General features: G+C 46.7%; 2 protein-coding genes across 2 annotated transcripts; one reads left to right on the top strand and one right to left on the bottom strand.

Moving 5' to 3' along the window:
* The first annotated feature begins 23,265 nt into the window (after nucleotides 1-23,265).
* Nucleotides 23,266-126,487, top strand: LOC142574616 (scoloptoxin SSD14-like). Its single transcript, XM_075683659.1, has 13 exons — nucleotides 23,266-23,556; nucleotides 27,784-27,905; nucleotides 29,805-30,020; nucleotides 35,465-35,587; nucleotides 35,979-36,076; nucleotides 60,639-60,834; nucleotides 74,924-75,087; nucleotides 81,928-82,132; nucleotides 87,013-87,088; nucleotides 97,368-97,561; nucleotides 103,238-103,475; nucleotides 120,268-120,381; nucleotides 126,338-126,487. Exons 1-13 carry the CDS (start codon nucleotides 23,266-23,268, stop codon nucleotides 126,482-126,484), a joined length of 2,184 nt encoding a protein of 727 aa, XP_075539774.1. The 3' UTR covers nucleotides 126,485-126,487.
* A 4,375-nt stretch (nucleotides 126,488-130,862) lies between these two features.
* LOC142574615 (solute carrier family 35 member G1-like) lies at nucleotides 130,863-137,585 on the bottom strand. Its single transcript, XM_075683658.1, has 3 exons — nucleotides 136,916-137,585; nucleotides 136,668-136,843; nucleotides 130,863-131,012 (listed from the first exon to the last, which is right to left on the bottom strand). Exons 1-3 carry the CDS (start codon nucleotides 137,583-137,585, stop codon nucleotides 130,863-130,865), a joined length of 996 nt encoding a protein of 331 aa, XP_075539773.1.
* Between the last annotated feature and the right edge of the window lie 6,594 nt (nucleotides 137,586-144,179).

Genomic DNA, 144,179 nt, shown 5'->3' with positions numbered 1-144,179 from the left:
TGCCGGTCAAGCTACTACATACTCCCTGTTTTAGCTGCATTTTTAATTCGTTTATCTACCACGGAGTTCATTTTCCGGACGTCGAACTGCTTCGCATACTTCTGCTTTTATGACAAGAAAAGCAATGGCAGTTTCAACTAATGGAGTGAAAGAAAGGATGATTGGTGGCCATTAATGAGAACCCTCCTTTTCCACAGTTATCCGCTGCTCATAGAAGCCCCTTTTTAGTGCATTATAGGATTTTGTGGGTGACCAATGTTGCAAGTAGTGTCTGCCAAAATCTTAAGCAGAAAACGCGATTGCTGTGGTGGATTCGGAGAATTGTGTTACAATTGCTGGTTTTTGTTGTTGTATGTTTAAGTTCGCGCTTAGATAAACGCTGTCGTAACTGCGCGCCATGCCAGTCCTCCTGTCTCTCATTCTTTTTTTCTTTTTTCCCCCCTTGTTTTGTAGTTGCGGTATTCTTGTCTCGGCATTGAGACGTGCTCCCTAAAGAGCTGGAAAACATAGTGCGTACTCATGTTCGTCATTTATTTGCTAATCTCCCATCTCCTCCTAGTCTTGTCACATTGTTTTGATGTGTAGAAGAAAGGCCTCTCTGCAGGACCCATTGACATTCAATAATTTAGTTTTTGCTTAAAATGGTGCTGACCAAGCTGTTATTTTAAAATGCGCTGTGGCTAGGCGTACGTGTTCCTTTAGTATTTGTGTGCGAATTGTCTTGGCTGCGTAGTTTGGGGGTAGTTGCACCGTAAAAAAAAAAACAGCACAAATCTGAACGGAGGACGGAAAGAACAAACGGACACAAGTGCTGATTTCCAAGTAAGTGTTTTATAAATACTTCTAATGTAAGCGTACTCGCACACGTGGTCACAATAGAACTTGCACTTTGGCGAATTGCTAACGAACCTAAAATGAGCGAGAACCGAAAACAAGAAGGAAAAAAAAAGAAACCCTCTTGGTAGAGAATTTTGACAAAGGAAGTTAGATTAAGAACGCATATCATTCTCTGTTCAATTAAGATAGTTCAATTATTCTTCAGTCAAGGCAACTAAGGGCTTGCTAGCACAAAGCTTGTGATCCAGTGGCTAGTATGCCTATATACAATTATGTGCCCTACTTTAATAAACACTCAGTTGGAAGGCAGTGCTTGTGTCCGTTTGATCTTTGCTCCCTCTTTTGAATATTTCACGGTTTCCTCGCACACGTTGGTTACTACATTGTCATTTCTACCCAGAGATGTGAGGCTCAGTTCCTGGTAAAACCATAAGAAATTTTTAACGACTTATGGAATGTTTCAATGGAACCCTTTGTGAAATTATCACCATGTACGCTTCATCAACTCTTGCCAACTGGGCTTCTTTTTATTGAGGTGATAGAATAAAATGCCAGCGCACAAACAAGGTGCTAGTTAGTCCTTGTCTCCTGAATAGGTAGTACCGATACTCATATAGTTTTGTATACTTTTGCACATAGTTTTGGAGGAGAAAGGCGAAATCTTTCAATGCGCACACAAAAACGTCATCGTGACTTTATTCTCCCAGAGAAAGTCCTCGAGGACTTTCTCTAGTCTTTCTTTTCTGTTGTAATTCTCCAATTACCACATACACCATTTTACTCCCTCAACCAAACTCGTCAATCATTACCTCCCGTTGCAGCCTTCAGCAGATATTCTTAGGAATGCCGTCAGTTAGTCCTCAATTTCTTCACCGACAATCACCGACAAGCTGCCGCGATGGCGACTATCCCAATACTGATTTCACTCCTGGCCCAGTTGTGTGCTCCTGGACTAGCTCCGCTCCTGGACTGCGTGCTAAAATGTTCCCGAAGTACGACAAACCCTATCGCCCCGTAGAATGCACCTCACCAGTCAACTACATATTGGAATTAGTTGCACAAACGTCTCAGTATGAAACGCCATGATCACCTCTCTCGTCCGAGAGGCTAATACTACCCGCTCGTTTATATATGTCATGTGGACAGCAGGTACGTAGACAGGGTTTTTCAAAGTTATGCTTTCTTTCTCCCTTCTTTCGAGTTTTCCACTGCTGCTGCTGCTGTTTCTGTCTGGCACACCGCGACGCGTGTGTGTGTGTGGGGGGGTGAGGTGGTTCACAGCGTGCATATACATGACAGGAGTGTGGCAGAGAGGAAAGGTGAAGCGAAAAGCTCGTTGGGACATTTACATCGTGTCGCCGCAATAGCCTCTCGAGTGCTGTAATTATGCGTCGCCCCCCCCCCCCCCCCTGCAAAAGCATTGCAGAAACTGCAGCCTTTACCTTTGAAGTAACGTACAACAGTCGAGAGGGTAGGTATATAGAATGGTAGAGATGAGGTGGGGAAAGGAGGCAGAGAATGAGTAAAACCGACACAGTCATGAAACAATTAAATAACAGCCTTGACAGCCTTCGCACGCAGCTGGCATATATGGGTGAGGAAGGGTGAAGGCACCAAAACACTACTACTAGACACGGCAGCTAGTTTCCGAGAAACTAAATAACATGCAAATTTGCCAGCGGACAAATGCCGGAGGGCATGCAGACGCAAAGACGCATTAATGCCCCGCACCGTCTAGACAAAGGAGGTTATATAAAAAAAAATTCTGGATTGGCAGCTCTCAAATATTCTTACCAGCAGAGGTGAAGCCAGCGCTTGCCTTTACTTCCCCCTTGAAAGCGTGCTGAACTACACGGAGAACAATCGCACTTCAATTGCTCTTTATCAGTTAGTACAAATTTTACACTAATTTGTAAATAATATAATTTTGCCTAGGGCTAAAATATTGCCATAGGCTGAGTAGTGACACCCTGATCTCCCATACAAGTTGCCAAGATTTTCAAGCTTCATCGTAAGACCAGCGACACAGACAGGCACATCGAGAAGCAACTGTACGGCAAAACTGGTATTGCGAAATTCATTGGAAGCGAGAATAAAACGCTTCCTGTTCTCCGCCAAATATCAGCGTTAATCGATTCCCCTGGTACGATGGAGGTGGTCGGTTTTACCTTTAGGACATCATCTTTACTCAAGAAGTTTTTTTGAACCTCATTGGTCTAGACGACTACTATACGGAAACGGCCGCCTATCAAATAAACACTTTTGTATCCACCACGGTATCTTTATGGCGATGGCCTTGCTTTGGGTCGCTGATACGATCCCGACCACGGCAATTGCATTTCGACGAGAACGAAATGCAAAAATGCTCGTTTACTTCGATTAAGGTGCATGGTAAAGGATCCCAGGTGGTTAAAATTAATATGGAATGCCCCCACTACCGCGGCTCGTAATTAGATTGTGAGTTTGGCACGGAAAGCCCCATAATTTAATTAGTCGTGTGAGACAATGGCAATGCTTATTTCGCAAGCTGGGAAGAATGGGGCAATATATATACACCGCCTCAGGCAAACGCGTCTCACTGTGGGTTATGTGCTCTGCGCGGACAATTACAAGTCGGGCACGCAAGGTCACGTTTAACATCGACACACCCCTCTCATGTTGCACTAAACACTGAAGAACTTAAACATTCACCGTAAACATCGCCACCAGTTATCGTTCATCGACGCAAGTAGCACGTAAACTTTCGCTTACATGGATTCCCGCAGTGCGTGGGCTCCGCACAATTTTTAGCGCTCGCTCCTAATTTACTCGCAACCCGGTCGTTCTGCGTGTATTCAAAGCAAAATTATTTCGCTTGCCTCGGGGGAGGAAACAAAGCGTGAAACTGACACCAGACGCTTTTGTCTAAGTGTCGGCAAAAGGCTATAGCGGCAATATCGTTTATTTGCGCGTTTGTGACCATGTGTCTTGGTGAAATTAGTTTCTTTTCGCGTGAGCCGATGCGTATCTCTTGCGAGAGAAGAGTGCATGGGCACATCACTACTGGTGACTTGTACTCCGGTTTTGCTTGCGAAAATGAGCCAAGTTTCACTTCGGCGGCAGTGCGTAGGCGAAGGGGTAAAGGGAGGGTCCGCATCCTTTTGGCTACATGGCTGGTCGTCAGGATGGCTCTTGGATGGCTCTCGCCTACATTGAGCGGTTTTTTGTGTATAATTGGCTGACAAGAGGCGAGGTGCACGCTCAAGTGGAGAGGGTTTCGATTGGGCTGAACTAGCGCACTGAAAATAGATAACCAAATGAAAAGGGAGGTGCCAGCGTCTGCGATTGACTCGCTTTCCCTTAATAAGCTTGCGGTGGCTTGTCTAAAATCGTGGCGGCGTGCAACGGACAGTTACAAATACCGCTAAAACGGATCCTCAGCAAGGAAGAGTTGGCAGAGCGATGTCGTATACATGCCGAACGGGCTCAACAACGTTATACGGCCACGCAAAAATTTTGTTATACAGAAATAAACCCATGCTCTCCGGCAGGCGCGAGTAGCCAGTGCATGAGCGATCGGCGGCAGCAATCTTCTATTCCTTTCGGAACGGGGCAGTCTCCAGCTAGTCAGAAAAAAACCCAGCTTTGGTCGGCATATTAATACATCTTTAACGCGCACACGTCACACTGACGAATGAGTTTTCGCGGTTTTTGGACGTCGAATGACAGACAGGTGAAGTGGGTGCAGACTGAAACCTTTTGACCAATAGCAGAGGGTTTATGGCGAAAAGGCGTTGAATCAGAAATGATTATTTTTCTTTATTTGGTCGAATCATGCATAATAAGTGTGTACACGTCATGTCAGATTGGGAGCTATCGCGGTTTTCGTGATGTCGCATAAGAAACAGCCGAAGTCCGGGTGGTCCAAAAAGTTTTTGACAAATCGCGGAAGGCTGGTTGCAGAATTAGAATAGAAAAGTTTGGAATAGCTTTACGTTATAGCACCCATGGCGTGACCTAACACTTATGTCGGATCATTGGGAAGCATATCCGATAGCGGCCGCATAACACTTTGTCACACTTGGTTAAGAAAGTTTTGTCAATGGCTGTATTTTATCAACAATGAATTACCCTCCCACACACACTTTCCATGCGATCCACCTATTCGCGTCAAATTTCACCTCCATGGAATTTGTGGTTCTGCCAGGCCAACATACTAAATTCGGCACCAGTCGTAAGAGACCCTTAAAATTCTCCAGAGCGCTTGCATACATAATTTATTGGAAAGTCGCAATTAACGAACACACTTTCAATTTTGCCTATTTATCAAGAATTACCTTCCTGTTATTGTCACCAAGCACAAAGAAGCTGTGCCTCGCTTATTTCACAGAAGACACCAGATGAACGTCGTATCACGCATGAAAAAAGAAACATAAAAGAAAGAAACGATCGTTCAATTGTTATGTGCAACTCATCATATAAGGATAGGAGAGACAAAATTTTGGGACATATTAATTAAAGCCAGCAGGCCCCGTATTTAAAGAATGCGAACTTTGTGTAAGGACAACATTTTTGTAGGACATTGGGAAACATAGATGAAAACTGCAGCGTGACACGTTTGAGCCCTGGGTCATGAATTTTCTACAAAGGGTAAATTTATTAAGCATGCGTTGATCTTAATTGAGACAGAAATTATCCACGACTTTCCTCCCTAGTTCTTTCAACTCCACCCCCCGTTGGTGACATTTCTAGTTCCGCCAAAGCAGTTGGCTAAATATTGTGCTTCTCGTAGAACATACTCATAACACTCTGGAAGACTTGCATGCATAGTTTACTGCAAAGGTAGCAATTCATCCACAGGCTTTGAACTTTTATACACATTACCCATAACCTTCCGCTATATTCCTATAAACAATAAAACGGTGGCTTGCGCAGTTTATTGAGGAAATTGGCGAAACTGAATAGAATCTTCGTATCACGAATACAAATACGGCAAAAACGTGGGCTCATTACATTAGGAAATTCCGGAACAAATTGCCGGTATGGCACCCCGCATTCACACAAAATGAAAACTTTTTCTAGTGCAGAGTTTTCTCGGGACATTGGTATACGTAGCCGGAAAAGTTAGCGTGACAGGTTAAAGCACTTGCTACAGGAATTTTCTATGAAGGCTGTATTTGATCCACGTTCGTTTAACCTAGCACACGAATTTGCGATAACAGTGCTACCAAGTTAGTAGGACTTCATCCGCGTGCAATCTGCAGTTACGCAAGGGCAGCAGGGAAAACTTTGCGCCGCCCGTAAAACAGACTCATACCGTTTTGGACCACTTTAGTACCTAATTTATTACACAGGACTTAATTTACTTGCGCACTTTGAACTTTGCGTAACCACAACCAGAAGTTCGCCCGTAATTTAGTGAAATATAAACGATGTGGCTTGTATAGATCACCCAGGACACTGTAGAAACGAAGTCGAACCCTTGTATAACGTGCGGAAATACTGAACATTCCAGAGTTAAATAATTATGTCCTAGAACGTCTGTTGAAGCCGGAAACATGTAAGTTTCGAAGCATATAAACTTAACATTCACCCTATTTTCGTTGAATTGAAACCTATCTTCTTGGACATTTGGCTTCAGCACTCGGAAAAACTTTGCAGATGATGACACTGTGACACTCTGAAACGCTTGAATACGTATCTTTCTACATAGGCTGTAAATACTTAAGACTTAATAAACATTTATCTTTCGTCACCCACAACATGCTTCCTACTTCGACGAAATATAAACCTAGTGTTTCGCATAGTTTGCCGAGGAGACCGCGGAAAACCAATTGCCTGCAATTGCATAACACGCAGAAATTGGGTAAAGAGTAATTCAGGGTAATTCAGTAATTACCTTCAAAGGATATACTTACGCTACGCACTAGAAACTTTAGGTTGACGTAACTCGTAAAAAGGCCCCAATTCTGTGAAAGTGTGAAATATCTCCTATACTTGGTCCTTTCAGACAAGCGGGGCACTCTTGTAGCTTTTTTTATACCGCCTCTAAACGTGCCGAAGACGAAGGCTTAGCAAATTTCCTTTAACTCTTAATTGGCACACGCAGTTCAAAATTCGCCTGCACAGTGCCTATAACAATCGCCACATTTTCAAAACTATGAATCTCGTGAGTTCTCTTGTTTTTGTCCAGAAAACCGTGAAAACTGGCATATAATGTTTTCGAGCGTTTCTATCCACAATAACGGCTGCGGTGTAAATGTAAAAGCTACTTGCAAATTGCCTTGCTTACAAATACGTGGCGTACGCTCAATATATTTTCGTGCTGAATTTTAATATATGCAGATGGCACAGTGTCACCGCTGGGATACATTGGACAATCAATGAGTTACACCCTCTGACGAACTTTGTGACGTTCTTCGTTGCTTTGTTGCGTCTCTTCTTGACAACGAGTGATTCTGTTATCTTTTGTGAGGGGGGCATTGACACGGGTGTACTTATTTATAATTTTGTCGGGGACTGCATTTCACCCGCGAACAACTTAAGGTCATCGCTCAGCGCAAGACGCGCCTGCATGATTTCAAATTTACTCGAATGTTATCGTTGATTATATCTGTTGTGTACATTTTCGCCAAAGCTTTCATCATCATATTGTACGCACGAGACGGATTGTGTAGTAGTTTCTGGAAGGCACGCGGGCACCAGCGTTTACCCTGGAATTTTCGACGAGCCACGTATAAAAGTCGATGCGGTTGGCCCACAAACCAGGTTTTCGCCCATCGCCAACTGTACTCGCCGCTATCATTGCTCTTCGAGCGTAACCCATGGTTTCTGGTCTCAGATTAACCCCAACACAGTTAGTTTCATGTTTTGCAGTTTTTGCTACTGTGTTTTTCAACGTCACTAAAACGTTGACAGTATGCTTACCGTTAGTTGCCTTTGCGACTTAGCGAACCGATCACGACACTGCCAATCTTACCGAGAGGCGCCAGGTTGAGTTCCTGCAGAAGCGTGAACAATGATTTAGTGTTTGTATTTTCACGGAGGCGCTAAGACTGCCAAACATCACAACACCGGAACACCACAATGTGCACTCGAATACAGACGAGAAGATAACTAAGAGTAATAGGATTAATTTTTTTCGGTCCTTACTGCAGAGACAATGAACACACCCAAAGAAGCCGCGTCCAGGCATCACAAGGATGTTTTTAGCTAATGAGACTGTCATAAGTGGTACAATGAAAACAATGCTTTGTTCTTGGCACATCGGTATTCACTCATACCAAAACGGCTAGGGTTAATCATGATATGACGACACTACTTATAATGTGAGAAAAGTTTGACACGTATTTCACAAGTGATGGGAAGGCGGCTCGGCCTGGCGCGCACAGATTAGGAAGGCGGGGAGGAATCATGCCGTTTTTCCATTGCGCTTAAGGAAACTGAAGGACGAGGGCATTTCATTGGGCGTTGATTGCATGTGGCAGGACTGATCGCAGCCGCGTGGGCTAAATCTTGAAAGCAATCTGCGATAGTTACAGAGCGTAGGCTCGCCGGTCGATGGCTGATAGCTTCGTGTGCGCTGTGTTCTGGCGGCTTAATTTGCGTTGAAGCGAGAGGCAGCACGAAGGCCAAGTCACTCGCTACTGCTGCGACGGTAACTCACGCCAGCGTTTTTACAGCCAGTACCCGCCGTGATCGAGTGAGATGTGTTCATGTTTGCCTGTGCACACGTTGCACAATGCTACTTAATTTAGTTAGTAAGCGAATGTTTAGAAGTTTACGCGGCTGATAAAACTACGACGCTTAGTTCGCATAGCTATCTAATAATTTCCTATCACAATGAATGATTTGTCTTTCGGGCGAAACTGTGACTTTTCTCACACTCTGTGTAAATGACGATGTGAACATTCCCGACATGCCGGGAAATGAAATGTATGCGGATGACAACAATACGTTCTTTAGTGGCTCTTACCTACATGGCTTAGCGAAGGGAGTAAACCCATGTAAAAATGAATCATCGAAATTCTTGTATAAGAATAACAGCTCGGAACTTCATGCGTACAAATAAGAGTTTTCGTTACATAGAGCGAAAGATAAAAGCATGAGCGAAAAACCGCCTATTGTTTCTTCCAACACTCCTTCAACAAGCGTTAGGTTTATGCTTTTCTTGGGCGTTATATTTATTCAGCGATCAGCATCGGCAAATCACGCCAATGCCATGCGTGCTAAAGTGCCCTGAGCAATAGATGCAATCCATAAAGACAGATGTTTGTTAGACTGTAGTTGAAGAAACAACTATACTATGCTTAAGTGGTAGTATAAATTTTATTTTACTTTGGTGTAATAAGGAAAGAATGGGCGGATCCCCTAGTACAGGGCTCCACTACCCTGTGCGGCTCGCTGGGCTTGATCGAGCAGAGCAACTTCTCTCCCGATCCTTTCGCGCAAGCCAAACCTCCCGGTGCCTTTCAAATGTGTTTATCCCTAATAAGGGTGAGTTAAGTTTGGGTGGCCTTAGTCTAAACGTCCACGTCCAGAGATGGCCGCTCCAAATACCACGGACATGTGTCCGGGTATTCCGCTAGGTGGATATTGTTGAGGATTAATAGACACGGATACGTGTTTGTTTCTAGTAGGCGCCAGGCGCCAGCCTGCTCTAGTTCAAGTTGGGGCTGTGGTGAGCTGAATTACTGCCCTTTTTTTCTTCGTGCCTCCAGGATGTGGCACGGGGTGATCGGAGTTTATTCGCGAGTCTCGATTCGCGCTCGGATACTAATTCCTCGAGCTATACCGTCTCTCCTCTCGCTACCCTCTAGCTCCACGTGCGCAGGACAGCAGGTGATCGTGTGATATTGTTGCATGTGGGCTCCAAGGATTTTCATCATAATTTTGGATACCATTCCCGTCATGTATTGACGGCGTGCGGACTGCGAGTCGCATATGGCTAGGGCGCCCTGGGTTTTGTGTTCGGAATCTCGGATGGCCAGGTTATGGCTGCCGGTTCTGCCGTGTTAACAGATTCCGTTTGTATGGTGGTGGTGCTCCGTGGTGTTTTGATTTGTAGGTACCGTATTGTATTTGTCTTTCGCTATTCTACCCGTGTCGTTATAGTACGTGTCCCGGTTGCGTGCGAACTTATTTTGTAACGCTGTGGCCCTGGCTTTCAGGTCTGGCCGCATGATATTGACACGTGTACTTGTCTTTATAGGGCGACACGCTTTACCGCCTAACAAATGTTATCACACAGCGCGGGACGCGCCTGCATGTATCAGAAGTTTCTGGAAAGTTATCGATGCTTCTATCTGCTGTCTGTTTCGCCGAACCTTGTGTTATCTGATTTCATCGCTTGACGCGAATGGTGTAGAACTTTGTAGAAGGCATGCGGGTCCCAACAATTAGTCTGGAACATTTGACGACTAGTGTATAAAAGCCGACGCGCTTGACCCGCTGATCAGATTTTCGACGATCGCCGACTGTGTTCGCCGTTGACGCCGTTGAGTGTAGCCTGTTTTTGAGGGCACAAAGTCGCCCAATAAAACGCTAGTGTCGTCTTTCTCAGTTTGGCTGCTTTCTTCACAGTCACTACCACGTGACATCTGGTGGAGGTACTTGTGCGTTCATGTACCGAACGCCCCCGCAAAGCCGCGATCGAAGACCGAAGCCCCAGGAAAAAACTGCCATCGCCCAAGACCAGCGTGCTAGCCGAAGACTGCAAGGAATGCCCCCAGATCACGGACTTCTACCTGAGACGACAAAGAAGATCGTTGCCAAGACAACCCTAATGGCTGCCCCAGCGTCCCCCGTTATCCTGCATCAACCTCGGGACCCACCGACCTTCCACGGAGCAGCTACTGAAGACCCGAAATCCTGGCTGGAGACTTACGAACGAATCGCGACTTTCAACAACTGGGACTCCGACGACAAGCTGCGGCATGTATACTTCGCCTTAGATGACGCCGCCAGAACGTGGTTTGAGAACCGGGAGTCGACCATGACAACATAGGGTCTGTTCCGTAGCGGCTTCCTGCGCACCTTTACGAACGTCGTGCGCAAGGAAAGGGCCGAACCCATGCTGAACGCCTGAGTGCAGCTACCTAACGAGAACGTTGCCATCTTCACGTAAGAAATGAACCGTCTGTTCCGCCACGCCGACCCAGATATGCCCGAAGAGAAGAAAGTCCGCCTTCTCATGTGTGGTGTGAAGGAAGAACTTTTCGGCGCAATGTTATGAAGCCCACCGAAGACCGTAGAAGAGTTCCTTCGCGAGGCCACCAGCATCGAGAAGACACTAGAAATGCGGAACTGGCAATTCAACCGCCGTACAAACTCTACCCACTACTCAGGAATTCAATCACTGGCCACGGACGATCTGCGCGAGACCATCAGGGACATTGTGCGCGAAGAACTGCGCAAGGTCCTGCCTTCGTCGCAGCCTCAAGTAGCCTCGATCGCCGACATCGTGAAAGGTGAGGTTCAGCGATCGCTTGGGGTTCCTGAGGTGCAACCTCAATCACCGCAGCCCCAGCCAGAAGCGATGACCTATGCCGCCGTCGCACGCCGTCAAGGCCCTCCTCCGTGACCGCGCCAGGGCCCTGTAAAGCCCGGAATACATGGAGCGTTTTTGAGGCGATTTTCGCCTCACGGCGCCGATTTGACGCCCGGCGTCGAGAAAAACGCCCGCCGCCGCCGATCAGGACCGGCTAGATTTTGACGCGGCGCGCACGCGTCTGACGCTACCGGAAGTACCTGTCGGAATCACTTCCGTCTGTTTTCGGCGGGAGTGGCCAGCCGTCTCACCGTTCCTTGCCGCCCCTTGAACACTTCGCGCGCGTGCGCTGAAGCTCTGCGCAATCCGCACACCCGTTTCAGTCGCACAAGGTCGCCAGACGAAACATTTCCGGCCAACTCTCTCCGCTGAATATCCACAAAAATATCGATAGAATACTAAACATACCTTGTAATGTGCATAGACATATTAGTGGGGTATTTATTGCATAATTTATTAATTATAACACAAGCAAACAACATATAAGCATTGTTCGTTCATTTAGTGGTAGCCAAAACATTTTTGCCTTGTCTGGCCACACTGCGGCGGCGTTCGCCGCTCGTACGCCTCATGTAGCCTGGCCGCGGCGTCCCGCCAGCGCGTTTTTTTTTTGGCGCGCGATAATCGCAGGAAAAAAACGCCCCATGTAGCCCCCGCTTAACGCCGCAATTCCGTCGTCCGCCGCCGCCACCATCAGCACGCCCACCCGTCGCTCAGCGCACCTACGCGAGGAAGACGGACATTTGGCGAGCCCCCGACCACCGCCCGCTCTGCTATCACTGTGGAGAAGCCAACCATGTGTACCGGCGATGCCCGTACCGCGACTTGGTACTGAAAGGGTGCGCCGTCAACGCGCCGCGTCCACAGCTTGGGGAGCGCCCACGTGACATCGCCGATTACCTAGCCGCCACTCAGTGGAACTCTCGACGACCGTCCCGTTCGCCGTCACCAGGCCGCTACCTGCCGCCGCAGCGCCGACCATACACCGGCTCAACCGGGGGCCGCTCTGCGAGCCCATATCCGGTAAACTAAAAGCAGCAACCGATGGAAGTGTGGCTGCTGTTCGTCGAACTGACGAAGATCCTCCGCCGACGACGAAGACGCCGAAGAGACCATCTCGACGACATAATAATGACACGCCACCGCCTCGACGAAGTCAGGAAGCCAAGACTACACCTACGAAAGACGACTTGACGACGCGACGTTCCAGCTTCAGTTCAACGCGACGCAGCCGTGATCCGACGCCAAGACCTAACTGCAACGCCAGACAAAGAACCACCGACCTCGACGTGCTTCTTGACGGCCACGCAGTTACCGCCTTAGTGGACACAGGGGCCGATTACTCCGTAATGAGTGGACACATCGCCGCCCAGTTGAAGAAAGTTAAAACTGCATGGGAAGGTCCTCAAATTCGGACCGCTGGAGGACACCTTATCAGGCCGACGGGAATCTCTACGGCAAGAATTACCGTTCGTGACTGGACTTACCCTGCCGCCTTCATTATCCTCCAACAGTGTTTGCGAGACGTCATTCTCGGCATGGACTTCCTGAACCAACACGGCGCAATCATCGACCTGAAGTCGATGCCGATGACGCTGTCGGAAGATCGAGCGATACCGCCGGAGACCTCTCGTAGTCACCATGCCTTAAGCGTGCTCGAAAGTCAAGTCAGCATCCCGCCTCGCTCCGTCCCGCCTCGCTTCAGTCGGCAGGCACCAAAACGCCTGCCGACGTAGAAGGCGTCATCGAGGGTGACCAACGTCTACTGCTAGACCGTGAAATTTGCGTCGCGAGAGGGATCTCTCGACTGCATGTAGGTAAAACTGAAGTGTTGCTGACAAATTTCAGCCAGGAGTTCAAGCACATCAACAAGGGCACGACGATCGCGTACATCGAGGAAATTCTGGAAACCAGTAATGCGTTTGTCCTCTCGGATTCCGCCGCATCTACCCCGACGACCATGGTTCCCGAACCAGACAACGACATTAATCCAAGTCTCCCCGTGATTAAGCAACAGCAGCTCAGAAGTCTGCTCCAACGATACAAAGGCTGCTTTTCGACGTCATCGAGGACTCGACAAACACCAGTCGCCAATCGTCGCATAATCACCGAGGAGTGCGCTCGACCACTCCGCCAGAGCCATTACCGAGTTTCGCCGCGAGAACGGGAAGCTATAAGACAACAAGTGGACGAAATGCTGCGTGATGACATCATCCAGCCGTCGAAAAGCCCGTGGGCATCTCCTGTTGTCTTGGTGAAGAAAAAGGACGCAACCTTACGTGTCTGCGCCGATTATCATCGACTGAGCAAAATCACGTTGAAGGATGTATACCCCCTACCAAAGATAGACGACGCACTAGATCGGCTCTGCAACGCAAAATACTTCTCGTCGATGAATCTTAAGTCTGGCTACTGGCAAATAGAATTCGACGAGAGAGATCGCGAAAAGACCGCCTTCATCACGCCAGAAGGCCTCTACGAGTTCAAGGTCATGCCATTCGTACTCTGCTCGGCGCCTGCAACGTGCCAGCGCGTCATGGACACGGTGTTGGCAGGATTGAAGTGGCAGACCTGTCTTATTTACTTGGATGACGTCGTCGTCTTCGCTGAAAATTTCGACGATCACCTTAGGCGGCTTGCGACAGTACTAGAGGCCATCAAGTCATCAGGGCTTACTCTGAAGCCAGAAAAGTGCTGCTTCGCTTACGATGCGCTTCTGTTCCTAGGCCATGTCATCAACAAGTCTGGAGTCCGCCCCGATCCGCAGAAGACAGCTGCCATCGCAAAGTTCCCGCAGCCCATCGACAAGAAGGCAGTGCGTAGATTTCTTGACATGTGTGCCTACTGCAGGCGATTTGTCAAGGACTTTTCACGTTTCGCTGAGCCGCTGACATAGCTAACTAAATGTGACGTCGAGTTCAAGTGCGAAACGCCGCAGGCCGACGCATTTCAAGAACTCAAACGACGCATGCAGTCCCCGCCCGTACTTGCGCACTTCGACGAGCACGCCGATACCGAAATCCACACTGACGCCATTAGCCTAGGCCTCGGTGCCGTCCTAGTCCAGAGAAAAGATGGACATGAACACGTGATAGCTTACGCTAGCCGGTCGTTGTGAAAAGCGGAAGACAATTATTCTACAACTGAGAAGGAATGCCTCGCCATCGTTTGGGCTGCAGCGAAATTTCGCCCTGCTCACCCCGGCGCTAGCTAAGCACGTGTGGTCCGAGCGTGTACGCGAGTGACGTGTGTAGACTGTGCGCTAAGGAGAGAGCCACCGCGGCTCACATCCTTTGTGACTGCAGTATAAATCCAGGAGAAGCCAGTTAAAAGACGACGATCCCGCCGCAGCTAGAGGCTGCAACGAGGACCTATGACCAAGATACACAACTCAAGGCCGTCCAGCAGGTCTCGGCAGCTCTAGAGAGGCAGCGACCTCGCGAAACCGAGGAGAAGGGGGCAGCACCCCCAGGAAGGGGGCGGCGGCCCTCTCGGATCCGCGGAAGTAGCGAGGAACCAAGACCTCGAGGAGCACAATGCAGAAGACTGACGTAGTGGCCGCGTCGCGGTAAAAGCTTGTCCTCCCTGCGTGGAGGGAGCCTAACAGACTCTGCAGGTATTTTCACTAAAGTTGTTCTCTCTCTCTCTCTCTCTCTCTCACCTATACGGCAGGCCATTAAAAGACGTCAGCGACCATCACGCCTTGTGTTGGCTAGCGAATTTAAAGGATCCTTCAGGACGGCTGGCGCGGTGGAGCCTAAGACTGCAAGAATATGATATTAGTGTAACCTATAAGTCCGGACGAAAACACTCTGATGCCGATTGCCTATCACGCGCCCCCATTGACTCGCCGCCGGAAGATGACGAAGATGACGACGCTTTCCTTGGAATTTTGAGCGCGGATGACTTCGCTGAACAGCAGCGAGCAGACCCGGAGTTGAAAAACCTCATCGAGTATTTGGAAGGGGAGACCGACATTGTACCTAGGGCATTTAAGCGAGGATTGTCTTCGTTCTCGCTTCAAAACAACCTGCTCGTAAAGAACTTCTCACCAGTGCGCGCCAACTGCCTTCTTGTTGTCCCGTCAGGACTGCGTCCAGAAGTATTGCACGCCCTACATGACGATCCGACCGCTGGACACCTCGGATTTTCCCGGACACTATCGAGGATACAGGAAAGGTAATATTGGCCGTGCCCGACCGCCGGCGTCGCCCGTTATGTCAGAACATGCCGAGACTGTCAGCGACGCAAGACACCACCGACAAGGCCAGCCGGAATACTGCAGCCAATCGAGTCTCCTTGCCGACCATTCCAGCAGATCGGGATGCACTTGTTGGGACCGTTTCCGACGTCAACAACCGGAAATAAGTGGATCGTCGTGGCGACGGACTACCTCACCCGCTTCGCTGAAACTAAAGCACTGCCGAAAGGTAGCGCCGCCGAAGTGGCGAAATTCTTTGTCGAAAATATCCTGCTGCGACATGGCGCCCTTGAAGTCCTCATCACCGACAGAAGAACGGCCTTTACAGCGGAGCTCACCCAGGCCATTCTGCAATACATTCAGACAAGGCACAGGAGGACAACGGCCTACCACCCACAGACGAATGGTCTTACGGAGCGGCTAAATAAGACCCTCGCCGACATGCTAGCAATGTACGTCGACGTCGAACACAAGACCTGGGATGCTGTCCTGCCGTACGTAACATTCGCTTACAACACGGCGGTGCAAGAAACAACACAGATCACGCCGTTGAAGTTGGTTTACGGCAGGAACCCGACGACGACGCTCGACGCCATGCTGCCGCACGTCACTGATGAGGAGAATCTTGACGTCGCTACCTATCTCCAGCGCACCGAAGAAGCCCGACAGCTCGCCCGCCTACGAATCAAAAACCAGCAGCGTATCGACAGCCGACAAACCTGAGACGACGCTTTGTCGAGTACCAGCCCGGCGGCCGTGTTTGGGTATGGATCCCGATACGCCGACGAAGACTGAGTGAGAAGCTATTTCGGACCCTCAAGGTCATCCGACGTATTGGCGCACTGGACTATGAGGTCTGCCAGACGGCATTTCGCATTCACAGTGGCGCCGAGCACGACCTGAAGGGGTCCACGTGGTGCGTCTTAAGCCCTTTTATGGACGCTAACGAACTTTCCTTATTTTGTTGTTTTCTTTGCTACAAGTGCTTCTTTATTACTACCGTTTGTTTGCAGCATCGGGTCGATGCTTTTTAAGAGGGGGGTATTGACACGTGTACTTGTCTTTATCGGGCGACACGTTTTACCGCCCAACAAATGTTATCGCACAGCGCGGGACGCGCCTGCATGTATCAGAAGTTTCTGGAAAGTTATCGATGCTTCTATCTACTGTCTGTTTCGCCGAACCTTGTGTTATCTGATTTCATCGCTTGACGCGAATGGTGTAGAACTTTGTAGAAGGCATGCGGGTCCCAACGATTAGGCTGGAACATTCGATGACTACTGTATAAAAGCCGACGAGCTGCAATGGAACATTCGACGACTACTGTATAAAAGCCGACGCGCTTGAAGCTATGTTCACACTACGGTGGTAACGCGCGTAACAGCTGTTTCGGCGTATCGAACGTAACGGCTGTAAAAAACGTTGCGACAGTTAAGCCGGCACCTTTGTTCACATTTACTGCTGCGTATATTACGGCTTTTACAACAGGCCAATCAAATTTGGAGCTGCAGAATCGACGTCACCAGCGGTCCAATATGGCTCCTGTCAACATGCGAGCGCTGGCCGAGATCGAAGAAATTCACGCTCAAAACAAACTATAGTCATGTATTCAAATCGACCAAGGACGACGAAGGCGACACAGAAGGGTTTGGGTGCATCAAGTATTTCTCGACAGGGCGGTGGACGGCGATTTTCACAACCTTTTCGCCAAGCTCCGAGTTGGTGACGCTGCGATGTTTCATTACTTCATGTGCATGTCGCCCCAGCAGTTCCGCTTCCTTGAAAACCTAGTGAGACCACTCATCGAAGTTCGGAGCACGCATCTGCGGCCATCGATTTCCTGGACGGATAAACCACATTAACTGAAAACAGTCTCGCAAGGCACACTGCACAAATTTTCACGAACACAGCCAACCTAATCGTGCGCACGGAATGGCGGAATGGCACTTCCCGCGCCCGGAGCTGTCTGCAGACGGGAGGACGGAAGTGTCGTCACCGGTTGTTGAAAACCGTAAGCTTATCGGTCATTGGCTGTGTCGCAACGGTTGTAATATCACAGTCGTAAATGTTGCCGACCCTTTAACACTCTCACGCACGATTTTCGCGTGAATTGCGCACGTTGGTACCTTTACGTTCGCAGTCTGAACTAGACGCATACGCTTGTTGCGCTTCCGCTTACGCATGTTACGAAAAATCGGCGCCTTACGAACCTAGTCTGAACATAGCATGACCCGCTGATCAGATTTTCGACGATCGCCGACTGTGTTCGCCGCTGTCGCCGTTCTTTGAGTGTAGCCTGTTTTTGAGGGCACAAGTTCGCCCAATAGGACGCTAATTTCGTCTTTCTCAGTTTGGCTGCTTTCGTCACAGTCACTACCACGTGACAATATTTTGCACTAATGTTTTTGGGAATGGGAGATGCCATGAAGCGTACTCTGACCTCTTTGGGTAGAAGTGTTCGCTCTCCGCAGTGCTGCGCTGTTCGGGGATACTCTATCATTTGCAGTAGGGCTCTGCCTTGTTCTATTGAGTTTAGCCTTTCTCGCTGTTTATCACTGACGTTGCGTGTTCAAACGTGTTGTGTATTTCCAGGTCTTGGAGTATTCCAGCGCTTTTATTGCGTAGTAGTCATAAGGCAATATTGTATGCTGTGCGTATTAAAGCACCTGCATTGTATTTTTGTTTGAGAGTTTTATGCGAAGCATATTACTAGAGCTCAACCTAGCTCCTCAGGCGCGGCGGTGTCGCCTTCAATACCACGTGACACCGTGACGTCACGACAGAGGAGAAACGGGGCTCCAACTCGCGCCGTCGCTCGCGGCGTCGGCTTCAAGGCTGACCACGTGACACCGTGACGTCACGACAGGGGAGAAACGGGGCTCCAACTCGCGCCGTCGCTCGCGGCGTCGCGGCGGTATATAAGCAGCCGCCGCTTGTTTCTGGGTGGCTTTGGCTCAACCAATGCCTTTTGCTCAACTCTTGCAAGATGGGCTGGGTGGGAAGCGAACCAGGGTCTCCGGAGTGTGAGACGGAGACGCTACCACTGAGCCACGAGTACGATGCTTCAAAGCGGTACAAAAGCGCCTCTAGTGAATGCGGTGTTGCCTTAGAAACGAGCTGTTTCTAAGGCTCAGGCGTGCGTCGCTTGCTCAGGCGCACATTTCGTTGCCGCGCCGAACGCTGCGTTGCTCACCGCGTCCAATGCGGGGCGCGTAGTCGCTGCGCCGTAGCCTTGTCTTACACCCCTTGGCGGGTCGACGGGAACGCTGTCGCGTTCCACTCTTGAAGGCGAGGCAGAGTAACGCATGATTTGTTTCTTCGTCTAGCCGAACCAAATATAGCCAAGCAACAGCAGTTCACCAGGCTAAACAGTGGTTCAACAACTAAAATAAAGGCTAGTATGCTTCGCATCCTGGGCTTAACCTTAGCTAAGCCACAGCCATTTTTTAAAAGGTAGGCCACAGGTTACGCGGCTTATGACAAAAGCCTGCACCAGCCTGGTAATTTACTCTTCCGTAAAACCTTTCTTATTTCTGGTCATCCGGTGAATGAAGCGCGCCATGCTTCTCGTTGTTTTCCTTAGGTTGGCCAAGGTGTGATCTGCTCGGCCCTTCTACGGCCCTTCCAATGACCTAGCATGCGTACTCTTTGCACCTCTTTTATGGACCAGCCATTTAGGATTAGCTCTATATGTGTTCGTTGCCGCTTTCTCGAGCATGGAGCTTGGACCCTTACGAATTCGGGCTTTCCTTGTGAGCATTGCATCCCTGTTTCTTCAGTGAACCTCACGATTTTTGAGATCGCTCTCTGTAGGGAGTCATGCTTATTTGTGTAGGAGCCTTTATGTGCCCCGATCGCTATATCATCGGCGTAAACGCTTGTCCCAGGTCCTTCGCTACCCCTAGTTCTACTAGTAGCTTCCTCATTTTTATGTTGAAGAGTAGCGCTGGAGAGTATCGAACCCTGAGGGGTTCCTCTGTTTAGCATTCGAAACGCTTCTGACCTAGTCGACCTGTTCCTGACCTATTGCTGAGGAAAGAGCGTATATATTGGCATACTCTCTCTCCACATCCAGTTTCCTCATGTTCTTCAAGGATGAGGCTATGTGATATCATGTCAAAAGCTTTGTTTATGTCTAGCGCTAGGACGAAGTTGTCACTGCCATTTGGTAGGTTTAGTGCTTCCTCCTTTGATTGGAGAAACACCTCTTATGCTGAGACTTCTAGTCGGAACCCGAACATGGAATGCGGGAATAGTCTGTGCTTTTCTATGTGGTTACCTAATCTTGTTTTATTACTTTCTCAAGTGGCTTTTCCATGCACGAAGTAAGTGACATGGGGCGCAGATTCTGTAGGTTTGTGGGTGTTCCTGGTTTGGGGATTAATTTGGTGCTTACCTCGTTTCACTCTTTCGGGACCTCACCTCCCTCCATCCAGATGCGTTCGTTGAAAAATTTGGTTATCTGGGTGAGGGAATTGCGATCCAGGTTACGGATCATTGCCTTTGTGATTCGATGTATACGGTCCGGGCGCCGTGTTTTTCTTATATGGTTGTGCCGCTGCGTAGACACCTGCTACCGTTAACGGTTCGTCTACTAACTAGATTGGTGGCCCTTCATAGTTGATTTTGCCGTAAGGTGGGGTTCGCCACTGCGCCAACGTAGATTTACTTAAGTTTTTCCGTTAGCTGAGTATGTGTTCCCGCGCATTAGCTCACTAGCAGTTTAAGCGTACTGTTTGTGGCTGTTTTCATAGTTGCAGGGCACATCATGCTACGAAGGATTGGCCACGTCTCCTTCGCGGGTAGTGTTCCCTGCATCGAGTCGCACAATTGCCTCCATTTGTTATGGCACAAGGTCTGGCATACTCAATCGCTTCCTGCGCTAGCTCTGCGTGCGTATGTTGTGTCTCTGTCTTTTCTATCTCTTAGAATGCGTCGAGCTTCCCGTAAGTGTAACATACGTCCGTCTACTGCCGGTGTTTCGGTTGTGATTGTTATCTTTTTAATTGTTTTGCCGTGTATGACCCTAAAGTAGAGGGCCAAGGATGTCCCATTTTTCTCTCCATGTGGTCGGCCCTGTTGTGCCCTAAAGGCCGTCCAGTCCATTATCATGGCCGGAGCCCGTCGTCCTCCTTAATTTCGCGGGAGTTTATTGCTAATGTTATTATGTTATGATCGCTGCGTAAATTTTCTTGCGTGTTTGTCCACCTGACTCGGTTCGGGTCTTTGGTGAACGTTAGGCCCGGTGTCGTGTCTCGTGCTACGTCACTGTCCATGCAGTGGGCATTCCTGGGGTTGTTATTAATTCTACACCCCCTTGTTCTGTTGATCCCAGTTGTGTCTTCCCTTTAAGTATGTTGTTCGGGTAATCCCAGTGCGAGTGTGGTGCATTCAAGTACCCTAGTATTATGATTTTGACCACCCTCAAAGCTTCCTCCGTCGTAAATCCACGAAGCGGCTGATGCCTATTTGTTTCTCCCTGGGCGGACAGTATACGTTCGTTATAATTGCTTTTGCTTGGTTTCTTTTGTATGGCCATATCTTGGTTACCTGGTGTTATATTCCGCAGTCTGGCATGTGCTTAACACATGGCGTACTATGCATAAATTTAATCTCAGTTACGCTACTGCATTTGGTTGAAGTGACACAACTCAGGCAAACATATATAAGCGTACTTATGCTTCAAGAATAAGGCGATACGAGTAATCACTAATTACGTGTATCGATATAGCAGTGCAATGGTAGTTGGGAAAGTTTGGAACATTTATTATACATAAATAATTACTCTGAGGGTAGTTCTAGCTGCACATCACTTTCTTCATAATAATGACACTATCTAGCAATGTTCCTCGCATTTTCCATATGTCTTCGACATCTTTCTTGTCTTATTTATGGAGTAAGGACAACTTATGGGCCGTGAAAGAATGAATTTTAAATAATACATTTTTGAAACAATAATAATCTTCCAGAGGACTGATAAGACATTTTCTGAAAAAGAGAATGGAACTGAAAAAGGACTGAAAAAGAGAATGCATACTTCCTACTATAAGAATACTATTCAGTAACGTTTTCTTGTTCACACATCACAATTTATGCACTTATAGCAGCTTTGGTATTTCTTGATATCGTTTTGTCGATACGTGTGTTCGTATATGCACATGTATTCCAGATTCATCTAGTTCATCTGATTTTATATTTGATGATGTGCCCTTGAAAAAGAAAAGTTATGTTGCCAAGCGTGGAAGTGCAATGCATAGCTTTATGGGAGAACTGGCCTAGTCAGTCATTGTTGCCCTTTGTCCCTTTACCGTGTGCGTAAACTATCCCACTTGAATAAACTTCAATTACAGTAGTTTTCTCCCGTTTTAAACCTCTCATTGCAGCATATAATTGATACGGATCTTATCAGACAGCCGAATACTAATCAACGCCCGGTCACTCTCTCTTTAGTGATGGCCTTACCACAAAGGAATAATTACAGGTAAGTCAACGCAGAAAAGAAAAAAAAGCAGCTATATGTTAATGAGCATGATAACTGGTACGAACTCAGGTTGAAAGTATTTCCCTAACCACAAAGTAATAACAGCAGTAGCTACTGGAAATTTCCTGTACAACCTTTCGCGCTGCTCTTTAATGCAATTTTCGAGACACTTGGCTTAGATATAGGCACTAATGGAGGAATGCGTGCGACGTATACGGTACAATTTGTTTCATAGGAGTGTAGGTGAGGCGCCTCGAAGTAGTAGTAGTAGTAGTAAACTTTATTACATCTGTAGTGAAGAGGAATGCCCGGCGCTGTAGACACACCACCATCGTCCGGGAGGCGCGAGCTCGAGATTGCCTGAGCAATCTCGAGCTCGCGGTTGAGACACGCTGCCTGCTGCTCTCTTGCACCGTATTCCTATTGGGTTCTGGTGGGGTTGTTGCGGTTTTCCCCGAGCCTGGAATTACGCATCCGAACTCTGCCATTCGTCATGCCTGACGACCCCAGCCCGACATCACCACCGGTTACTCCAGCCATCGTATGTGCCAGTGCCCAGCGTCAGCGAGATCCTGACATCTTCAGCGGCACCGATTGTCTCATCGGTGCCGCTTTAGGAAGCTTCAATGCTTTAGGAATGCGAATTCATTGCAGTGCGGGCACCTGTATAGGTAGAGAGTATAGGCGTACTGTGTGAACAGACTAAGGTGATGATATGTGTTTGTTTGGAAACTGCTTGAAGATTGGCTGGAATCGTATGAACACGCCAGCAACGCCGACAAATGGGACGATCCCCTCAAGCTCGGCAACACGATCTTCTATTTATCGGGTGTCACCAAGCTTTGGTTCAAAACCGGCATCGGTTCGGAACCACCAAGCTTCAAAACCGGCATCGCAGAAGTTTTCGGCCGCCCTGGCGTGCGCAAACTTCGCGCTGAACAACGCCTACGAAGCCGATGCCAGCAAACTGGTGAAACGTTCACCAGCTACATAGAGGACATCGTCGACCACTGCCGGCGTGTCAACCCGACGATGGTGGAGTCGGAAAAAGTACGCCACATCATGAAGGGCATTTCCCACGATGCCTTTCATATGCTGCTGTCCAAAAACCCAGGCACTGTTTCTCATGTCATTGAGCTTTGCCAGAGTTTCGACGTGCTCTGCAGACAGCGTCTGCTCACGCGGTGCCCCCCTGCGTCCGTCGAAACCCTCGCGACTATGACCGCGACTCCTGAAATGGACTCCCGGCTTTGCCAAATAAAAGAGTTCGTTCGTGCTGAGGTCCCTCGTCAGCTTTCGCTGCTGTCCTTAGCCACGCCACCATGTTTGCCTTTGCCGGCCAACCTTAACCAGGTCATCCACGAGCAAGTGTGCGCAGCTCTCCCTTCTGTCCGCGAGACTCCGCCGGTGCCGACTCCCGTTGCTTTTCCCGAGGTGACTGCAACTCTCAGCTCTGCCGAGGCTCTCGCGCGGCCACCACCTCCGACCTTTGCGCCATCCCCATCAGTCGTGCCACTGCGTCCAGCTCGTCACTTTGTTTAGCCGCGGTACCCACACATCAGTGGACAATGGCGCACTCTTGACGACCGGCCAATATGTTTTGCCTGTGGTCTACCTGGTCACGTTGCATGATTTCGCCGTCGTCGCGCAACGTCCTACCACTGCAGCTTTGACGCCGCAACATACGTTTCCCCATGCCCGATCCGATGTCTTCCTACTCGGACCACTGCCCTCTTGTTGTCGGCGTTCGCCATCGCCTCGACGCCACTCGCTTTCGCCGATGCGTCGTCGTCCTTCTTCGCCGGAACGGGAAAACTAATCGTCGCAGTTCCAGAGGCAAGAACTGCGTCACCCACGATAAGACCAAGGCCTCTCCCTTCTCCAACTAATGTTATTGACGTATATATGGACGGCGTCGCTGCACTCGTCTTCGTTGACACTGGTGCCACAGTTTCAGTTACTAGTGCCAAACTTTGCCATTCGCTCAGAAAATCAGAAAAGTTACGATGCCACTGTCCCACGTGTCTCTTCGTACTTACAGCGCAGACCACATCACGCTAGAGCTGCGTATCTGCTCGCGTTCTGATCAACGGCCTCCTCTACACCATCGAAATTTTGGCGCTGCGCTCTTTTTCCCACGATCTCATTTTGGGCTGGGGCTTCCTTTCCGCTAATAAGGCCGTCATCGACTGTTCTCGTGCTGAAGTGGAATTTCAAATGCTGTGTCATGCACCCCTCCTTGATGCTCGTGAACCTGAAGATAAAGTATTTGTTGCCGAAGACGTTACAATTCCACCACACTAATCTGCCCTTGCCACAGTGTCATGCAACATTGTTGCTAATGCCAGCGTATTTTTTACGCCAGCCGCAATTTTCGCTCGTCGCAGATGTTCCCCGCTGCCTTTCGCTCTTTTGGACGTTGATGCCGGCGTCAGCAGACTGCTCGTCGCCAATCGATTGCCCTGTCCTCTCACTTTGCTTCGTGGGGAGTGCGTTGGCCGTGCCCAGTGTGTCGACCCTGCTGCCATCATTGACATGCCAACTGAGTCCATCGCCACTCATGAGGTCGCCGGAATGACCTGTAACCCCGCGCAGGAGCCGACTTCGCCCGATGTTTTACATAGCTCCATCGCCGACAAGTTGACTGTTTCTCAACGCGCCCAGCTTCTACACGTTCTCGACAAGTTCCGTTCGTCTTTCGACTGTCAGCATGTTCCCTTGGGCCGCACGTCAACTATTTGTCATGGCATCGACACGGGTCCCAGTGTGCCACTGCGACAAAGACCACATCGTCTATCCGCGACAGAGCGCCGTGTTATCGACGACCAAGTAGCTGACATGCTCAAGTGCGGCGTCATTCAGCCTTCGGATAGCCCCTGGGCATCTCCCGTTGATCTTGTTAAGAAGAAGGATGGATCGATTCGATTCTGTGTCAATTACCGTCGTCTTAACAAAATAAATGGTAAAGATGTTTACCCTCTTCCGAGAATTGACGACGCCCTTGACTGTCTCCAAGGCGCGGAGTTCTTCTCGTCTATCGACATACGCAGATGCTGTTGGCAAGTCCCCATGGCACCCCAAGACCAACCTAAAACGGCCTATGTAACACCAGATGGCCTATATGAATTTCGTGTTATGCCTTTCGGGCTTTGCAACGCCCCCGCAACATTTGAGCGTATGATGGACAATCTTTTGCGTGGTCTCAAGTGGAAAACGTGCCTGTACTACTTAGACGATGTGGTTATTTTTTCGTCCGATTTTCCCACCCATCGCTGTAGGCTGGAGGAAGTGTTAGAGTGCCTAACTGCTGCCGGCCTTCTGCTCAACCTGAAGAAACGCCACTTTGGCGCAAGTCAGCTCACCATTTTCGGCCATGTAGTATCTAAACACGGCATTCTTCCTGACACCGCTGAGCTCCTTGCAGTTGCTGATTTTCCCAAACCTTCCTCCGTAAGTGAACTTCCTAGCTTCCTTGGCCTCTGTTCTTACTTTCGCCGCTTCATTCGGAATTTTGCATCCATCACCGCTCCCTTGAATCAGTTTCTACGGAGCGACTTGAATGACTACGTCTGGTCGTCTGCTTGTGACGATGCCTTCCAAGAGTTGCGTCATCTACTGACCTCGCCGCCTATACTGCGTCACTTCGACCCGGCAGCTCCGACCAAAGTGCCCACCGACGCCAGCGGTGTTGGACTCGGCGCTGTGCTCGCGCAGCGCAAATCTGGATTCGACAGTACGTCGTTGCATACGCAAGCCGCACCCTCATCAAAGCCGAGAAGAATTATTCCGTTACGGAGAAGGAATGTTTAGCCATAATCTGGGCACTTGGTAAATTTTGATTCTACCTCTATGGCCGCCCCTTCGACCTGATCACAGACCACCATGTACTTTGTTGGCTGTCCACGTTGAAGGACCCCTCAGGTCAATTAGCTCGCTGGGCTTTGCAGTTGCAAGATTTCAACGTGCACGTTGTCTACAGGTCTGGCCGCCGCCACACCGATGCCGACGCGCTTTCCCGTTCACCCGTGTTAGCCGAAAGCGATGCCTGCCTCTCTGCCGTTGACCAAGTACTTTCGTTCCCAGCAGGCTGCGACATGGCTTCGGAGCAACGCAAGGATGCCTGGATTAGTACTCTTATCCGCTTCCTTTCAAACCTGTCGACTGTTCTTTCACCTTCTCGATCTTTGCACCGCCGAGCATCTCACTTCGAAATTTGGGATGCACTTCTCTATCGCCTGAATTACGTCTCTGACGTCTGCAAGTAATTGCTGGTCATACCTCTACATCTTCGTGGTGAAATATGTTCTGCCTTCCATACTGACCCGCAGTGTGCACATGCGGGTGTCTTCAAAACCTACACCCGGCTTCGATCCAAGTATTATTGGCGTGGCATGTACACCTTTGTGTGCAAGTACATTCGGTCGTGCCCTCAGTGCCAACGCCGCAAGGTTCCTGCTCATCATGTCTCTGGTACACTCAAGCCAATCCCGTGTCCTGTCGCCTTTCGATCACATTGGCATTGACCTGTATGGACCCCTTCCGAGCATGGCTTCCGGAAACCACTGGATGGTCGTCGCCATCGACAATTTGACGGAATACGCAGAAACAGCTGCTCTGCATGCTGCCACCGCTTGTGATATAGCATCCTTCCTCCTGAAAAACATTATGTCACGGTGCACCTCGCGAACTTTCGAGTTATAGAGGACGTGTCTTCCTCTCCGAAGTCGTAAACGCTCTTCTTGCTGAATGTGGCATCGTTCATCGCACCACCACCGCCTACCATCCTCAATCTAATGGTCTGATGGAAAGATTTAACCGCACCCTTCGCGACATGCTCTCCAAATACGTCGCCTCTGATCAAACTGATTGGGACCTCATATTGCCATTCATCACGTTCGCCTAGGACACTGCACCACAGGCGACCACAAAGTTCTCCCCATCCTTCCTTTTGTATGGCCGCGAATCTTCGACTACCCTCGGCACCATTCTTCCGTACAGACCCGACTCATCCGAATTTACGCCCATCTCTGAAGCTGTCCGCCGCGCAGAGGAATGCCGTCAGCTCGCCCGTTCCTTTACAGCCGTTGACCAATGGCAACAAAAGTCTCGACGTGATGATGATCACCCGCATTGTCAATTTCTTCCGGACTCCCTTGTGTGGCTTTGGGTTCCCGCCGTTCCTGCTGCACTGTTATCCAAGCTTGCGTCCAAATATGAAGGACCCTACCGTGTTGCCGCACAGACAACGCCTGTGAACTATATTGTCGAGCCTCTCACGCCGCCTACGGACCAACGCTGTCGTGGTCGTGAAACCGTCTACCTACAACGCCTGTAGCCGTATTACGACCCCATGATTCTGTGTTCACCATGAGTCGCCAGGATGGCCGCTTTTCCTATAGGGGGGGGGGGTGCACTAAAAGCCCTGAGCAACTGGTTTCCGAGTTAACTGAGGAGTCTGTAAATGAAAAACAACTGCTTTCAATTGATAATGATGCCGAGTGTGTAGCGGGACAAGGGCCAGATACGTCCAAAAAGCGCCGTGACAAAGTTCTAGTCGCAGACACCTAGTCACTCAAACTGGCATCAAAGAGCTTGATTGAAGACCAGCACAGATCAATATCATCATCAGCAGCAAAAACATTTATAGGTCTCTATTATAGGGTCATTTATTGCAGTCCGTCAGGGTCTTCTGGACGTTCTTGACTGGGTTTATAAAGGGTGAAGCCCTTTGTTCAGGGCTCCAACGGCCTCAGCTGTCAAGCGTGGTCGCCGCACGAGACCAATTTGGTCCTCGCAGAGGTCACCGGCCAGCAGCACTTCCCGTCACAGTCCAGCACAGACCTAGTGGCACATACCAAGTATAATTTAATTGAACAGCGGTGTCTACTAAGTCCCGCATATTCCGTGATTAATGTCGGCGAGAAAGAGGGTCGTTGAAAAGCGGCACAAGTACACATTCGCAACTGCTAAATCATTAAAGGTGGTCGCAAATTGGTTTCGATGCCTGTTCCCTCAGCATAGCAGTCCCATGCTTTGACCCTTCGACCATGGAATACACAGTGGCTGAGGTTTGCAGTAAAACGGCTAGATACAAACGTACATAAATACACAAAAATTCAGCAGAGCCCCATCTCTACGTGACTGTCGACGGTAATGCTTTTGGCATTTAATCACTGTAGCAGCGCAAGCTATTGCCACCGTCTAAACAAGTGTGCGAGGCGTGTACCTGCAGCGGTGCTCCTCTTTTACACTTCCGTAAGAACAGCCAGCACCATCTAAGTCTACCGCCTCGAAGCCTGTGCGTGGCCTCCGAAATACATGGCGTGCCGGTGCATACGAACATTTAGAAACGTGTCATGTAGCAACCAGGCTCCTCCTTCGCACTTTTTTCTGGAGACACGGTGCCATCTAGTGGCGCTACCGAAAAATCTATGCGTAAAACACTGTAAAAAACTAATGGTACCAGCGCTAACGTTTGTAAATGCCCTCCTGTGCTTAAAACCGGATACCTTGTAGGGGATGGAAGTTAAGGAAGATCTGTTAGCCGGTTGGCCTTTGGAGCCCACGGTAAAACCACAAATGAGGCATTGTAGGGTGGCATGCGCTGGGCCTCTTTTGAAGCCAGAGAAGCGCAGAGGTAAATCAGTTTTGAAGAAGGACTCAGGCACATGCATGAAAATAAATGAGTGGATAAAGTACTCAAGTATCTGCACCTAAAAAGCATGCAGACAGCAGAGGAAAAAGTCAAGGAAGGTGGCAACCAGGTACAAGTTAATAGAAAGTGTAAATATACAATCAGGACTCATCAAAAAGAAAGTGAGAGAAACAGACAATGAATTGAATGCAAAGAATGAAAACAAGAAAGGCCGTGGAGATTTACGATAAAAGTAATAAAAATTAAGAAGGAAAATCTTTAATATGTGCCTTGCTATTTGAGGCTCGAGCTGCTTGCCCGAGGTCAAATCAATTTGGAAAAGAAATTCGCAACAAGATGAGATATGTGTCTGCTGCCGCAAAAATCTGAAGATCACTCAGCGCACCCCAATGGGATACGTACGTATTCACCCAGTGAGACCCGGAGGTGGCGTACACCTTCCAGAAGCGCTCGGACTTAAATTGGACGGAAACATCAACCGGTCGGCGGTCGAGCCAAGCAAGAGACGTTTAGGGTATTGGTGAAAAAAAAAAAGCAGGGAAGAGATTAGTGCTATCGGATATGTTACAGACATAAGTAGCGGCCCATGGTAAACAGCGATGTTTGGAGGAAGAGAAGAAAGATCAAGCAGACGTATACAAAAATGCTAGAATGAAAAACACGTATGGCGTACTTGAGCAGCTGAAGTGGGCTACGTGTCTATTTGTAACCGTCTCATTTCAAAGGAGATGCCAGTAAATCATCCTCGTCATTGAAGTGCGAAACCGGAGTCCTGCTGCAGTAGGCGCCTGATACATAACTCGTTTCGACTGTGGCGATACGTTGCGTCGATATCTTGATTCAGTGCTAAGCGCGTTTCCGCCGACAGTCATCGTGAGATGATTTCTGCCGAACTTAGTTTCGAAAGGCAAATTTATGTATGCGTGCATTAGAGTTCAGCATGGCGTGAAAAGACATCTGTTGAACATTAGGTGACTGATAACTTGCCTTTGTTTGTCTAATGCCATTTCTTTTTCCTGTATATCCGAAAATTCTTAAAGCTTTTCAAAAAGTTTTTCATTTAGGCAGCACAAAACTCTCACATTTCTCACATTGTCAACAGTACCCTGGCTTCGACGGCTGCTATGCTCGTGTATGTGCTATTAATATACGAGGTCTTCGGAAACGTCAACAGTTCATCGGAGACCTCAAAAGACGCAAACACTGACAGCGACAAAAATATCCCATACAACAAGTCTAAGCCGTCGAATTCTACTCTCGGTAATTACACCAGATGGGCCGTGTCTATGGACGCCGCGCAGTGCGTAAATGTCAGCAGGTGGGTGTCAAGCTTTTCACTATTTTGTTCTTTGTTTGTTTAATCAGTGCAATTAAAAAAACGTTTTTGCGAATTAAAAGCGTGATCAGATGCTGTTATGATTTTGTCTATACATATATGTTAACAAGACGAAGGTGAGTCGAAGGACCCTCCCGTCTTTCGTAAGTCAGAATACAAACGCATAAATCCAACAGAAAATGACAACACGGAAAGCCGAGGGGGAATTACTTGTTTATTTATTTTGAATTATAAATTAGAAATGAATGAAAATAAAACTGGGAAAGGCAACTGGCCAAAGGTTGGATAGGAACCCACATCGCCGCATCACGCATGCGATGTTCTTGCCGATTGAGGTACCGCAGCGCCGTTGTAATATATATATATATATATATATATATATATATATATATATATATATACAAATAAATAAGTATATATAAATACACAAATAAGTAACGAAGCAGTTGGGGTGGTCGAAATCATTTGTTAAACAGGTCGCGCACCATACAGCTCACGAGAGAACCTGGACATACTTATTCCTTCCTTATAAAGCTCATTTCGTTATCGAAGCACTGTAGTGCATGTGAATGAAGGAAGTCTTCTTTGTTTCAGGTGTGGTTAATAAGTAATAAGAAGGGCAGTCGCATGTACAGAACACATCTATTTGAACCTTGCAATATATATATATATATATATATATATATATATATATATATATATATATATATATATATATATATATATATATACGGTCGTATATACTCAGGTCGTACGTACAATAAAAAAATCATAAAAAGGTAATACGAAAACAAGTGACCTGCAAAATAAGAGAAAACGTTTACATTAAATTTTTTTCCTTTTTCCCTCTTTTCCTTTCTTTTTAAAAGTTGAAGACCGTCGTTTGCCATTAAAAATTCTTTCCATTGTTTTCTAGTGATGGTCCTCAGGTCTATAGGCCTCTTTTCAAGGCTATTTAGCAGGAATGGTACACGATATTGTAACCTGTTAAAACCATTATTGGTTCGGGAAAATGGCAAATCCTATATTTCTCTTTGCCTTACGCTGTACGGCAGTTACAAGGATTTTTTGAGGCAGCTCATTCGAAGAAAATGCTCATTTGTGTGTTTTAAACTGCTCTTGTATATTAAGGACAGGTTAAATATGTATGCATGCCTGACAGAAAGGACATTAAATGACTGAAACAAATCCCGCGTATGGGAATCGTATGGGGCATTTGCGATATGGCGAATAACTTTTTTCTGTATTACAAGTAATCTGTGAATGTTTGTGCGAGATGTTGTCCCCCAAACAAGGTTACAGTAGTTTATACGCGGGAGGAATAAGGCATTATATAGAAGAAGCTTGAGTTTCAGTGAAATCACCTGTCGCAATCTGCAAATCATTCCACATGGATTAGGTGTGAATTAGGTATGAATTAGGTATGAAATACTCGATGAGATGCTTTCTCGAAATCTAAAAAAATATCAGTTAACCCATGCTTATCCAGGATAGCTGCGAAATTATGAATGGTTTCTAAAAGCTCAGTAATGGTTGAAAGTCCTTTACGAAATCTGTGCTGCCTGGGGTCGACAAAACCATGAAACTCAAGAAAAGCTGTTAGATGTTTAAAGATAATGTGCTCAAGAAGTTTGGAACATGTGAAAAGTATAGAAATGGGTAGAAAGGTAGAAACAAGTGATGAGTCTCCTCCTTTTGGAACGGGAACAATCTTTACCGAATTTCCAATTATGAAGCGACTCGGACAGACATAACGACTCATTAGAAATTCCCTATGAGAATTGAGACTCGGCACAATGGAAAAGGAATGCGTTGGGTATGTCAGCGACGCTGGAAGTTCTTTCGTGTCAATGTTAAAAGCTTCGGAACACCTCCTTCCGTTAGTTTGACAGCAGGTCGCTTTTGAACATTGCGTCATACTGTGCGATCGCACTTGCTAGTTGTATCAGAAAAGTAATGAAACGCGAGGCTCTAATGCGTCTGGAGTGGTATCTAGAGCACTATGAAATTTATCCAGATACGTTGACAGGATTCAGGTGCGGCCGTTCATCTATACACAACGTTGTCGACTTAGTAACGTGCGTCGAATTCCAGAAGGCCTGTAAACGCTTGTCTGCTGCCTTGTTTATAGACGTTAAAGGGGCTTACGATAACGTTACCCATGAAGCCATCTGCCGTGGTTGCTTAGTGGCTATGGTGTTGGGCTGCTAAGCACGATGTCGCGGGATCAAATCCCCGCCACGGTGGCCGCATTTCGATGGGGGCGAAATGCGAAAACACTCGCATACTTAGATTTAGGTGCTCGCTAAAGAACCCCAGGTGGACAAAATTTCCGGAGTCCCCCACTACGGCGTGCCTTATAATCAGAGCGTGCTTTTGGCACCGAAAATCTCATGATTTGTATTTAATTTAACCCATTATGCCATCCTTAAATCGTTAGAAGCAATAAGACTTGTTGGCAAGATACACCACTGGGTTCGTAGCTACCTACAGATGCGATCATTCTCCGTGCTCAACGGGGATGGCCCGACACTCTAATATTATAGTAGGCGCGGAGTCCCTCGGGGCGGAGGCCTAACGATATTTAATATAGCTCTTACTGGACTACTCGAGGACCTGTCCAGCACCGTTCGACTCTCTATATACGCCGACGACATCTGTGTATGGACGTTGGGGGTGACACGGCTTCAGCTTCGCGCTCGGCTTCAGAACGCGGCCTCATGGACATCATGCATTCTTCGTAAACAAGGTCTGGAGGTGACGTGGCGAAAAGTGCGCAGTGGGGACGTTTACCCGGAAGCCAGTGCAAGCCTGTCTGTCTGTCTGTCTGTCTGTCTGTCTGTCTGTCTGTCTGTCTGTCTGTCTGTCTGTCTGTCTGTCCGTCCGTCCGTCCGTCCGTCCGTCCGTCCGTCCGTCGGTCCGTCCGTCCGTCCGTCCGTCCGTCCGTCCGTCCGTCCGTCCGTCCGTCCGTCCGTCCGTCCGTCCGTCCGTCTGTCTGTGTCTGTCTGTCTGTCTGTCTGTCTGTCTGTCTGTCTGTCTGTCTGTCTGTCTTTTCGTATACTAAACCTGTGACCCACGTTGTCTACTAGGATTTGCCACAATGCATGTGCTCGTGGTCTCCATGGCGTCGTGGTCGTATCGTGTTCATTCCAGCTTCGTCATCCGACTCTTTCATGGCGTTGTCATCACGTCATCGTCGTCAAACACTCGTCGTGCATTCACTGTCATACCGTCGTCGCGGTTGGCCGTGCTCGTTCCGTCGTCATCGCTCCAGTTTCGTGTTCTGATTCTCGTTATGCCGTCGTCGTCACGCCATCGTTGCCATACAGTCATCACCAGACAGCCGTCGTCACGCAATCGTCGTCATACCTTCGTCTACATCCCATAGTACTCATATCATTTAGTCGTTGTAATTCATTTGTTGTCATGCAGTCGTCGGGAGGTCGTCGTGGTCGTCTCATCGTCGTCATTTAAACTTCCTTATCCAACCCTTGTCATGCCGTCGTCGTTATGACATCGTTGTCACACTGCAGTCTTCATACCTAATCGTCTCACCATCACAACCACTTTAGAGATTCTTTCCTGTGGCCTGTGGTCATCATGGCGTCGTCGCCTACCACCTTCGTCATTCCATCGACGTCGTTCCTCCTCATTCTGTCGTAATCATGCTGTCGTCATTAAATCAAGATTGCGCTGCCATTTACACTCCTTGTCATTTCGCCCTTCTCAGACAGTCGTCGCCATGCATTCGTTCTCTTACGATGGTCGTCATACCGTCGAGGGCATTCTGTCGTCGTCCTTTTCAGTTTTGTCGTCGGGTTGTGATGGTGCCATCATTATACGTGCTTCTTGATACAGTCGTCGTACCGCCGTTGTAGCCTTAAACTTGTCACCCCATTTTCCTCACACGGTAGTAGTCGCCCTGTCGTCATCCTCCATCGTCATAAATTTAATGTAGTCAACTCATTGTCGTCATGCCGTCATTGTTATACCGTCTTCCTCAATGCACCGACGTCACTTCTTCGTCCTGTCACCGTCAGTGCGTCCTCGTCAAAAATAATCATCATACCGTTTTGCTCATCGGCGCCCTTAACAAGTGAGTGCCATAAAAAGTGGGCCTGTACCTTGGACAATGTGTCGCATGTAGGCGTATCAATGTACCTCTCACAATGAAAAGTGCAGATTCTAAATAAACGAATTTTCAACAATATGATGTGTCACTAAATCGCTTGAATGCTAATGGTATTACCGTCGACAGTCACCGTGAGGTGGGCTATACCGGAACCTTGCTGAAGAGAAGCCTCAAGTCGCCGGCGCCAAGAAAGACGACGGAGGCTTCGAATCCGCGAATCTCTTAAACGATCTCATTAAAAGTTTTCTACTACTACTACTACTACTACAATAGCAATTATATGGACACTCCAGACGCATTTCTGCCGTCGGAGTCGCCGTCGCCGCGAGCTTCCGTATAATATTTAAGGGCGATAAAATGGTCGTCGCGCGCCGTATGCTGTATGTGCTAGTGAAAGCGTGCGAGGGTGAGCCGGCGAACGCGGCTCAATCTCGCGTGTACGATCGAGGAAGGCGGGCCGAATGCGCGCCCTCTCCAGTCAGGCGCGAGGTACGGGGGTGAGGCGAGGAAGGGGGCGTGCTTCTCTGGCACCGCTGTTTACGACTTGGCTGTGCCGGGCCCTATATTGAAGGCGATCTGCAACGTGGCTAAAGTGTGTGCCGTGCGGGCCTCATCTTCAATACGATGGGCGATGTCTGCAGAATGCGCGTAGTGTCGGTAGCTTCATATGCGCTGTGCTTTCAACGGTTCGTTCGCGTTGTAGCGACAGATACAGGAATCTCAATTCAATCACCACTGCTTTCGCAATTACTCACTTCAGAACTTTGACAGCGAGTTTCCAAGCTCATCAAGCGAGAAGTCTTCATGTTTCCCTGTGCGCGTGCGACAACGTACTTGTTAATTTAGTTAAAACACGTTGGTGGGCAGGTTGGCAATTTATTGAGTGGGCGAATAGTTTTCATAAAAACTGTCGTGTATACTGTTCCTCGACATACGGCTTCTACGGCTGACAACAGTTATCGTTAAAACAACATATATACACACTGGCGATACGATGAAAGGCAAGGCTGTGCTTGCGAATCAGGTCATATATTAGTACTGTTTATTCCCACCGAAGGCAATAGAGTTCTGTGATATTTTCTGCGTGCCGTCTGGATCAATTCAGAAAAATTAATAGAATGACGCCGGTGTCTACACTACCGGTGGTTAACTTATACACATAGCTCACCTTCCCCGTTGTGATTATTAAACATGTTTTATTTTTGTGAACGTAGGACATGTAGCTTACTTGCGGAATTGGTGTAAACATCTCTGTTATATCGTTATTGCTTTTTTGTACGTTTATTCAACTCAGGAACATTTTCCAGAAGAACGGTAGCACTGCGGACGCCGCCATTGCTACACTACTGTGCATGGGAGTTGTCATCCCTCACTCTATGGGCATCGGTGGGGGTTTTATAGCAACCGTATACAACCAGTAAGTGACATTTTTGGTATAGTCGGTGATATGTTATATACGTACGTCAGTTAAAATGTGTTTCCCAGCTATAATGCATTACATTCAATGCAAAATAATTAGCCTGAAATACGCTGGCTTGCAATGGGATACGATGGTTTCGCTGTGAGCAACAGGTTAGCCGGGAATGATAGACATTAAACCTACAGTTACAAATTCTGTTATGCTCTGTGTGCTGCTTTAGCATCTTTGTAGCCGAGGCGTGGGTGCAACGGCGTGAGCCCCAGATAACCACGTTATTTCAAGTCGTCTTATGAGGTACGCGTGCCACTCAAACACCTGTACGTACTTTAACTAATATACCATGTAACCTTCTCGCGTATTACAGTTAAATGCAGTACATTCTGTGCAGGTCCACTAAAAAAGCACAGATACTGATCGCCCGAGAAAGAGCACCGGAGAATGTCACGCAAGACTTGTTTGTTGGCAAAAAGACTGCAAGCATCGTTGGTGAGATGCATTCATTTCCATGTATGGGTGATGGCATATGACAGAGTTCACGCCTAGAACGCAATAATTCAGTACTCCGCCACTATTCCGCGCGCGTTCTCGCCTCCTGAAGGCTGTGGGATACAACCAGTGAAGGTTCTCCGCTCGAGTTGAGACTGCCAGGGGGCTTGAAGTAGTACCGACGCGCTCATTTCGCTCTCTGCATTTTCATAAATTTATTGCGATAGCAATTATATGGACACTCTGGGCGGCATTTTTACAATTGCTAGTATGTACAGCGGGCGTGCACGCGTTTCTCGCGGCGCTCGACGTTTCTGCGCAGGCGAGAGTAAGAGCGGGTACGAGAGAGAAAATCTGCGGGCCTTTGGTCCTTGAATATGTGACTCTGCCTAGGCACTACGGAGGAGGTTTCTTATCGAATGTGGTATGCGTTTGTCCCCTAGACATGCCGGTAGTGCGGAAGGCGTTCGAGTTTGCGCTCCGCCGCTGGCTGCCCGCGCGGCGAGGCAGTGGGCACGGACCCCCCATTTGGTGATCGCTGTGTCTGAAGGGGCAAGGTTCTGATTGGTGTTGTATAAGTCGCGGGTCACTATTGTTATCGCGACGATAGATTGCATTTTTTACAAGCACTGCTCCAGGGGAGCACATGTAACCTGCAAACGGAGGCATTAGGAGAGCACCTGAGGTCATAACAAAGCTGGCGGCGCAGAGAGAGAGAGGAAGAGGAAGGTGGCGGCTGTTGCGTTTCGCCTGCGACACGTGGTTTTGCCGGCGCGACTGCGGCGGGGCGGCAGACATTTTGGCCCGATCGTCGTCGCCGCAACACTCATCGCCAGGTGTTTCCAGGCGCGACTGCGGCGATGCGACCGCCTAGGGATCATCCTCGCATTCCAGTCATTGTGCCCGAAACAGGCGATGCCAAAGCAGGGATCTCATTCCAGTTATTGGGCCCGAAACAGGCGATGCCAAAGCAGGGATCTCGTTCCAGTCATTGTGCCCGAAACAGGCGATGCCAAAGCAGGGATCTCATTCCAGTTATTGGGCCCGAAGCAGGCGATGCCAAAGCAGGGATCTCGTTCCAGTCATTGTGCCCGAAACAGGCGATGCCAAAGCAGGGACCATCCTCTCATTACAGTCATTGTGTCCGACCGGCAGCGCCACGACAGGGTGCTACGAGATCGTGCTCGACATGGTGCTACGGCATCGCTACGACAGTGTGCGTCACCATTAGCCCATTGTACATTCACGTGCTCGTCTTTTGAGGGGTTCCTTCTTGCCCTCAACTGCGAGAGTATAAAAACAGCTGCCCCCGGACGCCAAAGGGAGGGCTCCGATTTCTTCTGTTGAGTGAAGTGCTCTCCCGTCTCTCTACTACGGTCAAACCTGACCGCCAACTCTTTGCGATGTTAAAATAAACAAGTTGTTTCGTTGTTACCAGTCGACTCATGCTTTGCCGGGACCTTCGGATGCTTCCAGTTGTACCCCAGGCCGCCAGGCCAACGCTACCCTTGGGGCTTGCGACCCAGGTACAACCACGGGCGTCAGCGCCGAGTTCCCAACAGATCGTACCAGCGGTCCGATCCAAACATCTGGTTGGCAGCGGTGAGATCGCCTACGACTTCAGACAACTGTCTGCCAGCGGTGAGATCGCGACAACGGAGGCCAGCAGCGAAGAGATGCAGTTGACTGTATGCTGAGCAGCTCAACGACGATCCGGGAGCAGTGCAACGAGCCCTGTGTGACGACTGGTTGCCTGCAGCGGAACGACTGCGCGGAATTCCTGCCTGCGAGGTTTGGTGAGTGCGGGACTTTCTTCTTCTGAGCTTTGCCAGGCTTTTGTTAGTGTTAGAAACAGAGCTGGTAATTGTGGTTGTCGTTGCTGCCGGGTTAGTTTGCGGCAAGACAATAGTAAGCAGTAGAGAAAGCAGCATTCAGAGCAGCCATGGATTTGAAGTCGTTGCGCAAACCGAAATTGTTGGAGCTTGCAAGAGAGTTGGGTCTGGATGTCTCAGACAAACTAAGAAAACCTGAACTGCTAAAGGCTATTCTTGAGTTAGAGGCTGAGGATGACGAGCTGTCGGAATGCCTTGAGACTATTGAGGAGAGGTCAAAAAGACAGGAGCGCGAACTTAAAGAGCAAAAAGAAAAAGAAGAGCGTGAACGTAAAGAACAGAAAGAAAAAGAAGAGCGTGAACGTAAAGAACAGAAAGAAAAAGAAGAGCGTGAACGTAAAGAACAGAAAGAGCGAGAGCAACAAGAGAAAAAAGAAGAGCGCGAACACGCTTTGGAAATGAAGCGTCTCGAGGTAGAGATGGAACGCGCTCGTAATGGAAGTCAGGCACACGGTGCAGGAGAACGCGTATTGTTCAAAATGACGGACCTGATGCGGCCGTTTAAGCTTGGAGAGGACATTGGTTTGTTCCTGGTTAACTTTGAGCGAACGTGCGAGAAGCAGGGGTTCTCTCGGGAAACGTGGCCACAGCGCTTGCTCACTTTGTTACCCGGCGAGGCGGCCGACGTAGTCGCTCGCTTGGATAGAGAGGAGGCAGAGGATTTCGACACAGTGAAATCGAGTCTTCTAAAAAAGTACCGGCTGTCTGCGGAGGCGTTCCGTCGGAAGTTTCGGGAAAATGAGAAAGGCAGAAGTGAGTCATATACAGAGTTTGCGTATAGGCTTATGTCGAACATGCAGGAGTGGCTCAAAGAAGAGAAAGCGTTTGGTGACCACGATAAAGTTCTGCAGTGCTTCGGGCTAGAACAGTTTTATAGTCGGTTACCGGAGAACGTGCGATACTGGGTCTTGGATAGGCCAGACGTGAGTACGGTGGCTAGAGCCGCTGAGCTAGCCGAGGAGTTTGTGACGCGTCGAGCTCGCGGAGCTAAGGACGGTCAAAAGGGTGAATTTGGCTCGAAGTTTGAGAGGCCGAAGTTCACACCCATGAGATTAAAGGGGGACACGCGTAGTGAGGATGCGAGTGAAAGCAGTCCGACCAAACGTAAAGAGACGGCGGCAGCCAAACGCAGAAAGCGGTTCGAGATGAGGCGAGCGCGCGTTTGTTATACGTGCCAGAAGCCGGGTCACTTTTCGGCGCAGTGTCCGGAAACAACACCAAAAGTTGTGTTTTTTTCAATAGGCAGCACTGACGAGAACATGAAGCTTCTCGAGCCTTACATGCGAGACCTCCTCGTGAACGGGAAAGAGTGCCGAGTGCTTCGCGATTCCGCAGCTACAATGGATGTAGTTCACCCGTCTTATGTAGAACCCCATATGTTCACGGGCGAGTGCGCGTGGATCAAGCAAGCCGTGGAAGCTCATAGCGTGTGTCTGCCAGTAGCAAAGGTGCTTATTGAAGGACCTTTCGGAGCACTTGAGACAGAGGCGGCAGTGTCATCTATGCTGCCACCCCAGTACCCGTACCTATTTTCAAACAGGTCCGATCACCTCCTGCGCGAGAAGGGGCTTTTGTTTGGTGAAGCTAGTGTTCAGGCCTTAACCAGATCGAAGGTTCGGGAGCTCGCTGCAAAGGCGGTAGTTGCGGGGCCGACGTTATCAAACAACGAAAAAGGGTCAGAGGCGCAGCAAGCTGATATTCAGAGCACGCCCGAACAGAATAAAATTGAGTCTGTAGCGTTGAAGGCGCCAGATACTGGAGAGGAAAATCCCGATTCGGGAAAGTTAGAAGAGCTATCTACTGATTTGCACATCGCGCCTACGTCAGACGGACTTGATAGGTTGCTAAAAGTCAGCCGGTCGGCTTTGATAGCCGAGCAAAAAAAGGATGGCAGCCTGGAAAACGTGCGCTGCAATGTCAAAGAAGGTATCGCCAGGAAAACTGCGCGTTTTGTGGAAAGAGGTGGAGTCCTGTACCGGAAGTATCTAGACCGCCGAGGAGTGGAGTTCGATCAGCTGGTCGTGCCTCAATGCTATCGTCAGGATCTGTTGCGCTTGTCACACGGGGGTTCGTGGTCCGGACACCTAGGAGTTAAGAAAACTAAGGACCGTCTCTTGCAAGAGTACTATTGGCCAGGGTGTTTTCGGGACGCAGACCATTTCGTGAGGACATGTGACACTTGTCAGCGGGTGGGCAAACCAGGGGACAAATCGAGGGCGCCGTTGAAATTGGTACCTATCATTACGGAGCCTTTTAGACGGCTCGTTATTGATACTGTGGGACCTCTGCCGGTAACAGCCACGGGGTACAGACACATTTTGACTGTGATCTGCCCAGCGACAAAGTTCCCTGAAGCAGTGCCGCTTAAAGAACTCAGCTCAGTTGAGATAGTTAATGCACTACTGTCCATATTTGCGCGAGTTGGTTTTCCTGCGGAAATCCAATCAGATCAGGGCACAGTGTTTACTAGCGCTTTGACGACAACTTTTCTCGAAAGGTGTGGGGTAAAGCTGTTACACAGCTCAGTGTACCACCCACAGTCGAATTCCGTTGAGGAGCTCCACTCCGTCATGAAGCGCGTGTTGAGAGCCTTGTGTTTTGAACATCAAACTGACTGGGAGCTGTGTCTGCCTGGGGTGATGTTTGCTTTAAGGACCGCGCCGCATGCGGCTACGGGGTTTTCGCCAGCTGAACTGGTGTACGGTCGCTCGCTTCGATCTCCGCTTCGCATGCTTCGAGAATCGTGGGAAGGTAGGGGCGACGACCCAGTCGTGGTGGAGTACGTACTTAAGCTCCTCGAACGCTTAAGAAGGGCACAGGAGTTGTCAGGTGAAGCAATGACAAAGGCCCAGCAGAGGGCCAAGGTTTATTATGATCGGACAGCCAGGGCCCGTCGTTTTGAGGTTGGCGATGAGGTCATGATATTGCGCACATCGCTAAACAACAAACTAGACGTGCAGTGGGAGGGCCCAGCACGAATTGTTCAGAAACTGTCGGACGTTAACTACGTGGTAAGTCTGCCAGGAAAGCGGAAAGCACAGCAAGTTTACCACTGTAATCTGCTCAAACCTTATAGACAAAGGGAAGCAGTGGTGTGCATGATGGTAAACGTTCCTGAAGAGCTTCCGGTCGAGCTTCCGGGACTAGGCTCAGTGACGAACAGGGAAGACACCGGTCAAGTCATTAGTGACCTTATCAGTAAAGCACCGCTGTCGCCCGAGCAGAAAACCGAACTACACCAGCTATTACAAGAGTTTCAAGGTCTGTTCTCTGAGAGGCCTGGTAGGACTTCTGTACTTACTCATGATATAGAACTTACCTCCACAGAGCCAGTACGATCCAAGGCGTATCGGGTGTCACCCCGCCAGAGCGATATTATGGAGGCTGAGGTAAAGAAAATGCTACAGCTCGGTGTTATTGAGGCAGGTGAGAGTGATTATACCTCCCCTTTGATTTTAGTTGAGGTACCGGGCAAGGAACCTCGTCCTTGCGTCGACTACCGCAGGCTTAATTCCATCACTAAGGATCAAATTTATCCGATCCCTAACATCGAGGAGCGCCTTGAGAAAGTTAGTAGCGCTCAGTTTATTTCCACCCTAGATCTTGTCAGGGGTTATTGGCAGGTTCCACTTACAGAAGAGGCTAGTAGGTATGCGGCGTTCATTTCACCAATGGGAACATTCCGTCCTAAAGTGTTGAGTTTTGGTTTGAAGAACGCGCCATACTGTTTTTCAAGCCTCATGGATAAAGTGTTGCGGGGACAGCAAGAATTCGCTTTACCGTATCTAGACGACGTAGCGATATTCTCCGCATCCTGGTCTGAGCATATGGCACACTTGCGGGCAGTGCTAACCCGCCTGCGCGAAGCGGGCTTGACAGTCAAGGCTCCTAAGTGCCAGTAAGCACAGGCCGAGGTTGTCTACCTCGGTCACGTGATTGGTCAGGGTCGTCGCCGCCCCTCTGAAATAAAAGTGGCCGCTGTGCGAGACTTTCCGCAACCGCGCACCAAGACCGATATTCGGTCGTTCTTAGGTGTCGCCGGCTACTATCAGAGGTACATCCCTAGGTACTCTGATATCGCGGCTCCCCTGACGGATGCTCTAAGAAAGACAGAGCCTCAAACAGTCGTCTGGGACGAGACCAAGGAAAGAGCTTTTAGCGCCCTAAAGAGTGCCCTAACAAGCCAGCCTGTGCTACGATCGCCAGACTATACAAAAGGGTTCATTGTTCAGTGCGATGCTAGTGAGCGAGGCATGGGCGTTGTACTGTGCCAACGGGAAAATGGAGAAGTAGAACACCCCGTCCTGTATGCTAGTCGTAAGCTGACCAGTCGTGAGCAGGCGTATAGCGCCACCGAGAAAGAGTGTGCATGTCTCGTGTGGGCCGTTCAGAAATTGTCATGCTATCTAGCCGGCTCGAGGTTTATCATTGAGACGGATCACTGCCCTCTCCAATGGCTGCAGACCATCTCTCCCAAAAATGGCCGCCTCCTGCGCTGGAGCCTCGCTTTACAACAATATTCCTTTGAGGTGCGTTACAAAAAGGGGAGTCTCAACGGTAACGCCGATGGCTTAAGTCGAAGCCCCTAACGTAGGAATCAGCCTCAAAATTGTTTGTTACTGATGTTTTTCTTCCTGAGGCAGGATTTTTTTTTTAACATATTGCTTTTGTTTAGTGTTTCAAAGTGATGATATGCTTTCTAGTGCAATTTTTCAATTTGTGGACGCGTTCTGAGTGATGCTAGACTACTGTAAGGAACTAGGCAGTGGTATAAAAAGGGGAAAGAGCCTGGCAGGGCTTAGTGAGGGTTGTGCCGTGCTTGCTGACTGAGCGGTTGAGTTTCAGCGTAGTTCTAACGCTTGCCGGGAACGAGAACAAAAATGTGAACTCTCCCGAAGTCACTTTGCAGTGTCCCGTGCGAACCTGAACGAGAGAACGAGGCCTTCTCTGTGCGCTGCGCTCAAGAAACGTCGAGGGACGCCCGACTTCGGTTATGAGCATCATCGAGCGACATCCCTCCGGACAGCGGATGCAGTCCCCTGTCCATCGGGATCTCCTTCCCCCGGCGGGGCGGTCTGTTGCGTTTCGCCTGCGACACGTGGTTTTGCCGGCGCGACTGCGGCGGGGCGGCAGACATTTTGGCCCGATCGTCGTCGCCGCAACACTCATCGCCAGGTGTTTCCAGGCGCGACTGCGGCGATGCGACCGCCTAGGGATCATCCTCGCATTCCAGTCATTGTGCCCGAAACAGGCGATGCCAAAGCAGGGATCTCATTCCAGTTATTGGGCCCGAAACAGGCGATGCCAAAGCAGGGATCTCGTTCCAGTCATTGTGCCCGAAACAGGCGATGCCAAAGCAGGGATCTCATTCCAGTTATTGGGCCCGAAACAGGCGATGCCAAAGCAGGGATCTCGTTCCAGTCATTGTGCCCGAAACAGGCGATGCCAAAGCAGGGACCATCCTCTCATTACAGTCATTGTGTCCGACCGGCAGCGCCACGACAGGGTGCTACGAGATCGTGCTCGACATGGTGCTACGGCATCGCTACGACAGTGTGCGTCACCATTAGCCCATTGTACATTCACGTGCTCGTCTTTTGAGGGGTTCCTTCTTGCCCTCAACTGCGAGAGTATAAAAACAGCTGCCCCCGGACGCCAAAGGGAGGGCTCCGATTTCTTCTGTTGAGTGAAGTGCTCTCCCGTCTCTCTACTACGGTCAAACCTGACCGCCAACTCTTTGCGATGTTAAAATAAACAAGTTGTTTCGTTGTTACCAGTCGACTCATGCTTTGCCGGGACCTTCGGATGCTTCCAGTTGTACCCCAGGCCGCCAGGCCAACGCTACCCTTGGGGCTTGCGACCCAGGTACAACCACGGGCGTCAGCGCCGAGTTCCCAACAGATCGTACCAGCGGTCCGATCCAAACACGGCGCAGGATCTCCTGGGCACCCAAGGGGTAGCGGGGGGATCAAAGCAGGAAGCAGGGCGGCCCGTGGGGTCGAGCCGCAGAGGCCGAAGCGTGCCAGGGGGTGTTCGTATAAAAAATTACCTGTCCACGATAGCGGACCGCCGATATTATACACCCCTGGCACGTGTAAGCCTCGGCGAGCCCCAATCCACGGACCAGTCCGGGTTCTAGCTTTGTTGTCCCCGTTGCCGCTTTGGTGTCCCGGAGGCGCCGCCAATAATGTGAAATAATGACACGTTGTTTCAATTAGTAAAAAAATACGATTGAATAAATATAATTACGTCCAGCCGCCAACTTGTGACGCTGAGTTCAGCACTACCATGCCCCGCGACTTCTGCCAGTACGTCTAGGGACAAAGCCATACAACACGCGCTAAGAAACGCCTCCGTAGTACCTAGGCAAAGCCATATATTCAAGGTGAAAGAGTCCCCACATTTCCTCTCTCGCACCCGCTCTTACTCGCGCATGCGCGCAAACGTCCCGCGTATTCGCAAGTGCCACGCCCCGCTGTACCTACTAGCAATTGTAAATACGCCTCTGGGCGCTGTGTGCTGTCTGTGCGAGTGAAAGCGTGCGAGAGTGAGCCGGCGATCGCCACTCAATCTCGCGCACGCAAGCGAGGAAAGTGGGGAGGAAGCGCACCGTTGTCCGTCGCGCGCAGTAGTCCGGGGAGCACAGTGTGGAGTGGGAGCAGGTGGGTGGCGCGTTGCACTCCCGGAGGCCCAGGCGTCCGCGCGTGCCCACCGGGGCCGCTGTATCTTGAAAGCGGTTTCTGACGGGGACAGAGTCCGCCGCGCGCTGTGTTTTCGCGGCTTAGTTCACATGCGAGAGGTAGCACAAAGGTTCATTCACTCGCCGCTGCTGCCGCACTTACTTCACTTTACTTTCACTTTCACTTTCACTTTATTACCTTAAAGGCCCCCATGATTAAGGTATTACATAAGGGGTGGGTAGCTAATAAATTAAATACACAAGGAAAAGATGTTTAGGTACAAGTTCGCTCGCTGGTAAATATGTTAATTATACAGGTGAAAAACGTGGATGGGCAGGTGAATGCGGCGATGTCGTGTCGAAGGCTGTTCCAGTCCGAGGCTGAACGTGGGAAGAATGATGTGGCAAAAGTGGTAATGTGCGCACGTGGACGGGCGACTTGAAGGGGATGACCAATGCGGAGTGAAATGCGTGCAGGAGGACTGATGTAAGGTGGATGATGAAGTGAGCTGCAAAATAACCTATGAAATAAGTACATAGTACCGATACGACGCCGACAGGCCAGGTTTGTTAAGCCGGATTCTGCTTTTAAGGATGATATACTGGCATTATATGAATAGCATGAATGGATGAATCTTGTGGCACGGTTCTGTACTGATTGTAGACAGTTGGTTAGATATTTTTGGTTAGGGCTCTAGATGGCAGAGGCATATTCCAGCTTAGAGCGTACGAGTGACTTGTATGCCAGCAATCTTAGGTTTGGTGGCGCTAGACGTAGATGACGTTTTAGGAAACCAACGCTTCTGTTAGCAGATGATATCACTCTAGTGACATGCGCGTTCCAGGTTAGATCGTTAGATAACGTTACGCGTAAGTATTTGTAAGACTGTGTTAATGATATCGTGACGTGCGGGAATGTATAAGGGAACAGGAGAGGATTACGGATTCGATGAAATGACATGAGTTTGTATTTATCGGGGTTTAGTTCCATGAGCGATTGCTTATACCAATCTTGGACGCAAGTTAAATCACTTTGGAGAGTTAGTTGATCAGAGGGGTTACTGATTGTGCGATAGATAGCGCAGTCATCGGCAACAATACGAACGTTACAGGAGACCTGTGTTGCTGGGTCGTTAATATATATTAAAAATAGAAGGGGACCAAGGATTGACCCTTGCGGGACGCTTGATGTTACTGCGAGAGACCTAGAGGCTTGATTATTAACGTGAACAAGTTGGGTACGGTTTGCCAGAAATACTTTTATCCACTGCATTACGTTATGATGCAAGTTTAACCAAGAAAGCTTTAGTAGAAGGCGCTTGTGAGGAACCTTGTCGAAGGCTTTCACGAAATCTAGGAAGATTGAATCAGTTTGAAGGTTAGAATCCTGGTCCATGTGCAGGTCATGGACAAAAATATGTAATTCTGTTTCACAAAATAGGTTCTTACGGAAGCCGTGTTGAGACGGATGAAAGAAAATAGAGTCAAGAAAGTTCATTATGCAAGAATAGATTACATGTTCCATGATTTTGCATGGCACACTTGTTAAAGAGACGGGGTGATAATTAAGGGGCGATTCTTTGTTACCTGATTTGAAGACCGGAACGGCCTTTCCCACCTTCCAATCGCTGGGTATGCTACCTGTGGAGAGTGATTGTGTGAACAGTAATGATAAGTACACTGAAGAAGCATGACGAATGTTTTTTAAGAGTCTGCTGGTGGTTTCGTCAGTACTTGCAGAAGATGACGTCTTAATATTTTCAATTATACCGGTGATGCCGCGTGCAGCGAATGTGACTGGTGGCATGAGTGATCTTGGTTGGGCAGTTGGGACAAATGTTGGCATATCAGTTTCGTTTGTGAAGACGGATGAAAATGCACTGTTAAATATATTTGCACACTCGACGTCGCTCACTTCCTCGCCAAGTGTCTCGGTAAGTGTGATGATAGGCGCATGATCAGTGTTTAGAACTTGTCAGAGCTTTCTGGGGTTATTGGTTAGGATCTTCGGCAAGTCAGTATGAAAAAATGCGTTTTTGGCATTACAAATGGACCGCAAATATGTTAACTCGGCCTCGTAGTATTTATTCCATGCGTATTCGCTTGGGTTCAGTTTTGCTGCACGGAAAAGTCGTTTTTTCTTCTTCTCAATTGTTTTCAAGGACTTTGTGAACCATGGTTTGTTATGATTGGCACGAAATGTAATGGTGGGAATGAATTTGGATGTTACTTCGGCGAGTTTGGTTTTAAAGGTAAGCCAGTTGTCCTCAATTGATCGGTCGTGAAAACCTCCTTCGAATTCTGGAAAAAAAGCGAGCAATTGGTTGTTCATTTCATTGTAATTGCCTTTGTCGTAAAGGCAAACTGTCTTGTGGAACGTTTGGCGCGATTCCGCGATGAAGGTGAAAGTAGCATGTATAATTTTGCGGTCGCTAAGTTCGCGGAGGTAAGTAAGATTTGCTAAACTTTCACGGTGATTAGCTAGTATAAGGTCCAAGATGTTTGACGAATCACGTACGACGCGTGTAGGTTCTTTTACGAATTGGGTGAGATTAAAATTTAGACAGACGTCAAGGAAGTTAGTTATTTCTTCATTGCTTTTTGGTGTAAAGTTCTGCCAGTCAATAGACGGGAAGTTAAAATCGCCAAAAAGAAGAATGCGCACGTTGGGATGTGTAGTAGTAAGTTGATTAAGGCTATCATTTAGGTAATAAGAAAATTTTGGATAGCTGTAGGGGGGTCTGTAGCAGACACCTAGTATGACGGTTTGAAGTGCGGAACGCCAGATCACTCATATTATTTCAAGTTCTGATTGGATGTTAATAACAGAACAAGGCAGTTGTTGGTTAGTGGCAATTAGAACACCTCGTACTCTGGAGCCCTTGCGGTCCTTGCGGAAAACATTAAAATTGGGTAGATCGGCAAGGACTTCAGTATCAGTGACGTCATCTGTTAGTCACGTTTCAGTTAGTACAAGTATGTTGCTGGAAGATGATGAAACAAGATTACAGATGTCTTCGCGTTTGGGGAGGAAACTGCGTATGTTTGTGAAAATAATAGAAAAAGAAACATTTGGAAGTTTACCACGAGGACTGCTACCAGGAAGTTTAGTTACATGACGATGAATCGTATGGTATGAGATTTCTTTTACTGTCTGCGATGATTCGTCGAATGCGTACAGTTTAGGACCGATGAACAATGTTTTGTAGCGCAAGGAAAAGTTTGTGGTTTTGGCTTTGGCAAATCTAACTAGAAGCTTTCGCGCATCTCGGACAGGGCGTGAAAAATCCTCCCCAATGCTGTAATCAGTCCCTTTTAACTCAGGCCATTAGAAAGAATTAGCTCTTTGGTTTAAAAAAAATGTCAATTCGGCTATTATTGGACGAGGGCGCCCAGAAGAATGGCCCCCAAGACCCATTCAATTTCTTTTGAGTCAATGGTTAGATCAAGGCAGAGGCGCAGGACCGTTTCTTCAGATTGGGCGTAGTTTTCCGATGCATTCTTATCTGTGATATTATAGAAAATTTAATTGTTTCGTCGCGAGCGATTTTCGGCGCCATCCAGGCGGGCTTCTATTCCTCTGATTTCTTTGGCTGTTTGGGTGGTGTTAGAGCAGGTCGTATCCATGTCAGTGCGTAGTGTTACCAGATCTTGATAGTGAGTTTCTAGGTCGGATAATCTGTTACTGAGGTCAGATATAGCCTGTTCAGTAGTTGTTAGTTGGTTTTTAAGGCTTTAAACCTCGGCGAGTAGTTGTGACTGACCAGTAGACAGCTTCTTTAGTTCCGCGAGTACAGTGTCGGGACCTGGGTTTGACTCGATATCGCCAGCCAACAACAAGGTACGTACTACATCATAACATTCAATAACAATCGAAAGGCAGCACTGTGGGCTCGGCAGCTGCAGGAGACAGTAGTCACTTGATTTTTTGTGAAAAGACAATACTGCTTGCTCACCTGCGTAGCGAAGGCAAATGGCTTTGATGAGTGCATCGTGGCACAGCGACCGAGTCCCCAGAGTGCCGCGCGTTGGTGATGCTCTTTTATAGATGGCTCTTCGGTTGTTGTCGATGACGGTACGTGAATCCGGGGGCTGTTGAGGCACGGCAGCGTTGGCGCTGCCGGGCTATCTGTAGTTTTAGACGGCTGACAAGGGCTGGCGGGCCACACGAAGCGAAGTGGTTCGCTGGGAGCCGTGGCATCGGAAGCGGCGGGAACCAGGGCCAGGATGAGTAGCTGGATGATTAGATGGGGAGACACCTGCGCAGCGAAGGCAAACGGCTTCGATGAGTGCATCGTGGCACAGCGACCGAACCCACCCTCACTGCACTCACTCCAGCGTTTTGACAGCGAGTTTTCGAGGTCATCGAGTGAGATGTGTTCATGTTTGCTTGCGTGCGCGTGTCAATACGCTTGTTAACTTAGTTAGTAGGCTTATGTTCCGAAGTTTATACTGCCGATAAAACTACTATCATTACTTCGTATAATTAGCTGTTCACTAATTTGCTATTGCAATCATTGCTTAGCCCTTCAGGCGAATCTACGACATTTTTTCAGTGGTTTCTCGCTTGAAAACGTCCGGAAAGCGCTACCAGCAAATTCATGAAGTTCTGAGGAACACATGGTCACCACCCAAGTGGACTTGCTACCGCTTGGAGGGACAGAAGGGTACTGGAAAGCTCGCCAGGACGCGGAGCTAGTGCTAACGTAACGCCAACCCGTCTAACCGACGACAGCTGCACCGACAGGGGAATTCCCTCCTCGGAGCTAGGCCGCGCCATAGTTCTCTATGAAGCAGCCGACCAAGTATTCTACCATCTACAACAGGGTGGGATAGCAGATAACCAAATCAATCCAACTCAATACTACTACTATGACTCGGTGAGTCGAGATGCTAACCCTCACTCGCATGAAGAGAACGATAGCTGGCAAGATGGGAAATCCGTGGAGCAGAGGCGCAGCAGCGCAGGGCCCCAAAACCAATTTAAGACGAGGATGTCAACTTATAATAAATTGTCTGAACTACTGCCATTGCCGAAGGCAGATTACAAACTCTTCATTCTCCTGAACCTGGACCCCCCACTAAGGAACATTCTCATTCCGACGCTTGCGCAAGCTATAATGAGGATGATGAATAACATCACGCCAAGCCGGCTTCAAGGATGATAATCCTTCAATAATCCGGCATGAGACATAGCGATTCTATCGCCCAATTATGAGGAATTTTCGGATAAAGAACGCCTCATACACACTCTCGTACTGAACCACAGGGTTCATACCGTACGCGCCTACGCCACCAACGCATACTACACTCTAAGAGGGGTCATTCACAGTGTACCGACCAGAACCTCGATTGACTCTCATGGCCCACCTCCGAGAGAGTACACAAGGGGAGGACATCACTGCCCGAATTATCGGCCCAACCAAAATTGCAGTCATCACCTTTTTCAGTCTCACACTACCTTGAATCGTCTACTATTATTGAGGGAGCCTCCATTGCTACCCATTCAGACCCACAATACGAGTTTGAAAAATCTGCCTAGAGAAAGGACACCGCACGGACGTCTTTCCGCATGCAGATGGCGCTATTTGCAGGCTCTGCAGACTGATCGATCCAACAAACGGACACCCCTGTGCTATTCGTTGCGCCTCGTGCGGGAAGGCCCACACCACTGGGGACCAACGCTGTATAAAATGATTTAAGCCACTTAAACCTAGACAGACACAACTGGAGGCCAACCACATTCTTAAGATCCCCAGGGAGAAATACAACTCCTTGCAGAAGACATACAAAATCTGCTGGTTCTGCTCCGAAGAGGAACAAGCCTACAAATCGAGTGACGACAAACGCCACTCCTGGCCACACTCACGGTCCCCGAGCCGACGACCACAAACAGTACCAAGAAACAGGGCACAACGAGCGAGTCGGCAGAAGGACCACCCCAGCAGGAGGTGGCAAACAATTGGCGGGAACCACGGACAAATCCAGCAGAAGCCATCGGCCAAAGTAAGCTGGACCAAGGTCATGGGTCCCAAAATTGCACTTACTACACCAAACATTCAAAAAGTTAAATATCAAAGAGTAATCACAGAAAACAAACGACTTTTAACAATGCCTGCACAGATATTAGAGTAAAATAGCCGGGCTCGTAAAAGAGGTGGCCCAAATTATGGGAACCACAAGACCCACAGTAATAGGCAGCCCAAACGAAATAAGCAGTCCAAACGAAAAGCCACAAGAGAAAAGGCGCACACCGACTAACCACACCACCAGGAGATCCTGTAGTTCCCACAAGGACACAACAACCAGAAGCAAACCTTATGATACAGCAAGCCCTACTAATTGAGCAACACGTACAGAAGCAAAAGAAAATAAAAATGCAAGAATTCTTCGTAGAATTTCAGGACCTAAAGAACTTCGTTCATGATACCCTTATGAAAGCATCGTAGCGTACACGTAAGCATAGCAAACAGCGATCCCAGAAGTCCCATGACAAAAGTATGCTAGCCTGGGACGCCGAAAGCACCACCATTCCTCGCATCATGCAAATAGACGACCCAGAACCCAAGAGAGTCTCACAATATGGTCCTGGAACTGTCCATGCTTGCACAACACGCGACGCTCACACTATACATACAGGTGGCGCTGATCTCTTCAGACATAATCTGCCCGCAAGAAGTGGAAGCTAGGCCGAAGACGATTACAGGCTACAGACTGCACATAGAGCCAAACCACCAAAAGGTAGTAACACTCGTTCGGAAGAAATTGGCAGCAGTACTCATAACAGTACCGCACGAGGACGCTCCACACCACATCGTCATGATGTGGCTTGCCAAGAAGGGACGACTGAAGCAGGTAATGTGCAATGTACGTAGTCCTCCACAAGACCGGGAAACGTTCATTGGCTAGATGTTCCAACATCTGAACACCACGCTTCAAGTACACCCCTTAATCATCACATGGGAATTCGACGTACGGCACACGATATGTGATTACGCCAAAGACAGACCTATAGGCATGAGTCTCTTAGAGACGATACAGAGGTATGACTGCCTAGTCCTCACGACACCGGCCAGGCCGACCCATATAATAAACAGCGTAAACAGGGACACCACACCCGACATTAGCATCAACAATGCCACAACCATGCGCCAAAAGGTGTTGGACGACACGCTAGGGCGCGATCCTAATATAGTGGAAATAACATCTGCAGCAACTGAACTACGACGGCCGGTCAGAAAAGCCAAACTCACTAACTGGACTAATATCAGTAGCAACAAGTAGGAAACGAGCCCAAACCAGAAACAATAGCCGAATGAACTCACTTGACAAAGGGCCTCTATGACGAAAACACTAAAATATATCAGACTACGATAGACGCCCCCGCCATCGACGACCGCTTGAAACCACGACCTACTGGAACTCCAGACCTGCACAGATATCCGGCTTCTTTGGGAGCAGCTTGCACCCACTTTCGTTCAACCGACGGCCGTAAGTGGCGCTTTTATAACCTGTTCGTCTGCTACGTGGTGGGCGGCTGTGCGGAGTTGTAATTAGCACGGCAGTTGTTGTGTTGTGACGAACTGCTTGTCTAGTTGATGATTTTTGCTAACACAGTGACAGTGATGTCACAAGATCGGTCACTTGGCTCCAAAAGTTGACTGCCCGAAGCTAAAATATGTCCGAGCGTGTAGTCCGCTGCTCTCTAAAATAGCGTTAAATAGCCGCTCCTATTGCCTTTTTCAAGCAGATTATTATAAATCACGTTGTGTATAGAGTTCGCAACCTACACAAGTTTCATTGTACCTGTTGTAAAATTAGCTTCTGCGCTCTTTAGAAACTTGAAACCACCGTAATGTCGGCGACAGAACGATTACCACTCATTTTAACTCTTAAAAGTTGTCCGTGAATGCGTCGTGAGTACAAAAAGTGAATTACGCACGCAGCTTCACCGCGTACGTATCTTAAGCACCGCCGTTATGCTGCGGCCGTACCACGCAGAAAAGCTAGCTTTACAGTTCGAAAAGAGTTCCGTGACACCATTTGAGGCCTGCAGTGCAGCACGTTTTAAAGCACTGGTATCGCTTAATTTTTTGCAAGCTTTCTAGTGAGCTAGACATCCAACGACATTTAAAACAAGATATGCTCACCTTCCCTTGAAACAGAATCGATCAGCGTATTGCACATATCGGGCGGAGGACTAACGCGTGAATACTTTTACTATACTTTTACCAGATCATCTGCCTTTCACTACGGCACACAGCAGTAAATCCTAATGTCATTTACGACATTAGGCTATCTGTAATCAACTAAAGAAAGCTAGATTATCCTATGAATCTTTTTAAACAATTTTTCCAGTCTCTTACGGAGGCTAGGAAAGGGAAATTTATGCCGTCAATCTAGCATCGCAGCTGCCACCTATGCTCGTTTACATTTCTTGCACCGCTCCTCCTCTTCTAGTTTCACTATTCAAACGCAAAACATTCGCGAATATCTGTTTTCTTTTGTATGTTTGTGAATGTATTCATTTACCGCCAATACAAGCGCCTTGTGCCTGCCGAAGTGGCAAGAAAAGCGCTGAATAGATCGCAGAAGCAGACGACAGCGAACAGGTTATAACCAGCGCCACTCTGCTCGTACGTTCTTTCCCTAGCGGCAAAAGGGGCGAAATAGACCAGGCGTGCTGGAGGAGGGAGATCTGTGCAGGTCTGGAGTTCAGTAGCTCGTGCTTGAAACACCGAGGCACGTCGATGCCTCTCCAAATGGTGGCACCGACAGAAACTAAACAGAAAACTCCGACTCGGAATAGCGAAAATCATAGAGGAAGTGAACGCATGCGCGAAAGAACTCTATCGCAACAATTGCCGCACATTATGTGAATCTTTAAGAGGCACATTAAGCGCGAAAAATATTTCGAACATCCCACAGAGTCTTTAGACCGCTCAACAACAAGAACCGAAACAAACCCTACCCTCCAATCTCAAGCAGGGAACTTCAAGGAGACCAGGATTAGGTAATACAAGAGCTAGAGCAACGGTTTTCAGGAGAGCGCAGGTGAGATGGAAGCCCAGTACTGAGTCGATAATACAAATGGAACCCATCACTTTTGCGGAGGGGTTTGCAGAGGCACAAAGCTTCAAAAAAAAAAGAATACAACACCTGGATTGGATGACATTACAAATGCCATGATGCGGAACCTTAGCACTGACACATTACAAGCCGTCACGAACCACTTCAGTTAGGAAATCTGAAGACTGGCTGGAAAACTAGCGGCATAATGGACACAGGCACAGATCCCACTCATAACCAAACCAGGAAGACGGAGAAGCGCTGATCAGCTGCGCCCAACCTCACTAACATCCTGTGTGGACAAACTCTTTGAAAAAATCAAACTCACTAGCCTCCAACAATACGCAGAAAAACGGGAGCTCTAACAATATCTATGCACGGATTCAGGCAATGACTGTCTGTCCAGGACATCTTGTTATTGCTGAAAGAGGAGGTTCTTAACCCACCTCCAGGTAGCCTCAGCAACTTACAACTTGCGCTCGACATCGAAAAGGGCTGCGACAACACCACATACTCTACCACAGTAGACGGTCTAACAGCCAGAGGATATGGTGAATGCTAATGCGGATTTCACTATGCTTCTACATTCCTTGGCAATCGCAAGGCACAGGTTGGTATGGCCCGCACTGACTTACCACCATACGAGCCCCCATCGAAAGGCACGCCCCGGGGCTCTATCCTGTTCCCATTCAACTCTAACATCGGGCTCTGCAAACTAGTCCTAGAAGTGGAGGGTATGCCGAATCTAGGCTGCGCCTTTTACGCGGACGACATCATACTATGGGCAACCAAGGGCTACTATGGAGAACGGCAAAATGTATTTCAAACAGCCATAGACAATATCCAAAGCTACCTTTAGCAGCAAGTAAGACTTGTGCTCTAAACAAATTGGGATACTTGCAAATCCTTCTCATGCCCAATCAAACCATGCACGTAGTTGCAACTGACGATTGCCGGCAGGAGAGGAAACCAAAAGGACAATGGTAGCACGAATCCTGTGCATGTACGTTCAAGAAAATAACAGCGTAAATACGGCAATAGACCAACTAGACCAACTAGACTAACAATAGACCAACTCAAGAGTATCATAACCCTCACAGTTAGGACAGCAAGAAGTAAACATGGGACGACAGAGATCGAGACACTGCTATTCGTAGAGGCCTTCATCCTCAGCCCTACCACCATCGCCCTACCCCTTCAAGTTACACGTAAGAACCAAATAGAACACATCGACAAGCTCACAAGGATGGCATACAAGGCCGCACTACAAATTCATAACTGCACGAGCACAGACATACTCATGTTGATCGGCTTAAATAACACGTATGCAGAACTGGCAGCCGCCACGCTACACGCACAAAGAGAACGTCTCAACACCACACACCAGCACAGAAAGCTACTGCAAGGACTGGGTAACCTACTCACACTCCAAATATTGTGGAGACGAAACGGCCATCGTACCCGGGCGCCGAGCGTCCCCAAATGGTATGGTATGGTATGGTATTCCTTATGCGATGGCGCACACCCACTGTGGGGGATTGGCCAAGATTTGGATGAAATTAGGCTATCTTTATTAAAAGACTGAAAATGGTAAAGCTAACTGGAGGAAATGAACAAAAAATAAAATGTTTAAGAATTCAAGACAATCTCTTTGTAGCAATTATAAAATCCTCCACGGTTGAGCAAATATCCCTGTGGCACTGTCCAAGAGAGGAGGCTCCTAGAGAAAGGATATTTATAATTGAAAAGCTCAAACCAAGCTGTGTAAATCTTGATTCTAGATTTTTTCTTAAAGAACTTAAAGCGTCCCCAAAGAACTTGCTTCTTCTTCTTCCTTTACTTTTTGGCACGTACCCAAGAGGAGAGGATTGGCCATGGTTCACAATGGAAACAAAACATTAAGTTCTGACTTCCTGTTAACTTCTTGATTAGTACTCCCTCTATTTAATTAACGCTGATTAGATGTTATTTTTCTTTTGTTTTCCTTGCTTTAATAGTTGTGCATCTGCTATACAACGGAAAGCGCCGGAAAGCGCGAGCACGAAAACATCACCACATAACGAACGATCCTGATAACCACTTCAGAAATGCTAGCCCTTACCACACACCACTACAAGGCCCGAGCAAAGCATACGCGACAGTAGTAACCTATGAAAACAAGTTGGTGACCTGCGTATACATACGCACCTGATCAAGTGCCACCGCGGAGGCCGCAGCCATCGCCCTCGCAATCAGAGAGGTAGAACGAAGGGGTCAACCCGCATACATCCTGACGGATTCACAAGCCGCCTGTCAGTTATGTGTTCGTAGTTATATCTCCCCAAGCAAACTTCCAAGGTATGTTACCGATATCTTGGGCCCCACACTTACTGAGGACAATGGTCGTCTGGTGCCGAGGGCCAGGGGTGCCAGACGGGCCTGGGGGGCAAAGAGGAGGGGGGACGACGTAGCTCGCGGAATTACTGGCCGAGTTGGATAACCGCCCTCGGGGCCCCCCACAGACCACCATTAAGAACCCGTCACGAACAGGAAGATTTTAGAAGACCAACGCCTGGCCAAACGGAAATGCGCTCCTCCACGTCCGTAGTACCCGACAAGCGACGAGCGGGCGCTGTCTTCTAACCAACACATAACCGCACATATCGAGACTGTACACAATCTTTCCAGAGGTATACACAACCAGGATATGTCCCTGGTGCGACCACCACACAGTCACACTGACATACATTACTTACAAGTGTACGGAGCGCCCAGTCCTGGCAGTTACCGGCTGGTGAGTTCATCATAAACACTCACAAGTGGTCTTGGGAGGCACGGCTTTCAGAGCTGGCACTGGGGAGTCAACTGGCGACCCCGGACCAGGCCCGGCAAGCCGCCGTCATTGGGGTTCTACAAGAGGGCTCCACCGAGATTAACCACACGAAGTCTCCTGGTAGAATAAGGTTTATTCAGTATTCAGGAGTTTTTTCAGAAGCATCGTCTTGAACTTTTTACTGCCGTGTACGTGTTATTCTCGCACTCTATTCATCATAACGTCTAGTGGCCGTTGCCGTCTATTGCTACTCGATTCTTCTTCTGGCCACTATTGGTGAGTGTACGACAGGGATATCTTTTGAAAACTTCGTTATTTGGCTATGGTTCTATCGTCATACACGGTCTTCTATTTCTTGATAATTACCTGAAGCCATGAGCTGCCGTCTTTGAATTGTAATAAATTGAATGTCTACCTTTCCAGAGTCTATATGAGGGATTGGTCGTATGGTTTCTTGGTGGATATTCGAATTTTGTTCCCTTCCAGCACTTTGCAGTTATCACGAAAGGTGCTTATACCGATCTGAATAACCGATTAGCGTTGTGTTATACCAATTTGAGTTGTTTTCGCATAGTGCTCTATAGCTGCATCACTGCAAAATGTTGCATTTGTAACATAGAATAAGCCGCGTTAAATTGTGGGGCATTATGGAAGCAAAACGAGCTCAGAAATCCCGCGGAGAAAGAATGAATAGAGAGGTTGTGGGGCTAGTTGTCAGGTCCTATGTTCTTTGCGACATTGCCCGGCTCTCGCCTATAGTTGAGGAAAAGTGACGTGTGCCTTTCTTTCGCGAAGTGTTTCAAGCTGGGAGGCTAGTTGTGCTATTTGCATGCCCTAGTCAATATAATTAGATTTTTCTGGCGACTCCAACGAGTTCCACGCTTCCACAGATGCTGGCATGCATGTCTCAGGTGACGATCAGCGTAAAGCGGAGGAATACAATAGCTCTGTTGGTGTAGTGTCCGGCAGCAACGTCTGGTAGTGGGTCTTCCTTTGTAAGTTGCAACGCATCAAACAGATTGGAAACGAGTGGCGGTTTTGATATGTTTTGACTTAAACTTCTAACGCGAGCTAAGGTGTGCATCTTAGTGGAGCAGTGTGTAGTAGACGTAATATCGTGCCATCCGTCCTACGGAGGTCACACCTGTATTTCGACTTCTGGGTTGTTCTCTCTGGGTCAAGTCTGACATTTTTTGTAGTATTTTTTGTGAATGCCCTTCGTCGGGAAGAGCGATAGCAATATACAACGCGGCGTTGGTACTCTATTCGGCGTGATACTCTTTGCACCAGAGATTTCGACGGGACTGACCGCTCGAGGCACTTTGCGTATGTTCGGGGCTTTCTCTCACGCTCGGAAAAACACTTTTATGTAGCACATATTGGGCAAGAGAAAGCTATATCCGAAGTTTTTCATGTTCTACAATTTTCTGATTGACACCTTTAGTCTAATTATATTATTCGAGAAGTTGATTAATTAATTAAGGCTGATTATGCAATTAGGTGGAATGTCAAAAATTATCTGAGCATCTACAAGTGACGGCAAACAACAATACCTAGTTCTGTCCATCTATGTGGTATTTGCATATTTTTAAACCTTGATGCATGATAGTTGGGACATCTTGTATGGTATGTTTTCTACATGAACGCAAGCAATGATAGTTTACTGTAAAGAAAATCAAAATAACTGTTGCACAGAAGTCATTGTTTCTTCCCCACCAACTCTGAGTCCCCTCACCAACCCGGTGTCTTTATGAAGCTCATCATACTTTCATATAGCTAGACAGCATGGCGCAAGATGATGAGTGCCATAACGTAAATCTATTGCAAACAGTTTTTTCATTCCATTTGTACAATAAGCCTTCTATGATTGGTCATAATTTTTCCTGGGCACCCGCACTTCGCTTGTCTAGCACGCAACGCCAGGAAAACTGCGAAAGCTCCTCATCGGATATGACACGTACACAGTGATTATGTATGTCTAGATACAACAAAAGAAAACAATTATTTCCATTTCTACGTCTTTTCATCATCAGCTTGCCGCGATTGGTCAAGAGGTTTCGGGCGGCGCCCACTTCACCTGTCTGTCACGCGACGTCACAAAATTGTGAGAACTCACAGCGTCAAAGTGACGCGTACGCATTAAAGACGCAATAATATGCTGAACGAAACTGAACTTTTTTTCGGAATAGCCGGAGATTGCCCCGTTCCGAAATGAATAGATGATGGCTGCCCGCCGATCGTTCTGGCAGTGGGGTCTCGGGGTTGCCGGTGAGAATGGATTTATTTTCGTATAATAAACATGTTAGCTTGCCACTATAACATGCTCGAGCCCTTTCGGCACGTACACGAGATCAATCTGCCAAATTTCCTTCGCTGAGGATTCGGTTGAGCTACATTTTTACCCTTCGATTGCAAGCCGCCGTGATTTTCTACCAGACAGTGAAAGATAACCAAGAAGAAACGGGTGACTCACAGAGACCGGCACCACCATTATCATTAGGTTATGTACTTTCACTGCGCTACCCCGGCACTACCGAAACCCTCTCCGCTTCTACATGCTTCGCGCCTGTGGCCAGCCAAGTAGATAAGAAATACCTGTGAAATAAAGCAATGCTATTCGCTTTCAAATCCAATAATCCAATAACTGTGACCTCTCATAAATGAAAAGAGCGTTTGATTGGCCTGTTGAAACGACGCTGCGTGTCGCCGCCCGAAGCGTGCGATGGCGGTTACATAAATTTTACGTCAGAAGATTAGAATACGCTTTTAAGATATAGGGCCCCATGGATTCAACAATAGAATATCAAGCGCGAACAGTTATGAGAACCTGTCTGAAAAAGAAATGTCCCTAACATTGTTATATTGTCCTAGGGTCACAAGGCTAATTCTCAAATGACGCTGATTTCAAGGGCAACACGGTAAACTAAACTAAAAAAAAGAACTCTTTGTGCCTCTTTCTGTCATAAGGCAATAAAAAGTGTGTTTCGTTAATCCTATATCTTTATTTCAGTGCATTTTTTCTGTACAAATCATCTTGGCGGGAAAGCATATATTGCCTCTTGGTAGGAAATGCTTAAAACACCGCAGAAATTGATATTTGGTAGCCTAAATTAAAATTATTTTCGAATATAATTGCTCTCAGCCCAGCAAAGGGTTTTTTAGGAGGAGAAGGGATGTTTTATTTTCAACAGACCAAATACAGAGCCTGCTAGAGGGGCAGAGGCTAAAGGCTGAATATGCCTGACAAAGGCATCTGACCCTTTACAGTTTGGCAAGCGGTTTTAGGCAAAGATGACAGCCACGCTTTCGTCACACACACACAAAAAAATAACACGGAAAAACCCACAGAATATAACTATAAGAGTATCACTACTTGTTTGCTGCGTGCCAGTGAAGCGTTTATCATATTCTGGACCTGTGGCAATGGCTGCTGGACAAGTACGAATGTGACAGCTCATCTTTTTAAGGTGTGCACCAGACGACTTTTTGAGCCGTTTATCGCTGTCCCTTATTTATCTTTGGGTGTTATTGTCGCCAGCTGAGAATGTCAATCGGAATGAAGCAATCAAATTACGAAAAATAATTGCTGGAAGATCATTTAGCATGACCTGAATAAAAATATCAATAAAGATTTAAGCCAACCAATATGCGAACTTTATTCGAAACCTTGAATATAGGAGTCAAGGTAACAACCTGACTGCCTCAACGATATCTTATAAAACTGAATGGCAAAAGTGAATGCAATTTCTCCAAGGCTGTTGTCGCCACCGTTCGTGGTATATTGGTAACAGCTGTCAGATTACTTAAAAGAGCTACAGTGTTTCGAAACATAGGCAGGAAGTCAGGGCAAGAAGGAAAATGCGCTACCATGCCCATAAGCTGCAGAAACGCGGGGACGAGCTCAACGCACGCTCCTATGCAGAAATACTCCGCTCAATTATTCCGTGTTCTAGAAAGTTTTCAGCTTTACTTAATACGTTACATTCGTATGTCGGGTGCTCACCGATTATCGCGTACTGAGATTAGTCGGACTACTCGTAGATGACCATGTGCAGCTGTTCATTACACGTTTGCCTCTCGCTCTTTCTTATTTATCATGAATTCACGCAGGCGGCCTGGCAGTGGCTGTGCCAGGAGAGCTGCGTGGCTACAAAGAACTGCACAATGCCTACGGAAAACTGAATTGGTCGGAGCTGTTCTATGATGCCATACTACTCGCCAAATGCGGATTCCCTATTGGAAAGCACCTGGCCGACGCACTGAAAGCCGGAGAAAAGTACACGTTTGAGCTGGCGAATAAAACGAGGTGATGGTGGCTTTTTTTATCATTAGACAATTTCTTGGTGGTGGGCAGGGCTGGGCAAGGATACTTTGCATTTGTATCGTGATACGATAAAAGATACTCCGGCAAGAAGTATTGGAGATACAGATACAAGATACGCCCTCCCCATTACTGTATCCGATACGATACTTTCCATGTGTATCTTAAGACACTTCAATACATTCGCAAATGTGTTATTGTATATCTATATAATGCAGCATCAAACGCGTATGCACAAAAATGTTTGCTTGGATATTTCTTAACTCCATCCAACCTTGTTCCACTTCAATCAAATGTCTGTTCATGTCTGAAAACTTTTCTCTTTCTTGATGAAAAATACATATTGTGATTCCGTAACAATTTATTGGGGTTCGTCTGGCTGCTTAACATGAAATCTCCTTATACGGTGTGCTGTCAACAGTTTTCGCTTGTCGCTTTCGTAATTGATGGGACTCGCTGCTTTACTTGCCGAGCGGCTAGCGAGTCACTATCTGATTAAAAGAACGTCAATAAGAAGTATCTGCGCGATGGCGCAAATACTGCTGCGATGTTTTATCTTGTCCGTAAACGTATTACCGCTTACGCAATACAGGATTACCGGGCAGGTGTACAGCACCAACAACACTTGCAGCAATATTACTTTTTGACGCATCGGGTAAGAGAGCACATAAAATGCAATGAACTTCCACGTTCTACGTATATACTGGCGTCAAGCGTTCGTACCGACATATTCATTAACGTGGAGTCCTTTTACGCTTTTTCTTCTACAAGAAAACTTATGCAGCCCAAGAACGTGTCATACATATTAGTGTGGCATAAAGCGTCGCAAGATACCACCGCTATTCACACTAGTGCCCATTATAGCTCCGATTACCTGGTGGTTTGTTACAGCAAGAAATTTAAGGGTGAGCTACAAAAAAGAAAAAATACATCTAGGTAAAAAGAGAAAAGCGGTTATGTATCACACAAGCAGAGTGAACACGTCGGAACACAATACAGGCGACACCATTAATAGCTATGACATTTAAGCATGACGTATCTTCAGCTTACCTGTTAAGGTCACACAATAGGAAATTCAGTGCCTGTGGAAATTCAGGTGGCTTAGTGGCAGCAGTACCAGCTTGAGAAGTAGAATTTAGCCAATGTTTATAGTTTCAGACAGTGATGTTGCGATAGCAGTATCTTGTATCTTAAGATACACATCCTTTCACCTATCGCAAATACAGATACTAATACATGTCTTTACAGACGTATCATGATACCAATATAATATACCCAAAGGGTATCTAAGATAGTATCTAAGATACATGCACCTTCGATACTGCCCAATAATGGTTGTGGGATACTTAAGGCATCGTGAAGCACTTTAAAGTTGCAAAACATGCGTGGCTTATTGATGCGAAATGCTGGAACCACTTTAATAAATTGTAAGTTTAAAGGGGGTCTGCGTTAGTTTAAATAGTGCCAATCTTTTGAAGCTACTAGCGTTTAATGCGTGATACGTACTGTGCGGGTTACCGGATAGTGTTTTAAAAGTTGCGTTGAGTGCTGTGAATTCCCACTTGTAAAGTCCTGCAATACTACAAAACAGCTTACCTTGGGGAGTGTATTAAGGGAAGAAAATACTTGATAATGGCTTTCGGGTTGGTTCAAAAGGATTTTTGTGGATTGTTTATGCAGCTAACAAACATTGTGAGCTTTTAGATATCTTTTTAGGGGACATTTCGCTCCGTTTAATGAACAAATGTTGTTTTGTTACTGATGATCTTTATAACATTTGTGAAATAAATAGTTGAATTTCGGTTTCGTCATAAAGCACCAAAATACGTGTTTGTTTATTTGCACTCGTAGTTGAGTGCATTATTTTTTCAGCGAGATGTTGTCGATAGATAGGATTTACAGCCATTGGTTAAAAGCCATCTGCAACAAAATTTTCCCAGTGTTAAATGCTTATTCCCTGACAGTGCAGCTTTCGCGCACACTGCGACGCCCCCGTTCAACGCGCCTCAAGTTTTTGTCAGATACCTCCATGATAGGTGGTGTGCGCCTTGGTTGCTTTATTGCGTGACCGGTAGGGGCACTGATCCTCTGTATTCCAGCAAAGCAGCCCAATCTTCAAGCTATTATTCCGCCAAGGATGTCTAGAATAAGAAAGATAGCCGCGATCGAACGCATTCTTCCGCACAGAAATCGCACTGTGAAACGTATCGTGCGGGCGTCACGTGTCAGTTTCTGCATTCTTACGCAGTGATGGCTCGCGCTTTGAAACGCTTTGTTAGGCTGCACTGTTTTCGTGATGGGTCCCACATTTTTAACGCAACACTGCCTTACGGATGGACCAACGCTTTTAGACAAGGCAACGATATCTCCAACGTGGGTGAAGCTAATTAAAAATGCCGCCAATGCCGCGCGCCGGAAATGGCCACAAGCCATCACATTGAGAAGCAGCGCGGCTTACCGGAATGATTTCCCAGTCTAGGCTGCGCCGCTGGAGGGATGAAAATCTTGAAAGCGAGGCGCTGGATTTGCCTAATATCCACTAACTGCCATGTGTGCGCTTCGTCCATTTACGTGCATTTAAAAGGCTGCTAATAAGAAAATTAGGCAATTACCGGCCTCGCAGCTTAGGCATAATTGATTTATAGTACGCCGGCAGTATTTCACAAATTCCGTTCAAAATTATCTAAACATAGCGAAGGTGACAGAATTAAATTATTTACTAAAGATGAATTTTAGCATTTAGTCATATATTCGGTAATGATTCCATGTACTATGTAATTAGTCAAGCAATTACGCAATGTAAACGACTTACATTTTAAACCAAACGCGCTCTGTGATGGATCTCATGAAACAAATGAAGTGCGGCATCCGGAGAGCTCATAACCGTTTCTCGAAGTGGAGGAAGTTAACGCTGCTAATTGCTACATTGTAATGATTTCTAGGCCAACTTCACACTCAAAGCGAAACTGAACAGCCGAAGAGCCTCACTTTGATGATCATGGTATGATCATCACAGTGAATCACAAACCACCAGAAATACCAACCACCGACAGCCGATTAAGAAATATACACGAACACCTGGTACTCAATGCTAAGCGACGTCGGTTAACTCTTGTTCGTGTGTACACCAGGATTAACAGAACGGGAGGAACCCAAACCACGCCTTCGTGGAGACGAGAATGACATGGAGTAGACCAGTGCAGTATTCAATTCATTCACTGTGACTCACAGTGAGCCCACGAGTGAAGTGAGTGCTTGCGCCTAACCGTCGGGTCGACATGAAGCGACCGAAATGGTGGCTTGATAAAGACCCTCGTTTGATGCTCATCTACCTGTGAAACACACACAGTCAGGTCACCCATGGGCGTTAGAGAACGGGGAGGTAAAGTAATGGGGGAGTTAGAGAACCGGAAGGCATTGTCGAGCGAGGAGCACAGTGCACGAAAACTCGCACGCCATTTACGCAATGTCAACATAGCGAAAAGACAGTATAAGGCGTCCGTTTCGTTGAGTACTTCACTGACACTGCGTTGTTACCGTTGCCAGAAATATCAACCACTGACAGTTGATTAAGAAATATACACGAACACCTGGTACTCAATGCTTAGTGGCGTCGGTTAACTCTTCTTCGCGTGTACACCAGGATTGTCAGAACGGGAGGAACCCAAACCACGCCTTCGTGGAGACGAGAAGGACATAGTGTAGACCAGTGCAGTAGTCAATTCATTCAAGACGAATTTCCAGGCGAGAAACGCCGCCTTTGCGAGAGACTAGACTGACCTCCTGGAGGTTCTCGTTTCTATATGTCGTCATAGGACTGAATTTTCCCAATCAATACGTAGTTGACCCATTCTTGTCAGGCGGGAAGCGTGTTGTAACTTTTTTCGCGCGTGCCTGCTATTATCATTATTACTCTGCTCTTCCATTAAATAACCAGGTTTTTCCATCAACTGCTCTTCCTATGTGGTCCTTCGTGGGTTTCCATAACCCTGGTTTCGAACGTTCTACCAAAAATTTAGAGTTGTCCGCTAAACTGAGAGCGACTGCTCAAAGCGTGCCCGCAGCGATCAGGAGAAGGCATATACCTCTCTAATCATCCGCGACGTAAAAGCAGGCGATAACCTCCGCACGAAGAAAAGGATGGATGCTTACAAACTAGCTCAGTTTTAAATTCTAATAGCATACTCTTTTAAGGCGAAAGCCTTTCTAGGCTCACGGTGAAGTTTGGGCCAGCTGACCTGACCGCCGGAGTCTCCGCCTAAGCGTCATCACGCCATATCAAGACAGATTAAAGACAGTTTAAAGCATGAAGAATGATTGATAGTGACAGTTAGTGGATGATAACGTTATAACAGAGATTGGTAGAGGTCAGTAATGACTAGTAATCACTGACAATGACTATTATTGACTTGCAATGACTACTAAGGACTCCGAAAATATCAATATGTCTAACGAAGGCTTGTAACGACCACAATTGATTGCAAATGACTAAATATGCTTAGTAGTGAACCGTAATGACTAAAAGAAAGAAGAGAAAGAGAAGAGGCAAAGAGAAAGAGGCGAATGATAAGAAGAGGAAGAGTAGGCTTTCTCCGTTCACCTCTTAAGAGAGATCTAAAGAGACCCTGTAATTTTTCTTTTCTACTTCTTCATGAGCACATGATGTATGCCCCTTTCTTTGACCCCTATAAATATACAGGGCGTTCTCTTCTTTTTTTGAGCTGCGCCAATACATTGTCTATGGCAGATAGCACAATTTCAACCCTTCATCTAAATTACGCGATGACCCGGCCATTACTTCTACGAGAAATCACAATGCTCAATTGAATAATTAAACTAATTACGCTGATTAACATTTTAATTAATTGGTTTACCATACATGTTTAAATCTGCGAATTATAGTGAGTTCTCAAGGCGTATACACTTGGGAAGAATTCTCTGGACAGTACCATTTCAGCCATATTAATTTTCAATATGTGCAACTAAAGTGCCTTGGCGCTGCAGTGACTTTTTAGGAAATCGCTGTTTTATGCGTCGGAGCACAAAAGTATCTGGAACACCAATGCATATCGATGGACACATTGAAAATTGATATTTCGGAACTGGTGCTGTTCAGAGAATTCGTTCCAAGAGGATACGCCGTGCGAACTCAGCCGCTAAAATCCGTTGATTGAAATATGTGGCGTAAGGAAATGTATTAAAATGTTAATTCGCGTAATTATTTTAATTATTCATTGGGACATTTTGATTTCTCGTAGACGTAATGGCCGTCTCATCGAGTAATTTACATCAAGGGTTAGGATTGTGCTATCTGCCACAGGCAACCTCTGAAAAAAGAAATTGGTGCAGCTAAAGTAAAAAAAAAAACACCACTCTGTGTAGCTCTTTTAGACGCGCCCTAAACCAGCCATGGTAGCTTACTGGCTATGGCGGTGCGTTTCTGAGCTCAATGGAGCCTGTTAGATCCAGGCCGCGCCAGCTTCATTTCGATAGGGAAAGGACAAAAAGCCACTTGGAGATCTAATTAGTGCCGAGTACCCCACTACGGCGTGGCCCACAATCAGATCATGGTTCTGGACTGTAACGCCCCACAATCTTACTTAAGATCTGTCCTCATCTTACAAACTAATTAGGCGGACTTTTTGTTACCCCTAAACTACATCTTCTTGTCTTGTCTTGTCTTGGCTACATCTTCTTGTCTTGTCTCCAGCGTTGAGCCGGAGCAAGGATTGACAGAGGAGCCTGCATATTTCCGCCATAGGCCATTTATCTTGCATGTGCTGCTCCTTTGGTCCCAAATTCCCTACGGCACTACTACTGTCGGTTGTCGACTCACGTGTAAAAAATCTTGGCGGCTACTTCACACGCTGTCTCTCCTTCTATTTTTTGACATTTCCTACAGAGATCATTCGAGAAGCGCTTTCCGAGGCTCTTTCACCAGCCTTCGTACTTATTTTTTATTTGTCCATAGTGTGAGCCCTTTTCGGGCTGCTACAGTGTGGGAAATAGAATCTTATAACAAAACAGTGGCATGCGCAAATAATTAATTAATCAGTAATTATATACAAGGCATATAAGTACAAGGCATATATACGCTTACAATTAGTAAAATAACATTTCCAAATTTCTTTCAAAGGAAACCACAGAATGAACAAATATAAAAACCTCGGTATCAAGTTTGTTCCAGTCAACAATTGTTTTAACCAAAAAAAGAATGCTTAAAGACATCAACTCTGGAGGAATAAGGCATGAAAGCATAGCTGTGATTAATCCTTGGTGATATTCTGCCAGGAGGTCGCAACTAAGGGCTGGGATCCACGTTTAGGCTTCGCGTTTGTAATTGGAACATGAATTTTAATCTAGCAACCCTCCGGCGCTCAGCAAGTGTCGGAAGGTTAGCCTCATCAAATAACTCTGTAACTGATGGTGTTCGATTGTAGAAGGAAAAGCTAAACCTGGCAGCAAGACGCTGTACTTTTCCTAGTTTATTAATAAGGGATTGCTGGTATGGGTCCCAGATTATACTTGCGTACTCTAGACTACGGCGAACAATTGCCCTGTATGCATTTAGTTTTACATCAGAAATGGCAAACTTCAGTTTCCTTTTTAACAAGCCGAGCTTTCGCTGTGCGGATCCACAAGTGATCGCCACATGACTCTTCCATTTTAGATCATGTGTTGTAGTTATTCCAAGATATTTCATTTCATTTGTACGTTTTATTATATCACTGCCAATAGCATAGGAAAAAAAGCGCGGGTAATTTCTATATATATATACAGTCATGCAAGCCGACTTCTTAAAATTAATTTGCGTATCCCATAAGCTACACCAGTCAATAATAATCTGCAACGACTCATTCAATAAAATTTGGTCACTGGCGCTTTTTACCCGCCAGAACACCAAACAGTCATCTGCAAATAGTCGTACTTCAGTCAGTGGGTTAATGTTCATGGCTATATCGTTAATGCATATCAGAAACAGTACTGGCCCCAAGACCTACCCCTAAGGAACGCCGGACGTAACCGACAATATTCACGACCGCTCATTAGAAATTTCTAGGAACTGTTCTCGATTCTTTAAATAAGCCTGAACCCATCCTACAATTTTTGGACTTAGACCAGCGTCATAAAGCTTGCGCACAAGTTTTGAATGGCAAACCCTGTCAAATGCCTTGGAAAAATCCAAGGCTATGACACCTCTCTTCCTAATACTTTATGGCTGAAGCAAAGTATTGAACTGTCTCGAACAGCTGGGTCACGGTGGAGAGGCGCCTGCGAAATCCATGTTGTTTAGCATAAAACATTTTTTTCGTTTCCATGTAATCTGCTATATACTTGCAGAGGATGTGTTCCAACAATTTATAAACAGTGCATATAATAGAAATAGGACGGTGATTGTTCACGTTGAATCTGTCTCCTTCTTTGAAGATCGGCGCTACCCTGCCCATTAGCCAATCATCAGGTAAAGTACCGGTGTTTAATGATACCCAAAAAATTTGTACTAGGAATTCCGCAACCCAGTCACTATAGCGTTTCAGAAATTCATTAGGTATGTCATCTGGCCCTGATGACTTGTTGCAATTTAGTTTCAATAGCAGCTCTAATGCTCCTTCCTTGGAAATTTGAATTTCGTCTCCGCAGGTGTCCCATGATTGCCGTATCGGGGTGTCGATTTCACCAGGCGAGAACACTGAGCAGAAAAAGTGATTGAATTCCTTTGCATTGAGGTCTGGCTTGCTGCAAATGCTATCGTCCACGCGAACTGCAGTTATTGCTGGTTTTGAACCGGTCAGGTATCTCCAGAATCTGTCCGGACTATTGAGCATGTAATTGGTTAAAGCAGTTGAAAAGAAAATTGCCCTGGCTGTCTTTAATTCAGTTCGAACCTTCGCGTTAAGAAAAGATATCGTGTCAGGGTTTCTTGGCGTTGCCTGCCGGGCGTGCCGTAGTCGGCGTTTCAAGTGAATAATGGTTCTAGTGATCCACGGGATTGCCTTTTCTTCGCGTTTTCGTCTTACAGGTACAAATTGCGATGTACAATATGAAACTGTTGACTTAATATATGTCCAAAGACGCTGCACATCATTTTCTTGCGGTATCGTGTCAAGAACTAGCTCTAGATGATCGAGGATTGATGCGTCATCTGCCCTTTGAAAATTTAGCACACGCCTGTTACAATGTTTGACAAAACCCTTATCGTCTACCCTAAGGGTGGCTGCTATGGTTTTATGGTCCGATATTCCATTTTTACATTGATTTGGCAATTAAAGCTGTCATCCGATAAAAATATCAGGTCAAGTATCGAGTGGCATTGGCCCTGTATTCGCGTTGGTTAATTTACTACTTGAATTAGACTGTGTTTTGCCATTATTTCCAGCATACAGTCCACGTGTAGTCTATCGACAGTACTTGATATACGTGCGTTACGATCAACACCAGCCAGGTTAAAATCGCCCATTAGTATTAACCTACTTCGTTTGTTAGTTATGCTTACAACGTAATCATCAAGCTTTTGAAGAAACTCTGAGGAACTGAGACGGGCGCGATAAATAGCACCAATGATTAAAACGAATCTATTCATGAATAATTTGCACCATATGCTCTCGTGATCGTCAATGACGGGAAGTGGTTCGTACTTAGTTGAGTTCTTGATTAACAAGGCAACGCCACCGCCCTTTGTTGTCCTGTCATTACGTATGACATGAAAAGAATTAGGACAGAATTAGGCACATTCCTTTGCTGGTAAAAATTTCAAGTACTTGCTATGAACGAGGAAGATTTCGGCATAGCCTTGTCATGCGAAAACAACATTTGGCGCTTGCTCCTGCAGCAAACGAACTCTCATTCGCTCCTCCTTTGCTTCCCGGCGCATACCGTGGGTCCTAGCTTTGGTTAGCCAAGCTATTTAACGAAACAAAAGACTTAAAAATCACAGTGCAAGGTACAAGGTCCTTGCATTGGTCCTTCCATTGTCTTCATATTACTTCGTCATCCGAATCTTGTCTCAGTTGTCATCTTACTATTGCCGACGTACCCTCTCCATCACGCTGTCGTTTTACCATCGTCATCACTTCAGAAAGCTGGTACCACGGTTGTCACATGACCTTCTTTGTTCTCCCGACTTCATTTCTTCTTGTTATGCTTCGTAATCGTGCTGTCCTCATTGGACTGTGATTATTCTGCCTTTGTCATGCCATTATCGTCACACAGTAGTTAAGCATCCGTTATCTAGCCGTCGTCGTCACACCTTCGTCGCAATACACTCGTCGTCATACTATTGTCTTCACGCCGTCGTTGTCACCCTGTCCTCGTTTTACCATAGTCCTCATTTCAGAATCGTCATCTCATTGTCGCCATGCGTCGTCGTCATGCCACCTTTCTTGTTCCATCGGCGTCACTCCTTCTTCGTCATTCCATTGTTGTCACTACGTCGTCGTTATACAGTCACCGTCATGTCATCATGCTCATGGGTGGCTAATAGACGCTGCGGGCTAATAATGGTTACAATCAATCACATAATGTGTAAGCGCGACTTAACGAGGATGCAGAAAGGAATAGACGCACAGAGATGATCGATCATCTTGGCAAGCGAGTGCCAAGCTCCTCGAGGGCCGAGACCGTGTATGTCACACATAAACGAAGCAACGGAAGTCTCTGCATGACCATTACAGATGTCAAATAAACGCGACTTCAGCAACACGGTGCGTCGCTACGTAGCTTGAATGCTAATGGCATTACCGTCGACAGTCATCATGATAGTAGCTCTGTCGTAATTTCTTGTTCGTCTCCAACGCACTGACATGGTTTTGGTGTCATGTTCCGTGCGTCCGTACACCGGCAGTGCTCCTCGATTGCGTTTATACCGGCTAGCTCATGATCGTCGGACTCACACAGCGTGGCCGGCTTTTGTCAGGGCACTAGTCGCGGTTACACCCTTCCTCTAGCGTGAGGGGCAGTATTGTGTTAAACACGTACGCAGACGTGTAGTATGCCTTTCTTAAAGGGATACTGAACAAAACGTTTGCCGCCGAGATTTTTAGCCCAAACAAATGTTTGAGTGCTGAACTTTGTTGACACAAGCTTGTTTTTAGGCAGAAAATAGTGAAAAATACAGATTTTAATGCATTTTTTCGCATAATACCGCGTCTAGTGGCCGCGCCGTGAACTAGAAGAAGTGGTGTTTCTGTGACGTTGTCTGCGCCGGATACCGGCGTGCCAGGCATCCCCCGCGTCTCTGCCCCCGCATGGACGGCGCTGGGGTGCAGCGAACGATCTCTCCACTGCGCACTTGCTCGCGGCCACATACTTGTTTTCGCAAGCGGAGCTTGTGCCCAAGTCTTCAAGGTCACCGTTTGTGATCTGTGCGGCTTTCTAATGTGATAAGTGAGGCACCTGGCACAACACAGGGGAATGCCTCTACGCTGCTGCGCGCAAGGGTGGCAAAAAGGTATGTTCGGGCTAGACAAGCCGTGTCATACCTTTCCATCAGAGCCGAAGCTTCAGGGGATATTTGTGCTACGCACCGATTGGGGCCAATATGGGCGCAACAGCAAGGCGCGCGGACGTCAGGCAAGTGCCGATTGCCTACCCCTGTAGCTGCCGTTTCGTACAATAACTTCTAGAGGCGATTCTGGCGCTAGTGTCTACGGGAGCTGCAACGGGCGCGGTTATGACAGCATGGGAGTTATGGGAAGTGCACAGATTTGCTTAAATATCGTCCTTCTCGCTTCAAGCCGTTTCATGACTTTGTATGCTAGCTTTTTTCAAGAAAGTACTGCGTAATAAATAATTAAATAAACATTATCAAAATTGTCCAACGCCATTCGAACACAGGATGTCGAGCACAGAAGCCCGATATTGAAACCATTACACTGCGGATGCATAAGTCGACAAGCCACGTAAAACGCCCCTTTTGAATTTATCGCCGGAAAGCCAATGCCTTGAGAGACGCTTGGGACGTTTTGTTTTGGCCATCTCGACGAGTTGAATTGTCGCAATTAGTAGCGTCTGTGCGCGTTCGCAGCGCCTTGTGCCCTTCAGCATGTATAGATTGGTCTGAAATTTACGACAACGAGGGCATAAAAAGCCTAATAAACAAAACCACAAGAACGTTCGAGTCCACAAGCACGATGATTAGACAAATCCGTGTAATCCTCAACATACCTATGGTAGCTGAACAATGGCAGCGCTAGAAAGTCCCCTTGTAGGACACGCTGCGGTTACTGCTGCTGCTGCTACAAGCTGATACACATGACGTCGCGGCTGTCGGCACGCAGCCCCGCGTGTGCCGGCGTACAGCCGCCTTGCACTCACTATCTTCCAAAAATACAGCGAACCGTTCAAAAATACGTTAAATAAACACAACGTATCGGAACAGTTGAGTTTTCCGAGTCGAATTTCGATGCTTCCTTCCTTTTTTAACATTTTTGTTCAGTACCTGCTTAAGTACACTGGGCACTTCGGCCCGCTGCTGAGAGCATCCCTGTACGCGCCATACCTTTTGTGGTAGCTTGGCGTGCGTATCGTTTTATGGGGCCGATATTCGAACTGGTGAGCAAGTGATCACGATTACCCCTGATAATCGGTTTATTGATTTATTTCTTGTATTCTCAAGACTATACAACAGACTAGAGGGGAGGGGCAAAGAAATAAAACTTGTAAATTTCATGATGTGCACGTTACATGCACACACAAAGAAAACTGAGAATCCCACAAATATCGAGGTCATTCGGCGCCTCCTTCTTGCTCACTGCTGCGCGAACGATTGGAACTTATTCTGCGAGGAATTGAAAGCTGCGATTATAGAAACACTTATCGACCCGTTGCACTTATTTATTACAGCACTGGAGGATTCCATGCAGACAGAATGTGTGGAGAACAGACCACCCCTGTCATCTTTTACGCGGCCGTGCAGAAACTGACTTTAATCAGGACCCGTCCGCAGCAGAGCTTCGCGCAAAAAACTTCAACCCGTTCCGGCGAGAAGTGGCTTTTCCGGGAGCTTTAGACTATTGCCTGTTGCTTCTGCAATGTTCGTACGCCTAGATCTGGGGGGCTATAATGTGAAGCTATTCGACTATGATTTCATTATGATCTACTAACGTCAAAATTGCGTAACCACCGACACAATCACGGACGGTGACCCACAACATTGTTTTACCATCCCAAACAAATTCTCTCGTCGTTTATAGCACGTTATTTTTGCTTGGTTTGAAGGCGAATAGAATTTCGTACGATGACAAGTTTTTCTTATCTAATTGGCTGACATGCAGAGAGGAGCACGTAATAGCGGAAAAGGTTTCGGTGTAGCTGAGCTTGCGCAGTGAAATCAGATAACCAGGCGAGGAAAGTAGTCCCGGCGTCTCCGATTGGTCCGCTTCCCGTTGCTTAGTTTGCGGTGGCTCGTCAATGATCGCGTCGGCGAACAACTGAGCGTCGCAAATGCGGCGAAAACAGATTGGATTGGACAAAATTTAATAAAGTCCTGCAGGATGCATGCCAGCGCCCCGCGGGCGTCTCCCACGCAGTTACCGACAGGGAGTAGCTGGCGGCCGCTGCGCGAGCCTGCTGGACGGCCCATTGCTGGTCTTGCAGGAGCGGGCTTCGTAGGGTCTTCTCCCACTTGTCGGAGGTAGAGTCGGGCGGAGCGTTTCTACACTCCCAGAGCACGTGTGCGAGTGTCGCCGCGACCCCGCACGAGGGTCACGCATCGTTGAGGTAGACTTCCGGGTAGATGATATGTAACCTGGAGGGGTTGGGATAGGTAGAGCGCCAGTGAAAAAGCGTTGGCAGGTGTACCCAGAGCAATCGGCACGCAGGCGTCTCATATTGCTTTCATAACGCGGAGTCGCCGGTTACTTAGAAAAATAATTTGGGATATTATTGCATCTTCAGTGCATACACGTCACCTTGGCACGGCGAGTTTTCGCGAGATTTGTGACGTCGCGTGACAGACAGGCCAAGTGACTTAAAAAAACAAAGTTTGTGTCTCACTTCGTCGTAGTCTGCTTAGCACCGTAAACTTAGTTTTTAAGTCAGGAACCAGCTAGCTCTGCAACAAGTTTTGTTGAAGGCGGAGTTGGTTTGGCCTAAAACATTTTGACCAATAACGGCGCAGAATCAGATGTAAATTTTAGTATCTTGTACGGCTTCATCGTGCATAATCAATATGCCACTTTGAGATAGAGGGTTCTCACGGTTATTCTTATGTGGAATGACAGACCGACAACAGACTGACGGCTGTAAAGCTTTTGACCGATCGCGCAGGGCTATAACGACGGAAATAGAACAGAAACAGATTGTAACAGCTTTACTCTATAGCGACCCAGGTCACGGTCCTCCTCGATCTGCATTCATACGATTCTTGGATTTCGTTTAGGGTGCTTATCTCCTTCTGCTTTACGTTAATATGGCTGCCGTTGGTGCCTGGCTCTGCATTATATGTTGGAGAGGCTCATTTCGTCGTCACTGCAGCGGCAACCAGGCGGTGCACGTACTTCTGTATTTTCAACATCAGCGTGTATATTGCATACATTGCGGTGAACCGAGTTGCAGAATAAGTCGCGTGCTCAACTATACGAATTCGAACGGAGATAAGAGTATAGTTATTGCCTAGGGAGAGTTGTATAAGCAGAACCAGAGTGGGGCCATAAGCAGAGGTGCTAGAATCCATGCGGTTCCCACTAAACAGGCTCTTATAGACACAATACTGCACCTCACCGCCGACGTGCGCCTGCGGCTGCCCTTGGGCTCGAGTCACAGGAGATAGGAACGCCGCCAGCTATAATTGCCTACCCTGCGTCTCATAGACCCCCCCCCCCCCCTCACCCCTCTCTTCTTTCATTCTACATAATAGTGGTATTGGATTTTTCACAATGGTTAGGTTACGCGCAATCTTTAGGCACCTGTGCTTCTTTCTCCACCTACGTCATCCATGCATTATTTGGTCTGCGTCACACGTGTTCTCCGTGTATGCTCATATCGGTGAATAAGTACCTTGTCTTTGCATGCGCAGCTCCTGCTTTGACATTGTCTGATTGCATTTGGCCTTCAAAGGATACTTTTGTGCTTGCAGGCGAGCATTCATGAACAACAAGACCGGAAAAATTCTTCAAGAGGGTGAAATACTTATCCAGGAAGATTTGGCAAGTACACTAGAGATGGTGCGAGACAAGGGAGCCGACTACTTTTACAACGGGAGCTTAGCAAGCGAGATCGCCCAAGAGATCAAACAAAATGGCAAGTTTTCTTTCCCGCTGGAATTTGACGCATTAGGTTCGGTTATATAATAAAGTAAACTATAGAAATGAGGGAACAATGTAAGCACAGCGAAGGGAACTGCACAGATGGTTTTTCCCAGTTTTTCAGAGTCCCTGTCTCTTAGGGATAAAAGCCGTCTACATTAGCTGCGTTTCCACCGTTGGCACCAGCCACCAACAGCAATGTGCACATAATTTTGATGCGGAACAATAGTGAAGCTAGACATGCCAACGCTTCGATAGACCATACTGAAGGCTATCCACCAAGCCGGAATTAGAAAGATTTCAAGTGAACATTAGACTACCATGGTATTTTCGTTACATACATGAAGATTCATTAGAGCCTCGGTAGACTAAGATGCCATGTCGGTAGGCTTTTCGTTAGTCAGACGAGCCAGATGGCGCAGTCACAAGCTGCCGGCAAGCGGTCACTGCTGGCCTTGTGGTTTGATGCGGATCCTTGGCCCCGAAGTGGGAGAAGGCTGGATAGGAACATCACTGGCGGGCGCCATTTGAGGAAAGGGAGAAAGCCCCTTCTGCGGGAAGGGTAGCTCGTTTCCTCGCATAATGGCATCCAGGAATTTTGCTTGCCTGTACATTTGCTACTACATAACCATATATAAGGGGCACAGCGGGTGGAAAAATTGAATTTTTGTTTTTAGGAATACTTTTTTGAATTTTGATTGGAAAATTACGCTTGAACATGTTATTTTTCACGAGTAATAAATTCAAGCCGCACTTCCAACCGGAAGACTGCAAAAAATGATTCTTATCCAGGTTTTGTAGTAGCAAGTACTTCATCTTTCCATTCGTGCTTTAGTGATAAGGCTCACAAGCACAGTGTTTTCCCACATGGTAACCTTTCCTAGTGTAACAACAAGCGAGCGTTAGCATTCCTTTAGTTGACAGCCGCTCATTCCCCAATTGCCACAAGTACTCAGGCGAAGGCTGTGCTTCCTACACATAAGAGGGTCACAAGAGAAAAGCTTGTCAGAGCAATCCGAAAAAATACCGTTTAATCTCTCAACAATAAGATTTGGGTGCTGTGCCCCGAAACTAAATTTGCTTCCCGCTTTCTTGTTGTGATGGCAATGACTATAGCCGCACTGTGGTTAACCCAAGGGCGCAAAGGCCTTGAGGAGGTTCTACTAGAGTTGACCTTCCTTGCAACTCGGCAGTTGATCACTCTGAGCAACTAGAGAGACCAGGTAAGGCCGGAGAATACCACAGAAGAAACGAGTATCTGAAACACAAACAGCCGAAGCTAAATATCGGCATGACAGTGTGGCAACGAATGCTCGGCAGGGGGAGGAAGCTCGCAAGGGTTCCGAGGGCACCACCTTAATGTAGCAGGATAATTTGGAAGCTTTACGCTTCTTCTGGAAACACTGGTTAGTATTCTCGGAAAATTGAATGCACATTAATCATATGCAGTAGTACTAACACGTTTACAAACTTCCAGCTTTTTTTTCAATCTTACGCTGTCGTTAATACTGCTTAAAAATTCTTGTACTCAGTTGGGCTCAATCTCGGCTAAATTATGCATGTACACGCGCAATGAAGCTTGGAATGTTACTATTTAGTAATTATTGCAAGTTGGAGTAGCTTTGGTCATGTGTATTTAAGCAACCCATTCATCGATGTTCCCAATAACTATATTCGAAATGAAGATTGTTTTGTTTGAATATTAGCGGTAAAAGAAACAGATTGATGTTATAATCGCAATTATTCATTTATGAAGAACAATACAGGCTATTTTACTACACAACCTTAAGCTTCGTGTGATACCCAGACCTTGCACAAGCGACCCTATTTTTCCCACTTTCAGGGGCACAGAAAAACATCCAGATAAGATGTGGAGAAATTGAAATTAAAATAAAAAATAGCAGGATAAGCTATATTTTGCACAAATTTCATCTGCTGCATAGCAAAATACAGTTGGTTACTGCAATATTAGCTGTTTTTATCTGTTTGAGCTTTGCGCCACCAGGTGGATGCACCATACAGGCCGCTCCCGTTTACGGGTCCGCACCAACGCGTCACCCGCCTGCGTTTACCCGAATACCGGACACGCTAAACCTACCTATTAACTGCTTTTAATAAAAATGGTTTAAGGTGCTTTACTTCGTATGCTTGGTTTCATATTTAAAAAATGATAACCCAGCAACGATCACACGTCGATGGCGCTGCGAGCGCATGCGACCTCACTGCGGCTTGCGTTCGGGGCCGCTAACCTATAACGTGTTTCTGCTTGCGTACGCAAACCCAAACGCACCTAAGCGCTAAGGGCCCCAACGCCTTGCGTCCCCTAAACTAAAACTCTCTAATTAAAATATCGGCTATACTCGTTTGTTTTCTGGTCCAAGCCGCTGTATTTTTGTCTCTTAACGTTATACCTAGCATTCTTCGTTCTATCGCTCTTTGCGCGGTCATTTACTAGTTCTCAAGCTTTTTTGTCAGCCTCCAAATCTCTGCCCCATATGTCAGCACCGGTATAATGCACTGATCGTACACCATGATTTTCAATGATAATAGTAAGCTTACAGTCAGGAGTTGATAATGTCTGCCGTATGCGATCCAACCCATTTTCATTCTTCTATAAATTTCCTTCTCATGATCAGGGTTCCCTGTGATTAATTGACCTAGGTAAACGTAATCGCACACTTACACATTTACGTACATTGACGTAAGCTGTCTGTACTCCTTGGTGACGTCATACCTCTATGACCGCTAGTACCTCTACTTAACCAAATACCTTTTCGTAATCTATGAAAGCCATACAGAGACTGATTGTACTCTGCGGATTTCTCGATTGCCCGATTAATATCATGGATGTGATCCATTGTAGAGTATCGCTTCCTGAAAGCGGGTAATAGTTTAAGTGGTTGTACATGTATTTATTCTGGAGTCCCTCAGGGCTCAATAGTAAGCCCCCTGTTCTTTAACATTTATGTGAAGGATTTGTCAAATGTAGTAGGTGATCATATATATCAATACGCCGATTATACAGTTTTTGTATCCTGTGCCACTAATCTCTCCAATGCAATTAGTTCCTTACAGAATAAGGTAACTAAAGCTATGGACTGGTTCGCGGTGAATTGAATAAGCGTTAACTGTTCTAAAACGCAACTTGAATGTTTCCATAACCCTATCAAAGAAATCCTGCGTTTGAAACCGCAATTTTTACACACATCTGGCTGTTATACATGCACATGTCAATCGGTTAACTTCTGTTAAGTATCTTGAATTGCTTTTTGACTGTGACCTCTTATGGAACTCGCATTTGTCCCACCTCTGTAACAGGTTGCGCGTGGACTCCTCTGTATTATTCAATATGCCATGTCTTATGCCAATCTCCGTGCGAAAAATTATTTTGAATGCTTTAGTATACAGTGTAGTACGTTATGGCTTGACTGTTTATAGTCACTGCACCCTTAGATGGAGGTCAAGAATTAACTCAATTTTACGTTTACTGTTGTCAATAATAGCATACGATATCTGTCCAAGGAAAGATACAGATGTCGTCAAGTTCTTGAATTTGACAAACTTTACTTCCCTGATTGTCGAAAGTGTTGTAACTAAACACTTCTGGAATAATGATTTTAAGATGCGATGTACACCAGCCCGTTCCCTTAGACCGAAAGAACTGTATGTGATCCCCAAGACGGCAAAAAAAAAGAAAAATATGGAAAAAGAACGCCACAATATTATGTTCCAGACATAATTAATAAATTACCAACGCCTGTGTTAGACGCTAACACAAAACGCGGGGTCCAGAAATTACTCAGGATTTTCGAAGTTTAAAAGAACATTTTGTATAACTTTTTAGTATTTCGTTCCTACATGCTAATAGCTAACTCCGCTAATAACCACGTGCAGTTTTACGTGACCTGGCTGTTAGGCACTGCCAGTCAAGCCCTCTGTGGCTTTGGCAGGCCTGGTATCTGTATTTGGTTTTTCTTTACGCACAACAAAGATTATATTTATTGTATATTGATGTAGTTAGCCACTCACTTTTTCTGATCAAGCTTACGCACTTTGGTGTGGACTCGTCAATTGTAAATCTCTTCCTCAGTTATCTTCATGATAGATAAAAAATATGGGGTTTTACATGCGAAAACCGCCATATGATTATGAGGCACGCCGTAGTGGGGGACTCCGGAAATTTGGACCACCTAAGGTTCTTTAACGTGCACCTAAATCTTAGTACACGGGTGTGTTCGCATTTCGCCCCCATCGAAATGCGGCCGCCGTGGCCGGAATTCGATCCGGCGACCTCTTGCTCAGCCGCCCAACACCATAGCCACTAAACAACCACGGCGGGTTTCTTGATAGACCGTGTAATGGTAACGTTAACGTAATGGTAACGTAATGGTAAGCCTATTGCATGGCGACCTCTTGTTCTTGCTTTCCTCCTTTTTCTGTTATCGACGGCGATGCTCTTCTAATGTTCCCCTAGGGGACCTTCATTACTAGCTACTCTGACCTCATGAGCGCCCGCGGGCCCCCTAAAAAAGCAACAGCGCGACCCCCAAGTCGCCAGCCCACTTCTCGTGCTAGCCTGTAATTGAAGTGGATCCCATCTCGTTTAAAACCACCACAACTTCTCACTTCCCTGTTCACTTCGACAACCTCGAAGCCCTTCTCTCGGCTCATTTTCCATATTGCCTCATTGGCAGCCATTACGGCTCTTTGTACGCAACTGTCACGCAAAGGCACCTCCGGCACCGTGCACACCACGATCTGCACCTGAGGGGATAGCTCGCGTAAGTCGTCCACCCCCTTCGCCAAGCGCTGGGCTAGTCCTGGCCCTTTCCTGTTTAGGACGTCATTTAGCCCACGTGCTACTACGACAAAGTTGCGCACGTGGGCATTTTCCGTGAGCTTTTCTTTTGCTCGCTCCATGACAGAACTCAGTGTCCGCCCTGGAAATGTCCCTACTGCCACTCTTTTGTCGCCTTTCACCCTCTCCACAATTGCTTTGGTTTGGTTTGTTGCCTATCGGCATGGCTGAACTCAATATGGGGCATCGGCCATTTGAAACGCTCGCTGCGAGAGCCCAAATTCCTCGTATTTTTCTCTTGTGGTACGCGGAGGCAGCGCCGTCTGGTGGTGTTCCAAGAAACCCAGTGGCGTGCACGAGTAATACCACAGAAGGAGCAGCGACCGGAAACTCGGGAGAAGAGGCAAAGGAAGATTCTCTTTAAAAATAATTTGTGACCGACGGGGGAGCCTAAACTTTGACCACTGAGCACAGCAGCCCGGTGTTCTAACCATCAGGCGACGATCGCACGCGTACTTCATTTGTTCCAAAGCAAACCAGCTTGGTTGGGTTTGTTGCCTATCGGCATGGCTGAACTCAATATGGGGCATCGGCCATTTGAAACGCTCACTGCGGGAGCCCGAATTCCTCGTATTTTTCTCTTGTGGCAGCTCGCGGTCGGAGGTGCCGTGTTGGACTGCACCATCTCCGGAACCGGCGTTCTTTCTTCAGCAGTTTCCTCGTGGCACGCTAGGTAGAAATTGTCCGTTCATGATCGCCAATGTTGATTATGTTTTAAGATTTATTTTCGCCAGAGTGCAAATGCCATCGTCGTTTCACCATACGCCACCTCATATAGCCATAGGTGCGTACGCTTGCCTAACACGTAGTGGATGATCACGTTCCATTTCGTCTTTCTCTCGCGTACTCCCGCTCACTACCTATGTAGAAATCAAGAACTCTACGTCGCAAGGTCGCGTCGAGCAGCTGGCGTAGCAACTGCGCCTTGTACTGCCATATGTTGATCTGAAACGTGGTCGTCGTGCTGCTCCCGTCACAGATTCGTATACACTCACGACCTACACACACAACTACCCAATTAAGAAAAACCCGTTGATCCACCTGGCAATGCTTAGCGGAACTGTAAACAATGCTGGATAGCCAAGTACCTGCAAAAAGCTTCACATAGCATTGATTCTCAGAGTGTGTGGGGTCTGCACAAATTTTTTCTCATATTTTGCGCCGGTTAGTTGATGTGCCTGCTTAGTAGTGAGGTAGTTACGGTTACTGCGGCTGCACCCCATTCTCTTCTACAATTACACAGCGTGAAAACGGAGCGTAGCGAATTGCTCTGAAGGTTTTAGTAGTTTTCCTAAAAGACAGTGACATGTAGCGATATAACAAACATAGTGATGTAGTTCTTTTATGCTTTATGTTTTTCCCTTTTGATAATAAGTTCTTTGTAATTTAGTTCTCCTCATATTTGTGGCTTATAGACAGCTCTTTATTGCATCGTTATAAGTGTAACTCTATGTGTGTGCGTGTTTTTGGCGTTTACGTCTGTTGTTTTTCGTGTGATATCTTAAATCTGTGAGTACAGCAGTTGCTTTTTCTTTATTTGCTCGTTGAAAGTGACTGTGTGCGCTTGAACGCTCTTCATCTCATTCCCTATTTAAGGGTTTGTGGAAAGTGTAGTGCTTGACTATATTGTACGGTTTCTTTTGTGCATATGTCTCCTCTCCTATAGTGACAGTAAAATCCTCAACAGCAGTAAGGATTCATTTCACCTCATATGCTTCTTTCATTCACGCATCAATTTACACTCCGGAGAAGCGGCTGGCACACTTGGTGCCGCCTGCTTTCATTCAGAACATTCAGAACCAAAATAAATAATTAAATAAATAAAAAAATAAATAATATCGAAATACATTTTTAAGATCACTGCGCGAGTGGTCATTTGATGTAAGAGTAACACTGCGATGGAGAGAGCATCAGTGCGAAAATGAGGCATGTGGTGTTTTTAATGATCCAAGTTTTCGTTTTTGTCTGCTCTTCCAGGAGGCATCCTGACTGAATACGATTTAAAGAATTACTCCGTAACGTGGGCTGAACCACTAACTGCAAATTTCACGGGGGATCTTACCATGTACTCGCCTCCACCACCCGGAAGCGGCGCAGTGCTGTCCTACATATTGGGCATCATGGACGGATACCGCAATGGTTCGGATCTAAGCCTAGAAGACAGCATTCTTAACTTGCACAGGTGATGCCGAAGGAAATAAGCGCATTTGCCAGAAAGCTTGCTGAGGGTTTTACGCGAACGCCTAATATTGATATACGCTGACAAAAGGCGCAAAGCCAGGATGTAACTTGCGCGCAGTATCTCACGTGAGAGTGCTTATGTTTTGCTTTGGCGCGCGGTCATGGTGCGCCTCCGAAAATTGCTTGGTGATGTGTCATTTGCTTGTACGGTCACAGCTCCCGTTTTTAGTTGTCGCTCAACATCATGGCAGCTCTACCGTTGTTTGGCTGTTTGAGCTGTCGGGTGTTTGACTCAAGCACAACACGAGGATAGATGCAGTCCTGGGAGCGCAAGCAATAACACGTCATTCTGTTCATCCTAGCATTTATAGCAGCACTTTCACTTTCAAAAGCATCTCATTGACATGTATTCATTCACTCTTGCGGCGGGTTCTGTTCTGATTGTGACTCCCTTTGAAGTCTCTGAAGAGGGCAGCATAGTGCAGCTAAAAGTTTACAGCTAGCAAAAAGCCCACAAATATAAATACTTTTCTTATTGGGTGAATTCGCCTATTTTATATGGAAGTTTGCATCAGCCACAGTCTATAATGCAGCACTGAAGGAAGTTCGGAAGAAGAGGCTACAGAAAGTTTAGGTACTCTGCTACAACGAACAACAGTGCGAAGCGAATTGATTTCTTGTGGATATATGAACATAAATATATGTTTCATATTTTTCTCATTCAGCAACCGTAAATAAGTACAGTAAAATTGCGATTAGAGTGGTGCCTAATCGGTAATAATAAGGAGAGAACTGAGTTTTTTGTAAGCCTTTATTGACGCAAACAAAAATACACCTAAGGCCCAACACTTCTGTGTCATATACACTACATAGAGGTGCTTTGGTAGGCTATAAGGAATGGAAGAAGACGAGGCACCTCTAAAGATGTGAGGGTTTGGGAAAACTAGCAAGATTTGGGGGAAAATATGTTGTTCTTTAATTTTTGTCCTAGCTAGGCATAAAAAAGGAAAGAAACTAAGGGTCCGTAATTACGGAGTAATATGAAGTGCATTGAAACAAATTATGTTAAAGGTATGCTGACATCACGTTGTGAAGGTGAACATTCAGGTGGTGTATTGTTTCCTCCAGTCTGTGTAAAAATTTTCTTTTGATGGCGAGGTTTGTTGCATCATCATCGTTGGTTTCTTAGAAAGGGAACCCTGACATGCCTCACTTAGGATCAACTAGAACGGGAGCTTTTACGGAGGGAAGAAAAGAGGGAGCACAACTCTGGTAAAGGTTTCATTGAAATGGACAAGAAACTGCTTTGAAAGCCAGGTCTTATGCCTCGCCTAGCCTCTCAATGGACGTCTCAGCCGATATACGGAACAGAATTTGCTTTGTCTTAAAGGGGCCCTGAACCACTTTCTGTCGAAGGGGAGAAATTCATTAGAAGGTAAAATGGGCTATTTCAGGAATGCTTTGCCGCAAAAAGGTAATTCGAAGGGTTCAGCAGAAGCAGAGTTATCGGAAATTGTGGTGCTTCCACTCCTAGTTAAATGCCTTGTACTGCGAAAGCCACGGTGGAGCAAGGCGCGCCCACAACGCCCCTCCTACTTAATGTCACCCGTGGTGCGCACTTGAAATTTGATTTTGGTTGTTAACGTAGACGCTACTTCTTCCGATTTTGGCGCCTACGACGCGCCGAACGTAGCCAACCATTAGCCAAACGTGGTTGTTCTCAGCGAGGCGCAGTGCGCTTAGCCAGTGGCCTCGTCGTGGCATCCAGTGGCGGCCGCTGTAGCTAGGCTACGTGGCAGACCACAGCTATATGAGACTGTAGTGCGCATGCGCAACGTTTGTATTGTGCACGATATGGCTTGAGTGCGTGTTCGCGCTCATATGCTCGTCTGACCGTGCTACGTAGTACCGACTGGTTTTGTCCTTCACCAGCTTGACCGACGGATAGCAGCAACATCCAACTTGCACATTTCAAAGCTCTATCAATAAGTCTGCCAGGGTGTCTAACCAGAAGCGGCCAGAAGTGCGCGCACGCTGGGAAGCGTGCGTGTGGTCTGTCCTTAAGTTTCACGGAGCTCGAGGCTAGTTGAACGTTCAAAACTAGCCGACATTGGCGAGACCCGGTGACTACGACACCGATAGGTAGGGTGGCGAAAGTTTAACTGCTACGCGGGTTGCCGCGGCCGTGCGTGAGCCGATGATAGTTGGCTTCTTACAGAAGTACGTAATTATTATCGAAATTCGAAACGCAGGTGATCGTTTACTTCTGCTTGTTTATTAAATGTTATTAGTAAATATACAGAGTAACAGTAGGATAAAGCGCACTGATCCAAACCCCCTTCTTGACTGACGTCAGCTGTTGGCTACTAGCAGCCGCGTATTGGAATACCTGTTATCACGAAATATAGAGTTCAGGAAAGAGTGAGGAGCAGGCTTCTGTTTGAGAAGAGAGCGTTTGAGAGAAAAGGTGACTTCGTGCTCCGCTTGCGAGCTACACGCGCCGCGCACGACTGAAAACTGGGCTGTGATGTTCTCAGCAGCGTATGCTATCGGCGGACTAGGTCTTTTCAAGGAGACTGGGGGGTAATTCAGGAACCCTTTAAACTAAAGTTAAAGCGTACATGAGCTGTGAGCTTGGGATTTTAGTTAATCGTTTTTAATTAGCTGTTCTGGCGTTTGCGTTTCTTGGTGTCAAAGCACGGCGCATCATCCTGTAGTAGTTCCATCTCACTTTAGCTGTGTAGTCATATCATAAGAAGTCAACAAACACTGACATGAAGGACAACACAGGGGAAATTACTTGTGCTTAATAAATGAAATAAAGAAACGATAAATTAATGGAAATGAAAGTGGATGAAAAAACAATTTGCCGCAGGTGGGAAACGATCCCACAACCTTCGCATTTCGCGCGCGATGCTCTACCACTAGAGCTACCGCGGCGCCGTTTCCCCATCAACTTTCTTGGGTATTTCTTTCCTAGTAAAACCCTGGGAGGGTTAGCCGGTGCCACCACTCACAGACCTTGGCGGCGGATGTGGAACATCCTTTCTGCTGCAGGCGTCACGAAAACGTGACCTTTTTGGGTGAAGGCAACCGGTGAAGTTGTTTTTTCACCCACTTTCATTTCCATTAATTATCGTTTCTTTAGTTCATTTATTATTAAGCACAAGTAATTTCCTCTTTGTTGTCCTTGGTGTCAGTGTTTGTTGGCTTCTTATGATATGACTAATTAAATCGGGCCCCTCGGTTAAGCCCCTTTCTTCTCCTTTATTACATAACGAGGGTCTCGAGTCCGGCAACTTTGATGCCTTGAGGTAGCATGTGTGGGTTTGTTGACCGGTTGCCTTCATCCAATAAGATCACATTCTCGTGACGCCTGCGGCAGAAAGGATGTTCCACATCCACCGCCGAAGTCTGTGAGTGGTGGCTTCTCCCTTCCTCCTATTTTATATATTAAATTTATTCCGCCGGTACCTTCTTTTTTCGCAAAGATACAACTTGGTTTTCTAACTCGCATTGTTAAAAAAGAAAGCCTCCACAAACTTTCTTCTTTCCCTCGACTCTCTATTTTGATGCAGGATTTTCTGTTGTCATATTCCAAGGTAACAGTCAATGTGGCTGCACAGCTGTGACAGCACACACTTCTAGAACAAAAATTTGGAGCTGTTGCTTCCGACAAATAAACTAATTCCCTAGATTTTATCTAAGATGGATAATTCACTCAAGGTACACTGAAGATCACGCACATAAGTTCGCGCTTCGCAATTGGCAGGAAGTACCCTTAAAATGTAAGGGGAATTACCAGGGACACAAACGAAATCTGGACTGCACCGCTGCCTTGAAGTCGCTGGCCCTCTAAGACGTCATGAATTTTTACAACATGCACATGAATCCATAGTTCATGGCTTTTTATTAAAGGTCTACATTGCATTTCGAATAAAGTAGTCTCAACCTGGCAAGTTTTGAGAACTTTCCTCGCATCTATGTTCTGAATGCGAGAACAAAATTTCAAATTAATGATGTAATATTATACGAGAGCTCAAATGTATTAGGAAAAAAATTTAGAAATAAGGTTTGGTCCCCCCCCCCCCCCCCCCCCTTCGTTGTTTAAATTATTCATTTTTTTTCGAATACACTGTACACCAACCGCTTTGGAAAACACTTTACCGTTGTTAAATGGTTTCGAGAGGGTCGCAGAATAAAATCTACTTTTGGCTCCTCCTTTCCCACCATTTCGTACGTCTAAAGGCTCCCACATGTGGGACCTACAGTTTTTGTCAAGACGAACCACTAACATGTAACGGCTCGCAAAGAACTTACTTTTAAAAGATGAGTAGTATGTTCAGTTCATTTATAAAGCATTTGTGAGCGCATGAAACAGGTTCTGTGGACTAACAAAGAAATATTGGCAGCTAATGCAAGTTAGGATTAAAAGCGTATGAGGTGGCAGAAAATCAATATAAGTGCATGCTGTCACTGTAAGCACGAATTTGCATTATAGGTTAACCGACCCGCTGTTATTCTGCTTCAGGGAACAAAACCACGAGCCTGAGGCCCAGAGTGATTGTTTTCTAGGACATCTGAATTAGAAGGAACTTTCCAGAAGGCTGATTGTCGGGAAGGACAGCATCTTCAGGATCGGCGACATGGGCTAATAGCGTGCTGGAATTTATAGCTAAGCTCCTTTCGCAAGAAACCTCTGTTGCGCGAGAAATGCTTTATGAAGAGAGGCGCAGTACACGTACCCAGATTTAAGTACAGCCTAGTGAAACAGCTCGGCGTTTATGTTTTCTTCTTCTTCCTGGTTCTTATGCACAAACGCGCTAACAGTCGACGTAACCGCAATATCATGCAATTTTCTAAATCTCTTGTTTACCGCAGGTTCACTGAGTCGTGCAAGTTTGGCTACGCGAAAAGGGCTCTCCTAGGGGATGCTGAATTTGTGGATCGCAAAGAGGTGCGACTATTATTAGTGGACCTTTCGCGTTCGTCTGATTCAGCGCAACGAAATGAACGGCGTTATTCGAGATGTAAGCTTTTACGAGTAATAGCAGTAGGAGCACACCGACATGCTTCTAAACCAATATGAGCATCAGTCCATGTTGATTGCAAATAACCAATAGTGAAGGACCTGTGGCCAGAATCATGAAAAAAAAACCAGAAAGAGCACAAGTAACGTTAACGCAAATTGAAACAGTTCTTTTACATTACTCCGTTAGTCTTGGACATTTTTGAGTGTGCGTTATAGTCTAATTGTAACCAGCGTGACACATGCCAAATCATCAACTCCGGGTAAACTATCAATGCAACAGTGTCGACACATAAAAAGTCAGAACAGTGTTCCTAACTGGCAATCCTATACTGCAATTTTTTTATTATGCCACAGGGCGAATATCCTGAGCTTAGGTTAAATGTTAAACATGCATTTTATAAAACTTTCATACATAATAACGCTTCTGTTCCCTTTAACATTACGAGTGGGTTTTAAGTACGTGTTCTAATCACTCTATACATCTAGGCTGCGATAGCATGCAAGTAATGTAATGCTCACATGGGCGAAAATTTTTTTTTCTCACAAAAGCATTTGCGCAAATGTTTGCATCGCGCCACACTTTACAGTGCATGGAGACGTGGAATGTAATGATGTGCTATAAGAGTTGTGTATATTTTGTCTAGTTCGTTCTCGTCATTCAAAATTCAGTTGTTGCCCATGTTGATCATTGCTATAAATAACGCTATAAAACTTTAAAAAGGCAGGAACAAGGTGCACTTTATAGCAAAGCTGATTCTTACTCTCATTCTTGATTGCCGACTTTGCACTTCAGTGCAGTGTAAAGTGAGGTTAATTATTCTTATTTTTCATACATAATCGAACATTCAGGGGGCTTGATTTCGACAAATGGCATGTTTGATGGCAACAAACATGGAAACAAAAGTTTCGAGTTATTCTTTGACAATTTAGAGGAGATAAATTTTCCTGTCTGGTCTTTTTCATATAAGAATTTTACGGAGAAAAATTTGGACGTTTCTGTTACTGCTTGCAGAAATTACACACATATATCTCTCCTTGTACAGTGTCTGTGTTCGGCACGCTATGCAATAAACCCTGATAGCTTCACTTTAAGAGTACAAACGATTTTTGGTTAAACACAGTACACAGAAATTTCGCAGGAAGACGGGTTCCGAGGCCTATTTTATTTACACGCGTGTGAAACAACGTTATGATGCGCCGTCATTGATTTGGAAAACCTATGATTTGTGGCTGAAAGCGATCGGCATATTTAGAAGCGCACTGCATATTGTAGAAGGCGAGTGAAGAAGAAGTAGCAAGTTTAAGCTGACGATGTGCAAACCGTCGCGTAGCATTGGTTTAAGAAAGTGCCTATTTTTATACGTTCAGGAAGATCAAAAAGTACAAAGGACATAAAATTAAATACGCGCGCTTTTTTAAGTTAAACATACACTAGAGAGAGACGGAGAGAGGCAGAAAGAACCGCGCTGTCACTATCACCTGGCGAAAAAGGACCATGATCGGCTTGTTCTTGCACTTATATTCCTGCCTCAGAAGTAGAAGTTGACTGCGCCGGGGCAAAAGTTTTGTATGACAATCTAGAAAGAGGAACTTTAAAAAAAAAGACTCTCTTGAAGTTTACTGTAGAAATGTCAGTTGGAACGAAATTATTGAAAACGTTCTCAGTGACACTTAGCTGACCATTTACTATCCGTCTACAGTTTTATGTGTATCACATGCGTGATATTGTCAAGTAGCAGTGACGGTGAATAATACAGGTGTAAAACTCTGAATGACGAAACTAATTTTTTATTGGGTGAACTTGACCCCATAAAAGCAAGTTACACTCAAAGCGCCGCAATAGCGGCGAACACGGCCGGCGATCATCGAAATCTGATCTGCTGGTCAAGCGCGTCGGTTTTTATACATGAGTCATCGAAGGTTCCAGAGTAATCGCCGGTGCGCTCGTGTCTTCCAGAAAGTTCTGCACAGTTCGCGTCGCACATTCAATCAGATTACACACGCTTCGGTGACAATAGACAGACCACAAAACCATCGCAACTGACTCCGCGCGCTGACCGACATTTGTTAGACGGGGAAAAGCAGCCACCTGAAAAAGGTAAAAATTAAACGTGTCAATGTCCCCCTCTCAAAAACTTCGTACCAATGTACAAACAGGAAGGCGACAAACAAAAGCACACCTATTAAACAAAAGTAACGAAATAACAAAGAGACTAGATCCAATGTAACTGAGTCCGAAACAAAAATCACAAGTTCAGCTATAAAAACTCCCAAAGTTCGTCAGCACTGATAAAACAGCTTAAGTAGCACAACATGGACTATTTCAAGTCGTGAACGGCGCCGCTGTGATAGCGAAATGCCGTCTGGTGCGACCTCATAGTAGAGTGCGATAATGCGTCTGATGATCTTGTAGAATCCGAAATAGCGGCGTAAAACTTCTCACGAAGTCTTCGTCGGCGTACCGGGGTCCAAACCCAAGCACGGTCGCTATAGGCTCGAATTCCACGTATCGTCGTCGAATATTGTAGTGCCGTCTATCAGTCGTCTGCTGATTTTGATGCGGAGGTGGGCGAGCTGTCGGGCTTCTTCGGCGTGCGCTATATAAGAGGCTACGTCGAGATTCTCTTCGCCGGTGACGTGCGGCAGCGTGGCGTCGAGAGTTGTCGCGTTCCTTCTCTAAATCAGTGTGAACAGTGCCATTGAGTTTTTTTCTTACACTGCCGTTTTATAAGTGAAGGTTACGTACAGTAGCACCGCATGCCACGTCTTGTGCTCGACGTCGGCGAAGCATGTCGGCGAAGGTCTTGTTCATCTGCTCCGTAAGACCATTCGTCTGCGGGTGGTAGGTAGTTGTCCTCCTGTGGCTGTATTTAGAATGGATTGGGTGAGCTCTGCTGTAAAGGCTGTTGTTCTGTCGGTGATGAGGGCTTCTGGGGTACCATGTCGCAGCAGGATGTTCTCGACGAAGAATTTCGTCACTTCGGATGCGCTACCTTTCGACAGAGCTTTCGTTTCAGCGAAGCGGGTAAGGTAGTGCGTCGCCACAACGATCCACTTATTTCAGGATATCGACGTATGGAAGGGCCCCAACAAATCCATCCCGATTTGCCGAAAAGGTTGGCAAGGAGGCTCGATCGGCTGTAGTAATTCCGGTAGCCTTGTCGGTGGTGCCTTGCGTCGCTGACAGTCTCGGCATGTCTTGACGTAACGGGCGACGTCGGTGGTCAGACGTGGCCAGTAACCTTTCCTGTATTTTCGATAGCATCCGGGAGAATCCGAGGGGCCCAGTGGACGAATTGTCATGTAGGGCGTGCAGTATTTCTAGACGCAGTGCTGAGAAGAAAAACAAGGAGGTAGTTGGCGCGGACTGGTGAGAAGTTCTTCACGAGTAGGTTGTTTTGAAGCGAGAACGAAGACAATCCTCGCTTAAATGCCCTAGGGACAACGTCGGTGTTCACTTCCAAATACTCGACGAGGCTTTTTAGCTCCGGATCGAGTCGTTGCTGTTCACCGAAGTCTTCCGCGCTTATTATTCGAAGGAACGCATCGTCATCCTTGTCATCTTGAGGCGGCGGGTCAAGAAGGGAGCGTGATAGGCAATCGGCATGAGAGTGTTTTCGTCCGGACTTATAGGTTACAGTGATGTCATATTCTTGTAGTCTGAGGCTCCACCGCGCCAGCCATCCTTAAGGATCTTTTAAATTCGCTAGCTAACACAAAGCGTGGTGGTCGCTGACGACATTAAACGGTCTGCCATATAGGTAAGGGCGAAATTTAGCTTAGCCCAAATGATGGCGAGGCATTCGTTTTCGGTCATAGAGTAATTACCTTCCGCTTTTGACGGCGAGCGGCTGACGTAAGCTATCACCCGTTGAAGTCCGCCTTTCCTCTGGAGTAGAACGGCACCGAGGCTTAGGCCACAGGCGTCTGTGTGGGTTTCTGTATCGGCGTTTTCGTCGAAATGTACTAGTACCAGTGGCGACTGCATGCGTCGTTTCAATTCTTGAAACGCGTTGTACAGGCACGTTTTCCACTTGAATTCGACATCACATTTAGTTGGATGTGTCAGTGCCTCAGCGATGCGTGAAAAGGCCTTGAAAAAGCACCTGTAGTAAGCACACATGCCAAGGAATCTACGCACCGCCTACTTGACGATGGGCTGCTGGAAGTTTCCGATGACAGCTGTCTACTACTGGTCGGGGCGGACTCCATATTTGTTGATAAAGTGGCCCAGGAACAGAAGCTCATCGTAAGCGAGGCGCCACTTTTCTGGATTCAGAGTGAGCCCTGATGACTTGATGGCCTCTAATACTGTCGCAAGCCGCCTAAGGTGATCGTTGAAATTTCCGGTGAAGACGGCGACGTCACCCAATTAAACAAGACAGCCCTGCCACTTCAATCCTGCTGACATCGTGTCCATCACGCGCAGGAACGTTGCAAGCGCCGAGCACAGTCCGAATGGCATCACCTTGAACTCGTAGAGGCCGTCTTGCGTGATGAAGGAGGTCTTTTCGCGATCTCTCTCGTCGGCTTTTATTTGCAGGAGCCAGACTTGAAATCCATTCACGAGAAGTATTTAGCGTTGCAGAGCCGATCCAATACGTCATCTATCTGTAGGAGGGGCTATACGTCCTTGTTAGTGATCTTGTTCAGTCTGCGATAATCGACACAGAAACGTTGGGTTCCGTCCATTTTCTTCCCCGACCGAGACTACAGGAGATTATCAGGGGCTTTTCGGCGGCTGGATGATGTCGTCTCGCAGTATGTCGTCGACTTGATGCCTGATATCTTCCGGTTCTCGCGTCGAAACTAGGTAAGGGCTCTGGCGTAGTGGTCGAGCGCACTCTTCCTTTATTATGCGATGCTTTGCAACTGGTGTTTGTCGAATTGTTGACGTTGTCGAAAAGCAGTCTTTGCATCGCCGGAGGTGACTTCTGAGGTGTTGCTGCTTACTGAAGGGGAGATTTCGATTTATGTCGAAGTCTGGTTCGGGAACTATGGACGTCGGAGTAGGTGCGGCAGAATCCTAGAGGACAAATGCATTGCTGGTTTCTACAATTTCCTCGATGTATGCGATTGTCGTCCTTGTTGATGTGCTTGAACTCCTGGCTGAAGTTAGTCAACATCACTTTCGCTTGCCGACCATGCGGTTGAGCGATCCCTCTTGCGACGCAATTTTCCCGATCGAGCATTAGACGTTTGTCGCCCTCGATGACACCTTCTACGACTGCGAGTGTTTCGGTGCCGACGGAAAGGACAATGCTGTAGCGAGGCAGGATGCTCACTTGATCTGTGAGCACATTGAAGGCATAGCGACTAGAAGCACTCTCCGGTGGTATCGCTTGATCTTCGGATAGCGTTATCAATTTCGACTTCAAGTCAGTGATTGAACCGTGTTGTTTCAGGAAGTTCATGCCGAGACTTACGTCTCGCGAGCACTGTTGGAGGATAACGAACGTCGCAGGGTAGGTCCGGCCATGAACTGTAATTCTTGCCTGTAATTCTGTAATTACAGGCGAGAATCTGTAGGTCCGGCCATGAACTGTAATTCCAGTCGGCGTTACTCGGTGTTCTCGAGCTGTCCGAACTTGAGGGTCGTCCCATGAAGTCTTGACTTTCTTCAACTTGGCGGCGAATAATCCACTGATGACGGAGTAGTCGGTACCAGTGTGTACAAGTGCGGTGACTTCGTGGTCATCGGGAAGAACATCGAGGTTGGTGGTTCTTTGTCGTGCATTGCAGTTGGCCGGGTGTTGGCGTTGGATCACCGCTACGTCGTGTTGACGTGACTGGAGCGTCGCGTCATAAGCTCTTCTTTTCTCGGCGTATTTGCTCCCAGGCTTCGTCGGGATGGCGGCGTGTCGTTGCTATGTCGTCGAGGTAGTCTTCGGCGTCTTCGTCGGCTGCGGAGGATCTTCGTCAGTTCGAGGAACAGCAACCGCACCTCCATCGGTTGCTGCTTTTAGTTTTTCAGATATGAGCTGACGGACCGGCCCCTGGCATGGCCAGTGCATGGCTGCCACTGTGGCGACAGGTAGCGTCCTGGTGACGCCAAATGGTATGATCGTGGAGGGCTCCAATCATAGAGTTTCTCACTATAACACCTAGAGCGTAATCTGGCGCCACCGTGTATGGGAGTTCCTTAAGAGGAAGCTTTAGCTCGGGCCCAACTCCGACGCGGCCTATTCAAATACATGTAAAGCGCAAAAACGTTTTTATGAAATAACCCCTGGACCGATTTTAATGAAATTTGTTGAATTTGAAAGAGAAAGTTGAATTCTAGTGACTGTTGGAAGCGGAATTTCTATTTAGGGCTTGAATTTTTCTTAAAACGATTTTCAAATATTTGACCGTTTGAAAAATATAGAAGCACAATTTTTAAAAATTGATAGCTCTGTATCAAAAACAGATATCGCGGTTCTGTGAACGGCATCCATTAGATCATTGAAAGTGGACAAATTCGATATGTCATTTTACATCTTACGTGAATCTGTTACGTTGTTTACAAGGGTTCTGCAAAAGCTGTATTTCCATGTTACTTAATTTTTTGAGATTCATGTGTAATATATCAATTTTGTCCGCTTTGGATGTACTATTAGATGCATTTCACAGAATTGTATTATCGTTTTTCCTTTAGGCGTTACGGAGTTGTAAACTTGGCAGTTTTGTTTTTTTTAAATTTCAGATTTTCGCCAGTTTTTAATAAAAGATTGACGCCCTAACTGAAAAATTTGAAACCAACAGTCACAAGATTTTAAGTTTTTCTTTTAAATGCAACAAACCTCGTCAAAATTGGTGCAGTGGTTGCCGAGAAAAACGAATTCTCTTTTTACATGTATTTAGATAGGAGCACCCGAGCACCGTGCCGTCATGGGAATGACGGTATATGTGTCTGCGAGGCTCGTGTTGGCTGGTGTTGTTAGAGGCTTCGTTTAGAACGTAGATATGGCTACGCAAATAACGCGTTTTCAAAGTAAAATCTTCATAAAATGTTTCCATTCACGCATATTACATCTTTACTCACCTAAAATGCATGACCAAGCGAAGAAAAGCAAGAACAGACGACTAACTGTTTCAAAGCGAGCACGAACCCTGTCGTCTGTCCTCCAACTTTAGCGGCCCGCTGATACGTTTTACGTAACCTGTAGTCGTACACACAATAACAAGTTCTCATAGTTAAACAGAACATGTTTTCGCGTAATAATAAAGCTAAAACAGCTTTTCATAGGCTGTTTTAGTAGAAAATGAATCATTGTGACAGACGGAACTGTACTTCCCAAGCGCGTCTTCAAGGTGTCCTGTCTCTATGAGAACGATGCCAATCCGAAGTCACAATATACCGGCATTCCCATGCATACCACAGAGCAGCAGCGCCAGATTTCCCTCTAGGTAATGTAGTGAGAAACTCTATGGCTCCAATCAGTGGCGGCGAGGTAGTCGCCGATATTACGTGGCCGTTCCCCTTGTTGTGCGCGCGGCGCGTTCACGGCGAACGTTGGCAGTCCCAAAGTCGCGGTATGGGTACCAGCGGTAGACATGTCCGGCTTCCCCGCAGCGATAGCAGTGCGGGCGGTGGTTGGGGACGCCCAAATGCCCGTCTTCCTCGGGTAGCGGCGCTGGGCGACGGCCGGGCGTGCTGGCCGCGGCGGCGGTGCGCGATGGAATTGCAGCGTTACGGGGCCCTGGCGTGGTCGCTGAAGGGGAGCTTGACGGCAGGCGACGATGGCGTAGGTCATCGCTTCCGGCTGGGCTTGCGGTGATGCCCGAACTTCTAGTTCTTTTAGGGACCGCCGAAGCTCTTCTTTAACTATGTCAGCGATCGAGGCCACCTGGGGCTGCGACCTTGGGTACAACTTCTGCAGCCCTTCCCGTACGACCGTTCTGATCGCCTCGCGCAGGTCATTGGCGCGTAGCCTTTGAGCTTCGGCGGAGTTCATTGTCGGCACAGGCCGGTTGTATTGCTTGGTACGCATTTCAAGCGTCTTCTCGATCGTTGTGGAGTCGTAAACAAAATTAGCGACAGTCTCGGGCGATTCGCGTATCAATCCGGTGAAGAGTTGTTCTTTCACACCCCGCATCAAGAACCGAACTTTTTTTCCTCGGAGTTGGTGTGGCGGAAGAGGCGAGTCATTTCCTCTGGGAAGATCGCGATGGTCTCATTGGGTAGATGTACTCGGGTTTCTAGTAGATCTTGGGCTTACTCTTTGCGTACGACGCTTGTGAATGCCTAAAGCAAGCCGCTTCGGAACAGGTCCCACGTCGTTAAAGTGGCCTCTCGATCCACGAACCACGTCCTGGCGGCGTCTTCCAATTCGATATAGACGTGCCGCAGCTTGTCGTCGCTGTTCCAGCTGTTAAACGCAGCGACCCTCTATTACGTCTCCAGCCAGCTTTCCAAGTCCTGGAATGTTGAACCGTGGAACGTGGGTTGGCTCCCTGGGCGGCTGTAGCTTGATAGGCACTGGCGACACTGGGGCTGTCATTGTAGCTGCTGTTGTGGCTGTGCACTTTCCGGTCTTCCCAGGGAAAAGTTCGTGTTCTGGACGTAGACCTTGCGGTCTGCGGCTAGCCTGCCTGTCCTTGGCCGCATTGGTGTCTTCGTGGCTCGGGCTTGGTTCCCGGCTTTGCGGGGACGTTCGGTGCATGAACGCACTAGCACTTACACCAGATGTTACGTAGTAGTGACGATGAATAACACAGCTTAAAACTACGAATGACGAAACTAACTTTTTATTGCGCGAACTTGTGCCCACAAAAGCAAGTTACACCTAAAGCCAGGGAATGCGGCGAGCAGGGCAGGCGATCGTCGAAATGTGATGTGTCGGTCAAGCGCGTAGGCCCTTACACATGAGTCATCGAAGGTTCCAGAGTAATCACTGGTGCCTGTGTGTCTTTCAGAAAGTTCTACACAGTCCGCATAAGACATGCAATCAGATTACACGAGCTTGGGTGACAACAACCAGCGCATATAGAACCAGTGGTAACATTCGAGAAATTTCCGATACATACGGGCGCGTCTGGCACTGACCGATAACATTTGTTAGACGGCGAAAAGCGGCCACTCGAGAAAAATAAATAAATGCACGTGCCAATATAAAGCCTGTGTACATGCGACCTTTGTGTATCTCACAAGAGGTGTAAAAAAAGATAAGTGACACTTAACTTTGAAGGGTCTCTATATCTCGTGTGTTTTCCTGTAGTACACGCCATATTTATCCTAATTAGGTACTTTCATATGCGCAGAATGTTCTATTTTTGGCTATGTGGTTGTGCTGCCGAGTCTGAGACGCTCGCACACATTATCTGTGTCTGACCGAGATACAGTGCTGAGAGACAAGTGATGTGCAGAGTACTGGACCAGTTGGACAATCGCCCACTTTCAGAACTAAAAGCTTTAGGCCAATGCTCCCAAAGGACATCCGCGTTGAAGGCCTTACTCGCGCTATTAAGGTTCTTGCGGTCTACGGGGTTCACGACAGACTTTAAGAATGCCGCCCCCTACTGCTCTGTAGTGTACGCGCTTTGTTCGTGCTTGTCTCCCTTTCTTTCTATCTCCCCCTTCCACTCTGTTTCTCTCTTTGTCCCCTTAACCCTTGCCCCTGCGCAGGGTAGCCAACCGGAACTACCTCTGGTTAACCTCCCTGCCTTTTTCTTTATTATTCTCTCTCTCTCTCTCTTAAGACTCTGGTTCAATTCCGGCCAGTGCGGCCACGTTCCCGACGGAATTCGAAAACGCTAGTCTCTTATGCTTTGACTTCACGTTAACCATCCCCAGATTGCCAAGATTAGTCCGGGCACCTAAATATAGCGTGACCCACAGCCCAGGTCTAGCTTTCAGACGTTGATTTCATAAATATGCTGTACAACATTTGCACAAATGTACATCCTTGGATATTTGTATTAAACTGTGAGACTCTAAACATTTTTTTCCGTGTGCGAGCTATGCTCAATTTTGCCGGTCAAAATTTAGAGCACCAGGAAACGTGTAAGGGAGCAGCAGTTGGTACATCAGAAGAAGCTGCTTTAGTATAATTTAGCAATTTCTGATAGCAAGCTGAATTGTCTACGTTTTCGAGTTGTAGCCGCCCTTAGATAGTTGGGTGAATTGCTTTCTGTCGATTTACTGAGCGAACCACTTTATGATGCTCGTATCACATTATAAATGCTTTCGTTTCTCTTCTGACTTTTCTTATTTTTCATGCAGTTGGTCAAGAACATGACATCAAAGTGGTTCGCCGAACAGGCAAGGTCTAAGGTCAATGACTCCTGCACCTACAACAACCCCGAATACTACGGATTTGTCAATGAAACTATTGAACAGGACACGGGCACCGCCCATGCTACATTCTGGGGGCCAGATAACATCGCCATCAGCGTCTCCAGCACCATAAACTATTAGTATGTGTTGTTTTACTAGCATAATTTGTTAGTGTTAAACATGAGAAAAAAATATATTTATTTGAAGGCAAACGCTCAGAGCATAGCGTAATCCACTGCGTTCTCGCCAGCTCCTCAACAATAAGCGAGAGAAAGAAGGAAGAAAAAGAAGGAAACAAAGGGAACAGAAATATCAGTGATGGCAATTGTTACAAGGAGACCTAATAAATAACACGTTTGTGGTTGGAGTGGCGTCCAGTTGTCAAGCAAGCCAAAACAATGGTTTCATACTACTTATGAGCACTCCGGTACGTGCGTGATCACTATGAGGTGAAGGACGTCCATTAAAAAAAATTATCGTTACGTAGGTCTTTACAGCACTTCGTGTCGGCTCGTCCGGCGTGGGGTAGCCGTACTGTCAGGATTTGTGAGTTGACCAGACGAGCTTTAAGTAGATAACGGAATTGATGCAAAATGAGAAAATACGACAAGATACTTTAATTAATGAATATAACGCGCTTACATTCTTTGGCAGCATTTTGCAAAACATCTGAAGAAAACGCCATTTCGATCTTATTTTCAAACAGTAGTGCGAGACAAGTCTATTTTAGCATTGGTGTAGATTGAAAGAAGTTAAATGTAATTAAGGGGAGAGCGCGTGCACTGTTCAAACGAGGCTATAGGACTGCCACACTAGCAAAGGATGTAATAACCGAGAATGGAGTTTTATTGGCTTCTTTTTTCATGGCTGCGTTGCGTTTCCATCTCTTTGCGCAGCAACGTGAATGCCTGGTTTGTTTTGCGAACTAAAAGAAAGAAGAAACGATGGCAGAACACATGAACTTGTTTGATTATACGTTGGGCTAAGCTTTTGTTTAACGTTTCACCTAAGTGGTATGCAGATAGACACATGATGCATGTAATTTCCTTTAATTTCTCAATTTGAGCTAGGAATTGTTTACGTGTTTTTCCATCGCGAGTGCTTTTGTGCCATTTGGCTTTTGGAATATTTGTTCCTATTCTGCAGTGCGTTTCGCTGCATGTAGCTAATATGGTGATGATGATATTTTTCACAATGGCACAAGCTCAGTGTGGGGGGATAGGAAATTAACCATGTGATAGTATAACAACAAAGCAAAAAAGAAACAGAAAACTATATGTAAACGAAATTTTCTAAGAAACGAATGATAAATCTAACATATTAGTGTGAAATAGAGTAATTAGCCTGACTGAAACTGGTAGATATGAAACAAACTTGCTAAGAAAAAGCTAGACGGGAAGGAAAAGGTAAATTTTAAACATTCTAACTCTTCTTGAGATTTTTATAATTTATACAGAGAGAAGTAAATGAATAAGTAAAGGAATGGGAATATTGTTACGTAGGAAGACAGCGACGAAAAGCTATTTACAAGTATATTTACGGGGCTATAGGCCGCAATTGGCCAAGAGGCAACAGCCCGCGCTAGCTTCCAAATCGTCGTCGTCTTCTTCTTACTGCTCGGCTCTTCGTCATTGGAAATACTATCCCGTAGCAATATCAACAGGAATAATTGTTTTCCAGAGGCATGTCTCGGCATGTCTCGGCATACATGTCTCGGCAAACGTTCCTATGGCTGTATTCCAACACTGATGCGCCAAGTGAGAGTACAATATCAATGCATAAACATAGCCCGTGATAAGGAAGCTAGATTTCCAATATTTTTTTTGAGTGGAGAACCACGCATGACAGAAATAAAATAGTAGATTGATCACGACTCATTGCAAATGTTGCTTAAAGGATCTACTTCCAGACGAGATGGTCGCGAGTAAACATTAAGAGGTGGCATACAGCAATGCAAACACGTAAATGAAATTTGATTTTTGGTGTAGCACATCACGTCTGTTCCAACAATAACTTATGGGCATAAATTCCGTGGATTGTGCTAGTAGGACGCTTTTTATGCCTTCAGCCGCAGTAGTCGTCAGCCCAGAGACCACACGACTTCTAAAAATGCACGTGCAAGTAAATCAGCTGTCTTATTACGATGAATTCCGATATATATATATATATATATATATATATATATTTATTTATTTATTTATTTATTTACATAGGGCGCTTTTTAGCAAACACAGATTTTTTATAAAGGGGCTATAAGCGCTGCGAACGTGGTGTTTTTTTACGAGCGCGTTCCTCGGCCAGGTGGTCATATTTTGGCGCTAATAATGTGACCCTTATAAGACTAGCAAAACATACGTAAATAACATGGGTACTACCTTAAGGGACAGTTTATAGGGAAAACTTCAAGGTAGTAACATTTTAATGCACTTTCACTTGATAAAAATTTTAGAAATTGCACCTAATTCGAGATATTTATCATAAAGGTTCAACAGTAAATCCAGCCATCTTGACCGAGTGTCGAGTGTCATTTGGTTTTGTGAGCACATGTTCTCCCAGTAAAAAGTTAGTTTCGTGATTCGGAGTTTTGCAACTGTGTTCTTGAACGTCACTACAACGTGACATCTGGTGGAGGTGCTTTGCGTTCATGTACCGTACGTTCCCCCAAAGCCGTGAAAGAAGTCCGACCCGCGAGGACAGCACAGATGTCGGCCCGGACCATCGAGCTAGCCTCAGGCTATGAAACCAGTCGCACGAGTACAGCCTTGTTCCCCAGAATACAAGGAAGCGTACGAGGATCACCTCAGCAACAGTGTCAGCCCCAGTGCCAGCAACATTGATCATGCAGCAGCACCCTAGGGAGACACCAACGTTCCGCAGATCAACATTTGAGGACCCAGAAAGCTGGCTGGAGACGTATGAAATAGCCGCTACATTTGACGATTGGAACAGCGATTGGAACATCCTTTTATCAAGGCTATAAGAGCTGGTATGAGCAACCTTAGTGAAATGTAGCGTGGCAATATAACCCGCATATACAACATGGTAATATCATTGTATGTTAATGGCATGCATATACCTGACTATACGCGGAGCCTTACGCCGACGCCTGTAGCGATGATCACAACAGCGAATCTTCGCTTGCAGTGTCCATATAATTGCTATCTCAATAAAATGCCACGTTCGCTGCACTCATTACTTAAAAAATTCTGTGTGGTCTCAAAAAACGCTTTATATATTCACCGAATGACCCACATAAATAATTCTGTTATCAAATTAGATGCCACATTAACTGCATATGTTGCCATATATAATCTGGTGGAATAAATCTATAGTGCACAGCGCCTTTTGTGACGGAGATAATGTAGAACTGCACAAATAGGTAAACCCTGTCAATAAATGCTCATAGTGAGAACTAGAGGTTGAGCACGGGTCAGTCAGTCAGTCAAGAACTTTATTGAGGTCCTGAGGGGGTTTGAGCCGTTGGAGATCGCACGCTGGGAGCTCCTTGGGCCGAAACGGTAGGCGACGCCCAAGTCGGGACGGGAACGTGGTGACGCTCCGCCAGTTCTTGGGCCCTCTGGACGGCCTTGAGTTGGAGTGTGAGGTCCGGGCTTTTGAGGGCTTCTTCCCATTCGGGCTCACTGGAGAGAGGGCCCTCTGGTAACGCGGTACATTGCCAAAGCATGTGCGAAAGTGAGCAATAGAGTTCTGGGCAGTCTGGGCAATTTGCCGGGATTTCTGAATTATAGTGGCTTAATAGGCCTCGTGACGGATACGAGTCCGTTTGCAGCATTCGAAACGCAGCCGCCTGCGCGCGCTCGAGTTTGGCGTGCGGGATCGGGTATTTCATTCTGCCTTTTCGATAGTGTGAGGTGATTTCTTGGTAAGTGAGTAGCGGGTCATTAAACTGAATGTCCAGCCCCTCGGAGGCCGTGGGACCGTCGCGGCGGGCAAGTTCTCGCGCACGGTCGTGGGCCGTTTCATTGAGGTTGGGTTTTTGCGGGTGAATGTCTTTCCCCATGTGAGCGGGGAACCAGGAGAGGCATCGTTTGCACTCTTTTGAGCTTGCTAGTAGTATATGCGCTACCTCTTTCGATACGTTGCCGCTTTCATAAGCCCGAATTGCAGCACGCGAATCCGTGAGGACATGGGTAAATGTGGGGTCTGCCATGGCGATGGCTAAGGCTGTCTGTTCTGCTTTAGCGCTGGTGGTCGATTTAACCGATGCCGATGATCGTAACGTTCCGTTGCCGTCCGCAACTGCTATCGCGAAAGTTGATGTATTGCCGTACTGGGCCGCGTCCACAAATGCGGTGGCTTCACGATCCGCGTCGGAGCGGTCGAGAATCGCGCGGGCGCGGGCCCGGCGCCTACCCACGTTGTGTAGTGGGTGGACGTTCCTGGGAAACGGTGAGACTCTGTAGTTGTCTCTAATTTCACTCGGTAGGGTAACAGCGTGCTCGACATAGGGAGATGGGGAGACATTACCTGCGCTTAGAATTAGTCTACCGGCTTTGGACGAGGATAGGCGGAGTATTTGCGCCATAGTCTGAGCCTCGATCACTTCGTCGATGTTGTTGTGCATGCCTAGCTGATCAACCTTTGCTGTACTTGCTCTTTGCGGAATGCCCAAGACCTGTTTGATGCTCTTGCGCATGAGTGTGTTTAGTTTCGTCTTTTCTGTTTTCGTCCAATTGTGGGCAGAGGCGACGTAATTAATATGGCTCATAAGGAACGCGTGGTATACGCGCAGAAGGTTATCTTCGCAGAGACCCTTTCGGCGCCCTGAGACACTGTGGATGAGTCTGATCATGTTTTCGGTTTTCGCGGTTAAGTGTCTTATCGTGTGTCCGTGGCATCCGGTGGCTTCGATTAGGAGCCCAAGAATGCGTATGTGGTCGACTCGCGGAATCTGTTGTCCGTCTCTTGTGTGTAGCGCGATCGGAAGTTCGTCTAGAGGAGTTAGGTGTCGGACTCCTTGGCAAGACTTGCGATATAGTAAGAGTTCCGATTTCTTGGAGGATAGTTTCATACCTGTGTCTAGTAGGTACTCCTCCGTGGCATCTAAGGCAGACTGTAATGCCTGCTCCATGTCTGCAAGGGAGCCTCCCGGGCTCCAGATGGTGATGTCATCTGCATATAGAGCGCAATTAACGTTCCGGATGTCTCGTAGTTTGTCGGCGAGTCCCTTCATCACTATGTTAAATAGTAATGGAGAGATGACGGAGCCTTGCGGTGTTCCGACAGAGCCCAGCGTATAGCGGTCCGACTTAAGTTGTGAGACTCGCAGTCGGGCTTCTCTTTCTTTTAGGAAGGAGCGCACGTACTCCTGAAATCTCTGCCCGAGGCCGAGGCCTGCCACAGACTCCAATATGAAGCGGTGCGAGACGGTGTCGAATGCCTTCGTGAGATCGAGGGCGAGGATGCCTCGAACGTCTCTTGTTTTAACGTCAAAGACCTGTCTCTTATGGAGCAGCATGACATCTTGCGTGGAAAGGTGGGGTCGAAGCCCTACCATGTTGTGTGGGAGGAGTTCGTGTTCCTCAATGTTTGTCCGCGCATGCCTTTGTATCTGTATATATTTTAGGTGCACAATGAAAGGCTTAGAGACGACCGACAACACCAACGACAGTCGGACGTCATCTGTTTGGTGCTCTGCTGAGAGTCGCTGCTGTCGTCTGTCGCCTCCATGTTTTTTTTTGCGTTTTAGCTGATTCTTACAGATAATGAATTAGGTTTGCCAAGAACACGTCGTGCTGAGTTAAATATCCATCTATTTTTGTTCTTGCATTATAACCGTCTTTCTCTGGACGCAGTTTCGGCAGTTTGATACGCACCACTTCGGGAATATTGCTGAATAATGAGATGGATGACTTTTCAACTCCTGGAAAATCAAATATATACGGAGTTGCTCCTTCTAAGGCAAACTTCATCGCTCCAGGAAAGCGGCCTATGTCGTCTATGGCACCAATGGTGCTAGTGAATTCGGCAGGAGAAGTCCAGCTCGTCTTGGGAGGAACCGGTGGATCCTTGATCACTTCAGGAATCGCTTTGGTATGTTGCCGCAATGCAATTACATACTATGGCGACAATTTGGCTTTCTGTATAAGTAGGTTAGACAATGTGATGTTATATTTCTTAGTCATTTTCAAACTATGCACGGACAGGTCTTGTCTGTACTTCTCGTGTGCAAGAAACTTCAAACTGTGCGACTAACTTCTTTAGATAATGTTCTCTTATCGTGTGGCACATAACTGGGCACACAACAGCTTACACCGTGCGTGAATGAACATTGACATATCTGCTCGTTGTTAGAAAGAGTGCGACACCATTATTAAAAGCAACAAAAATCAACTGGTACGATTAGCACGAATGTTTAAGCAACTCGAAGCCTACTTTAGACACGTTTTTCTGCTGTTAAATGCAGTGAACTTCTTTCTGCTCACGCCATGACACTGGTAAACACTGCACTCATGACGGCGAATTTAAATACAGTGCTTCAGATTTACAGCTTTCAAAAGGCGCTGTATGCATTATTCTTTGCTCTTCCCCAATCATGCATTTTACCTCCTTTTGATGGACGCATATATATAGAAAATTTCATCACGTAAATGGAGGAGCACTTGCGTATCTATGTATCTCGATAGGAGTAGTTGATCTTCAATTTCTTAATAATATCTCCGTATTTAAGAAAAAATTGAGTGCACATTTACGGTTTTTATGCTGTTTTTTTTGCTATGGGTGGCGTAAAATGCAGGTACATCACGCTCAGTGCCATAAACACTTGCAAAGGTGTGTACAATGATGCTTAGCTGGCGTAGCCAGCTGTGAAAGGGCCTTCAGTATAAGGATGACTAAACATTATTTGCAAGGTTATTTCTGCCTTAAATCGGCGACCTGGAGGCGTTTCCGACTAGGCTGTAGAGTTTTTACCCCGAGCAATCTGCACACCACTCACCAAGGACCGTCACAGGCTCGCCCCGATTCAACGCTTTCTCAATCCAGAGCAAGCAGGCGTCAGCCGCTACCAGCTGCTAAAGCAACGTCCTGTCGAGAGGTCGGGACTCGCTTAGTACTATATTTATTTAAAATGGGAAATAGCAGAGGGCTGGCGTATTGTGTCGTAAACTGCTAGAACTGCGACTGAGACTCGAATGTGTTGGATGAAACTATGTGCGAGCTTCATCCACCTCAGCAGTAGAATTCCCGTGCCGAGAGGAAGAATTCTGAGCCTTGAAATAACCTCAAAAATAGCCCGAAAAATAGCACACTAGCTGATACAGCCTCTTCTATCAGCGAATTGCACCTTCTTCCAGGGATGCATACATACTTTCTCTAAATGTAAGTCAAGGTGTGGGACTCGTGCACCCCTTCATGTCAAATACAAGAAGAACACTTTTCTCATGACCAATTGCAAGCAACACACTGTTCCTTGGAAAGCTGGAATAATTATTGTTTGTACAAAGTACATTTCTTTAATCAGACACGGTCACCATGACTTCGATGCAGACGCACTATGTCTTTCTATTTCCAAACAGGATTTTCCCTTTATGCACTTTATACTGATGTGACAGATCAGAAAACGCGCAGAGCGCATGGAAGTATACACATTTAGACAGGCTACATGAAAGTACTTGAGGGGTATCCAATTGTTCTTTCCAAACAGCAAGTGCGCTAGTTGTACTACGCAGTGTAGCTACATCCATCATATTGTATGGAACTAATCACTGCGACAAATTGACATCACAGAAGCAAGAACTTGTTGAGCTTTTCTTTGCAGAACTTTCAACTTGTACGCCACTGGTAGCTGGCTATGTGCTGTGGTCAGCTGTGCGCGGGTGAACTGGTTGCCCACAATATAGTTTCCAGGCTAACACGGCCTGGAGCAAAAACTCAGCGTTACCACTGCCACCACTAGCGTCTAAATGTTGAACTTCGATAAGCATGCAAGTCAGCGCTGCGTCCTTGCCACACAAGTGCGAATGGCGTACTGGAGCAACTTCCACTGCGCATAACCGCGAAGTCAAACATGGAGTAATGGGCGAGCACCGCGAGCATTCTTTCTGCTCCAGGAATCAAACGGCAGGCGAGCGACCGCTCGGCCCCTAGCAATATCTTAGTCCATGCGTACGGAAATACAATTTATTATGCGCTGTAGGTAACCACAAAACCACTCTCAGGTTATTTGATGAGCAGTGGCGATAAGAATTATACGGCCGAAACCAACCGTTCTGGCCACAGGAGGTCACAACCATACATTTTCTGTGTGCTCACAAGGGCCTAATCCTGGACAACAGTAACAACTGTACAAATTTATCGCTACAATGACTGGAATGTAAAGGGTACAAGCGAACATCAGGGTGCTGATCTCTGTCACGTTTGGCCGGTAGGCTTGCACGCGATAATGTTGTAGGGCCGACAGAATAAATAAATAAAAATGTACACTTTCACTGCCTCCGCAATCTTAGTCAGTTTTGCGTCGTCTAGCCACTGACTGTTCTCCGAGGTGGTCGAAATAGCGGTGGTCTGAGCCGTGCCTGCGTCTACCGTGGCCATCATGAACAAGTCACTAAACGCCGATGAGAAGGTGTTCAATGGCGAGCGCTGAAACATGACGAAATTTGGCAGCTACCATGGGTGTAGTGCTGTAAAATATTTATAAGCTCACATGAATCGACAATACATGTAAGTAAACAAGTAACTGTAAGTAAATTGGGAAAAAAAATGGGAATGTCAGTAAGCGTTATTGTAACTTGTAATACTCCAAGTAAAACAAGAGCAAAAAAATTATGCTCAGGACAGAAAGGAACTTTAGGCTACGAGCAAAGACACAGCGTTGCAAATCAGCAAAGAAAACTATAACACCGACGATAATGATATCAATAAAATGCACAGTTGAGTGTTGACTATAACAGGCGGGAACGAAGAATGGTTCAAACTCCTTGGCGAACTTATGCGCAACTCGAAGTGCAATATGACTGAGTGTAGTCGAACCCAGAAATAGCAATCCCAGATTATATTTTTTCATATTGAACACTTGAGACCGCTTAACTCATAAAATAACTACCTCACAACTGACTGTACCTGGAATACATTGAACTTAGGGTGTCCACCGCCAGCTGATGACCCGCCTCGCCTAACGCCGTTAACAAACTTTTACGGTGGATGTGTCGTGCGGGTGCGAGGCTGCCGTTCGTGAAACTGGGCTGCAGCAGGTTTACGCAATCTCGTGAATCGAGAACACCATTTTTTTATAGACGTAGAGGGATATATTAAGGCACAAGAGAGAGATCACGCAAGCGTCTCGCTTTCCTAACGTTCGCTTTACATCCTACGTCACCGAGTATGCGGCGTTCAATTGGCTTTTCCGCCTCGCCGAGCAGACTACCGATGACGAAAGTGCGGCGCCGGCGAATCACGGGAGCGGAAGGCAAAGCTCTAGAAGCAAAATGCTTGCTCGATCTCGCCCCAGGTATAAATTACTTCTTTATTGAGATGATTGGTTTTATTTACATAGCATGAACGCACTACAAGGGCTAGTCAGTTTAAGTTGGTTAGATGCGTGTTTGGGTTCGAAGTGATACGTCGAAATATTTTTATCGCAGCAGCTGGTTGGTTGTAACCGGATTCCAGTAGAGCTCCACTTGAACAACAACAACAACAACAACCTTGATAATAATAATAATAATAATAATAATAATAATAATAATAATAATAATAATAATAATAATAATAATAATAATAATAATAATAATAATAATAATAATTGTGGCCATCTTACGATAATTGTACATCAGAAGGCAGGCCCGTCAAAGCCAAGGAACTGGCTTGCGTGACTTGGCCCGGAATGTCGGCAAAGACAAAATGGCAACATGTACAGAAATGAAAAGCTGGTGAAGCTTATCACAACAAAATGAAAAAAAAAACTCAGCTGAAGCCAGTGACAAAAGAAATACAAAAAACAAGAAAAAGAGAACATGTAGTGTTATACTTATCTTACAGTGTCTTCAACCATTTTTTGAAGATTCGTTTCGGTGTTGCCGTGAATATAAGATCAGATAGGTCATTGAATATTCTTGGGACATAAGCGTACCTACAATCTTTATCAAATCTTGTGTTGCAGTGTGGTACTATGAAACGCAAAATTTCCGCAGTGCACGGAGACAAATATATTCCTGTTTGAAATCAGGGTTCCAAAAATGTCTCACCACAACCGTTTCAGTGAACAAAGTTTTAGATGACGGAAGACCTAGATTTATTAACAAGTTCACATTGTCGGCCGAGGATGATGAAAAACTTTATTCAGCCCTCTTTAAAGAGAAGGGGGTAATGAAATTGAGGGTGGGAGGAGGAACTACTTGAAGTAGGCCTCCTTTATCCTCTCAGCCCATTCCAGGATGGCCTCCTGAAGATCGGGCCTGGAGCTGCGCAAGGCAGCCTCCCACTGCTCCTCACTAGATATTAAGTGCTTGAGAAAAGGGGGAAGGGGGTGCTTAGGGCACCCCCACATGATGTGGTTTAAGTCTGCTCTGGGAGAGATACAGAATTTACAAGAGGGAGAAAGGTAAATGGCGGGATGAATGTGGTGGAGGAGGTAAGGGGGCGGAAAGGTGCGAGTCTGCAGCTGTTGCCACAGAACTTCACACCTACGCGGGGAGTTGCCCATGAGTGGCGAGAAGGTTAAGTGGTCTAATCGGTAGTGTGTGCAGATGTCGTGGTAAGTAATAAGTCGATCCCGCGCTGTAAACGGCGCCTCCTCCGTGGCGAGGTCCGACACATCTGATGCCTGAGCCCGGACTGTAAATTCTCGGGCACTGGCATGAGCCGCCTCAATTCCGGCAAGGCCCGCATGCGCGGGAGCCCAGATTAATGCCACAGTTTGATGGAAAGGATGGGCCAAGAGGAGAGAAAGGGCTAGCTTAGAGAGCCTACCCGCTCCGAAGTTATGTATGGCTGCTTTGGAGTCGCTAACGATAACTGATGAATTTGGAATTGTGAGGGCCAGGGCTATGGCCGCTTCCTCCGCCTCCTCCGAGGAAGAGCCAGGAATGGAGGCGGCCGCAGCGACCTAGCCGTAAGAGTTAATGACTGATATTGCGTAATGATTTCTGTTCCCATATTCGGCGGCATCAACATAGAGCACGTCTTTAGAGCTGGAGAATTGTTTTTGGAGAGCCTTTGCTCGCTGCCTGCTGCGCTGTTTATGATGCACAGGGTGCATGTTTTTAGGAAGTGGGGGGATGCAGAGGTTCTCATGTATGTGATGTGGAATGGTGTATTTAGTCTTGATGATGGGTGCCGGAGTGATAGAAAGAGTTTGTAGAATGTGTCCACCTGCTGCGCTGTTAGAAAGTCTGCTATACTGGGATGTGAGGTGGGCTTCTGTGAGTTCAGTAAGTGTGAAGAAAGTTCCAGTAAGCATTAACCTTTCAGTGGAGGTACGTATGGGGACCCCCAGAGCGAATTTATATATTTTGCGTAAAAGAGTGTCGATCTTATCTGATTCTGATTTAAGGAAATGTAGATATGGTGTTGCGAATGTAATCTTACTGATAACGAAGGCCTGAATCAAGCGGAGAAGTTCGGGCTCCTTTAGTCCGCTATGTTTATTGGAGACTCGCCCTAGAAGACGCAGGGTGTGATCGACTGTGGTGTGGAGTGTATGTAGGGTATATGTGTTGAGCCGGTTGCTTTGAATGTGTAAACCGAGCACCCGGAGCCTGTCCACTCTAGTAACGGGGATGTGGTTTAGGATTACCTGTATACTAGACATGTGTTTTCCGGCCCCCCGGTGGGATGGCAGAAGAAGTAGCTCGGATTTTTGAGGGGAACATGTGAGATTCATAGCCCCGGCATGAGCCACGACGGCGTCTGCTGCGGCCTGTAGAGTGTCTTGAATCTCTCCATCGGAGCCGCCAGTCGTCTAAAGAGTGATGTCATCGGCGTAGAGTGAAAACTTGAAATCGGGAATAGACCGCAATGCTTGCGCCATCGGCATCATAGAAAGATTAAAAAGAAAAGGGGACAGCACTGAACCTTGGGGCGTGCCGTAGCTACCTAAAGCGTATGAAATGGATTGCTCTGTGCCTATGTGTATCGTTGCGGTACGGTTGGATAAGAAGGTACATATGTAGTCATATGTCTTTCCGCCAACCGCAATGAGATTAAGCTCTCGAAGGATGGCGGAATATGAAACGTTATTGAAGGCTCCGCAGAGGTCTAGACTGAGAATTGCTTGCGTATCTAGACTGCTATTGGGTGTAATGATGTCATGCTTCATTCGAAGCATGATATCTTGGCATGAGAGAGATTTTCGAAAACCTACCATTTCTGATGGATAAAGATTGTTGTCCTTCATGTATTTACTGTGTCGGTTGAGGATGACGTGTTCGAGTGTTTTACCTAGACAAGAGGTTAGTGATATAGGCCTTAGATTAGAAGTGTTGAGTGGTTTGTTTGGCTTTGGGATAAAAATTACCCTGGCATCTTTCCACGAACTAGGGAGGGTGCCAGTGTCAAAGCAGTGATTGAAGTACGCCGTGATGGCTGTGACAGAGTTGTCGTCTAGATTGCGGAGTATTATATAGTTAATAAGGTCGGGGCCTGGTGCTGACATTGTGCGCAGGGTGGCGAGGGCATGGCGAACCTCTGCTTCCGTGATAGCGGCGCTAAGTAGGTCGTTGTGTTCGCCAGTATATTTCGGCATGTCATACTTCTGAGCGGAAGGGAGATGTTTATGGCGGAGGTCATCGAAGAATCCGTTGAGGTTGTTTTTGTGTGCATGTAGCAGTTTGTTTATGCTATGGTTGTGGTGTGTGCGCGATGTGGTAGGGTCTAATAAGTGTCGCAAGAGCTGCCATGTGCGCTTGTTATCGAGGTTGTCATGCATGCTTTCACATACCTGGCCCCACTGCTGGCAGGCCAGTTGTGTGTCGTACTCCTGGATCTGGAGGTCTAATTTGGCAATTCTGAGTCTTAGTTTTCGGTTGAACCGTTACCTCTTCCACCTTTTGAGAAGGGACTGTTTGGCTTCCCACATGTGTAGAAGTTTGGAATCAACCGTAGTGAGAGCGGTTTCGGGGCGCAGAGTGGTAGTGTGCGTCTGGGCGTCTGAATGTAGTTGCTGAACCCATTCTGAAATGTCTTGAATGTTTGTGGGAGCGGATATCTGGCGGGCCTCTCGAAAATTGTCCCAAATGGTAAGGCTGAGGCGTTTGGGTGCAAAGGGTTTGTGTTTTAATTGTAGTGTGATGGTAATGATGTAATGGTCGCTGCCGAGGTTAACTTGTGAGTTGTGCCATGTGACGTGATGGATTCTGTGTGTAAGCGTAAGATCGAGGGAGGTGTCCATAGCTACGCTATTGCCTAGCCTGGTTGGTGCATCGATGTCGTTATATAATGTGAGTCTGTGGTCTTGTATGTGGATCCATAGGGCTCGGCCCTTAGGAGTAGAAACGGAGTGACCCCACAAATGGTTGGGTGCGTTGAAATCTCCAAGGATTAGGAGGGGGTGGTGGGTGGCAGCGGCAATAGCTTGAGCGAAAAGGGAGTCAAAGCGGTGATGTTGGTCTTGTTGACGACTATAGATATTGAGAATGTAAAGGCCAGGTGCATTATTTTTGCGAGGAATAATTTCTAGAAAATCGTGCTCTATATCGACGCTGTCGAATTGGGAGTGATTGGCAGTGAGGTGCTTTTGCATAAGAATTGCCGTATCGGGCCGGGACACCTTATTGTTCTGATAGACATTATAACCTGGGAAGCTGATTAGTCCGTGAGTTTCCTGAAGCACAATGACAGCTGGGAGATTAGAAGAGGAGGCTAGAAACTGATGGAGGTTTGCTTTCTTTTTTCGAAACCCCCTACAGTTCCACTGCCACACTTCAAACTCGGAGATTGTCGGGTTATTGGCCACTGTTAGGCGGAGCTGGTGGGGAGGCGGATCGAGCAGGTGCAACTATGTTAGGATGATTCGCGGTGACTCCAGCTATCCAACTTGTAGTTTGTTGGATGTGTGCTTCTACGAATTCAATAAATTCGTCGAGCTTTTCATTCCTGGCTGTGTAATCTGTATTGATTTTTTCAATTGCAGTGAGTATATTATGGAATTTAGTCTCCAAAGTGGTTAGCCTGTCGTTATAATTTAAGATTGTCTCGTCCAGGGTGTCTTCTGATCGCGGAGTGCTCGGAGTTTTACGTTTGCTGGGGGGAGGGTGAAGCGGTTCCCGTTCAGTGGAGGGGCTAGTGTCCATGGGGCGGTGTGAAGAGGTTTCAGGTAGGGCTGATGGATGATGAGTCCAAAGGGTCGTGTTAGAGAGAGGGGCTTCAGAGGTTGAAGTAAAGGCGTGACGAGATTGGAGTTCTAATTTAAGTCTTTGAATTTTGGCTTTTAGAATTGTATTTTCTTCAAGGAGGGATTCATTATTAGCAGTCTGGTTTGAGGAGCAGCTGGAAGAGGCTACTTTAGCCCAGCTTACCTGGGGTGGGTTGCGCGAGGAGTTGGCGAGAGTAGGGCTTGATGATAGAGCTGGCCAGGTGACGTCTTGGGTTGCATAGCCAGGCCCACGGTCCTTGCTTTTTCTGCGACTTCTTCGCCAGCTTGAGTCGCGTGTGCGGTCGAGACTGGGAGTTCGGTTGGTGGGTGAAGTGTCTTGTTTATGCCTGGGACGGGTAGGGCGCGGTTTGAACCTTTGTTTGCACAGTGAGGAGCCGGTGTGATGGTTTCCGTCGCACACAACACATATCGGGTCACATTCGTGGTCCATGCGTGCGTCTTTCATTCCACACTTGGGGCAGAGTGTGTCGGTGGCATTTGTGCAGACGTCCTGGCGATGACCAATCCCGCGGCATCGGGTGCAGGCTTCTACTTTCTGCCTGAAGGGGCGGCATCGAAGGGAACAGCCGTCGTAGTTGACGTAGAAAGGGATGATTTTGTCTTGCAATATGACCGTGATGGTTTCAGTATTGCCCAGGCGTCGTGCACCCCCAATAATCAATGTTGGATTGCATCTGCGGAGGGTTGAGGCGATGTCATCTTCTGAGTAATCTGGGGGCAAGTGAATGGATCCTCTGCAGGTATCGATGGGATCGGCCACATGGGTGGCGACTTCGTAAGGGTTACTATTGAATTGCAGACTCTAGATGTTGTGGTAGAGATCTGCACGTCCCATGTCTGGTGTGCTGAGTAGAACGGTATTGTTGATGGTGTTGACACGAATTTTGTCAGAACTGATGCGGTCGGTGATGGGGAGCCCCGCAGCCTTGAGGATGACTTGTCTGAGGATGCATGCATGGATTCCAGCGCAGCTGAGGCACCCACGAACTCTTAGGATGATTTTATAATCGCCGCGCGGCAGTGGCGGGGGCTTCGGTTCAGCTCTTAATTGAGTCTTATGAGCCACTGTGGGGTATGCTGGTGGCGAAGGATGCTGACGCTGTTTCGAGAGGTTATTGTGGATCTCGCGCCAGGTGCGCGCGCCATCGCGCTCCGTTCCTGCGCCCATGCTAGGCGGAGCTAGGCCGAGCAGCGAGACGGTAAGCCGAGAGCCCTAAAAAGGGCTGCGGCTTGCGTAAGGGACGTCGGAGTTGCTAAAAGAACTGTCAAGAAGTGCCGATAACACTCACATAGGTTCAGGCAAGAAATCAGGCTCTTGAAGCGATTGGGTAGGCACAAAAAGAAAAAAATGCAGGAGCCGAGGCAACATGCGACCGCTCGCACCGTCGTCGTCTTCTTCCTCCTCGGCCGAGGAAGAGTTATACGCATTGGACTTCAACATATTTCTTAGAATTCTGTCATTTCAACACAGCCATCGAGATGAGCAAAACCCGAACAGTGTAATGCCATAACGTAACACACTGTATGCTAAGGCCTGCATGATAGTGATTTTTACAGGCATCGGAAGAATGAATTTAATGTTAAAAAGCAGCGATGAAACACTTCTGAGCCTGCCGCAAAGATATGTCATGTAATCATTCTATGAGCGGTCGCTGTCAAAGAAAACACCAAGGTATTTAATGGAGTTTACATATTCTACGCTGGCACCCTGACATGATTGGCAAGTACGACAGTGCAGAAACAAGGGTAAATTTTTAACAGTTGCTTTAAGTGGATTTCTAAAACATACCATTTTTGTTTTTTCCTTGTTTATTGACAAGCAGTTGTTAGCAAACCAGATCACTGCATCGTACGCACTCTCTTGAAGTAACGCAACTGCTTTTGTGTAACAGATATGTTTTGTTAAAACGACAGTATGATCTGCATACTGAAATATCATACACTTCGATACAGCTGAAAAAAATCATTTATAAATATGTTAAAAACAAGAGACCAAATAGAGCCCTGAGGCACCCCAGCTTTCATAGGTAGCTTGTTATTGATGAATAACTGGTTGTCTAAAGATATCACCTGTGAGCGGCTCGACAAATCGTTTTTTAGGAACTGGTAAAATGGCCCCCTGAAGCCGAGCAGGTATAGCATTTCAAGCAGGAGTTCGTGGTTCACAGTGTCGAATGCTTTAGATGTATCGAGAAACAATGCACATGCAAACATGTTTTGTTCTAAAGCTGTCTTTAATACGTCTGAAAATTCCTCGAGCATGGTGCCCCGTCCCGTGACAAAACCAAACTGACGGCTCTGTATAACTGAAAACTTATCTAGAAACGACGTCATGGTTTCTAAGAGAATTTTTTTCTCTTATTTGTGACATGATAGGGAAGATTGAAATAGGTCGGTAACTGTCCACAATACCGTTCTTTCCTCCTTTAAATAATGGAGATACAATAGCCGTTTTTAATTCCGCCGGCATTGTAGCTGTCTCTGGGAACCCATTAAGTGCGACAAGAAGAATACCCGATAGCGCGTTGAAGTTTCGTTGGAGCAAATATACCGATATACCATCTATACCAGCTGGCCTATGTTGCCTAAACCTAGTAACTATTCTTGCGAGTGCGCCAAATGTTATAGTCGGTAAGAACGCCGAAGCCGATATGATTTTTTCTTTTCCAGAGCGGCCAGCTGGCCCCGTTGAGGTTGCTCCCGAAACGCGTGCGAAATGTTGATTGAAGATTGTGGCGGTCTGTGCAAGATCACACGGGAAAGCGTCGGCTAGCTTTGAATTGGTAGTATCTTTACCGCGTAGGTGGTTTATCAGTGACCACATCTTCGCCGGGTTTCGAACAGATAATTGAAGCTGACGTTGAAAGTAGCGTTGCTTAGCGCATCGTATAACGGCGATGACTTTATTCCTTGTGATTCTGTAGCTACCGCGAAGCTCAGCTTTGCTTGGAGTTCGCTTAAGCCGTTTCCGCTGCAAATCTCGGTAGGCGATTGCATTCATGATGTACGCGGTAAGCCAGTTATGATTTCTTCTCTGTTTAGTTATAACAATTAGAGGGCAGGCCTCTTGAAAGCTGCGTATTTGCGCACAAAATTGTTCATAAATCAACACTGGCACACCGGAAACAATAAGTGAAGACCAGTCGAACCTGCCAATCATCTCATCCAATTTGCGTTGATCAACAAAGGCAACGCGCATTCGCCTATCTGAGCTATTTACTTTCCAACCGTGAGATGTGTTAAAAAGGCGCCTCAAGCTAAAACGACAGACAGTGAAGTAGTGGTCTGCTAAGCGTTGCATATGCACGCTTGTATGCAGATCGTGATTAGGCGCCCGTACGGCGATGTGGTCTAAGCAAGAATGCGTTGTTCCGCCACTCACAACTTATTCACGTGTGAAGGTGGTGACCAGGGTTTCGTGGCCAAACGCAAAAAGGACAGATAGATAATCTGACACTTTAGCTTTGCCTGGGCATAATACGTACATATTTAAATCACCGGTGAGGCAAAACACGTCCTCATAACTGAAACGCTTTAAAACAGTCTAATTCTTGTATAAAGCGACTGAGGCTTTTTGCAGGAGGCCGGTAGATCGCTAACAAAGTAAGAGTGGTCTGAAAAAGCTTACATTTAAACACAGGCATTACGCATGAGCAAGATCTACATCAATGCATGATACTGTGTACTTTTCATTTACAAAACTGCAGTCCCACCCCCTCGACGGTGCGAATGAGTGATACATTCTGCGCTGTAACCTTTTATGACAAAGAACTGCGCTCTTGATTCGGAAATATTCATTTTGGTTAGCACAAATACATCTGCAAAAGTTTTTGCATCTTCTGCAATATTTTTTAAATTCATCCCAGTATTTACGTAGGCTGCGAATATTTATATTGACCAAGGTAAAGTCTAATTCGGAATTTGCACCGAAGCTGTCCTTAAGAGCTCGAAATCTCGGAAAATCAAGTAAAATAGGCGGAGTCATATTCATTGCATTTTTTCAACATCCATTTCATTGGTAATGCGAATGAGTGGAGAGTCTTTGTCCTTCTTTTCGAAGATTTTGCCTACTCTCACCCAAACGAACTTGTACTTTTGTTACTTGCCTGCGGCCCGGGCAAGTCAGAATCGATGCTGATTTGCCTTCGTTAGAGTGTCATTAAAGTAGAGCTTTCGAAGCACTTTGGATTCACAGCACTGTCGAAGTTTTCCACGAGCCTTGATCCAGTTTTTTTTTCATGTTTACCGTTGAGAAACGAACCAAGACTCTAGGGATAGTCTCTGTTTTGCCAGAAAGTCGGTGGACAGCAACAACGTCAGCATTAACATAAAATCCGGGTAAATCAATTTTGCCAGCCAGATCATGCAGTATATTCTTGAAATCTTCCTTATCGGCAACCGGCATACCCCAAATTTCCAAATTTGTCTTTCTGCTGTGCTGTTCACATTCGTTTTGATCATGCTGCAATCGTTGCAACATCTCAGCCTTAACACGGACAGTCTATTTTAGCTTCTGAATTTCTTTGTCTCTGGTCCGTGCGGCATCTTCAGACAACTTGAGCTGTTCCCGTGCGGTCTCGTACTGCTTTGACAAGAAAGTAACGGCGTATTCAAGGTCAGAGACGGTCTTTGTCAGCTTCAGGATTTCTGCTTTCAGAAGCAACAGCGAGTCAACTTTAGCAGGCAGTGCCGGTAGTACTTCTAAGCTTTTTTTACGTCCTTGATTTCAGCGACAGCTAAAATGGCGTCGTTATTGCCTGCCGCTTGCGCTGAATTCAAGTGGGATGAAGAAGGTTGCTTTTTGTTCGCTCTGCAGGTCTTGCATACCGAACCCTCACGTATCGCCTGTCCCATGGTGTTAGAGGTATTAGGGGCAATACCCGAGCAAGTCTGCCCGAGATGATATGAATATTTTCATTCACAACACGCCATAATCTGTCCATCACTAGGCAGACTTTATTGATAGGCAATACATCATAGGCTGTCATCAGACATCGCGACAGGTTATGAAAGCAACGCTTGGCAGTCGGCAGCACTTCACATACAGTGAGAAGCAAAATATTACAAAAGAAAATATACCTGTGGCAGTACACGCGATCAGTTTAACAGGCCAATGTATCGCTGCCGACTTCGAAGCGATCTGGGTTGAGTGGGCGTTTTATGCTGAAATGCCGGGCCTGCGTTGCCAGAAGAGCAGGATCCAGGCGACGAAATCAGCCGAGCAGTGTCGGTCGGCGTCGAGGAGCGCACCTCTGCCAATCCAGCGGGAAAAACCTTCAGCAGTCCAGGGGGTCTGTGGAAGTACAGGCGATCAGTCGAACAGGCCAATTTATCGCTGCCGACTAATAATAATAATAATAATAATAATAATAATAATAATAATAATAATAATAATAATAATAATAATAATAATAATAATAATAATAATAATAATAATAATAATCGTCGACACACTGTCATTGTGGACATGCCCACGGGCGCGATACAGCGATGGTTTGTCGACGGACGGAACAGGACGAGGATCAAGGGCTACCACACCAGGACGAGTGCACATTATTGGCACCTCTATAACCGTGAGAGAGGGTGAATAGCCGCAGCTATGCCACGTGCCGTGGCGGTGGCCAAAGTGGGGGGCAGAGAGAACCTAGGCCTCCGCTATGTTTCCTCCCATGTCTGCTGGCTTTTAGTGCGTCTTAGTGCAGACACATTGCCATGTGATGCACGTGGTACATTCGCAAACCATCTACAGGAGGGACGAGGAGAACGAAGGGAGAAGCCGTGAAAACAAAAACAGGAAAAACAGCACGTTTGTGCGAACTTGATGAATCGCAGTCCAATTTCCAGCCAAACTGTTCCTCTCGAACGGTTGGATTCAGTATTTCGATTGCCTGTTATTAAATGACGCACTTTGATCACGTTGCCAGCATATGAATCATGACGAAGACTTACTTTTGCGAAACCTTCAACTTGCTATCAACAGGCTTTGTCATAACTCTGAAAAAAGCATGCGTATAACCTTGTGCAACATCACAATTAAGCCAAGTGTAGGCATTAAAAATTTCACGAACATAGAATATAATGTGCCTTCAATATTTTTTATAAAACCTGAAGACAGCATCAAAGTGAGTTTTCTGGGAACCGTGAGCGAACACAAAGCGCTTCCTATAACGTCTGCAATACTTCATATAACGAGTATTGAGCAATTATTTCCGAAGCATAGAAATAATCTAAAAATGCTTGACGTTCCTCACGCATTACCCCTAATATGGCCCCCTCGTTTCTACTAAATGTGAACTTCGTGTCACGCGCACTTTTCTGGCATGACTGGGAAATACTTTTAATAACACTCATGCGTTGCTTTCGAGCGCTTTAACTTTATTTTGTTTGGGGGGGGGGCAGCCGTATTTGACTCACGTATAATAAACTTCGCATGTTCATTGCTGTTATGCACCTCACCGCCTCCCCCCCTCTCAACTTTTTAACCACTTTTGACTTTGTGGCTCTCAGAGTTTTCCCAAGACAGCGGGTTACATTCTACGCCGTTGGTAAGGTATAATTATAATGCTGAAAGCTAGCGCTTGTATGGATTATTTGCTACAAAACGCCTAATTAACCCACACGCTTCGAGGTTTGCCAAAAAAATCATAGATAACGTACCATATATTTGCACCGAGTGTAATGAAGGTACCTAAGGTCCCTTAATTAAGGCGTTTTTAGGGGATCGCACGACATGTCAGAGCCTTTGAACGGCGAGAAGCGGCAAGATCGGCCGTATTACGCGCAAACGCACAGAGCACCCTGCAGTTCAAGCGTCGTCTGCGACTCTGTTCACTTGAGAAATGCACGTGTCCCGGCTATGTAATCCGCGAGGCTCCATTCTTCACATACTTTGTATGGGCTGGCAAAGTAAACTTTTTTAATGCTTCATTTCATAGCGCATATGCGCTCGAGTGCAGTAGTACGAAAGAAAAAAAGAACATCGCAGATCCAACGCACATGTCGGAATCTATGTGAAGCGATGGTTTCGTGAAGCGGTTTATGAGTCACAACGGGTTTTATTTTTGTGAAGGGGACCACGCCGATAGAATAACCCAGACATTGACGCGGTGCGTGGCTTACAGAAGTCAACGGCGTGACAGGCGACGCTGGCACATGTAGCCTGCTTGGCGCGCGTGGGCGCATTGTCCGCGATCTCACCGTGTCTCAGCGTTCTAAATCCCTCACATGCTGTGAAGTTGGCGTTCACGCGATATGACTAAAAATGGGGCAAGCTGTACCTTGGTTAGTCAAACGGGGACACGGCGCGGGCGCATCGTACAACGAAAGAATGCGCACGAATAAACGAGTGTTTAGTAATCTTTTGCGGGACTCATCAATTATTCGGAGCAACAAACTTTCGCCACACATTACGTTTAACATGACCCCATTTTCACCAATGAGAAAATGTTTGAATTTAAATTTCTAGTCAAACAATAGAAAACATTGCCGATAATGAACACTCATGGCGCATTTCTGCCATCGTGGTCGCCATGATGATTCGTATAAAATCCAAGGGCGTGCTGTATGCTGTATGTGCGAGTGAAAGCATGCGAGGGTGAGCCGACGATGGCGGCTCAATCTTGCGCGTGCAAGGGGCGAAAGCGGGGAGGAAACGAACGTCGGCTAGGCAACGTGGGGAGAGCAGAAAGGGGGTTGTTCTACTCCGGCAGCAGCAGTGTTTGGCGCAACCGCGCGGGTCGTGTCTTGAAAGCAATCTCTGATGAGTACAGAGTCTAGGTGGGCTGAGGGTTCATAGCTTCCTGTGCTTTGTGTATTCGCCGCTTAGTCCGCGTTGATTCCAGACGCAGCACGAAGGTCAATTCGCTCGCTACTGCTGCCGCGCTTCCTCAGTCGAGCGTTTTGACAGTCAGTTTCCGCGGTCATTGAGTGAGATGAGTTCATATTTGCTTGTGCGCCCTTGACATCATGCTTGCTAATTTCGTTAGTAAGTAAGTGTTTACAAGTTTATATGACCGATAAACCTACTATCCTTACGTCGTATAGCTGTCTACTAATTTGCTATTCGAATAGATGCTCCGCCTTCTGGGACAAACTTATACTTTTTTGTCATTATGTTTGCTGTGCCACTTGAATGAAACAGCTTAATGCTTTCTCAGGTGCTTATTTGGCTTGAGTTCAAATCCCTGGAGAACCGTATCTTGTAGCTGTCAATAATAAACTTGAAAGCTGTAGACAATTATTTGCCGACGCTAGACAGCAAAGCCTGGAGTAGTGTATTTTGACACCACAACGGTCCATTGAATCAGGGTGCAAGTTCATGGCGGTAATATATGATTAAAGTCATCTCACACATTTGTATGAGGGCAATGGGAATGTCTTGCACAATAATCACCATTAAGAAATACTTCATGCAGATGGTTGGCTTACAGTAAGTGTGCGAACAGTGCTTTATTAGTCCCATAGGGAAAATATGCCAGTAATTTCATTTTGTTTTGTTGGTGTATTTTGCAGGTGACTGTTCGGGCACTCTGGCAAAACTACACCATTAAAGAGGCCATTGACGAATCAAGAATCCACCATCAGCTCATCCCAAATAACCTTATGGTTGAACCTTCGTTCTCAAACGTAAGACAAAGCAGGCTCGTTTTCACGCAGAAAAAAAAAACAATATGGCTGTGAACCCTTAAGGGTTGTGCGGCATCAATTTCTTCAGTAATGGTGAGACAAGGAATGCATGCAAAAGCGGAAATGCACAAGGTTGGCGTTGCTAATGTTTACAGCCGAATGAATTTGTGTCATTTCCCTAATGAAAAAGTAAATTGAAAAGCCGAAGAGCACATGCTGCCACGCGCCTAGTAGTGACGTCGCTCTGACGTGGCACCTCATCGTCGGGCGAGCATGATGCGACCGAGATAACGGCTTCATAAGGATGCTCGCTTCATGTTCACCCACATGTGAGGCTCGATCAATGACATCACTAAGAGGCGTTTACTATGAGTGCGAATGTTGCGCTCTTTGGCTGTTCGGTTTTGCCTGCATGTGTGAAATTCTCCGGAAATCATTAAGCTCTAAATATTACCAGCGCCAACTTTTTGCATATATGCGAACCGTAACGAACTTCTCCGATGGCGCGCTTCAAGTCTTACATTAGGATCAGCCGCATAGCTATTTCGTTAAAAGGAGAAGCCTAATTAGTATAAATATACTTCTTTAATTACCGCATTACCGAGTGCTTCGCGGTAATTTAGCATACCTGTCACACATTCTACTTCGCCAAAGGCTATGCAGGCCTATAGTAACACAAGCATATCATATGGTGGATCACGTGGATTTTTTTATTGGTAGAAAACAAATTGTGTATGGTGCGATATCTAAATATTTTCTTAGCGTTCTTGCACACTCTTGCCAGACTTCTGTGTGGATGTTGCGCGTCAACTCAAATTTCGGTAGTGCTACATTTCGCTATAGATTTTGCTCCCATGTAGTAGACAAAAAAGAAAAACGAAAACTTGGGTGATAGCTAAGTGATTAGCGCACTCGACTTCCAAATGCACATTCCTTCTCTGGCATGGCATAAAACACCAGCAGTTGTGGAAAAAGCCTTATTATTCTTCACAATGTGGCATGGCAAAGGTGGGGATGACGATGTGGCCTGACGACCCGAAATATCATCGCCGTGTGTCGTCAATGTTGACAACGGTCGTCATCGGTGTTACGGAATGGAAGGATGGAGGGGCAAGGAAAACCTGATTTCGAGCGTAACTTTCCGTCGCAGTAATATCTTTGCGCAAACGTCTGTTCCCGAAATATAACGATTTCATTTAAGCCTCATTATTCCTTGCTTGAAATTACACAAGTTCGTATTTATGCTAGGTACACCGAGAACCTTCACTATGACGAGGCTGCCCCGGGCTACGATGCCAAATTGCATTAAGAATTCATGCAGATCTATTAAGGCGGAGTAAATTTACCCATAACCGCTCATACGACAGTAAATTGCAGCTTTCTTCTTCCTTCAATATTATGGCACGTACCCGCGAGGGGCAGAGGGGGTATCGGCCATGGTTCTCAATGAAACATACTATGAATTTCTTGCTTCCTGCTACCTTATTGATCTGTACTATCAACATGTAATTATTAGTGATTATAAATTATTCATCAGTTCTTTTCTTGAATAGTTCTCATACCTATTTTGGCGAAGACTCTATATTACGAAAATAACGCTATTCAGTGTTAATGATGAGGAAAAGGTGTTTAACATGAGAGTCCCCCGGTGCCAATGACATACTCATGCACAATCTGACACACTTCCTTTAGGCCTCGGCCAAGGGTACTTGCCCAAGAGATAAAATGTTAATCACTGAGAGAGGAAGGCCCATACACAATAGGGGTGCTCTAATTAGGTTTTTCTTTCCGAATTGTTTTGCGGCAAGAGAGGAGGCAATGTACCAGCGGATCTATAACCTTATGGCGCACGAAGGTTTGATGGTGCGAAACGACACCTGCTCATGTACAGATTTAGTTGCGTTATTAAACACCTTACTAGGGTAATGGAAACTTCGTATTGCGGAGAGGGACAAGACTGGACATTCCACAGGAACGCTAAATGTTCGTAATCCGGTAACCAAGAAAGGGCTCATTTTTTCTCCTAGGACTTGTTGTCTCCTTCAGAATCTTGCTACCGCCAGCAGAGTAATGTTTCATGTTGGGCCATTTATTTTTCCGGTTTCTTCTTTGTCGACCATGTCTTTTCTTGGCGACGTGTTTTTATTTACATTCTGCGTATTCGATTTATCCTCCCTGTTTCTCTCTCTCTTTTTTTTTTTGACGACACAGCACTGTCCACTTGCGTTTCTAACGATTCTGTGCTTCGGCATTCATTTTTCTGACTCCTTTCATTCCGCGTGTACGCTTTGGAGGTACAAATAATTGTACCCCTAACATTTGTATCTACCAGCTCTAATATTTTTGAAATGATATAGGCCTGTTTGTCTACTATATTTGTCAATTTTTACATGTTCCTAAGTATTATCTAAAAATTAATTTTGCTCTCGTTACCACGACTTGAAAAGAGACCCAGCTGATGCCCCCTTCTACTGCCTCATTTGTAGCTTTACAGCGGACTCTGGAGCCAATCGGATGACCAATGTTAGGCTAGCTTATAACCCCGACAAGATCTCTGGGTTTGAGCCCAATACGGCATTTGTAATGGTAGCTGTGGCACCATTGCATTTTGGATAACTCATTGTACCACTGAATAATATTGCGAATCATTACTGAGGTCAATTGATTTTTTTTGGTACAGTAGTAGTGCCAGTGAGGGCACTTCAGCCATGCGCAATATAACTTTAAACTTTGGCATAAAAATTTTGCGTAGGTATCTCATAGGTGCTTCTAAAATGCACATACCTCCTAATAAAACATACCAAGGCTTCTTCATTGTCCTATATTGAAGCGAAGCTTTCTTTGCCTCTTCATTCGACTTTCCCACTGCTGCTGCTGTCTCGCACACTGCGTTGGAGGGTGGTTCAGTGTGTGTATACATGACAGGTGCGTGACAGAGAGGAAAGGCGACGCGAGAAACTCGTTTGGACCGTTCTATTACGTCGCATGCGCACAGTGCCTTCTGAAGCTCCCTAGGCGTCGCCACATTACCCTCTTGACAGCTGTAGATATATGTGAACTCCGCAAAAGCATTGCAGAAACTGCAGCGTTCACCTTTTTACTAACGTGCTAGTCCATAGGGAAGGCAGTTAGAACGGAAGAGGGGAAGAAAATTGTTACAATCGACGCAGTCGCTAAACGAGTGAATAACAGCCTTGTCACTCTTTGCTCACAGTTACCATACAAGGAGGGGAAGGGTAGGGAAAAGGTAACGTGAGAACGTAAGAAAATGCTACTGCTATAGACACAGCAGGAGTTGCGGGCAAAGCAGATGAATTTAAGCTCAAGGTACGGTACGGTACGTTTCTGCCATTTCTGAAAAATATGTAAGTGGACAACATGCGCAGGGCGCGAAGCAGCAGTTCCGCATTATGCGCACCGTAGGGTCAAGGCGACTCTACAGAAGCGGTCACCCGTCAAATCAACACTGTTGTGCCCGCTGTGGTAGCTTTGCGGCTATAGCATTGCTCGAGGTTGCGGATTTAATCCCGACCGCGGTAGTCGCAATTAGACGGGGCAAAATAAAAAAAATGCTCATGCACTTAGATTTAGGGACACGTTAAAGAACACCACGGTGTCAAAATTCATACGCGTACAACCTCCTAATTTAATTAGAGTTTAATACTTATGCCTCAATGTGATGTGCCATGTGAGGCAATGAAGAAGTGTGGCGCCCAGCGAAGCGAACAGCTCTCCCGTGTTCTGTGTACTACGCAGACAAACAGCAGTGGTGCACGCAAAGTAACGTTTAACACCGACTCACCACTCTCTTGTACTAAACGCTGAAGAAATTAAACATTCGCCGTCCACATCACCGCTAATTATCGTCAGTCAAAGCAAACAGGACACAAAGCTTCGCTTACATCGATTATCACAGTGCATGGAATGCGCATACTTTTTAGACTAAATCATTCTTTCCCCATTGGGTATACAGTACTAGGTATATGGATTTTAGTGTGAGCTCATTCTCGGCCATTTCTTTACAACTAACAAGGTCGGTCCAGGATCGCGCAGTCTTTCAAAGCTTGTGGTATGTGACTCGACATCTGCCTGACATACAGCCAGCTGTACCAGCATGGGACACTATCTCAAACATCGAGGTCCTACCCATTCCCGAAAATATGAATGTTCAGGTTCACCAAGTCCATCTTTACATCATTCAATGTTAATTCACTATCATATTATCATCGTCGTGCCTCCGTCAATAGAACATTACCGTCGTGACTTCGTCATCGTACCATCGTCGCCACATTGTCGCTTACGTTGCTTTGTCGCCATACATTCGTTGGCATGTCATAGTGGTCATGCCATTGTTGTCGTTGCACTATCGTCATTTCGTGGTCTCCATACAGCGTCATGATCCCATTGTCGTTATGACATCGTCGTCACACCTCTATCATCATACCTGTACAGTAGTCGTCATTCTATTATCATGATTACTTCGATTCCTTGACATTATCGTCTATCTTTTGTTGACATGCCATTGTCGTCGCCACTTCGTGTTGTCGTCAACACACATGGTCGTATTATACACAATAGGACATCCCAGCAGCTTATGCCACGCAGCCGTCCCTTGGGTTAGATTATTTGCAGATAAAGAATAAGAAAAAAAGGGCGAAGGAAGAGCAGAGAGGTCAACCAGATGCACGTTTATCTTGCTAACCTACGCCAAAAAAAGAAACAGCGTAAAGGATAAAAAAAAAGAAAGGAGAGAAAATAATGATGGTGCCGCTTAGTGTGGAGAGTGCACGTCGAAGGAACGGTCGCTCACGGAGGTCTGCTTGCCATTCGCGAATTGTGAAAAATGAATAGCGAATTGTGAAAAATGATTGCCTGGTGCTTTTTTTTTACAAGGCGAACCTTTCTTTGCCTCGTCTCCCATTTCGAGGATATTGCCTGCTGGGTGCTGCGTTGCACGATGCAGCATGATGGGCTGTTTCCAGAGATATTGCAAACCATTGCGGTTTGGGGCGGCGGGTGAAGTGCAGGTGCAGGCTCGAACACAAATTAAATTGTATACTAATTGCATAGGAGGCGGGTACACACTTCAGCGGGGTTAGAATGCGAGCGATTCTGACTCTTAGGCGCGGAGTGGAGGAGCTTCGAATAGCGGCAATCAGCCCAGATGATCGCGTTGAACATACATGGATTTCCACTTGCGTTGAATCCACAAAATTCTTTTTTATTTTTTTTAGGGCGACACAAATAGTAAGTATTAACCCAAAGTCGATTGAAAGATTAGGGTTCTGTAATAATAAAGTCTTAATTCGTAGCGAGAACTAAGCTTGTGTAAGCGAGAAAGCGAAGAAAATAGAGTGACGCCATCAATTTTGAACTATGGTAGCTCTCATGTGCACTCGCTGGTTCACAGAGAGAGGCACAAAGGGGGTTCTTGTGTGGATCACGGCAAGTTGTCCATTTTGACGCGGACAATTAAAATTGAGGAGGCGCAGTGGTACCTTCGGTGGCAATTTTCTACGCAACACAGGAATATACTGTGTTGGCACACAGAAATCATTTATAGGCTTTTAGACGAATTTGCTACCACTCTAACTCGGCCTAATAATTTTCTTCAGAAATGCATTAAGGAACTCTGCCTTACGTGCAGAGGGACCGTCCCTCGAACGGTTTAGTGAAGCGGTATTAATGTACCAATTATATTTGAGATTAAACATTTGCGGAAGCTGCCCGTAGTATTGAAATTATTAACGCAGAGGTTACAAAGAAGGTTAACGCAATATACTTATTATTTATTTAAAGAGGACAACTGTCGGCTTCCAGTTGGTTTCATCATTCAAGACGGCTCCGATTTTCTTTGTGTTTGTGAATTCCGACTACAAAAGCCTGTCCGTTTCAGCCTGTGGTGAAGTGACATAATAATTTGTATTTGCACAATCTCCGAATTTTTCACTTTCAGGCAGCTAGAGAGGCTCTGCGAAAATATGGTCACAATGTTACAGAGCGTAAAGGAAGGTTCAACGTCATACTGGGTCTCTGCGGACGAGACGGACACATACTCGCAAACTCCGACTACAGGAAAGGCGGCACTGTGGATGGCGAATAAAAGATTTATACCCAGTAAATTTCCTGTCTTATTTCGGTTGCGTCGGACGTCGGAGACAAGGTTCGTTTTGTTCAAAGCACCGTTAGCTCTATATCTAGGCGTTTCTCTGCAGAAGTGAAACTTCAAAGTGGTTTTGTCGCACAATAAAATGAAAGCTTTATAAAACGATTGTATATCTTGACATATATTCAAGGTACAGATTTACCAAGGTTGAAGATTGGGCGTGTTGGTATAGCATATTAGAGGTTGGAACACACAGAAGAGAAACACAGACCAAAGAGCGCTACTTGCAACCATCGTTTTATTCCCTTATCAATGGAATAAATACAGGAAGATACTCGGGGGGAGCGGGAGGGGGGAGCAGCAAAAAGCAAAGAAAAAAAATTTAGAAATATGGTCATCTACCCATGCCAAGCCGGCTTTGTCATCTGTTCATTTGGCTACACTCGACTTCGCAAAAAAAGGAACAGGATACAAAATTTCAGGTTAGCGCGTGAGGAAATCTATTTCCTTTGGTCTAAGTGATACTGATGGCATGATCACACACATATTTCCGAAACGCGCAATCTCAGCGGCTTCGATTATCTCTCGCGTCATTTGGCTGCCATATTTGCTCACAATCTTGCAATTCTTAAAGAATGGCCGACATCCGCAATCTCTACAATGTGTCCCAAGGTGTCCGGCGACTGCTTTTGAAACGTTATAATCATGCTCCTTTAATCTTTCGTTCAAACATTGTCCACTCTGTCCGATGTACTTTCTGCCGCACTGAAGTGGAAAAGAATATACCACTCCCTCAGTGCAGTCGATGAACTTTTTTCTGTGTTGTGTTTCACGGCGTCGTTCCCGTGTGCCACCTGGGTTTACCTTTGCACACATGCCCATCAATTCTTCCGGTGCGGAAAACACCACTTTTACATCGCGTCATTTAACAATTTTCTTTACTTGGTGCGCGAGCGAATGAATGTACGGCATTCCCACTATTTTTTCTTGTGTGCTTGGACCGCAATGCTCTTTCCAGGTAATGGTGCCCTGGTTCCGATTTCCTTGAGCCAACATTGTGCCACAGATACTAATACATGGAAAAGATAACTTTTTTTTTGTTTACTTGTCTTTTGTCACTACCCCCCCCCCCCCCCCCCCCCCCACTACCCCCGAGTATCTTCCTGTATTTATTCCATTGACAAGGGAATAAAACGATAGTTGCAAATGGCACTCTGTGGTGTGTGTTTCTCTTCTTCGTGTCTCGTCAAAATGTTGCGCAATCCATCCTCTAATATACAGATTTACAACGTAGACTGTCGACGGTATACGAAAAGTTAGGAATATGTCCCGCTCGGCAGAGAAAACAGTGCAGAAAGAAAGGAAAGCGCAGGCCCCTTACGACCTCTAGCTCTCGATATTATATCCATCTAAAATATATTTATATAACCGGTCTTCTAGATGGATCGCCTTGTCTCGTCATGTGAACGCCAAGGGATTGACCCGGTGCGCTTTTCTGCGTATGCTACGTCCACCAACCGCCGAGAGTTTTGTCCGCAATGCCGAAAGCTTTCCGCAGGAATTTGCGATATTATGGTCGGTGCCATAGCGCAGCACAACAGGTCATTCCTGTCTCTAAAACTTGCGCCAAATATTTTTCGTTCCATCGCTCTCTAAGCGGTCCATAACATGTTCTCGAGCTTTTTTGTCCACCTCCGAATTTCTGCACCATATGTTAGCATCGGTAGAATGCAGTGATTGTAGACCTTTCTTTTCAGTGATAGTGGTAAGCTCCCAGTCAGGATCAGGCGATATCTGCCGTCTGGTCCCCAACCTAATTTTATTCTTCCGTAAATTTGCATCTCATGATCACGCTCCCCTGTGAGGGATTGACCTAGGTAAAAGTACTTCTGCACTGACTCTAGAGGCCGACTATATATATATCCGCAAACATACAAGAGTTCCGGATCGCCAGCCAGCCTCTAGAGTCTGTGAAGGAGTACGTCAAAACAGCGACAAACTAGTGCGAGTAAGGGCCCTTCTGTTCTGCGTAAACAGGCAAGTTCGGCAGCTATACCACTTTGTGAAGGTGGATGACTGGCGAAGCTGTATACATGGTATAATGTAAAGGACAGAGCTGCGTAAATATTTTGGTGCTATTAATTATTTCACGCAAGGTACTATAGCTTTGCGGTCGCTGTGGTAGAAGGCCAAGGGCTCGGTGACGACCATGGACAGGTTCTAGGTGAAGCTTAAGTCTATACCCGAAAGCCTTGTGGTCGTTGGCACCTTGGTATCGGTGTAGCACTGTAGCCCGAACCATTCAAGCGTGAATGAGGTCAGCCAATCGCCATCTGGCCGCGACAAGTCCACGTTGAAGTCGCCAATGACGAGGACTGCAGTTTGATCGTCATCGGCCGGATCAAGCGGCCATCGGAAGTTCTTTACGTCGCACTTGGAAGAATCAGGTCGAACGCACATGGTGGCCACGACCGGGAGTCCCGTCGGCGGCCTTCACAGGCACACGAAACGCCGCGATTTCTCGTTGTTCGGTGGCGGACGATACCTCGTACGGCCCGACGGCGGTGGTTACGTCGTTTATCACGCATATGGCAACTCTGCCAGCTGGAGAGTCAACTCGACGGGCGCACGTGACGCCGGTGTAGCTGTCGACTTGAACGAAGAAATGGGCCCACGTATCGGAGAGACGCAAGAGGGATACCTGTCGGTGTAGGGCGTCGTAGATCACGTACGTCGCGTGCAGACGCAGCGACCTGACGTTGATAACCGCCAGCGAGAAGGCATATTGAAACCCTACACTGGAATGATGAGCGGGAATGGAGCCACTGAGGAAGACGACGACGGTGCTCGAGCCATTGGTAATGATCATAGTTAATGATGATGATGACGTAAATTATGATAATAACGATGGTTTCCTCTTGCCAATAAATGTCTCATAAAGCAATCAGCGGAAACAGAGCCAGCTGTGGAAGGAGACGACTACGACGAACGCGTCGTGAGCAGTGGCACGAGCGCGTCTGCGTGTTCGCGCGGTGGCGCCGAGGGGCGCCAACGAGCCAGTTCGCGGGTTGTTCGAGGACCGCGGACGACGGAAATACCTTAGACCATATACAGCTTGAATGTGAAAAAAAAAACTTCTTGCATGAAACTTGTACATGGATTACTGGGTTAAGGGCTCCCCTTTAACACAAGTTAACAAAAAAGCGCACTTTATTGAACAGGTCGAAACATCAATTTATATTTATTGTTTTATGTAGCAAATCAGTAGGTGCTAATCAGTGTGGCCACCTTTTGGCCTATACTCCAGAATAGGCGTGTTCCAGTGAGTGAGTGAGTAAAAACCTCATTCAAATAACTTTATTGAGTGCCCTGCGATTTAGAGGGGTAGGCCTGGACCCCGTCTAGATTTCAACGAAGGGTTGTTGGCCCTTGGCGGGTTCCTCGGCTCGCTGGACACGGCTCAGAGTTGGTGCTGCAGGTCCGAGATGAGCAACGCAGACTCCCAGCACGCGTGGAGGCTATCGTTGTTTGAGGCTGCATCCCCGTTATCCTGTATTATAGCCGTACATTCCCATAGGATGTGCTCCAGGGTGGCTCTAGAGTCGCAATGTCTGCACTTGTCTGTCGCGTATAAATCTGCGTGCGTTAGGTGCATGATAGCTGGACTCGGATAGGATCTCGTGTGTAACTGCCACCATTCGACAGATTTCTGCTTAATTTTGGGTGCGGTGGCTGGAATGTGCGCCTCTGCAATCTTTATTGAAAATAAATAAATTAAGACACGATGGTTGGGGCCCCTATTCCACTGTGCAGCACAAAATTATTCTGGACGATTGGCCAAAAGTGGCACAAGAGGCGCAAACTTGCGAAATGTAGCAAGACATGTGTTGCTCTTCTGTGTGCCGTAAACTTGCCAGCGGCACTCTTCGCTCGACAAGCGCTGTAGATCGGATTCCTCCTCGTGCAAAGCCGCATAGACGTCTCACAGTGGGTATCCGCGTAATTTAGAATTTGCATTTCGGCATAACTTATTAGTGGTGCATTTATTATTAATAAAGACTGGTTGAAAATGGAGTTGGGAAATTTGTGGTGGATAAACATAAGCATTGCTTTCGATTAAACCTTTAATATGATGAAAATAAACAATATTGTACGCATCACCGTTTGTAGTGAAGCATTTAATTAACGGCTTCACTATAGCTTTGTTTGCTTCACGTGGATTAAAACATGGGCGTTGAACTTGCATGCTCTTTTCTACAGATCGTAGCTGCATGTCTGCATTGTATTACCAGATACGCAAGTAAAACCTTTTAAGGTTATTACAGAAGCAACTGAAACCACGTCCGTCCTATTGAGCGCAGTTCTTTTTTGACTCTCAGAGCAGAAAGCACAGCTTGCGCTTGAGGGTACTTTCGGGTGCTGCGGCTTGAGCGATCTTGCGTAGGCCGATGATCAGGACGCCGGAGAGAACGAGCGTGCCACCGGTGACGTTAGACATTTCAGGATGCACGTTCAAGAACACAGCCTGCAAACACACGTCACAGAAACATATATTGAAAGATGACGAAAAGTATAAAGAATAATATTATCTTTAGCAGTTTGAATAAAAATATGCCCTCTGATATCATACGCTGCACACTAATACAAAAAATCCCGCGGAGCCCATCTCACGATCATTGTCGACGTTAATGCGATTGGCATTCGAGGAGAAGACAAACATAGTGTATCGCTGAATACATCTTTATTTAGTACTTGTAGCGGTTATCCTGAGATTTTCATCGTTTCTGCTATGTGCGAAATACACTGTCTACGGAATCGGCTCACTTCACTATGACACCCGCTCGCCAGGATCGGGCCCAATCATAACGGCTTGACGATGACACTATGACGAGAACGCAGTGACGCGGATGGAACGACGAAGGTAGCGTGGCAGCGACGGTATGATGACAATGGGATGACGATTCTGAAACGATGATGAACGTATAGTGATGACAGCCTGACTACGACGGTACGAGAATAAAGACATGACGACGAGTGTATGTCGTCAACAGCGTGACGACAACTGTATGGCGATGATGGCTGAGAACGATGGTACCACGAGAATTGGATGGCTCAGCTGAAATGATGACGATAGAACGACACGACGACGGTGTGACAACGAATGTATGACAACGGCTGTATAGCGGCGAAGGCATGACAACGGTGGCAAATCACGATTGAATGATAGCAGCAGGATTACGATGAAACGATAAAGAAGGAATGACGTCAGTAGAACGACGAAGGCGGTATGACGACAGTGGCACAACAGCGCGGTGACTTTTATAAAATAATGACAATGGATGGAACGAGGAGAGCGTAACAAAACAGCATGACGACGATAAGATGACAAAGACCCTTTGATGACGGTGGCGTGACGGCAGAAGCACGGCGACGACTGTATGAGGACGATGGCGTGCTGACAACGGTGCATACCTGCCAGCCCTCCCGAGTTTTTTGTAATGTTCACGCATTTGGACTTCTTTTATTATGTTAAATTGGTGCGTCATGTTTTACAAAAAATAGGTCCTCCTCGCGAAAAAGTTTTACCCCATCACACTCGAACTTTCCGTTGGACGTCTTCTGATGGCGTGAAGACGTTAGGGAACTAGTGCTTTCTTTGAGCAAGTTTATAGAGACAAGGTCCTGGAGCAAGCGAAATCGGCAGCAGAAAATTCACTGAAATAGTCTGTGGTCTAAGAACAATCTGTTGCGTACCAGTCACTGCTATTCCAAGTTTCATTCTGCTTGTGTACTACGTCTATAAGTAAATAACAGTTGTGTGCGTTTGTATCAGTAAAGAAATGTCCGTTTCGAGCAAGCTTAGAGGAACCGTTATCTGCGCAACTAAGCCCCGCTCCTCGCGGGGTAGTGTGCGCGGGGCTTCACGAATTTTGAGGTTCATAGGTTGGCAGGTATGACGACTACCCCAGAATAATCGTATGCCGAAGCTGGAATGACGATGATAGAACAACCACGATGGCTTTGCGACAAAGATATAACTACGAATGAAGGCGTACAATAGTAGGACAACGGCAGGATTATCACGATTGGTTAAGGATAGCAGGCTTACAATGCATCACGAATTATTCATGACAACGTTGGAATGACGAAGGCCGCATTATGATGCCGGCATGGTGACAGTTGGGTGACGTTTCTGAAATAATGGCGAGGGGACGTCGAAAGAGGGATGACGGTAGCATTATGATCACGGGAAGATGACGACTGAATGACCATGTCGGCGTCAGAGGAAGACATGAAGAGAGTCGAATGACGAATTTGCAATGCCAACGATTGAACGACCTGGAGATTCACTCTTCATTCCTGCCGCTCTTCGTCACGATAGCGTTCTGACAGTGAGCATCCTCGGTCAGCGAGTCAGATGTGTTCGGGTTTGCCTTTGCACATGTGACAACGTGCTTAATAATTTAGTTCGTAAGCAAATGTTTACAGCAGTTTATGCAGGTGATAAAACTGGTAACTTCTCTTAGTTTAGCTGTCTAATTTGCTATCGAAATCAATGCTTCAGCTTTTGACCGAAAATGCGACATTTATCATGGGCTTGTTGTCAGTATTATTTTTTTCAAATTTTGTTTTATTAGCAGTGTCTCTGATGGGGGAAAACGTTTTCACCACTTAGACGGGATAACGGCAAATGATATCAATCAACGCGTCTCACGGCCGCTCCGTCGTGACACACTGTCGTGTATATATTCATTGCGTTCTTTTTATACTACATTTATTTTGGAGTATTTGCATGTGCATTGTAGCGCATGTAAGGGTGGTTCAAGAAACGTACTTAAACACGTGTCCTTATGGCCCTATCAGTGTGGCTGCTTGGCAGCAGTGATGAAGCACCGTTTCCTATCGTCTTGCCTTCCAGATGTAAGTGACGAAAAGACGTCCGCCAAATCAGGCAGACTGCCACAAATCGGAAATATTACCGCGACGCGAACATAACGGCCGACTTGCGATTGTTTCTTCTGAGAAAAAGTGACCACTTGCGGAGAACTGTTGAGCTTTCTGCCACATGATGTTTTGTTAGTTTGGTGCTCCTAAAAACGAATTCATGAGTTATTTACCTGCATTCTGCTCTAACCTTGAGCCTTTAACGCACCGATTGCAGTCATTGCTTTTTTTGTTAGAAAAGCGAGCCCTCAGCCGCTTCGGCATAGATTGCCATCGAAGCGAGCTACTCTACGTGTATCCTCGATAACGCTTTTGTGCAGAAGCCCATGTATACAGAATTCAGTACTTCAGGTAGACAAAGCAACGTCAAAATACAAGTATGTGCTTTCTAGGGACATGGCCGAAAATTCTTTTAGACGTGTGCAGAACCACGAGATCTTATACGACGCCGTAATTTATGCCACCAATTTTCTACTGCTTATAAGTGGTCTTCATAGATTTATGATTACATCAGTCTGCCGTGGAAGCGTCATCATCATCAACAACAACAACAACAACAACAACAACAACAAAAACAACAACTGCTTCGAGCGACAAAGCAAACGGTATGAACAAGGGTGGCGCGAGCAAAACTGAAGGTATATTGAAGAGCGGTCAGCGCAATTTGTTCGGAATAGAGTAGCGCTTGACTTGTTCTGTCAGTTGATTTACCTGTTAATGTGTAGACCTTAGTAGTGACTTCGACATTTTCGTAATCGCAAAATGCTGCATCACGCACGTATTTACATGATTCTTTAAGTGGATCGGTAGGGAAGTGTAATTGCAGCATCGCCTTTTTTGTGTGTCTGTGATAAGCACACGTGTTCATAGTATCGCGTAGAAGGGCACCGAATGAGGTGCGTTTTTTATTGCTCAGGATGTGCCCACCAGCGCCCTTCAAGTAGATGCGCCAGTTGTTACAGCAATGGTCAGCAGGCGGCAGGCACTCTGCAGCACATCACCCACAGGACAAGCGCTAGCGCGAGGGAAACACGTATTTAGCTTCTTAGCGTGCTTATGTCCGACGAGTCCTAAGGTGAAATGTAAAAAGAACAACAACAAGGAGAAACGCCGGACGTACTTCCATAAAGAGTCTGCCGGATCCGCCGACCATATATGCAAATGAAATTGGAGGGAAACGTCAACATACCTGTAGCCACAATGAAGAAGAAAAATACAAAAAAATACGTGTGCTACTATCCTGGCGTACGTAAAAGACCATCAGACTGTCAAAATGAATTCAGAGCGGTCATAAGAACACGTGCTAGAGTTTAGTTAAACGAGCATACTTATTTAACGTTAAACGGATTGCAAAGCCTGCTCCACACCGAGCACATGCAAGGACATACTAGAACCATTCGATTCAGTGGGCATGACCCACGAATGAGGTGGGAATTTTCTGGGCTGTCACGTTCCGCAGGGTGTTTGTTGCTAAACTTGATCGTCATGTCCAGCAATGTAGCAACCGCTTGTATTTGCTTCAGAGTACCCAGAAGATCGGATAACACACCAAAAATTGAAACAAACTATCAATGATGATAATCAACGTCAACGATAGCTTTACCGTGAGACCTGCTACATATCCCCATGCCATCCGTGAATTTGTAACACTTATGGATATACCAGCAGATACATTCAGGAGCAATCTCACTCCCAACTACGATGCCAAATGATGCAATGACATCGTTAATATCATTATTACAACGCCCTAGTTTAAACTTTTCAGGAACCCCTTCTACTCCTAGTATTTAGGCTGCAACTTCATTGCAATGGCTATGCACCAAGTGGTCGCGCTCGACGCGGAGTTATCTGGGGTGGCTGGGGCGCCATCTATCTTTAAGGCGACCGTGTTAAGGAGCCCGTGTCACAGAAAAACCGGCGTCGGCGTCCCGCGTCGGCTTCCGGCATGGAACGTCGTTTCATCAGAATGATTTTCGAACCCCTCATACCCAGGCCGCATTTTACTGAACTAAGCCAGCAATTTATTGAACTAATTGAATTTCTCAAGCTGCAATACGTGGAAAAATGGTAAACTACGACTTCACACAACCTACAGACATGATAGCTCTCGTATTGTAACTTGACTATACGAGAAAACGTAATTACGTTACTGGAAAACTCAAAGAATCCACTTTTCAGCGTTTCTACCATTCACAGACCGGCCGCGGCGTTAGCCATTTGAGCGCGTCGGCGCGCGAGTGTCTTGGAGGCCATGGCGGTGCGCCTGGTACCTTGCATACCTCTAGCTGGCACTCACCTCCATCGTATCGCAGCCCACAGAAGAGGCCGCGTTTCTACCACAAAGCCCGCCTTGGTGGACAGCGTTCGCGGGCAGCGTCTCCCGGTAAACCATCACGGTTACATACCCTCCAGTTGCCGGGAAGCGTGAGAAGCAGTCAGGGATCATTGAATGCTATCGCGTTCCACTCTGAAAGGCGAAGTTTACACGTCCTCCAAATTTTTATATTTAGGTCTGCAAACCCCTTGAGTCACTTTGTCACACTCACTACGGGAGAAAGGTCACGAATGGGCACACACAATTATCGCACATGCAGTGACGAAGTTGTCTGGTCGGACACAAGACCAGTGGCACATGCCCGGTGTCTGATGTGTCTTGTTTGGAAAGAGAGCAGCCACCCCACACGCAGTGGCCGAAGTTGATATTCCTACCATAAACAGTCAAAAGTTACGAACCGCAATGGGGAAAACAGTCGAAGAAAGCTATTGCTTTAGAATTGAAGCGGCACTTGACGCTTTGCGTGTACTGCCTCTCTAGGGTGTGAAAATTTCTCGCGTGGTAATTTATTACCGCATTTTAAATGTTATGCCAGTTTCCCTTGCAGCGGTTATTGTTTTAGGTTAGGCTACAAGTACACTCAATCTGTAATGAATACAAATGCAGAAAATTATAAGAAATATATTTGCAGTCACATGCCAACATCTCTGACTGTCAACAAGAGTACATTCATATGCGACATAGGTATAGTACGCGATATAGTTGCTTTACTAAATGTAAAGAACATAGTTACTCCCACTTCTCCGGCGGCACTAATGCAAAGAAATAAATTTACGAGCCTCTCATAATTTCTTGTGTCCCGAATACAGTTTCTTCTAAATGAGGAAAGAATGCGAAAATTTTCTGAGTACCGTGGCTGTATACTGACATCGCCGCTCATTATAACGGAACACTTCGCACCTGCATTATAAATCCAAAGATGACGTCGGACGACGTCTTGATGATGGTCACCAAGGACGCGCTCTCTACGCGGAGCGCATTGCTCAGGAACATTTGGAGTGCGGACGTGAGATGAGAGATGAGCAGGAGGTATCCGATCTGCGAGCCGTCGTAGAAGACCTCGAGGTGACCCATGGCTGTGGACAAGATGGACACCAGGAGCATCGAGAGACAGCCGTAGTGAAAGACCACGACGCTCCGTCACACACCCTTCGTCGACCGCATGCACACGGTGGTGACGCCGTTCAGCACAGCGTGACTCAGACCGTAAGCGATGCCGATGTACTGCGTCTTCGCTTGCCAACCAGCAGCGGCAGCCAGAAACGCCGGCTTCACCACGAGCGTGATGCCGAGCACTGACAATGCCATGGCCACGCCCTGGGTCCAGTCAAAGGCCGGGGCGAGGAACAACGTCGCCGTGATGCCGACCGTAAGCGGGGTTAGGCTAGTCGTGATGGATGAGTCGGCGATACTCGGGTAGAACAAGTTCGTCAGCCTCAGCATGGACGAGCCCATTGACAGAACGGCCCGCGCAAAAAGAAGCGGCTGGGCTTTTCTCGGTCCGAAAGGCTGCACTTCCTCCGTGGCCGTGGGGAGGATACCGATGAAGACGCCGAACGATATGAATGTGAGCACCTCGAGCGTGCTCAGAGTCTCCAGCCGCTTGATGATCATATTGACCAGGGAAATCACGCCACTGGTGCCGCTGGCGAGTAGGATGCCCAAGATGAGCGAGTGGTAGCCGGTGCCCCGCTGACGAACCCCGGTGCTGCTCTCAGTACTTTCGCTACCGAGAGGTTTTAAGACGACGCAGCTGTAGCTGCGGATCATCTTTGCGACGCCCGAGGCATGCGACAGGGAGTGCACCAACCGTCGCATGGATGGCAGGATGCCTCCGGATTGGCACGCTTTGGTCTCGTTGAGGGGTATAGGATGCCCCTCCACAATAATATTTTCGGGACATTTTGTATCTTTGGCAGAGCCGGTTACCGTCACGTTTGTGTCGACCAGTGAAACGGTTACTTCTTGCCTTAGGCCGGTGGATGGCGATGTCCTGGAGTCAGCGTTGGGATTACAAGGCGAGGCGCCCTTTGATGGGAAAAGGGCTCCGCCGAAACCGCTATCACGTCCCGAGTTGCGGCGCGGTCCACGGTGCAGCTCTCGGCCGTGATCTTGCCTCTTTCAGGCCTTCTGGTACTATTTGCGTCGTCATCGCCTGCGAATATCAAAATGTCTTCTACCTGTTGCGGCCTGTTATGCATTCTGGAAGAGTGCGCTGAATGAGAATCCTTGAAGAGCGCTAGGCCTGCTGGCTATTGCGAATAACGCGTGTAAGAGGCTTTGAAAACGCACCAATGTCTGCCGCACGAGATTCTTCGCATTCGTTTCGCAGAACATTGGTCCGGCATGCTCTAGCCGGACACAGCTGTTTATAGTTTTATGAAGAAATCCAAAAGAATTAATTGTTCAAAAGGTAATACTTGTAGTTAGAATATTATACATATCAATAAAATTGTTTAGGTGAAGACCGTCTCGAACAGCATACCTCCTATATTTTGTCATGCCTGTCCAATCACACCGCAGCGCAGTAGTCCAGTGCGGTGGCACCAAAATCCAAGTCTTTTTAAAGCTGTTATTACTAGAGCATATACAACATTAAATGGGGCACTGGTGCTGTTCTGCGCCTGATCCTCGTGTTCGGCCAAGGATGATATATAGAATTTGCTGAGGTGGAAGCCGCCTATACGCGCCTATTGGGGACAGTGAAGCCGCGCTGAGTGCGCGGCTTTCATGTTGTTATTGGCAAGAAGGAGCCGAGTGCAGCCGCATTGTTGCTTCTTCGCGCTGCCGATGAATTTGCTCGCGTTTACAAAGCAATGAAAACACGCAGTTCTGGTCGTAAACGTTTATTTTACGTCTGTCAGCTGCCAATGGGCGTGTAGAAAGCAATTCACCTGCACGAATACTAAGGAGATAAGCTTAATTCAAGCGCATAAACATGTTGACAAGTACCCTACTGGTGACTGAAGATAATCGCCCTTGACAGAAGTGGCCTCACTTTATTCTTGATCAGGCCTCGGTTTCGTTCCTTCTTCATGTGGTGCATCCTCACTTTTATGTATTGTTCTACAATTTTTCTGCAGAAATTGTAAATGTAATTATCAAGCCGATCGAGGTCAAGGATGTGCTGCTCCAATTTCTGAAAGCACTTTTTCTCTAAGGAAGCACCCAGGACTTCCAAGATGAGATGATTTGCCCTTGACTTCACCGTTACAATGGTATCATATTGAGCCTGTAGCCGTCGCAGTCTCTTCTCAACTTCTTCACACATGCCAATGACGTCTTATGATGGTGAAATAAGTCCACCTTGGCTATTTTGCTTAATTAAAGGTGCCAGCTCATCGGAATGCAGGGCGGTGATGGACTGCTCACATGTTGTTGTTGTACGAACTTTTCAAACAATGAAGCCTGCTATGTATGGCACCACGGCATCGACAAATGCAGAAAGGCTTTCGGGCCAGTCAACGCGATGTGTATCATTGTGGTCATTGGGCTGTAGGATTGATGACCTGCGCATGTCAGTGAGCGTGCTTTTTGCATCTACCATAGCTACTGTAGTGGTTGCATGCAAGATACAGACCCCATCTTGGGAGTAGTTTCCAGAATCGGAAGATGTTACTTCACTCTGAACCTGCAGACGCTTGTATGCAGCCATAAATTGCGCGGCTGTTGGATTGCTCTTATGTTCGCTTCGTCCACGTATGCATCCGAAGAAGTTCTCGCCGTGATTTTGACTGAGTTTGCGCGTCAGGAAGTACTTCAGCTGATCCTTGCCAAAAAGCTCGTCAAACATTCTCTCGGTGCTTAGCATGCATATAAAGAAGCCACGAACCCAGTTTTTTTTCAGACCTTCTGTAATTGCACGTCCTGCCGGATCTCTCCGCCCGTTTATGTATGCTCGTGTCTCAGAAAAAAACGGCTTCTAGCAGGCTTCGTTCTGCTTCCGAAGGGGTGCTTTATACGACCTTGCTAGTGGGTTCCTGGAGTTCGAGATGTCGAACAACTGATCGAAAGTTCTTATGAACTTGGATGTTGCGCTGCAACCCTTGAACTGTGGCAGCTTGAGCACCTGTTCGCAGCAGTCCAAAGCGTCGGAAACTGAAGCACTCAGTGCTTGTATAGCATATCGCACCTTCGTGTTTTGCTTTTACCACTGAACGTGGACCTTCGTAAGCTTGTTGCCAAGCCGCAACCCTTCTCCACGTTTCAGTGCCTCCAATGCCACTACATAAGATCATTTCACATGCCTTCGTTCTATCTCAACGAGGTGACTTACGGTTGCCAGCGAATTGGATGCGCTTAATCATATGGCAGGCATCTCAGATAATGTAAACATTTTTAGCGCTATCAGTTGGGTTGGCAAAACTTGTGATAAACTGATGAGTGTCCGGTAGAAGCTGAGCTCCTAAACACTTAGTCATCGCGAAGTTCGACGACGCACCTTCAAATGTAAGAGAAACAACTTCAGCCTGCACGAATGCAAGTTTTTCAATACACTGCTTGGTCAGCTCCGCTCTCTCTGCGCCACTGAGTGCATTAATTAAAAAATATATGCGACTGGCATGTTGATTCTGGTGTTTATGCCAACAATCATGAAAACACATACCTTTATGGCTTCGGGGAGACTGTCATCACCTAGCCCCATTCCAAAGTATACATACCCAACTATCTTCTCTCCAGCAAGTTCTACAGGTTTTCTTATGACCATGTCATCCACGACCAGAGTGAAGTAAAATGGTTCACTGCATGCTTGCGCAAACTTCTCGAGAAAAGAAAATGCTTCAGCCGTGAAACCAGGAGCTCTGTCGATTGATCGATACCAATTCCGAAGTGTACGCTGTGACGGAAGGGCACCATTGAATTTGGTTCGGACGTACTCATAGGTAGCCGGAGAATAAAAATGTAATGTCAGTGCGAACGCACAGAGCTCAGGTGGGTACTTGCCCTTCTGTTCGTTGCCTGCCCTGCAGAGAAGTTGCTGAACGCCACTTGAAAAGGCAGATGTCAACACGTGTGAGCCTTCTTCTGAGAAAAGTTTTCGTTCTCTGATTTCTATGATGACTTCTTGTGCTGTCTCGTTTCTCTTCGCAAGCCTTCGCTTCGTTTGCTGCAGAGCATTAATTTTTTTCTTCAACTGCGTTATCTCCTCTTCAGAGGCACTGACTTTGTCCCTGTACCATTGTCTGGTCGGCGAAGACACAGGTGGGTCTTCAACTTCAGGCACTTCGCTCAGATGGGCAGTGCCAAAGGCTGGGCAGTCTTGCTACTTACGTTCTGGACGGTTCTTTTTTACTTGAAATGGACACCATATATTTTTGTTAAGTTTCAAGTTAGATAATACATTGGCTAATAAACCAAATGTAGTTTATTCGCTATACCACAAATTTAGCGCTGGGACGTCTGAGCCCCTAAAGCTTTCGCCTGACGAAGCAACTTCCAGTTTGAGGGAGCGGTCATACACGAGGAGAGGGGACACGGTACAAAGTGTTTTCATTTTTGCAGGTAGACAGGACAATAATTTCATCGGTATATCCGGCTCTACTGTTATCACGCAATCACGAACACTTCTTTTCAACGAAACGAAGCACAAAAACAGCGCCTACGGCACACCATTTTCCACGAACACAATCATGCAGCACCATATTGAAAAAAAGAAGAACGATAACACTGTCGACATCGAGCCGTTTTGTTTCCTTTACTTCAATGTACGTATCCGACAAGGGCCTTCGTCGACTCTCGATTTCGGTGCCGTGTTGATACCACGAATACATCTTTTTTCCGAGCGCGTCATGGTATGACATTCTGCAGTAATACTCACAGGCTTCTGTAGATGCTGCGGAAACGCAGGAAACACCGAAGGCACACTTCCCGCCCGCAGTTTGGTTGTATTCCCGGTGCGCTCAAAGCATTCTGGCAAGAAGTACACGGAACACAGGTGATCTCCACCTTTCGCATGCCACCTTTCACGGCGAACGGCCCACTCCCACAGACTCCGCCGTTCGGGATGTTTTAGAAACCTGTCGAAAATTTCAAGACTCATATTTGTTGCACGCTCATAGCCATCAGTTAGCGCCCCTCAGTAATGCGCTCGTAATGGCTCAAGCCTTAACCGAGACGTTTTCACGTAATTACAGGTGGAATGTGAGGCCGCAACCCTTCTTCAGCCTGTTTGTACATCCGTAAGTGACACAAGAGGCAACCATTATAAAACCGATGATGTTTGCATGCCTATAGCGTCAACTTGCACTCCAAGACAACGCCCGAAAGCACCAACGCGAGCCTGCTTCGAGCGCGCTTTCTGCCACTGACAAGATGGCTGCGGCCGGCTTCACTACCGGAGTGCCCCCTGCATTCCAGCAAATACTATATATCCTCCTTGGGTTCGGTATGAGGTGCAATGAAATATATTTGGCACGATCCTAACTGTGCCCCGTAAACTGTGACCAAGTAGTAGTAATGTGGCGTCCTTTCAGAGAACTTCGGTATTTGCATCACTGGGCTGGGATTGAAAAAAAATACTAGGAGGTTATGGTTTCTATTAGTTACCTTTTACGTTTCGCGCATATTTTGCGTATGATGCTGTCGCACTGGAAAAACAGGCATGCATCTTATTTCTGAGTAGACCATAAATATGGTCGCTCGGCGGAAACAAGGAAGAACGGAAGGGAACAAGGGGAGCGCCAGCGTGGGATGACACTCAGCAATATCAACCGACTAGATCAGCAACATGTACTTCTAGATGTTTCTTATGTTTGCCTGCGCAACACCGCCCTGGGAGCAGCCGAAATACAGTACCGGCTTGTAGAAAACTTCGACAACAGATCGATAAAAAAAATTAACAGATTACTTTCAATACCACTGTCTAGAGGGCACGTTGTTGCAAGAATGGCGGCACGCCGATATTACAATGATGCCAAAACCAGGCAAGCAGCCGTCTCTAAATCTACTGAGACTAATCTAGCTAACATCATGCATAGGAAGGTTATTCGAAAACGTCGTCCTGGCTAGGCTTCAGCCGTACCTAGAAGAGCAAGCCTTATTGCCGAGCACAATATTCGGTTTCCGACCGGGGCTATCCCCTCAAGACGTATTGCTCCAAATTAAGGAAGATATAATTTACAATATCAGCATTAAACAAACCAAAGTCATTCTTGCATTAGACCTCAAATGCGCGTTTGACAACGTAACTCACAACCTTATACTTAGCTCACGATCTTATACGGACCGACAACTGCACGGAAGCGCAAGAATGTGCCATAGCTATCGCCATCAGCTCTCAACTCCCAGAGAAGATAATATATGCTCTTACAGATTCCCAAGGCTTCCTTATGGAAGGCGAAACGTCTTGTCTTTTAATAAGTTTGACTTGGTCGGTGTACGCCTTTCTCTGTCATGTCTCATCCCGACCAGACCGCCTTCCGTCGAACTCTCGATTAGATTCCCAGCAAAAACGTTGAAACTACGCACAAGGCCGGACTTCCCCGATGGCTCATAAAATGCTACACAAGAACCAACATGTCCCCATAATTCACCTAGTTTGTATACTTGGGAATGCGTCTCTCACTGGCAACCCAAACCACTACCGTTCTACGTGGGAGTGCTCCAATCCATTCGGCTTTCCTTCAATACGCAAAGCCTCCCCATCTCAGTGGGAAGCCGTTCTTTCCAGCACAGCCTTGGACGACAAGCCATGCCTGACTGACCAGTCCAGCCGGATAGTAGCAGCAAATGGGGCTCTGTACCGAGGGCTCCAGCCTCTGGGACTTTTACAAAATAACAAATACAGCCTTCTGCTGCACTACTACTACTACTACTACTACTACCACTACTACTACTACTACTACTACTACTACTACTACTACTACTACTACTACTACTACTGCTACTATTACTACTGCTACTACTACCACTACTGTCTACGTGTGTTCTTGGGCAGACCCATTTTGTTTCTTCAAAACCCAGGAAAAATAAACCAATAACCACTGGCCACAGAACTAAATACCTCAAGTGTCGTAAGCAGCTGACCAGCTGTGACGGTATTCTTGACGCCTATGATTATATGGTTCCCAATCTCTGGCCAGACCACATTAATATTTATGTTATCTGACAACGTACATTGGATGACGTCCTCAGTAGTTGAACGGGTGACTCGGACGTGGCTAATTGGCGAAATGTTCCACTAGACGATGCAGTTGCTTGCTGCTGTTTTAGAGCTGAGCTCTTAGGCGCCCATTCCTGGCGTTCAGTGCCGCCGTCCGCGCCCCTGAGCGGAACCGAGCAAACGAGCAGAGCGAAGGAAGAAAGACCGAACGCGGAGACCAGCGGGGAATGAATGGCGGCCATAGCAAATAGAGCGCGAGGAGAAAAGCGGAGGAGGATAGTATGGCAAAAGAGTGAGAAGGAAAGCGGAGT

Source organism: Dermacentor variabilis, chromosome 3 (assembly GCF_050947875.1).
Source record: "Dermacentor variabilis isolate Ectoservices chromosome 3, ASM5094787v1, whole genome shotgun sequence".
NCBI classification, from domain to species: Eukaryota; Metazoa; Arthropoda; class Arachnida; order Ixodida; family Ixodidae; genus Dermacentor; species Dermacentor variabilis.
This window is presented reverse-complemented; position numbering and strand designations above follow the sequence as displayed.

Excerpts from the sequence above, each read along its gene's own strand:
- LOC142574616 (XM_075683659.1), top strand. The coding sequence starts at position 23,266 with ATGACCGCGACTCCTGAAATGGACTCCCGGCTTTGCCAAATAAAAGAG. Across the intron at positions 30,021-35,464 it reads CAGTGCGTAAATGTCAGCAG|GAACATTTTCCAGAAGAACG; the intron begins GTGGGTGTCAAG and ends TATTCAACTCAG. Across the intron at positions 75,088-81,927 it reads CCAAGAGATCAAACAAAATG|GAGGCATCCTGACTGAATAC; the intron begins GCAAGTTTTCTT and ends CTGCTCTTCCAG.
- LOC142574615 (XM_075683658.1), bottom strand. The coding sequence starts at position 137,585 with ATGCGACGGTTGGTGCACTCCCTGTCGCATGCCTCGGGCGTCGCAAAG. Across the intron at positions 136,844-136,915 it reads GTGCATGCGGTCGACGAAGG|CCATGGGTCACCTCGAGGTC; the intron begins GTGTGTGACGGA and ends TCTTGTCCACAG. Across the intron at positions 131,013-136,667 it reads TCTTTGGATTTATAATGCAG|GCTGTGTTCTTGAACGTGCA; the intron begins GTGCGAAGTGTT and ends GTGTGTTTGCAG.